This window comes from Taudactylus pleione, unplaced genomic scaffold (genome assembly GCF_031769625.1).
Source record: "Taudactylus pleione unplaced genomic scaffold, aTauple2 ptg000157l, whole genome shotgun sequence".
Lineage (NCBI taxonomy): Eukaryota > Metazoa > Chordata > Amphibia > Anura > Myobatrachidae > Taudactylus > Taudactylus pleione.
The window spans coordinates 6,772,994-6,917,172 of NW_028284559.1; the positions used below are offsets into that span (position 1 = coordinate 6,772,994).

At 44.9% G+C, this 144,179-nt stretch overlaps 1 protein-coding gene and 1 long non-coding RNA gene across 2 annotated transcripts; one reads left to right on the plus strand and one right to left on the minus strand.

The window, feature by feature from the left end:
• Positions 1–55,652: 55,652 nt before the first annotated feature.
• LOC148521582 (uncharacterized) lies at positions 55,653–67,264 on the minus strand. Its single transcript, XR_015878819.1, has 2 exons — positions 67,170–67,264; positions 55,653–58,370 (listed from the first exon to the last, which is right to left on the minus strand). It is a non-coding gene; the product is annotated as an uncharacterized LOC148521582 (long non-coding RNA).
• A 150-nt stretch (positions 67,265–67,414) lies between these two features.
• CHUK (component of inhibitor of nuclear factor kappa B kinase complex) lies at positions 67,415–102,721 on the plus strand. The gene is made up of 21 exons (XM_088474980.1): positions 67,415–67,618; positions 68,512–68,606; positions 69,035–69,149; positions 71,546–71,615; positions 72,378–72,466; positions 74,171–74,260; positions 75,092–75,216; positions 83,372–83,479; positions 86,248–86,383; positions 86,497–86,691; positions 86,897–86,999; positions 87,173–87,296; positions 87,386–87,537; positions 91,843–91,904; positions 92,156–92,265; positions 92,663–92,712; positions 92,792–92,888; positions 99,607–99,754; positions 100,956–101,080; positions 101,318–101,417; positions 102,127–102,721. The coding sequence occupies exons 1-21, from the start codon at positions 67,514–67,516 to the stop codon at positions 102,154–102,156; spliced, it is 2,229 nt and encodes a 742-aa protein (XP_088331106.1). The 5' UTR covers positions 67,415–67,513; the 3' UTR covers positions 102,157–102,721.
• The last annotated feature ends 41,458 nt before the right edge of the window (positions 102,722–144,179 follow it).

The following is a 144,179-nucleotide window of genomic DNA, read 5'->3' on the forward strand; positions in this document are numbered from 1 at the left end:
CAATAACTACCTATAAACCTTTTACAAATAGCATGCCAGAGAAAAAGAATCATTCAACCCAAAAGGTGTAACCGTATTTAGATAGTATATCCACCATGCCTCCTTCTGTAATAAAGTTTTAGAACGATCACCACCTCTCCATTATCTGGCACAAAGTCTATCATCTTATACCTGAGGGTTGCTAAGGAATGCCCACATTCTTTAAAATGCCTGGCAGCAGGTTGTTCATTAATAGTACCTTCCAAACAGGATCTGATAGCATTCCTATGGAGCGCCATCCTCTCCTTAAACATGCGGGTTGTATTGCCTATGTATAGAAGTCCGCACGGATATCTAATAAAATAAATGACAAATTTAGATGTGCATGTCAAAGGGAACTTAATATTTTTTTTTTTTACCTGAATACGGATGTGGGAAAAAATCACCTGTTTTAAGAAAACTACAGGTGATACAACCTAAACATATAAAGTTGCCATTTTTTCTACTTCAAAAATGTTCTTTTACTGGAACGGATTTAGATTAGTCTCATCCCCAGTGAGGAGAGGTTATAATTTAGGTTTTCTACTTTATATTCCGTTTTCGTCTGCCTTTTGTATTGTCCACCTCTGCAGGTAAATGTTCAAGATCATCGCGACCATCGGGCTTGCGACGAGACCCTTGTGGTAGGGTCTTGTTGCTGCAAGCCCTGGAGTGTTTTTGGCTCTACCAGAGCCGAAAGCACTTCCACTGACATCACGGATAGCGACGGGCAAAGCGTCGCTCCGGGTCTCGCTACAAAGGGGGCATGCTGTCGATGTGGAGTGACAGCACGCCCACCAAAGGGGGCGTGCTGTCACTCCACATCGACAGCATGCCCCCTTTGTAGCGAGACCCAGAGCGACGCTTTACCCGACGCTATCCGGGTCTCGCGCATGCGCACGACGGAGCCGCGAGCAGGTCTGAATCAGGCCCTCTGTTTCCAGAGGAAAATGTTTGGTTTTGGTGTTTTTAAATCTGCCCTTAGTCGAGAAATTATTAACCCAGTTATATACAAGTCTCTCCTCATATTTATGATTTAGTGCACTAAATTTATCCTGTTTGAATTATATCAGATCCTTTTTATATTTATCAATTTGGGTGTTAAATTTAGCCAACCAGTCAACTGTGGTATCTGCCTTAATATCAGTCATATACAAATCCTCATAAGTTTTAATTTTAGTTTTAGCAAGCGACAACCCTATAGAGGACTCCTCTATGACCAGGAGTATTAGATCAAACGAAGCTTTGTTCAATATTGCCGCCCATTTACTGCAAAAATCTGGGTTATTGCTACTGATGGTGGGAATGTTTCTTATTCTGAAGCCTTGGGATGTTTTTTTCTCCCCATAATAGTCGGATAAGGAGACCCCATGTAAGTAGAAATCAATTTCACGTTTCTTAAGCTTAAACTATTGCAGAAACAGTCTCTCCACAGACGAGACAATTCAGGCCCGGAACGCTATGCTGCGCTCACTCGCAGCCAGCCGATTGTTGCCAACTGTGCATGCATATAAGCCACAGTGCACGTGTGCGAACCAGTCACTGCGATCAGGAGATGATCACTCCCAGCATATTTCTAGAGCACTAGTTTGAGTGGCAGAACGGGGCGTATGTGGATGGTGGCTGTGGAAGGTCTGAGTAAACGGGGTGTGTTTGCACCAGCACAGGCGTGGCTGGGCGTCTTTACACCAATTTAAGGGCATGTTTAATTACACCGCAGCATCAGCATATGAGTCACTGAGCTGTTTTACACACACTGGTGATCGCAGTGCTTGTGGTAGGTTAGGGTCTACCTCAAGCACTGCGTGCTGGTTCATTGTCGCCCGATTGTACCAATGTTTTCATATACTTCCTGGCGATGATGTCTGAAAGTGGGCGTCTTTACTCCAGGCTGGTGGGTGTCTAACTTCACCCGGCGATCGCATGTTCAGACATAGAGGACATCCTATGTCTTAGCGTGCGCACGCGGCATTTGCATACTGCCCATCGTTACAGCTGCGAGAGCATGCAGCCTACTGAGAGGGTCTGAATCAAACCCAGAATCCTTTCCTGCTGCTGTATCTAATTATATGTAATAAGATTTTATCAATGTCTGTATCTGTACAATAGTGGGTTTCCCCCAGAGGTAGTTCAGTGTTTTGGAGAACAGGTATATCCATCCCCTGAAAAGCTGTCATCGTAAAAATAACAGCTTTTCGGAATAGATACTTATGAAGAGGAGGAATGATGAATTCCTCCGGTAATTAGGTAGATCTCCATGCGAGTTCTAAACCTAATTACCTCCAGAGAATTTTTAGTTATGATGAATAGGCCTCTAAGGGCCGTATTCAATTAGAAGCGAAAAGTCCGTTGCCTGACTTTTAGCCGTCATCGCTGGTTTCGGGTGCGAAAAAGTATCGCGTGCATTCCCGCGTATCCCCGTATTCAATTCCAAATCGGCAAAAACAGGACCCGGCGAAACTTAAATCGGCTAAAAGTTCTGTCAGTTTTGGGAAAATCAGCCTGACACCCCCCAAAAGATGCACTGACATGGGGGATCACTATGGGTACCCCCGAATAGCCCTGCTAAAGATATTTGGAGTTTTTAAATGGTCTCAATAGGCGGTATTTAGCGTCTTTCAGTAAGTGGTGAAGAATAGCATTTTGCAACTTTTTTTGGGGAAAATAAGTATTCCCATCAAATTTGGGGTACTTGAAAATGGGTGCAAGCATATTTTAAAGTTGATAAAGTCAAGCATTAAAAAGTGCCAAAAATGCACCTCCCCCATACTTGCAGACCCCCCCAAAGGCTATTTCGCTAGTTTTTGAATTCGTAACCCTGCTTTGATTTTTTTTGCCCATTTTTTTCGTTTTTTATGGGGTGTCCTTTCTGGGGTTTTTTGCATTTTTTTACGCAGTTAGTGTCAGGGGGATGTTCAAAGGGTGTAGGGTGGTTCCCGCAACATTGCACCCCAAAACTCCAATACTGCACTTTTGTCCGCCGGGTATTCATAGGCAAAACTTTTTTTTGGAATACTGGGATAAGTTGAAACCGGCAAAAATTACGTCATCGGCGAAAAAGTATCGCCGAAATGGACTTTTCGCTTCTAATTGAATACGGCCCTATGTCTTAAAATGTCTTCACAATTCAATTTGCCAAAAATTATTATATGGAGAGCAATTCAAGTGTGAAGTAGGTTGTCTGCTGCAGCCAGACATTTATTACAGTAATTCCAAGCACATCCATGGGCGACAGAACAGGGTGGGGCAACCAATGTGGCTGCTAGGGCCCGGTGGGACCCAGGGGTGCCCGCCCGCCGGGCTGGATAATGGTGGACGCGAGCTCCACCGGAACTTCCTGATTGCTGAGCTGGCAGAATACGCCCTGCAGGCTGTGACTAGACAGCTGCCGGGTGTTGTCTCCTGTACTGAAGGTGTGCAGGTGCAAACAGTAACTAGGAGGGGGTTGGGGAAGCAGAAGCATTATCCTCACACTATGATCACAGCGGAGCACACAGCGGCGGCCTACAGAGAAACAGATAGGGGGGCAGCTATGTTCTGTGTGGGAAGTAGCAGGGGCGGGCTGGTACGTCTTTCCTGCAATGAGGGCTGCCAGCGTGCACTACACGCACACTTTCCTGATGGCAGGGCTGTAAACAAAAGATTGCTTCTGGTCCCTCTAGTGTCCGGGCAGCACTCTCTGCTTACTGCCTGCCTGTCAGTCAAGGGACACAGTTAGGGAGGGGGACGCATGTAGCTTTAGTTAATCAGCGTCAACTATACAGTATGTAACTGTCATAGGCGAAACTGGGGGGTGGTCCGGGGGTGCCCAGAAACACCCATTAGCCAAGTTTGCTAAAAAAAAATGGCCACCGGGGGAGCTACTGTGCATGCTCGGCAGCAGCTCTTCCCACAACAAGCAGCAAAACAGACGAACAGGACGGAGGTAAGTGCTGGCGGCGACTGCAGGGAGTGGTGGGGGTCTGGGGGCATATTATGTACTGGGCATACACTATGGGGGCATATTATGTACTGGGCATACACTGTGGGGGCATATTATGTACTGGGCATACACTGTGGGGGCATATTATGTGCTGGGGATACACTGTGGGGGCATATTATGTACTGGGGATACACTGTGGGAACATATTATGTACTGGCATACCTCCCAACTGTCCCGCTTCCAGCAGGACAGTCCCGTTTTTCTGGGACTGCCCCGCTGTCCCGCCCGCGGGCCGCAGTGTCCCGCAGTGGGGGGGGAGTTGGGGAGAGCACACCCGCTGCTCTGCCTAGCAGAGCAGCGGGTGTGCAGAAGGTGAACAGATGCCGTGCGCATCGCACGGCATCTGTTCACTAGCGTAGGGAGAGCCTGGGGGGCTGCCCAGCATCTCGGAGAGTGCTGGGCACGCCCCCTATAGTGACGAAAACGGGGGGAAGCCATGAGGCTCCGCCCCATTTTCAGTTGGCTCCACCCATTCTCTGAAGCCACGCCCTTTTTCAGACGTGCGCGCCTTCGGGGCGCGCCCTGTCCCTCCTTCAGCTTTTGAAAAGTTGGGAGGTATGTACTGGGCATACATTGTCTGGGCATATTATGTACTGGGGATACACTGTGGGAGCATATTATGTACTGGGCATATTATGTACTGGGGATACACTGTGGGAGCATATTATGTACTGGGCATACACTGTGGGGGCATATTATGTGCTGGGGATACACTGTGGGGGCATATTATGTACTGGGGATACACTGTGGGAACATATTATGTACTGGGGATACACTGTGGGAACATATTATGTACTGGGCATACATTGTCTGGGCATATTATGTACTGGGCATACATTGTCTGGGCATATTATGTACTGGGGATACACTGTGGGAGCATATTATGTACTGGGGATACACTGTGGGGGCATATTATGTGCTGGGGATACACTGTGGGGGCATATTATGTACTGGGGATACACTGTGGGACATATTATGTACTGGGGATACACTGTGGGAACATATTATGTACTGGGCATACATTGTCTGGGCATATTATGTACTGGGGATACACTGTGGGAGCATATTATGTACTGGGGATACACTGTGCGGGCATATTATGTACTGGGCATACACAGTGGGGGCATATTATGTACTGGGGATTAGAGATGAGCGGTTCGGATTCTGTGGAATCCGAACCGCTCCGAACATTGGGGATCCGAGTCCACCCGAACCCTGTTCGGGTGTTCACCGCCTGACTCGGATCCCCGTTCGGGGCCGAACAGCGGCCGCCTGATGTCGGATTCTCACTAGAGAATCCGACATCAGAGCTCCTATTGTGTAGGGCAGAGCGCTGTGATAGCGCTCTGCCCTACACAGACACAAACACACAGCCACCAGCGGCAGCTGTGTGTTTGTTACAGCAGCCAATGAGAGTCACACAGACTCTCATTGGCTGCTGCACGGAGGGAGCCGGCTGGAGCTCACACATGAGCTCCGTCTTCCGGCTCCCTCCTCAGCTGGTGACAGCAGAGCGGACGGCGCGGGAGTGGGGATACAGGTAAGTTTTTATTTTTTATTTGTGCAAGGGCCGGGGGCGCTACTGGGGGGGGGTCTGCTACTGGGGGGGTCTGCACTACTGGGGGTGCGGGGGGGCCATACTACTGGGGGGGGTCTGCACTACTGGGGGGGGTCTGCACTACTGGGGGGTCTGCTACTGGGGGGGGCTATTCTACTGGGGGGGCCATACTACTGAGGGGCCTGCTACTGGGGGGGGCTATACTACTGGGGGGGGGCATACTACTGAGGGGCCTGCTACTGGGGGGGCTATACTACTGGGGGGGTCTGCTACTGGGGGGCCATACTACTGGGGGGGCATACTACAGGGGGGGCCCATACTACGGGGGGGGCTACTACTGGGGCAGCCTACTACTGGGGGGGGCCTGCTACTGGGGCAGCCTACTCCTGGGGGGGCCATACTACTGGGGGGGCATACTACTGGGTGGCATGCTAATGGGGGGCATACTACTGGGGGGCCTGCTAATGGGGGGCATACTACTGGGGGGGCCTGCTAATGGGGGGCATACTACTGGGTGGCATGCTAATGGGGGGCATACTACTGGAGGGGCCTGCTAATGGGGGGCATACTACTGGGGGGGCCTGCTAATGGGGGGCATACTACTGGGTGGCATGCTAATGGGGGGCATACTACTGGGGGGGCCTGCTAATGGGGGGCATACTACTGGGGGGCATTCTACTGGGGGCACTGCATAGTGGACCCTACTACTAAGGGGACTGCATAGGGGGCACCACTGCTGGGGGCATTGTGTAAGGGACACCGCTACTGTGGGTATTGTGTAAAAGGGGCACTACTGTGGGCATTGTGTAAAAGGGTCACTACTGTGGGCATTGTGTAAAAGGGGCACTACTGTGTGTTGTAACATAAATAAGAGACACTACTTTATGGTGTAATGTGAATCAGGCCCTATGTGCGATTTAATGTGAATAAGATTGTGCACTGTGACTCCTTGGGCCGTAGCCCACTATGTAAACAAGTACTGTGATTCTGCTGGCCGTACCCCACTGGGTGGGTGCACTACTTTTCATTTCTGCCACTGCTGTGTGGCAATGTGTCATAGATGTGCTTTATACTGTGGTGTCTGTGTCGTTGTGCCGCTGCTTTGTCGCTTAGTAATAGTAACCAGTCAGCTCACTGCAACCTTTGGCCAATAATGTTGAAAACAATATTATAAGCTGTGATATGGTCTAAATTGACTGGAAATTAATGTTATTGAGGTTAATAATACTCTAGGAAGAAAAAAAAGACCAATTTATGTGATTTTAGCTTTTTTTGTACTGGGGATACACTGTGGGGGCATATTATGTACTGGGGATACACTGTGGGAGCATATTATGTACGGGGCATACACTGTGGGGGCCAGGGGCGGATTGGGCCACCGGGACGGCGGGAATGTTCCCGCTGGGCCGGTCCCATCTTCCCCTCTGCCTGGCCGCTTGACCCAGCCAAGCCGGTCAGCGCCGATTCCTATGACTGTAGGGCCAGCCACCGCGTTACCAGTAAAGTCTGGCTGGCTCCTGTGTTCTCTCCCTCGGCCCCCGCTGCCTGTCCACCTCCTCTCTGTGTGATTGGTCGGCCTGTCCACGTGGGTTGCTGGAGGCAGGGGTGTAGCGTGTGTGTGCTGTACAAGTTAGTGGAGCTACTAGTGCAGCAGTGCTCCGGCCGGGTGCAGTGTGTGACAGGGGGAGCTGTCCTGGCTGAAATAGTACTGCTTTTATCAGACCACCGGACACCGTAGCAGAAGGAACAGGTAGGAATGCTAACCTCCCCTCTTCCCTCCTCAATTCAGAACACATACACTGATCACATTCCTGTGGCTGAAATATTTATTACCTTCTCTTCCTCCTCCTATGCCGACAATTGATTGAGCACACTGGCTGGCTCTGTGTGCTAATCTCACTCTCCTCCAGGCAGGTCAGTTGCAGGCTGCAGCTCAGGGGCTGAGCTTTTGCTGCTAAAGGAACGTTTGTCTCCTGTTTCATGAAGCTTCTTGCACTAATACTGGTCCAAAATGTGCATTCCAGTGTGTCTCCTCATAAGTCAGTGTGTGGCTAGATAACTATAATAATAATATAGTGTATTATTAATACACTTGATCATGTTGGAGCATGTGCCATCAGAAATTCTCCTTAACTAATTGTATACTGTACTACAGATCACAAAGTCATGTGATCTGCATTACTTTAATAGCTGCCTGGTGTATAGACAGTGTGCCCTATCAAGCTGATAATGGCCTGGATCACATTTTCTGCATTGTATTCCTTTATTTATTTATTTTCATTTATTTTATGCAATTTTCTGTGTACCTTACAGGCTGTGTGCGATTTAACATATTTTGCAAGGTCATTCCACACTCAGTTGCAGGGGCATATCTATAATGGGTCAGGGTGTGCAGTGCAGACGGGCCCCTGGGTCCAGGGGGGGCCCACACTGCACACCCTGCACCCATATTATTAATATTTCTGTTTGTAGTCCCGCGTCGGCTGTGGCAGTGCTGCACAAAAGCCCTGGAAAATATCTGCCATGGCTATTTTACCGGCGGTTTGCGCATATGCAGTAGGGAAATCACTGGGATAATGGCTGCCACGCAACCTTCCCGGTGACCTGCGCATGCGCAGTAGACTCTGGGCACAGACTAGTGCCCACAGTCTACTGCTACACTTAGTGTGCTGCCAGACGCTGGAGAGAGAGGAGGGGGTCCGAGGTGGGGAATGCATGCAGGCCCCCTCCTCACTTAGGGCCCAATTTAGAGCTGCTTGCAAGCGCTGTGCGTTCGTAAGCGGCCCAATGGTTGCCCACTGCGCACGCTCCGCATCTGATGTGCGCGAGCCCCACTGAGCGACTGAAGTTCAGTCGCTGCAGGACTCACAACAAGACGGGGCGGCTGTCGATGTTGATTGACAGCTCGCCTTGTTTTGTGGGCGGGTAGGGGGGGTGGCCGGAGAAACGCAGACGTTCCCTTAGGAACACCTGGCGTTTGTAGGGAGGTCTTACTGACATCAGTAGTGATGTCAGTAGTGGACTTCCTGCTCTATTAGAGCAGGAAGTCCACTCGGGCTTGCGACAGCTAGACCCTACCCCAGGGTCTCGTCACAAGCACGATGGTCGCGATAATCATGACGGGCTCCTGGCCGCTCGCAGAAGCTGTGGGTGGTCTCCCACAGCTTTGCGAGCGGCCGGAGAACAAAACAAAAACGCCCACCTTCAGAGCAAGTGCCCGCCAGCAGCAAGCGGCTCTGAATCAGGGCCTTAATATGCCCCTGCTCAGCTGTCTCAATATAAAATTTAAATTGTCTCGTATTACTCCCCATACTGTTTAAAACTAGTAGAGTTTTGGCACCGCATGTAAATCAAACATTTTAAGTATACTTTTTTTATATATATATATAATATATATATATATATATATATATATACCACAGAGCTGTATAATTTTGATTTAATATAAAATATATGTACAGGTATAGCTGCAAAAGGTACCATGCTAGCTTGTTTGTATGGGTTTTTAAATAAAACTAGTATATTCTACCAGTCATTTGCTGGGTCGTTATTTGCTATCTCATTCCTCCTTTTTAAATCCTTGCTTTATCCAATATCTCTCTATATCTGCCCTTGTCCCCTTTCTCTTCCCAGTCTCTCTGTCCCCCACCTCTGTCTCACCCCCTTTCTCTGTGTCTCTCTTTCACTCTACCCTGATTCTTCCCGTGGCTCTGTCTCCCTTTTCCTCTATATTTGCTCCTTCTTTTCCCCTGAGACGTATTACCTTACAGCCCTATATTACAGACATAAAGCCACTTGTCTCCTCTTCCATGGCCTCACATACTTTGGCCTCTTGTTCTTGTTTGACACTTGCTGGTCAAGGCTTTTGGGTTGCCATCCCAGCAGGGCACCCCGAGCCAGTTTCTGTTGAGACTCACTGTTGCGTTAGTGCAGCTATACAGGGAGCTCAGGGGCTCCATCCTTCTCCAACCCATGTTTCTGCTGTTGGAGTTTAGACAGGATTTATGCTCGGGATCCTCCAGAGTGTGCAGGGCTTGTAGTGGCATCCAACTTTTCTCCTGTGTGAGAATGAGTAGCTCGCTTTGCAAAGAGTGGGCACAAGGAGGAGGAACATCTACCCCCCACTGTACATGTCAGGGTAAAATATTTTAACTAATTACATAATAGATACATTATGTAGATTGTGACTAAGGAGTGTTGTGTGGGGGGAGAGGACGGCATAACATGCACATGCTCCGGGTGCCATAGCTCCACGCTATGCCTCTGGCTGGAGGTGAGCTGAACCACTCCTGGGAGGAGAGGGGTGTGCGCTGCTGTAGTAATGTAATTGGGAGCCAACTGTCAGTACTGTACATGGATGGAGGAACGCTGGCTGGGACCTGGGAGTTGCGGAGATGACTTTGTCCAGGTGAGTTCTTCCACTCCCATCCTTCCTGTTTCTTCTCACGATTATTACCATCCTGCCCTCTTCTTCTAAGTACTTCTCCCATCCTGACCCCAGCTTCACACTACTACTCCCATCCTGCCCCCTGCTTCTCACTACTACTCCCATCCTGACCCCAGCTTCCCGCTACTACTCCCATCCTGACCCCAGCTTCTATCTACTACTCCCATTCTGCCCCCTGCTTCTCACTACTACTCCCATCCTGCCCCCTGTTTCTCACTACTACTCCCATCCTGCCCCTGCTTCTCACTACTACTCCCATCCTGACCCCAGCTTCCCGCTACAACTCCTATCCTGCCCCCTGCTTCTATCTACTACTCCCATCCTGCCCCCTGCTTCTCACTACTATTCCTATCCTGCCCCCTGCTTCTATCTACTACTCCCATCCTGCCCCCTGCTTCTCACTACTACTCCCATCCTGACCCCAGCTTCCCGCTACTACTCCCATCCTGACCCCTGCTTCTATCTACTTCTCCCATCCTGACCTCACTTCCGACTACTACTCCCATCCTGCCCCCTGCTTCTAACTACTTCTACCATCCTGACCGCTGCTTCCCACCACTACTCCCATCCTGCCCCCTGCTTCTCACTACTACTCCCATCCTGACCCCAGCTTCCCACCACTACTCCCATCCTACCCTCTGCTTCCCACCACTACTCCCATCCTGCCCCCTGCTTCTCACTACTACTCCCATCCTGCCCCCTGCTTCTCACTACTACTCCTATCCTGACCCCAGCTTCCCACTACTACTCCCATCCTGCCCCCTGCTCCTAACTACTTCTACCATACTGACTCCTGCTTCTCACTACTACTCCCATCCTGAACCCAGTTTCCCACCACTACTCCCATCCTGCCCCCTGGTTCTAACTACTACTCCCATCCTGCCCCCTGCTTCCAACTATTACTTTCATCCTGTCCGGAGTGTTTGGAGCTTTTGCTGGCTTTTGAGGGGGTTGATAGTCTAACTAGTCCTACACCCTGGTCTCAGTACAGTACCCACCCTAACTATCACCACCACCTCTGGAACATACCCGTAACCCGCCTTAACCCCTGGCCCCTAGATATACAGAACGCCCCTGTCCCAGGGACATACACTACCCACACCCCCTGTCCCAGGGACATACACTCACCATTCTACTCCCCAGCCATTTAGAAACACAGAACATACACTATCCACCCTATTTTTTCTTGTGGAGGCCAATGTGGGTTTTATTTTCTGTCAGTAGATCGATGTGTCTGTTTTATTTTTTTCCTGTTGGTGCCAGTTTGTTTTATTTTTTTCCTGTTGGTGCCAGTTTGTTTTATTTTTTTCCTGTGGGGGCTAATGTGCTTATTTTATTTCCTGTCAGGGGTCAATGTGTTTGGATGTTTGGGGTTTTTTTCTTGTGGGGGCCAATGTGTTTTTATTCATATTGAGGCCACTGTATTTTTTTTATGTTGTCCTGTGGGGTCCAATGTGTTTTATTGTTCTCTTTAATGGCCAATGTGTTTTATTGTTCTCTTTAATGGCCAATGTGTTTTATTTTTTCTTGTGGGGTTAGGGGGCTAATGTATTTTAGTGTTTTCTGTGGGGGCCAATGTGTGTGTTTTTCTCCTGTGCAATGTTTTTCGTCTGCCCATGCGTCTGAGTTGCACCGCGTATGCTTCCCGAAGATGTTCGTACAGTGTTGCAGTACAGAGTCAGAAGCATGCACCAAGAAGTGTATTAGAAATGTGTTGGGTGTTCCTAGGCGGTTACAGGGGTCTGGCTAATCAGAAGCAGATGTAACAGACGTAGATGTAACATGGTATGGGTGTGTTGTTCAAAGTGGTTGTGTATAGACACACTGAATTGCTCTCATTGGAGGCCATACTCAGGTGGATAATAGGGCTGGTGAAAGTTTTAAAGGTGCGACCGATAGGTCATCTAAGACGCACAAAGCATGGTTGCAGCATCTGTAGACACTGACAATGGACATCAAAGTCCCTGCATATTTGAATGTACACGAGTGAAAGGCATTGTAGTGAAATTAGCATAAAGTCACAGACTCAACTGCAGCAAAAGACAAAAGAAAAGCTGCAACTCAAAATCATGTCTCATAAGAAGGTATCCCACCCCCTCAACAGATTCTGCCTCATTAGGGCTGCTTCCATAAATTTCCCGGGCTGGTTTTCCATCCCAATCCACCCCTGGTGGGGGCATATTATGTACGGGACATACGCTGTGGGGGCATATTATGTACTGGGTGCTACCACTAGGCAAATTTAGGCATTTCCCTAAGAGTGCCGGCCACTGCAGGGCGGTAGTGTGGATGGCACTACACTACTAGGAACCGGCCACCGCTGTGTGTTTGTTTTAGCAGCCGATGAGAGCCAGAGAGACTCATCGGCTGCTTGCCTTGCGCCCACTGCCAGAGCAGGGCTTCCGGCTCCCGCAGTGGTTGAAGGGGGAGATGTCATGATGTCTCTCCCATCATGCAGAGCGGGCCAGCCCAGGAGGACGCCGGACGGAGGAGCAGATGACGGAGCGAGGATTAAGGTAAGTGGAGTTGTTATTTTTTCCTGTGTGTGTCTGGCTGGGGGTGGGGGGACGGACAGACTACTACTAGGGGCACTGCTGGGGGAGGGCTGCTACTCGGGGGATTACTACTGGGGGCACTGCTGGGGGGGAGACTACTGCTGGGAGCACTGCATCGGGGGGAGCACTACTGGGGGAACTGCATAGGGAGGATTACTACTGGGGTAACTAAATAAAGGGCACTGCATAGGTGGGGGACTACTACTGGGGGCACTGTATAAGGGGCACTGTATCGCGATATTGTATCAGTGATGTAACCACACGATTAACCTGAATTAACCTTGCGGCTACAATGTAGCGGTTCCCACCATAGACTTCAATGGGGATTTCTCACCATAGAAGTCTATGGGAGACACAGGCTGACCGCATTCAGCTAATCAGGGAGCTGCTCCGACAGAGATGCTCCCTGATTGGCTGGCAGCCTCTTCAATGACGGGGCACCCGTGTGCCTCGGTCATTTACGTGGACCAAAGGTATGTGTACACACATACCTTTGCTGTGTCCGGCATGGATCGGTTTTTTTTACGTGTTTTTTTTTTTAACCCCTGGAATACCTACTTGGACAAGTGGACACGATCTACGCATAGGAGAGGTGAGTATGGATTTTTTCGTGTACCCCTATGGATTACTTCGGATACTAGGTGAGTGTGTGAGTGTGAGTGTGCATGTATGTTTTATTAGAATTTGACATTCACGGTGTGTTTGTTTATTTACGTATTTTTTTAATTGTGCAACTACAAGTGCCAGCGGGCCCCTAATGCCCTGCATTCTGGTATTTGTGGTTCTCCAAATACCAGCATGCGGGGGAGGCTTGCTGGTACTTTTGGTTCTATAACTAAAGACAATATGGAAACTTTAATTTTACACTAACACTATCAACCCGGCACCCATGGCCATAGGGTGCCGGGGATAGCCCTGGGCTATCACTCTAGGCCTGGGGTGCCCTGCAGAGGGGTACCCCTTTATAACCGATTAAAGGTTTTCCCTAGCTGAGACATTATTTCCCCGCTAGAAAGAGTTCGGTGCTGGTTTTGGAATCTTCAGGCGACCCCTACTCGTTTTGTCCCCTGATTTTCCAGAACCAGGACCAGCTCAACAAAGCCCTGTGCTGGTTCTTAATATACGGGGGCCCCCATGCATTTTGGCCCCTGTATTTTTAGAACCAGAACAGGCTTTATAAAGCCCGGGGCTGGTTATGCTTTTGGGGAGGGGGTGCACATAATTTTTTTTTTTAACATTTACAACCTTTTACATAAGTACACATAGAAACATGCACGTATCTCATGGATATGTGCATGTTTCTGTGTTAATCTGACCTGCTCAGGATATACTCACTATCCTGAAGCAGGTCTAATATTTGGGGACTTTTGGTAATCTTTTTTTGCGAGTCTAAAACAGACACCCTATTACTTGGACAAGTTGATTGTTTTCAATGTGAAAATATCTGGATGCGAGACTGAGAATGGGGAGTTTTAGTAACTCTGAAAAATGCGAATTTTAGTGAACAGACACCCTATTACATTGGAGGGTTGTGAAAAATTGCGAGTTTAACACCAAGCTCGCAATTTACCAAAACTGACTACCTATTACATTTGGCCCCAAATGTTGAATTTAAACAGGAACATTATATGCATAACTTACATTAGGAAAGCCACTGCGTCTGATTCCTGGTTATTTGGACACATGCTTTCACTGATGCTATTTAGTAAGGGTTTAGGAAACACAATATAATGTTTCCATGTAATTCCTCTTTTTCCTCTTCCCACAATCAATTAGAACCACTTATGAATCAAATGTCTAAATATAGCCCATGTATCTGCTATAAGCCCAACAGGGAACTTGGGCATCAGTGGAATGCATGTGCACTGTGGGCTGTAGGCACCTGTCTGGATTTCCTAGAAGTTGCCATTAAAGATGAGTATTTCCTTGGTGGAATTTGTTTCCAGTTGAGTCATGCAGGAGGCAATTTCATGGCCACATTCCATAGCCACCTCCTGCCACTGTTCAGACATGACATATTCCCACCTTCGTTCAGCATTTAAACCAGTCTCCTGCATCGCCCACATAGATTCTTCCACATCCTTCACCAGAAGGCCAGATTCAGCTACATCATTAGGAATATTAGTGAATGATGTAGAACAGCACTATACTAAGGGGGGTATCCAATTAGCCGCGATAATGCTAAGTTTTCACCTGAGAAAACCTTTCAGACCATTCGCCCAAATTTGCCATTTAATGCATGTCTGCACGCTCCCGTTTATCATGCTATCCAATTGCAAAACTGGAGATAACCAATTTGCATGATAATTCTTGCATGGATGACAGGCAATAAGTACAGGTGAAAATTGGGAAATTAGCCTGTTCCCCAAACAAAGGTAAACTAAGGTAATGGTATAGAAGTGTGTTAGTGCTCATAATCCAAGGGTTCTTAAGTTACGTTAATTGGCTGTTATATGCATTTTTATGTAACAGTGAAAAAATTATAGAAAGCAATATTTTTTGCCCAAAATAAATGCTGTAGTTAAAATAGGGGTACAAATGGATGTAAGACACTACTTAGGCACATATTGAGTGCCTCAAAAGCAGTTATTCTGTTAAACTGGAGATACAAATAATAGTTGTTAGCTTCTTTGCTTCCTTACATTGCTGTGGCAGGTAGTTCTAGCTATAGTCTTATTTTTCTCACACAACTACTATATGGTAGTGTTACCCTATACCCCGAGGCCTCTTCCTTTCTCTCCTTTTATTTTTTTCCCCCTTGCTTACTTCCCCTGTTTCTTGAAAGTTTTTGATTTGTGTTAAGAAAACAATAATACTAACCAAACGACGTGACTTGCTCATGGTTCAACTTATGTCTTATTTGCCTTGCTGATTTGCTGTGTGCCATATTTCGATTCATTATTTTTCATTTGTTTTTGTTTTTTTCTTTTCATGGTGTGATATAACAACTGTATTTTATGTTAGTATTCAATAAACATAATTATCAAAAAAAAAATGAGTGTAAGTATATTTTTGTGTCATTATAGGGCATTTTGTTAAAATGTTAAAAATACACCTGTCACTTGTGCCTGCAATATTTAAAACACATGTCCCTTCCACACATGTCCCATCCATACAGCACCCCCATATGTTCCACTACTTTAAACCCATTTCCAACATGTTTTTTTCACCCCAAAAATGACATGTCAATATTGGCCAAATTAAGCTAGGAGGGTGTCCCAGTGGTTCTGCACCAAGTCCTGACATTTTTAGCCAAAAATACGGTTTTTACACAACTTATCACCTGCTCTGAGGTGGTGAAAACAAATTCACGATAATTCCGATACCAGTTTTCCCGTATGTGAAAACCACGGCTAATAGGATAGCCCGATAACCATTTTTGGATAGAAGTTTTCACCGGTGAAAACTTTGCTGAGAAAACAGGTTATCGCATCTAATTGGATATCCCCCCCCATGTCTTTGAAAATAATATATGTTATACATGGTTTTTTATTGTATATGAGGAGGAGCTGTTATTTTAAGGCAGAAGGTAACTGGAAGCATTTGAAGATTACCTTGGACAGGAAGTGGAATATTAATATGATATGTACCACGGCACTTCATAGACAATTATCTGGACAATATAACTTTTTAAATAGTATTTTGTAAGCAGGGGTTGTTAATCCGGCATAAACTCTTGAGAATTACTTACACGAAACAGGAATAACAAAGTTCCCGGCAGTGCCTGTTTGCAGAGGCTGAGGCCGGGCCCATCTCTGGCCACTAACAATTATATGACATGGCCATCTCCACACTATGGAGCTAACTCTGACTTGGGAGAAAAGCAAAAAAAAGCAAGCAACAAAGAATTTAGCAATGCTAGGATTTGAACTTCAATTTTTTTTTTTTGCATAGAGGGTAAATACTGGCTACTTTTCCATGTAGCCCACATATGCTGTATAGCTTTATTTTTGTACTACAATTTAGATTTGCGTTTGGACAAACCCCTCCCAAATCTAAATCTCTATACACATTTATTTATTTTTTAAATATGGTTTATTAGGTATATCAGAAATAAACAAAACAGTACGGCAACACAATAGATATATAATCTAGCAAAAAACATGAAGCCATATACAGTATGAACAAAAAATAGTACATATATAGAAAAAGCATACAAAGTCATATATAGTGACAGAAACAAATCACATTGAAGTAAAAAATAAACAAAATAGACAACATAATAAAATTTCTTCAGCAGTATTGAATATGAAAAGGAGAACATCATAAATAACAATAAAACTATTGAATAAAAAAAGTGGTAGAAAATTGAAAAAAGTTAAACAATAGGATATTTGAGGAAAAGGAAAGGATAGAAAGTGGGGAAGGGTAGGGGGGAGTATACACGAGCCGGGATAACACCTAAAAAAAATAAAGAAATAAATAAAATAAACAGGAGTAGAAATAGGAATCATGGTTCATATAAGACCGGGAAAGGTAACCGCTTGGGAGGAGTACCAGGGAGACCACCAGTGGTGGAACTGCCGGAGACAATGGAGTCAGTTGCCGCCGGGCTCCAGCCCTGAAGGGGGCATCTCCTCCATTGTTCCCCGTTCTGTGTCTGCCTGCTGCTGTAATAGAGGAGCTGCCGAGCTGATTGCAGATCAGCAGCGCTCCTCCACCGTGACCTGGACCCTCTGCTCGGGTCACGGACGTCACATAACATGTGACTGTGACCCTGAGCCGGGAGACACTGACAGTGTGGCTGGGCGTGCATGCTGAGGACGAGCGCGCAATAGTCGGGGGGGCAGCCAGCAGTCAGGACTGGGAGAGCAGCCCGCAGATAAGTGGGGGCTGCTCTGCTGTGGTCCCCTTAGATACATTCGGGGGATACTGTAAATTTGCAAGAGTCTCCTGAAAATTGATGTGTTCTCCCAGGGGATATCCTGCAAATTTACTTTAGCAAATAGGCAAAATAGAAACATTATATTTTTGTCTTTTTGTGTGCGTCCACGTGTATAGGTTGATAGATATGCACCACATTTATTTTCCCTTTTTTTCTTGGGGAAGGGGGGGGGGGTGCCAAACTAGAACTTGCCTCCGGGCGAGTGGGATGAATTTACGCCACTGGTGATCACACTGAGTGAAACTTATCCACTGTATTATTAATAAACTAGTAGTGTACTCCATCATAAATACAAACCAGATCAGGCAGTGGTTCCCAAACTGTGCGCCGTGGCACCCTGGGGTGCCTCAGGACACTTGCAGGGGTACCTCAGGTCGGTGGTTCAGCACCAAATCTAATTATTGATGGTCAATGTAATGTAAATATGTGGACAAACAGAAGTGCAAACCTGTCCGCCACAACCACATAAATGACCCTAAGGATGACAGGTAAGCACAATTTAATTCACGTTACTACTTTACTAAATTTTTTCCTAATTTCTCAATAACAAAATTTTGGCTTAGGGGTGCCGTGAAAACAATATTGATACACTAGGGCGCCGTGATTCAATAAAGTTTGGGAACCACTGTGTTAAGAAGTTCTTGTTGAGTTGAAGTATCTGTTTTTTTTCCAAATACGTGCCAATTGATATTTGGCTGCACAGGAAATGTGAAGAATCAGTTTATTAGTGTTTTTGGAAGCCTGGTCAACTGGGGCACAAAGTTATAGGTTGGCAGGGGAGAGAGAGAGAGAGGTGGGGCAAGAGCAGACTATATAAGGGAGCGAACCATGTTTCAGAAAGGCATAATTTTTGGGCAAGTCCACCAAGTATGAAAAAATGTGCCAACTTGACCACATTGCCTCCAGCACAGGTCAGAACTGTTTGAAAACATATGATGGAGGTTTTCTGGGACTAGGTACCATCTAGTAAAAACTTTACATGAATTTATCTGGATAGCCACTCTAAGAGAACATTTGGAAATAGCAAGACGTATTGTTTCCCAAGTATCATCACCTAATGGATGTCCCAGATCTGCCTCCCATGCAAGTTCATGTATAGAAAGTTGGGGGGAATCCAATATAAAAATATATTGGTAAAGAAATTATATAGTAGATCGGTATATGCAAAGTCTTTTCATAGGAGAAGGATTTTCGAGGTGGGAGAGCAGAAAGTGAAGAGGTAACAAAATGGCGAAGTAGTAAATATTGGTAGTGAAAGGAGTTGGGTACGCCATGTTTTTCCTGGATATCACCAAAACACTGTGGTGCGAATTGTCCTACAATGTGATGGAAGCGGGTAATACCTGCCCCTGACCAGGCAGATGCCATGGTGGGTGAGAGACCTGACGGCAAAGAAGGGTTGTTCGACAAGGGGGTCTGAGGAGACGGGTATGTGGAGAGAGCAAATTTTTTATTAAGATAATCCCATACGGAGAGTATTAAGACCTATAGTTGGAATTGAGAGGGTGGCTTGAGATCTGTGTTTGCGTGGTAACCAAGGTAGATGGGAAATTGAATCCAAACCCACTAAAGCACTCTCAAGGTCAACCCAGCATTTAGTAAAATTAGGAGCATGCCATGCAACCATCTGACTTAACCGAGAAGCATTATAATACCTTAGGAGCATAGGTAACCCCAATCCCCTGTCAAATGATCGTTTAGCTAAAACGTCCTGGTGTATACGGGACCTTTTATAGTTCCAAATAAAGTATAGCAGTTTTGGAAGAACGTTCATCTTAATAGCATTTATAAAAGCCCAACCAATGAGATAAAATAGGTCTTCCATTGCAAAAGATCACGTTCAATAGACTTAAACAAGGGAGGGTAATTAGCTTTATATAGACGATCATATGTTTTGGTAATATTGACCCCAAGATAGTGCAAGGAGTCTTTCCTCCAATGGAATTTAAAATTAATTTGCAACAGTTGTTTCAGACCTCCCGGGAGATAGAGAGGGAGCGCTTCAGATTTGGTATGGTTGATTTTGTAGCCCGACAGATCTCCATATATGGCTAATTCATAAAATAAGTTTGAAAGAAAGGTGAGCGGTTTAGTCAAGGTGAGAAGAACATCATCTGCAAATAAGGAAAGAGTATATTGAGAGTCTCCAATAGTCACACCAGCAATATCAGGATTAATACATATTCTCCTAGCCAGTGGTTCTATAATAAACACAAAATTAAGGGGCCATAAAGGGCATCCTTGTCGGATCCCGTTGGTTATAGAGAAAGGATCCAAAAGTAATCCCACAGCAAGAAAAGAAGCAGTTGGATTAAAGTAAAGGGCATTAATGGCCTGTAAAAACTTACCCCTAAAACCAATAGCAGTAAGCATATGCATCATGAATGACCAGAAGACCCTATCAAAGGCCTTCTCCGCGTCTAGAGCAAGCACAAGAGAAGGAAGTTGACGTGTATTTATATAGTGAATAATGTCCACTGTACGTCTAGTATTATCAAGTGCCTGCCTGGACGGGACAAAGCCTACCTAATCAGGGTGAATAAGGGTGGGTAGTAGGGGATTGAGCCTAGTTGCAAGGATCTTAGCAAAAATTTTCAAATCAGCATTAAGTAGAGAGATAGGTCGATAATTAGAGATGATGAGAGGACCTTATTTGGTTTGGGAATGCCCGTAATGGTGGCTCTGGTAGTAGAAGAGTGGAAGGTTTCACCATTTAGAATTTGGTTAAACATTTCAGTAAGGTGTGGGATTAAGGAGGCTTGGAACGTTTTATAGTAGGATATTGAGAATCTAACAGGGCCAGGCACTTTGGAGGGTTTTTGTGTTTTTAGGGCATTACTGGTTTCCTCCTCAATAATGGGAAGTCCAAGTGTTCCAGGAAGAAAGGTAATCAACGGTTTATAGACCTATACTAGGGTCCACAGTGGTTGAATCTGAGATGTTATACAATTGGTTATAATAAGTCTTAAAAATAGTATTTATGGCAACTGGGTCATATTGAGAGTCACCATTCCCATCTCGTAGTGCCTGAATGGCAGATTTAGCTTTCTGAGATTTTAACCTGTTGGCCAGTTATGTGCCCGCCTTATTACTCTTTTAATAAAAACGCCAGTGGAGTGATTTCTCATTTTTTTTTCAGATAAAAGGGCATTAAGGTCGCTTCTAGCTGATGTAAGTGTTTTGTAAAGAAAAGGAGAAGGGAATATTTAGGTATTATTTTACCCAAAAACCCTACTCAATCGTATAGCATGAATGTATCTCGGATGACCTACTGGAGCTGGAAACATTTGACACTCTCATACCTTGGAAGAGCTGCCCTTATTAAAATGATGACCTTTCCCCGTCTTCTTTATATGTTGCAGGCATTACCCATTTTTTTCACTAAAAAGGATGTTGAATTAATTAATAAATAGTTTTGTTCATTCTTATGGAAGGGTAGTAGGGCTCGCATCAGTCTTAGGAAACTATACCAACGTAAATCTAATGGAGGGATAAATTTCCCTAATGTTCTAGATTATTATCATGCCTCTTTAATGAGATTTTTGATTGAGATTGAGATTTTTGATTGGCTACAAGATCAAGAGGTATACGCTAATACATCCCTTGAATCATAATTTTTACCTACTATGGCCCTGAAATATTTCCTTCACATTCACGATCAAGAGGTTCCGCCAGAAGTTCTTGACAATCCTTTACTAATGACAACTAGACGCCTCTGGCATATTCTGCATCACAAATCTTGTCTTAATGCTCACAAATCCATTTACCTTCCGCTGTTGGGTAACTTGGATTTTCAAGATGGAGGGGCACCTTTACGGTATGGAGAGAAAAGGGAATTCATAATATAAGTCATTTGCTTAATGTAGATACTCGGAAGCACTTGACATTCCATGAGGCAACCGCGAGATTTGAGACTCTAAGGGCTTATCCTCTAGCATATTTTCAGGCACAATATTATATAGCTTTGGTAATACGGACACTTTTGCCTGATGACTGGTGTAATCCATTAGATCAACGGCTTTCAGGACCAATACCCTCATGCAACGCTATCTCCATATACTATAGATTCTTGAGTGAGGATCTAGATCATGATTTGGTCAGTCAAGGGATGCGTCAGTGGTTGATGTAATTTCCAACACTGACTACTGAGGATTTGATAAAAGGGCTACTGAAATCTCGTACACTATTAACTGCTAGTTCATATAATGAACTATTTTTAAATGTATATCATAGGACTTATTTGTCTCCTTACAGATTATACAGAATGGGTCTATCCAACTCTCACAATTGCCATAGATGTGCCAAAGAAGAGGCCGATCTTTATCATTGTTTATGGGAATGTCCGGTAGTCCAGGGTTTCTGGAGGCAAGTACGATGGGAGGCTGAAAACCACCTAGTCAATTTTGTACCATTTACTCCAGAATGGGCCATCCTTATTATTTGCAATAAGTGCCGCAGCAAAAAAGACCATTTTGCAGGATTGGATACACCCAACCCCCATGCATTTCCAATTATATAAAGAAAAATGAAATGATATTTAGCGTATGGATTGGATTGAAGCGGTGTTTGAAAAGGAGAGGAGGGTCGCTTTTTTCTTCGATACCTGGGAAAGTTTCATTGCGACTTTGACAATTTTAACACAAACCCAAATTTATCATAGTATGCGTCTGACCCAATGGTATGAAACTAAAATCCTTTTGGGTGATCCTCCTATTACGTTGCCTGGTGGATGAGTGCCGGACATTCTTTCTTTTTTATTTACTTAGCAAATTATTATTTGTTTATTGTCTATTATCGGTGTCTAAATTTTAATTTGTATAGGATTAAATGTTGGACAAAATGAACACAGATATGTATTCAGATATATGAAAATGTCCTGGAATATTTGTATATGTTAAGACACCATGTATACTGTTTTTTCGAACTTGTACTGGATTTTTTTTCATTTATATATTTAATTATTTTGATGTACAGTGTTATTTGCTTCAATAAAAAAAGAAAAGGAGAAGGATCGCTTTTGTGGGAAGTTTCTAAACACTTAACTTCCTCAGTCAAAAGAGCCAATCGAAGTTTATGCTCCTTATTTCTATAAGAAGCGTAGCTAATTATGTGACCCCGCATAACAGATTTATGGGCCTCCCAAACCAAAGGTGAACCGGGATAATTTGCTGCATTAATAGAAAAATTACACTGGGGAACCAAAAAAATTTTTTTTCTCTTGCCAAGGATTTAAGACCGGTTTGAGAGTACTCGCAGGTCCTATTTTCGCTGTAGCTGAATTGGCTCCAGTTTTCAAATTAATGAAAAATTATAAAATTCTATAATTTTCTCCATTTGAAGCGGAAAATTACCTTACTAGTCTAGGCTGCTTTACTTAACAGAATTGACTTAGTTTTGCTCTTTCAACAATAACAAGAATTTGTTTATTTGTGATAACGTAGATGGTAGTCACGTTTCAGACACATAACAAATTCAAATCTCACTAATGCTTGGAAGAGGCGTGGCAGTGCACTGCTGAGCCTGCTGGGACATCCTCAGACCACAGCCACACCTCCTCCCAGCATACAGAGAGGAGCAACGGAGAGGACCAAGTGATGCAGTTAGCACACATCATGTTCCTTTGTTCTGCCCTCTCTCTGTCCCACCAGAACCAATTTCCCGCTGTTTGGGATTGTTTTGTTCAGTACGTCCTCGGGTTTTGTTGGGAGTTAGCACTGAATGTGTGAAACAAAGTGTTTTCGTGTACTAATAGTGGGTATTGCAAGAGGAGCACTACTACTTGGGGCATTAAGGTGCATATGGAATGGAAAGAAATGTTACAAGAATTGATGGTGTGTCATGTTGCCACTCCCCCATTATCCAGTGGCCACACCCCTTGTGGCATGTGACCACGCCCACTTTTCTGGTGAGCGCACCTACTTGTGGGGGGAGGGGCTCCATTTTTTTACTTGCCCTGGGCTCCAAATACCCTAGTTACGCCACTGCTTCATCCTCTATTAAGGCCCTGTTAAACCAATAAAAAGTTAATCCCAAGTTTTTTCCCACTCCTATGTGTCATCGAGAATAACTTTCATCACACAAAGTTTGTACTTCCCAGGAAGAGTTAGCTTTAAGTTTTCCATTTGGCTTTAGAGTTTTGTTGAAATAGAAGTCCTTTAGCCATTTTCACTGTTTCCTTAGCTACCTTCTGTTTAGGTTGTTTTATTTGATGGGCACACTGTTTCCCCCTCTTTTCACAACTCAATATATCTCTTTTAAATAAGGGACATTCTTCTGATCAGAGGCAATTTTTTTTTCTATTCAGTCTCTGCAACTCCACTTTTCACACTTTGTTCTCTTACTTCCATCAAAGAATCTTGCTTGAGCTTGTCACACATCGGGGACAAATCACCCGTTGCCAGGTCTGGATCTGTCATCTCATGAACATTTGTGTCTCTCTTTGCTATTTGTGGCATCCACAAGGGCTATGGTTACCATGCTGCATTAGTGGTTGGTGTTCCAATTCCGGTGGTTCCTGCTATTACGAAACATGAGTGCCGCCATCTTGGTTGTGATCATATGACCTGCTCTTCCAACCAGGGTCCTACAACTATTGTCATGTGCTCTGCCCAGCCTATGAGTACTAGGAGCACCCTACCTAAACCTGGACCTGTGCTAATGTCCTTTGCCAAAACATCTTCTCTTCCTAAAGATCAGTACCCTGGCTCCTAGTTCCTTCTACAATTCTGCATCTGCTCCAGTCATCAGTCTCTGATATTGCTAAAAACATTCTGTGCTTGTTCCCATTACTAGTCTCCAGTTTGCTAATTGCATTTTGTACCTGTTCCAGTTAAAATCTTCTAGTATTGTTAACAGCATTCTGTACCTGTTCCAGTTACCAGATTCCAGCATTGCTAATAGAATTCTGCACCTGTTCCAGTGGGTGCCTAGCGGCATCCAGTTCCAGTATCTCCTACAGCCTGCCTGTGCTACGTTACATCATCCAAGTCCAGCATTTCTACAGCCTGATCTAGTTGTGCCTCTGGCATCCAACTCCTGTGTATCTTCACCGTCTGTTCTAGATTTCCCATACACTATTGCTATTTCGGGTTATCCTGACACCTGCCTATAGAACTGGTCTGCATGAGAAAAATAATAATCAGGCCATCTAGCTTTGTTTACTCTCCAGCACTCACAGCTGGCCATAGGGGTCCCAACCCAAATCAACAAAACCCTGACGTGATAGTTTGTTTTGGTCAAATGGATTCAACAGGGGAGCAAGCCGATATCTGGCAAGCCAGTATTGTTAACAGTATGCTGCACTTGTTCCAGTTACCAGTCTCCAGTTTTGCTGTTTGCATTTTGTAACGGTTCTAGTTACCAGTCTCCAGTATTGCTAACTTTATTCTGTTCCTGTTCCAGTTACCAGTCTCCAGTATTGCTAACTGCAATCTGCACCTTTTCCAGCCATCAGTCTCCAGTATTGCCAACAGCATCCTGTACCCGTTCCAGTTACTAGTTTCCAGTATTGCTAACTGCAATCTGCACCTTTTCCAGCCATCAGTCTCCAGTATTGCCAACAGCATCCTGTACCTGTTCCAGTTACTAGTATTGCTAATGGCATTCTGTACTTGTTCCAGTTACCAGCTTCCAGCATCACCTGCAGACTGCATCTATTGTGTATAGCACTCCATTCCAATATCTCCTGCTGTCTGCCTCCACTGCATTACATCATCTAAGTCCAGCATTTGTACAGCCTGTTCCAGTTGTGCTATATCATCACAGTCTGTTTCAGATATCCCACACATTATTGATTATCCTGATACCTTCATCTGTCCTGTATCAGACTGTATAACAGTCTCTGCCTATAGCACTGGTCTGCATGAGGAGAAATATAATCAGGCCATCTAGCTTTGTTTACTCTTCAGTACCCATAGCTAGCCCTAGGGGTCCTGACCCGAAGCCACAAAACCCCGGTGACATGACAGACCTCTTTAATCAGTTGAATAAAAGAGGGGATGGGATATTTATTCTCAGTAATGGAAATACTGTGTCACTGGACCTGGAGGATATGTTCCCCTGAGTACAGTAACTGCTTCATCTTGTACTCATCAAATTCACTTGGCAATATACCTCCCATGTTTATATTATGATGTATAAGTTTATGTATAGTGTCATTTTCCTCAGACTTCTTGGACAACTCGCCTTTGAAAATCACACACTGGCACTAATCCCCAATTAGTGGAATACTACAAGCAAGATGCCAAGCTATACTCCTATCCTGGAATGGACTCTCCTGGGCAATAACTCACTTTTCTTACTGACTGATGACCCTTTTATAGCTTTTGTCTTGAGCTCCTCTTGCTTTCCTGCAGACAGTAGCCACCTTGAGACCCTCCTTGTTTCATCATGCTGGTATGGGGTCCGCTAATCCATTCGTATCCCTCCGCCACTGCCCGGCTCCTTCCCCTTGACACCGAGGTTTTGTGTGCCTGCATGAACCCCAGATTGCACAGGTGCAGTAGCACTGCCGAGTCAGACTCACAGTGCTAATTTTCACTGCTGTGGAAGTAGCAGTGAAGGAGATTGCGGAGACAACTGATCTTCGGATTCAACATTTCTCCGGTGATTTTGTATCCACCACTGATACAACTGAGTTTACAGATCCAACTTCAGAAATGTGGCAATCCAAAGTGTGGCAACACCAAAACACAACTAAAGGTAAGTAGCGTATAGTCTACATATAAAGACAACTAAGCTCTTATCGATGTGAAATTTGTAAATGTTGTAAATGTTATTTGTATGTTTTGGTTTTTTAATAAAGTTTTATATAATGAAGTCTATTTTAAAACTATAGATGTGGTTGCTGAAATCTTGTATTTGAACAATATTCTTTTGATGCATTAGATTGACATGATGTTTACAACAGAGTGTATTCCTAAAAGGGTAATATATGTCAAGGGAACTGATTAATAATATGTTTTTCAATAATGCTCTTTTAGTATGTAAAAAATTGCTGATTCATGATTTAATAGAATTTATATATAAGCTTCATTCACATAACAATCACAAATTGAACAAAATGCAGCAAAGGATTTTTACAATCTCCTAATTAGTCGTAATTCAGTGTTATAGGTTATAGGTAAGAGGTGATAGAACTGCTTCTGATGGCCACCGATAATCGGTAATAATAGCGAGCTACACAGAGGACATGAGATTGTCCTTCACACACTGCCACCAAAGGTCTGTGGTGAGAAGTCTCTACCACTCCCACCCACCAGACTGAGGGCCCGATTCAGACCCGCTCGCTAGGCTGGTTTCATAAGCAGCCTGCCGATGTTTGCAATCTGCGCATGTATCACAGTGCGCGTGCGCAAAGTAGTCCATGCGATCGAACGCTTACCGATCGCTGCGCATAGACAGCTCGCTAGAATGAGTGACAGGACAAGCCCTTTATGGGTGGTGACAGGGGATGGTCGATTGAAATGGGGGAGTGGTAGTGCGAACGCAGGCGTGCCTGAGTGTCTTAACGCTGTTTTAGAGGTGTGTATAATTAAGACGCAGTGTCATAGTACACGTCACATGGTTGTTTTACACACTGAAGCACTCGCAGTTCTTGCGGTAGGGTATGGTCAGCCACAAGTGCTGCGTTCGCTTCCGATGGTACTCAATGGTACCAATTGTTGCATACACTTCCTGGAGATGATGTGGAACAGTGGGCATCTTATGACAGCCTGTTGGGCGTCTAAATACACATCGCGATCGCACGCTAAGACATAGGCCCTCATTCAGAGCCGTACGCTCTGAGCAGAGCGCACGCTCTGAATGAGGGCCGGGCTCCATGAAAATGGAGCGTCCTCCTGGACGCTCGTATAGCTGTGGGTCACCACCCACAGGCTATACGAGCGTGCATTTTGATGGCCGCGATGGTCGTGACCATCGCGACCATCGAAATTGCGAGCCGGAGCCTGCGGTTGAGGTTTTCAACCGCAAGCTCCGGAGTGATTTTGGCTCTATCAGAGCCAAAATCACTCCCACTGACATCACTAGTGATGTCAGTGGGCCGGCTTTTGACGGGAGGCGTTCCCGTGGGAACGCCCCCGTCAGGGAGGCACGCCCCCGGCACGCCTACCAAAGGGGGCGTGCTGTCAATCAACATTGACAGCACGCCCCCTTTGATCGGACACAACGAGCGAAGGACTTTCCTTCGCTTGTCGCGTCTGGCGCATGCGCACGACGGAGCTCCCTCCGTCGTGCGCATGCTCAGTCCATAACATCGACCCACTTGCGAGCGGACAGCCGCTCGCGAGTGGGTCTGAATCAGGCCCATAGTGATCATGCTAATGCCATGTCGTGCGATCGCGGGATTCTGCTCCGTGAATCCCCACCTGTTTTCCTCCTCTACCCTATGTCTGTGCTTCTCTTGCCCTAGTCTCCTCCCCTCACCTGTCTGTGAGTCCCTCCATTTTCCTCTAATTCTCTGCAGTTTGCAGGCCACATTCTTCCTGCATGTCACGCTCTGGACTAAAACCACTTTCTTGCCACTCTGGTGCCTGTCCACGTTAGCACAGAGGTCCACTCACTCTGCACATCGCTCCTTGCTGGTGCTGAGGTCTGCCTGTGCTGCTCCTGCCCCGTCCACTACGTATCCTATTACTGAGCATGGAGATGGCTCTCCGCATCCTCTTGCTCACAGCGTGTCTTCCCAGCATGATGGCACACAGGCTACATGCCAGAGTTCCCTCCTAAACAACAGTATGTGCACAGCCATGTTGGACTCTGTCACCTGATGCTCTTCTTCCACTCAGAGCGCTGCTTCCAGACCAGTTCAGATCTGGTAAACAAGTCTCATATACCATTTTGCACACCACTCTGGGTTTAACACTAAGGGGTCTATTTACTAAGCAGTGTTAGGAGACAAAGTGAAAAGTGATAAGGTGCCAGCCAATCAGCTCCCAACTGCCATCTCACAGGCTGTGTTTGAAAAATGACAGTTGGGAGCTGATTGGCTGGCACCTTATCACTTTCTTATTACTTTTCACTCTGTCTCCTAACACTGCTTAGTAAATAGACCCACTAAGACTTGTTCTTACAGCCACCATCGGTTCCAGCCGATACCCCCAACCATCGGTCTCATCTGATGCTTCCAACATCGGACTCATATCAATTAAGTTCCTCAATTCATCAATTTTGGTCCCAACTGATCAAGATCATCAATTCATTAATATCGGCCTCATATCAATTAAGTTCTTCAATTCTTCAACATCGGTCTCAAACCAATCAAGTTCTTCAAATCATCAACATTGGTCTCAAACCGATTCAGCATCATTGGTCCCAATCCGATTCTGCTCATTCATTCAGTATTATCTCCAGCTCTCATTCTAACCTGCTGTTTAATAAAGACATTCCATTCTTGTTTTCGCCTTCAGACCCATCATCGTCTGCAGCTTCTCTACCTCCTCACAACAACACATGAGGAAGTCCTGGCTCAAGCCACCCAGGTTTACTCACACCTCCCAAGTCTCCCCTTCAGCCTCCCACACCTGTTCCAGCCCAAACCAACCCTCAGGCGTAACAGTTTGTACTGGCGCTATGGATCCAGCAGAGAATCCGGCACAAGCTGCTGGGTCTACACCTGATCAGTTTAACTGCGTGCGTTATAGCAGCTGTGATCGCAATAAGTGATCCATAGTGAATCAGGCCCTCTGTCTATACTGCTCCTTCTCATCAGCTCAACAATTGTCCTAAGAGTCCGGGAAACTCACGCTCCTAACTCAGCAAGGAGAGTTCATTCCTCTCCAAAGAAAATCGATTGCATACTCAGTTACTCTTCAAGTGGCCAAGCGCTTCAAGCAAGTCTCTGCGCTGTTGGATTCAGGCGCAGCTAGTAACTTCGTCATTTCTGAATTGGTCCAGCGATGGGCATTACCAGCCGAGGATTTGCTTCCTCCTATCTACATCACAGCGGTATCCTAGGGGGTACAATTACCTTTTAGCATGGAAAGCAAGCGTTACCCAAACAATATCACAGGCTTCTCTAGATTGAAGGGCACTATATTGTATTGGAAACCAAATAACAATATTCATTATTGAAGCTGCATACACACACAATTTAGTAAATTAACGATTTTAGTAAACGAGTTTCAGTCATTTTTTAAAGGGAAAAAGGAATGAAAATCGTTTTCTAAAATCGTTCATTTACTAAATGTAATTAACGATTTTTTTGAACTACAAACGATTTTTGCATATTCCCTTACTGAAAATCGTTGGGTTGGTCAGTCTGACTGAACTACAAACTACAAACGTGAACACGCATGAACGATAATCGTTCATCGTTTTAACTCAGAAAGTAAACGATTTTTTACACGATTAAACGATATCGTTATCGATAATCGTTTAAAAAATCGTTGTGTGTTTATGCACCTTAACTCTTATTATCAAATAAGAAATGATGCTCATCAACCTGTGGAAAGTCAGTGATTGATAAACAATAAGGGCACACTGCGGGGTTCCCAATAGTCAGTGAGTTAATTTCATATTGGCTGAGCTACTACAACTGATGCTGACTGGGCAATGAGAATTCAATATTGGACTGAAAAATAAAATCCATGGAAGAACTCAAATGAGGAATAAATGGACCAGGGAAAAAATGCAAATCCATGGAAAATGCTAAATCTAGGAACATTTGACTAACAACAATGGTTGGGCATATAACCACTAATGCACATGATACTGGTCATTTTGCTACTGCTTTTGGGCATATTACTGGCATATGACTGAGTATGTATGTAATATTTCCTGGTATATTACTGTGCTTATAACTACTACTGATCAGTATGCTAATGATGATGCTATTGCTGCTCTAGATTATAAGATTGTGCGCAGGGCCCTCTTAGTCTATCTGTTATTATCCAGTCTTGTTTTATTACTGTCCTATTACTGTTTTGTTCCTGAACAGAATATGCTGGTACTACATAAGTATAGTAAATGTTAATAAACAAATAATAAAGTACTGCTGGGTATGATATTACGTCATTATGATAGTGTTATACTTGACAAAGGTAAGTTCTATAGTGAACACATATATTCATCTCTGTAACCTGATTTTCACCAATTTCTATACTTTTTTGTATCTGTATCCCTGTCCCACGGACTCGTACTGATGTATCAAATATAAAAATAAACTCCAAGTTTAAGAAAAAAAAAAATGACAAAAGCCTTAATGTTTCTAAAGTGACATTTATTTCTAGAAAAAGCACCACAGATTACAAGAGAGATTCACCAATAGCATACTAATATATAGACATTGATATATATTGATCCCTTCCCTCCTGTCTCATTTTGCGCATATTACATACAATACAATTCACCAAGTGAAGAGCATATCAATTTCTCATGGTAAACAAGGTGCTGACCAACAATTGAAATCTTCTCCAGGAAGACAAATCGGATTAATTATAAAAATGTAGCACCTGTATAAAGGTGACTACCTGGAACAGAACAAAAAACATTATCAGATTTATCCTTAAAGTTCTGTTTTGGAACCTAGAAATTTGATGCTGTTATTTCAGATTCAACCTTTGACCACTAACTGATATCTTGGGGTATATTTACTAAAGTGAGAGTTTTTAGAAGTAGAGATGTTGCCCATACCAACCAATCATATTCTACTTTAACTAGCACCTTCTAGAAGATAATAGCCAGAATCTGATTGGTTGCTATGGGCAACATCTCCACTTCTAAAAACTCTACCCCCTTGTGTGTGAAAATCTCTTGATAAATAGCGTCAGTTTCGTGTATTGCTTCAACGGTTATACAACCACACAATGCAGGAAAAGGAATCCATCTCACGTACAGAAACATTCAGAGATGTACGCTAATGCTAATTTGTACGCAGTAACTGTGCCAGATTATGCAAATGTCGCAGCCGCTGGGATTTGTATTGAGATGCCCACTGGCAGCAGCACAGCCGCAGATCAGTCGATTATCGGACTTCTGAGTAACCCTATGGTCATGCAGAATAGCCCACGGAACTGAGACGCTGGAACCATTTTTTGTGCGTATGGGATCAGAGTTCCAGCCAGAGCCACACCCTGAAAATGGTCATGACAAGTTCACATTTTCATCACCACCCCCGACAAATGGTCCCTTTCTATCCATCACTTGCGAATAATTGCTCACTGAGAGCGACATCGATGCACAATACAACTCGATTTTCGCACAGACCAGTGATAATCACTTAACTGCGGAAACATCGGCACTGTGACCATCTCTGAATCAGGCCCATCATTTTCTGAACACTGCCTACACAATTCAATGGGTTTAACTCAAGTCAAACTCATTGAAGTGAATGAGTGACCTTCAATGACCTTCCAAACACCTGTAAAGCAACTGCGTGTCAGACACTTTTCCATATGACATGCAGTTTCACAGGCATTTGAACTTGGATTTGTTATGGCAAAAGCAAACACCAGCAGATGCCCAGCCTTAGGGGTATGTTTACTAAAGTGAGAGTTTTTACAAGTGGAGAAGTTGCCCATAGCAACTAATCAGATTATAGCTATTATCTTCTAGAAGGTGCTAGTTAAATGTTAAGTAGAATCTGATTAGTTGCTATGGGCAACATCTCCATTTCTAAAAACTCTCACTTTAGTAAATATACCCCTTAGAGTGAGGTTATATCTGCATACATTTCCATATTAAGACATGTTATTTAAAACAATTACCATCAACTGCAACACCAATACAGGTATCCAATAAAGAATCCAGTGCAATCCCAATTCTGTCTATAAAATACTGTAAAAATAATTAGAGCACAAAATACGTGAAGCCCTTATCTATCTATAAAACTATCTGTGTAATAAATAGTGCATTGTCAGTCAGCCTTTGTGATTTCAGCAATGCAGTGTAAAAAGTGCACAAAGCCCTCAAGTAGAGGAGAGAAGTTGGATCTCTTCCTCACTATGATATTAATAATACTATGAAATACGTTTCCCAAATATATATATATAAAAAAAAGATTGCATTCGTTAATCCATTCAGTGCACCATGTCCAGGAAAGGGTTAACTTTTCCTGAAAGCACTACGGATCTAATTGAATACTAAATTACTATCCTGTTTCATACATTCTCTTGGTTTTCTGACAGACTGCTACTATCAATCTCATTAATATTACATGTAGTATAGAGATTAACAGTCAGTGTACACTGAACACAATATACTCCATTGCAGCCTTTTATTGGCTATTATAATCATTATAATAGTACCCACTCTGCTTTGAGGTGTGGACACGATATAGTGTAACAATATTGCAATGACAAAGGATTTGAGGAATCGGGTTTTAGACAGAGAGGAGTTATATACAGACCAGACCATGCTTTCTGATAAACCATTATATTTACAACTGTTCCAATACAGGCAAATCTTTTAACCATGTGTAAATGCTATACATAGCTGGGACATACATATTCCTGATGCAAGTCTGCACATTTGGGTCCCTTTATTTAGCGTTCAAAGAATAGCTGTCTCTTAATAACCTAAAACAACTGGATCATATTACCTTATTGTCTTTGGAAATGTAAGGTGATCGATCATTTACAAAGGTAAGTTGTGGGTATAGTTAAATGTTTTGTACGTCATTGGCATCTTTTATCTCTTAAGTTGCTCACTGGACTTGTTTGTGCCGACAGTATCTTGTATCTCTCTATGGCCCTCTCTCATACTTTTTTGATCATTAATAATGGTTCTACCATGAGACAGATGAATACAGATTGTGGGAGGGAAGTTGTAGAAATGTTAAGTATATTTTGAAAGCTTGACATAGTTTTAATAGTGTCAATTAAAACAATTTTTTTCTTGAATAGCTCTGTGTTAAAAGTGATCCTTTCTGTTGGTTTTAAAACTCCTGTCATTAAACCAGTTTCCTCATACCTCTCTGCTGTAAAGAGTTACACTAACACATTTACTACTTATATAAAAGATATGAGTGCACATTATATTGATAGGATATCATAGTACTGTATAAGAGAATCCTAACATATCACTGGAACACTCAATTACTTGTACATGACACAAAGTATTATATTTATAAAAACACAGTATAGATATATTGGAGAATATGTAGTAATCCCTACACATGGAAATGCCGTCATTGAAAAATTATACAGAACCTCCCATTCCTGCCAAGCTATTCATCACAATATTACCACAGTAGCTACTATCTATCATTCATACACAGTTATACTTGTCCATTCACATGTAAACACAAGGCATCTTATGCAGGTGCAAATAGCCCCATTCAGAAACATGTCTGTGGTAAACTAACAAATAGTTATCTTACTACAATCACCACAATAAAGTGCTATGTAAAAAGCTTGTTCCTCTACAGCTGTGTCTGAATGTTTAAAAGACATCCTTTCCCAGGTTATTTGCCCATTCATATAACAATCCCCAATTTCCAGCTCCAATATTAAGTGCACAGGGCATGTATTTTGATTCTAGAAGTCTGTCTGATTGTAGAGTTACAATTATTTGAAAATTAGCCGGCCTTGTGTTTTATACTGGTCACATTTAGGACTCACAAAGGTCCATAAATTAAGGGGACGAGACTGTGAGTTCTATCACGCCTCACTGCGACCAGTCTGGAATGACATTAGCAAGAATAGCCATCCTGCAAAATGAAAGTTTGTCATTTGTTACCACCAATATGCCTGCTCCTTGCATGCTTGTGTGCTGCAGTTCCCATGCACAGATCAAAGCACTGCTTTCTAGTTTAGATTTCTAATATTTAATGTGATAGAAAAAAAGGCTCCCTTTAGTTCAAGCAACATACAGTATTTGTGAAATCTTTAATATTAGATACATTGTCTTATTTGTTCTATACTACCAGCCTTTGGAACTAGTAGTAAACTCCCATGAACAGACAGTAGAAACATGGGATAGACTTACTACAACTTCTGAAAAGGAGAAATGGAGTTGTTGCAACTAGCAACTAATCAGCTTCTAACTATCATTTGTAGAATGTACTACAGAAATGATAGTTAGAATCTGATGGGTTGCTGTAGGTAGAAATCTACTCTTCCTTTTCAGAAGTTTTAGTAAATATACCCCATGGCTTATTGTAATGTTGGTCATTTCAATATCTGAGACGTGCAGATGAAATTAAATTTTTGCGCTTTGACCTTGATTTTATCACCATTTGGCTTTGCAATTCCAATGTAATTGCGTTTATCAAAAAAGAAAAAACAAAGAGGATATTTGTTCTCCGCTGATCAGTCCATCTTAATGACAGTAAGATGTTTTGGTGACAGTAAGATGTTTTGGTGATTGATTGGTACAAGGTAAGTGGCGCTTGTAGGCACAGGTATAACCTGTTGTAGAACACAACATATTGCATTGTAGTAGCACATACTGTAATATATCACTGAGTCCAAAGGACCAGGGGCGTATATATAATGGGTGCAGGATGTGCGGGGCACATAGGCCCCTGGGTCCAGGGAGACCCACACCGCACACCCTGACGCCCATTCTTCCTAATACTTACCACTCCGAAGTTCCACACCGGCTGGAGAGGCGCTACACAGAACGCCTGGATAATGGGCGGAGCAGCCACTTTCCCGGTGTTCTGCACATGCACAGTAGGGAAATTGCTGGGAAAATGGCCGCAGTGGCCACTATCCCGGCGTTCTGCTTTTGCGCAGTATACTCCAGGCACAGATTAGTACCCGGAGTCTACTGAAACTGTTAGTACGCCGCAGCCGCTGGAGAGAGAGGAGAGGGCCCGGATGGTGGGAGAACACGGACCCCCTCCTCTCTAAATACTCCCCTGTAAAGGACATACCATGTGGCTTCTTTTGCAATATTTATATTGTTACAACAGGTTGGCTACGGGATACCAGGGCTCAGGATCCTGGCTGTCAGAATCATGATGCCAGCATCCTGACAGTCTGTATCCTACACCTGTCAGTCTGTATCCTAACCCTCCCCCTCTCCCTACCCCTAACCTCCCCCTCCCGACACCCTAAACCCAATTCTCCCCCCTTAGTGCCTAACCTTCCCCCTAGTGCCTAACACCTAACCCTCCCCCTAACCCTGCTACTTGCCTTCGGGATGCCGGCGCCGACATTCTGAGCCCCGGAATCCCCGAGGTCGGTATTATGACCTCATCCCATTACAACTGAGTCTGAAGCTCCTGCTTTATGCTATCAACTCCCAATTATTCTATGGAATAATGAAATGAACAAATGAAATGCTTCTACTTTTTATCCCCAAGTGAATATGAAACTGTAAATAATGAGGTAGAAGGTGGTGAATGTTAAAGGAAAACTAATTTTTGTATTGTGTGCAGGAAATTAAATGTAAACATGTTACTATGGGGCAAATTTATCAAAGCCTTATTGACAATGGGGATGACAGGCCTCCATACATCTTGTCCCCCATACATATGATCCCATTCTGCCGATGGTGGGGTCAGGGAATCGAGAATATTCAACATGTTGAAAGATCTCGATTTGGAGATTTTTTTACATACAGAACTTCACCAATTCCCCGACTGATTGCCGATCATCTATGGCCGCCGATTGGCGAATGAATCGGTGAAATGCACCTCAGATGTATGGGCCCTCTAAGTATCACAGACTTTTGTAGGTGAAGGCTAGTTTGATCCTTTTTCATTGGAAGCCTATTATTGGATTGGTACTTGTACAGCCATGATACCTGTTCTGTTACTGCAATTTCAGGAAAGCAATAACAGAAAGAAACAACTGAAAAAAATCGATTGATTTAACTTTTCAAATAAGTTTCCATCTCCACGATAAGTGATTGACATTACTGCAATTAGTACATGTTTGATAAATGGCTTTAGATAAAGACATTTATGTGGGAGACACTGAAAAAGCAAAACCAAGCCTAAACGTCTATCTTTGCCAGAAGTACAAACAACTTTGTTACAGGATTGTAATATTTCAAAGTGGTTGAAAAATGGAGTTGAGTAGATCAAAGGTGTTCTTTGCTCCGTGCTTAGTTTATTAGTAAGGCTGAATGATTGGATGCCATGACATTCCACATGTGTGGTCAGAACAAGGCTACGCACACATGATAATGACTGTCATTGGCCAATCTGCATTTTTTAAACATTTGAAAACCAGTAGGATTACAATCGCTCTCAGCCATCTTTGGTGGTTGGACGGCTCCCACATATGTGATGATTTCACACCACTTTGGACTAAACAATCCAAAGTGGCAGACAAAATGCCAGGTTTATTGCAGTATCTCTACTAAAAATAAAAGGTATATATTGTTATCGCTAAGTTATGGTTCTTGTTCTTCAGTTTGTGAGCAGATTTTGAACTGTGCAGAATATTAATACAGTTTTATACAAATAGCATGTTTTTTTTGCCACCTAATTGGTGGTTTCTATCAGAGATAGTGGAGCAACCAAATCATCCTGTAATGTGTCCATGTGGAACATCCCAATGATAAAACCTCCTTCATTTACAATCTGGCAGTACATGCTGACAAGGATTTATGGCAATAATCCTGATATTCGTCACAGTAAAAAAAATAATAATAATCATAATAAACTGTGAATCCAGTTCCTTGATGAGATCAATTAATTGATCAATTATAAAGTATTGTGTTAGGTTACTGTTGACCACCATTACATTGGAGTCTAATCATTATTTTCAGATCATTGAGTATGGCGTTAGGAACTGATGTGAGTCCCAAGATAAGAACAGTCTGACAAAAACACACTGTTTATAATGATGTTGAGTATACTTTTAGGTTTCAGTCCAAGTTGATGTAATGTATTATTATAAATTACATGTGAGTAGAACAATGACAAATACGATCTAGCAGCTTCCATGTCTCTATTTCTGCATTTTCAGACACTAGAAATATCTTTAAGCCTTGTTAAAAAACATAAATCTTGCTGTTTTGAATACGCTGATCGAGTTTTCTTTTACCATTTGTTTGCATTGTAGACTGAGATAGTTACTACTGCTGACATTTTGTATCAAAATCTTGAACGTTGGAAGTATTGTTAGAGAGACCGTTTTTCATTTCCATACATGTCCAGTCCCACTATAAAACTGCTCTGTGTTGAAGTATCAGCTGTTTATAGGTTAAAAGCAGTAGTAGAGGAAAAACATCAGGCAGACAACGATAGTAACAACCGCTATACACCTAAAAACAAAAAGTAAATGACGGAAACAACAAAACAGAAACAAATATTAGCACACATTTTTAAATAACAGTGTATATATTATACCTATTTCATTATACATCCATCTGTACTTTAAATGCACACTTACTTTGCTATGTTCCTATGCATTAGCCACAGGGGCTTATAATGGGTAAGGGAACAACAATGGATTATTATAAAACGTTTGACACAATGGCAGGCAGTAAAATGTTGGTAAATCTGTTTAGTCTTTTCCTTTGCATACACCTGCCACAAATAATAGGTGGCAACGTACAAAAGGAAGTAACAACATATTTGGGTATTAGAACGGTAATAATGATAAAGAAAGCATTTCTTAGACAATTCGCAACTATGACTTAGTGGCAGCTCTTCATAGAATGTTAATAACAATAATAGATATACTAAAGAAAGGGGGCTCATGCTGAGTTGGACATTATAAAATGAAGCTATTTATGACAGTGTGCTGAGTGGGAGGAAGCATCCGGCACCGCAGCGGTAACATATGCACCAGGTTTATGCCAGCTGTACTTGTACCCAGATACACTTACTGTGCACCCAACCAGGGGATTAGCTCAAGAAAATATTTTCAACAGTAGTTTTGATATCAAAAACATTTTTGCTATGAGATTTGAACTACAGAGGGGGTCAATGATACAGTAGCTATGGGGAAGAGGGGTCTAGCATTCTAATGAGAGGAGAAGTGAACAAGAGGAGAAGTTGCCCATCAGCTTCTAGTTATCACTTTATAGAATGAATTTGATAGATACTAACTCAAAGTTGATTGGGCAACTCCTCCTCTTTATCACTCTTTAGAAGGTGTGATACATCTCCACATATATTTAGCTAGAGGGTATATTGTGTATTTGCACCTGCCCTCAGGAATAGCTGCGTATCTGTGCGGGTCTGCATCAGTTATCAGTTATGTAACCACACACTACTGTATGCCGTCTGCATTTACCTTTCTCTACCCCGTTCTGCTTCTCTAAGTGTAAAGAGGTGTAAGTGTTTTGGCATATTATTTATATGTGGGTGTGCAGTACAAATGTGATCATTCTCCGCTACGCCAATGTGCGTACACCCAGCTCAGGAGGATCCCATTGTTTCTACATGGACCTATTCTTGTGCCTACCTATTAGGTGTCTCAGAAGAGTCACATGATTGGACTCTAGTGAACACAAGGTTCCACCTCCATTCAGCATTCAACCGCTGTCCTGTTCCACTGTGTGACTAGTACTACAGATGTGTCCTCATACGCCTAGCACCTATATGCCATACAGCGCCAGACGCCCGGTACAGAGACGATCTGAGAGGAGTAGCATACCATCATTTTCTTTACGTTTTGTGTGTTATTTGCATTGCAGAGGCATGGAAACACCACTCAAAGGGTTTGATTCTGAATTGGACATAGAAGCAGGAGCAGCTGCATCTTTTTGCAAATGCTGCTGCCGATTTTCTTAATACTGAGACGCCCACTTGCAGCAATGCACATGTGTCTTGGTGCATCTTTAGACATACCATCGGTGCACCATTGAAACCTGCACCAGCCCTATGGCAGATGCAGTTTCATTGTCTGAACATGGCGTCCTGTGTTAGCGGTTGTGTCTTTAGACGCAGACGCTGTCAGTGACATGTCCACATTTGCCTAGCTACCAGCATGTTACCTGCACATTCCCTGCATCCAAATTAGTTCTGCCTCTCTGTGGGGTAACCATCGGTACGCATGTGCAGACTTACAACATTGGCCACCTGCATGCACCTCTGCATCAGACCCAAAGTGTACAACATATGCTGGACTGCAACATTAAGTGCACAGGAATTAGGGCCTGATTCAGACACGCTCGCGAATGCATAGCGCTCACAAGCGGGTCGATGTTTGGCCCCTGCGCATGTGCCGCCTCCGGTGTACACATGTGCGAGCCCCAGGGAGCGATGGCAGCTCCATCACTCCAGGGCTCGATACAAGACGGGGCGGCTGTTGATGTTGATCCACAGATCGCCCCGTTTTGTTGGCGGGGAGGGGAGGTGGCTGCACAAACGGAGGTGTTCCCGAAGGAATGCCTGCCGTTTGTGGGCAACCCTACTGAAATCACTTGTGATGTCAGTAGTGGACTTCCTGCTCTATTAGAGCAGGAAGTCCACTCGGCATTGCGAGTGCTGAGACCCTACCTTAGGGTCTCCTCGCAATGCCGATGGTCGCGATAATCGCGACCATCGCCAAGCCGCTCGCACTAGCTGTGGGTGGTCACCCACAGCTTTGCGAGCGGCCTGGAGGCCGAAACTTTAAAAAAAAATGCCCTGATTCAGAGCGAGCGCATGCTATTTGCGTGCGCCCGCTCTGAATCAGGGCGTTTTTTTTTTTAAACCCTTAGTTTGAAACACGCACAGTCACAGATGAAGAACCTTGATGTGAGAAAAAGCCGCAGCCCTTCGTACACAGGTTCAGTCTCAGTCGCACACAGATGTATAAGTGTTGCACACCAAAATGATCAGTGTAACCTAACAAAGTAGTTTTGTTGCTCCCAATTGTTTTATTTGTGCAGAAAAAAAAAACACGTTTTGAGCAAAAACAATGCTCGGCCCAACAATGTATGAGGACATATCCGTACTTCTGTCTAGCCTACTCTGTCAGTCATCGTACATATGCGCTGTAACTCATAGCAACACTCAGGTATTTGCTTTGAATTTATAAACGCTCTTTAAAAATGTTACAATATAAAGGTTATACATAGCCAGTGCGGCCATTCTGATGGTACTCACAGGGTGCATAGTACTAGCACCTTTTATTTAGGGATCATTTTTGATTCTTATAATCATCTCCACAAACAGGAAGAAATCAGGGAAATAATTTCAGAAATGAATGTAATAAGTGTCTGAAGACTTGTCTAGAGTATAGAAGCTACTATATAAATCTTGTATCAACTTGTAACTTTAGCTAATATCGGTAGCCTTTTTCTGAGTATTGGTACATTTGGTCATAGAAAAAAGCGCAGGTTATAATATACTTGTGAATATTGCACTATGTTATCAAATAAGCCCCAGTATGTAACCATAACCTCACCTGTCCTCACAAATAACATTATATTTAATATTAAAAAATAATTAAATAAAACCACAATAGTGATAATTTACATAAAGAAAATTAAGTACAAAGCAAAAGCTGTTTTGATGTATTTTCAACATTATTGTGCTTACTGTTCCCAGGGCCACAGAGACATCTTACGGGCCCCGGTGCTGGAGTGGGGCCTGGCCAAGCATGAGTGTTGTGGTCACGGCCACTATGCAAAATAGTTACTGATATAACTGTGTGCGCTACCACTAAGTGGCAGTGCGTACTAATGGGCCCTTTGCTCCACCTCCATGACTGACTCGGGCCCAATCTGGGCCCCCCAGACAAGCCTAGGTATTAGTACCCACTCTGCACGCCTCTGTGCTCCTAGCTGCATGTTAACAGAAGAGGAAGGTGGCAGGTATGCCAACTTTAAGTGCACAAAATTAATTTGTACAAAGGATGAATGTAGGTGAGTTATATTAGTCTCACAAAGCTATTGTTTTTTGTCCAGCCCCAGAAAATGTGGATGTTATTTAAATGGGCAGAGCTTAGACATTACTTGAACCTATATTTTATGGGTCCGGCACAACAAATATACTCAATCCGATTTCATTTATGCAAACTATAGCTGACCTCATACTTATGTGAATGTGAATGTTGCACACATGTTGGATGTGACACACCCTCAGATGTAGCAGTACACGCCCACTTTACTGCCGCACTCATAGGTGTTGTTTTCACAATCTCCCTGAAATGCTTTTTCAAAAGTATGCTCTGGTACTGTGTACGGATGAGTACACCCACAAAAAACATTGCACCTGTTGCACCCTGCAAGTTACCTGGGTTGGATTGCTGGGTCACTCCACCCGGGAATCCAACCCTGTCCCCTATTACACCAAGGAGCTAACCGGGTTAACCCTGCAATAACCCGGGTTTTAGCTCTGGTGTAAAATAGGTATAAGAGTAAGCTTGACTCTGGAGCATGTGCACTGCAGCAAAAATGCAGGATCTGTGTGTTCAACTCTCCATCCGCCTCTCTGTCTTTAGAGAATTTTATACTGTTTACTTTTTTTGCCTTACTTGGTATTTCCAGTTGTCCTCACTCTGATATGTGTGCTAAACAGCTACTGACTTCCTCATTTACATTACTCATTGGTCCCCATGCTAGAAAGATTGTTACATAACTACCAGCTGTTTATTAACATGTTACTGATGACCATATCTAGCAATGTACAATATTTATTTATCTTAACACCACCATTAAGGATCACTATAGGATGTAAAATCCTTCCTTTCCTTATGGCTTGTGAAAAGCAATCAATGACAACTGAACATTATCTTATAAAATTAATTGGTTTGTTTGTTTGCTTGTCCCGTTATGCATTCGGACACCCCTGCACTGATTGAAATTAAACCAATGCGAGATGGTCAAGTTGGATCCTGGCCAGGTTTTAGGGGGGTTAGGGTCCTGATCGAACCTCACGGCAGAGTGCAACGAGTAGAACTTTGACCCTGTTCTGGACCTTCCACTGGATGGATTTGGACGACATCACATAATAAAACCAATTGGTACCTCTCTGTGTAGTTTTCATTCAAATCCATCCAGTGGAAGGCCCAGAACAGGCTCCCCAGGTCAAAGTTCTGCCCAGCATACACCAACGGGAGGTCCGGCCGTGACCTCAAAATCCTAGTATGTCTTATAGGATCCAATGTTACCACTCTGTGAAGTTTTCGTCCAAATTATGTAATATTATCCAAATCCATCCAGTGGAAAGCCCAGAATAGGCTCCCTGGGTCAAAGTTCTGCCCAGCGCACTGTGAGGTCCGACCGGGACCCCAACCACTCCATTAGGCATTCCAGACCAATTGCCACCCCTCTGTGAAGCTTTTATCCAAATCCATCAAGTGGAAGGTCCAGAACAGGCTCCCTGGTCAAAGTTCTGCCCAGCGTACTCCAACGGGAGGTTCGATCGCGACCCTAACCCCCCCTAAAACCTGGCCAGGTCCAACTGGACCACCTCGCGTTGGTTTCATTCCAATCAGCACAGGGGTGGGAAAATGCATAACCAGACAAACAAACAAGAAAACCAATTAATTTTATATATAAGATTAAACATTATTTTTTATTATTGGGACAGATTCAATTAGCCATAGGACATACTGCAGTGTTTAGCTCCCAGGTTAAGTGCCTGGAGCTATTCAATTATTACCCACAGTAAACCCTTGGCTAACATGCAGTACGCCATAGCTGCAGGTTAAGTGCCCAGAGCAGGGGCGTATCTATAATGGGTGCAGGGTGTGCGGGTAACACGGGCCCCTGGGTCCAGGGGGGCCCCGCACCGCACACCTTGCACCCATAATATTACTTACCTCTCCAGAGTCCCACGTCGGCGCGGGGGACAGCGCTGTAAAATGACTGGAAAATGGCCGTGGCAGCCATTTTCCCATCGTTTGCACATGCGCAGTACAGGGAAAATGGCCGCACCAGCCATTTTCCCGGTGACCTGTGCATACACTATAGACTCTGGGCACACTCTAGTGCCCAGAGTCTATAACTCCGGCGCTGGCCGCGCACAGCTTAGTGCGCTGCCGGTCCCCGGACGGAAAGGAGGGTGGCCCGTGTCGGAGACTGCACACGGGCCCCCTCCTCTCTAGAAACGCCCCTGGCCCAGAGCTATGCAATTACTGCCTGCTCTGAGCCCGCGGCTAGCCCTGGAAACACTAGTAAACGCAGATTTCTGTTCGCATCTCAGGTGGATGCAAGCAGAACTATGAGTTAAATTAACTTTCTAGGCTAGTCGCAGGCTTACAGCAGACAGTACAGTAATTGAATAGCTCCAGGCACTAAATCCAGGAGCTAAAACCCTGTGGTAAGTCCTGTGGCTATTTGAATCTTCCCCATAGAGCCAAAATATTACACAGTGCTTTACATATAGACTAGAGGTTAATTATTCACATCAGTCCCTAAAACAGTGGAGCTTACAATATATTCCCCAATTCACAAACACTAAAGAGTTAATTATGACTAAAGGCAACTACCCTGCCAATATGTTTTGGACTGTGGGAGAAAACAGTAATTTAGTGACTACAGCCTTGTAATTCTCTCTGGGGTGAAATAAACTGTTGGACAATCGCCTGCATGATGGCACTCTTCAGTCCTTTGGCTCAATACCGTTTCTAGCGGCAACTTTAGGAAGACAGGGGCCGAGTCAGTACTCTGCAGACAGGCATTCAGCTCAACAACAGCTTTATCATGTCCAACTGTAAGCACACTAAACACAGTAACATAGGAGCAGAAGTGACAAGGGTGAGGGATGGAAGTGAAAGTGCTCTACACAATATAAAAGCATTTACACTGACAAAGGGTTTCGCAGAGTGAGTCAGTCTACCCACTTTGTACTGGGCCTGCTGCTGGGCCTTATGGAGGGCAGAAACGCCTTCTGTGAGGAAGGAGCGGAGTTACTCCAGAAGTAGGAGAAAATTAACCCCTTCCTCACATGTAGCTGACTCCCACAAATTATAATTTCAGGTTTCATCAAACATACCGTATAAATAGGTCAAGTGTTTTCCATATTCTATTATTTCAATAAAATTTTAAATATTTCAGATTTGTCTGGGGATGAGTCTCAGAGAAGAGCAAAACCCTCACTCTCACAGTCCCCCTGAGTAAGGAACAGCTGTACTTTTGTGTAGGGTTGGAATAATACGTACAATGAGAAGAATGAAGTTTGACAAAATTCCTCTGTAGAATACCGGACACATGTAATGGTACTTAGTCAGGTGTCATAGGGAAAAAACAACCTTATTTTCATTCATCAATCTTCATGTGTGGAGCTTTACACTGCTAGAATTTTCATGGCTATGTTTTGCTGCCAAAACAATAGTCAGTTCATTATCTCAACATAATACATTACACTACAGAGGGGTCTTTAAACATCCAATAAAGAGGTGTCTAGTTTGCGAAATGACTGAGCTCCAGAAAAAACTTTGTCATTGTTACGTAGGTTTATTTATTATGAAGTATTAGAATGCCTGATGAGTCTGTTCTCTGTCTCATTTGTATATTATGCAAATTACATTAGGAAAGAATGTACAGATTAAACATTTTTAAAAAGTAATCTAGAAGTAATACTTATCATGGGATATAGATATATTATGAAATTATAATTTATAGTGAATTGTCTTGTAAAGGCCTAAAAACTTTGTTTCTAACTACAAGAAAAGAGTGAAGGTTAAAGCCATACTTGCCAACTCTCCCTCATTGTCAGGGAGACTCCCTGAAATAGTAGCAATCTCCCTGTCTCCCTGAAGAGTCTAGCTATCTCCCTGATTGCACCTTCCCCCCATTATGAAGCTGTTATATATTAAAAAAAACAGATATATACATTCAAATGGGATCATTAGTATCATTTCCCTGCATTGGTTATAAGGCACACTGATCCCTATGAAAAGTATCAGTGTGTTTTCATCAAAAAATAGAACTTACTGCTTAGGGACTCATTTACATTTGTATGTAAGTCAGGTTTATGACACGCCCCCAGATGTAGCAGGACACGCCCACTTTACCACCGGGCTCATAGGTGTTGTTTTCACAGTCTTTTTCAAAAGTATGCCAGTATGGTTAAAAATTAACCCTTAGCATGCCAAACACCACTTGCTCCTCATTTTAACTGCAAACACTAAATCTAATATATTTAATACACTTTGTACACCACTTATCTGCTCTAACCCAGGATGCTCTCCAGAAGATTATGAATTAAAATAGATTACATTAATTGACATTACACTGTATTTCCTAACAAGTAACATATACAATAGTAGCACAATAAATATAATATGACATAAAAGGTGTAACATAGTATTGCATGACAAGTAAAACATACTACATAAAGTGGTAATGGAGAAGAAGCTACATGGTGGAATGGTAGGGGCAGATAAAACAAGATTGGGTGACACAGAGAGGGGAAGGATATGAGAGATGGGGAAGGTGTGGAATGGTATGCTGCCATGGACAGGTGGGTTAGGCAGTGATTTGGTAGCTTTTCATGAACAGGTTGGTCTTTAGGGAACTTTTGCAGGCTATGGGTAAGTCTGATAGTATGAGATACAGCATTCCAGAAGTAGGGGAGGCACTGCTGGAGTCCTGGAGCAGGAGTGAAATGCGGTTACTAGAAGGACGGTGACAACAGTTGTTGGCCGAACAGCGAGGGCAGGAGGGGATATCTAGGAAGACTAGTTTGGAGATGCAGGGAAGGGAGGAATAGGTGAGGGTTTTGTAGTATGAATTGCACTCCATTGGTTGTGCAATCTACATAACTCAGACAGCCAGGGGCGAAGTTTACAAAACATGTTGGCTGTCTGTGTTATGTCGATTGGGAACTCTTTAGAGGTTAATAGAAATCAGAATAGTACTCAGACATGCAGAGATGAGTGTATTGAGTCTGTCAGCGATTGGCTGTTGGCCGTCTTAGAGTGTCAGCCAGGCCAGCCCTCTGATGAAGTGAATTACGAAACGCGTTAGGGCGTGGCCTGACTGACGCAGTGTGCTCACCCCTTGGCGTCCTCCTCATTGGTGTGGAACTCCGGTGTTTCCCCAATCGTGGCGTGTGAGCGGGCTCACAGTGCGGTGTGGAAACCCGGGAGACCAGCGGTCGAGACGGAGCATTGCCACTTGGGTGCAGTAAATGTCATGTGGTATCCAGCCCACAGTGTTTATTGAATTGGTACGAGTCCATTACCTTGTTTCATGCAGATGTGTCTATTTATGTCTTTTATATTAAACTAGTTCATGCACGATAGAGCGCCCCCTTTTCTCCCTTTATACATCACATAAAATATATATATATATATACACAAGCAGATGGGTTCGGCACTCCCCATTACATAAGCACTTGACTGCGTGCCCTTGGATAAATCAAGTATACATCAACTGTAATGCCTAAATGGCAGAACACAAGACGGCACTGCAGTATTATGAACAAAGAGATTTTGTGACATTATGTTTTCCTGATGGCGGGGCTTGATAGCCCAGAAACGTTGAAAAAGTAAAATCTCTTTGTTCATAATACTGCAGTGCCGTGTTGTGTTCTGCCGTTTAGGCATTACAGTTGATATATATATATATATATATATATATATATATAACATGGAGAGCACACTCGTGAGGTGGTTAATAGGAAATAACTTTACTACAATTTCTGCTCACGTACATCAAAGTAAAATCAGCCAACTTAGCCAAAGGAAAGTCCCTCTGTCACACAGCATGTGTGCCAGACGGACCTTCCTTTGGCTAAGTAAGTTGTTTTCAACTTTGATGTACGTGAGCAGAAATACTCAGGTGGTCCGTGCATAGGCAAACGCAGGGGGGGTTTCCGTCTGCCTGGAACCCCTCCTCCCCAGCCCACACCATGACCACAATAGAAATAGTAATATAATAGAATTTACTAGCGCTGCTTGTTCTTCTCAGTATCACAAATGAAATAATTAGTACCACCCATTGATCTTTTAACATGTATCAACCAGTAATAAATAACCTGTGCACCAACTAGGAGATCTGGAAAACGTTCACTGTTAGGGATGCACTGCTATAGAGCCCAATATGTACATATATGTCCAGGGCAGTGCTAGGTTCTTCTGCTGCTCACCTAAACTCCCCTACTTGCTCTACTACTCTGGAATGGTTCCCACATCTAAAATAAAAACATTCAGCTCAGACAGGATGGCCCTATGGCTGCATATAATGGGTTACTGTGATCGCTGGTCCTGTATATGCTAGAATTATGACACACAGTACACTTTGTATGACATATAATGGGTTACTGTGATCGCTGGTCCTGTATATGCTGGAATTATGACACACAGTACACTTTGTATGACATATAATGGATTACTGTGATCGCTGGTCCTGTATATGCTGGAATTATGACACAATACACTACTGTATGTTTGATGCATATTAAAGCTGGATAATTGCTAATTATGCCCTCTTCATTGACTGGCCACACTCACTCTAAAATCAAGCATTTGGAAACCCCCCTCTAGAAATCCTACATTTGCCACTGCCGTGGAAACTAAACAAAGCTCAATTTTAATATATTAATGGTCAAATGTATGCCAAACATTTGGCACACCAATACACTGTCCACCAGAACCAGTGTGAGATGTCAATAATGGCAGCATTATGGATTTATGATGTTTATGCCGGGTTGGGTATGAAATACCGATGACTTAGAAGCCGCCGATTCAAATCCCGACCCTGCAAGCCCAACAGATCAAAATCCCCACGCCAGCTGGTAAGTGTATTTAACCCTCCCCTCTCCCCCTACTAATCCCTCCCTTGGGGGTGCCTATCCCTAAGTACCCCCCATGGTGCCTAACCCTAACCTTCCCGCACCCTAAACCTAACCCTCCCTTCCCCTGGTCTAAACCTAACCCTCCTGGGGGGGAAAGCCCAGCCCTAAGTCCCCCCGGGGGTGCCTAAACCTGAACCCCCCCCCTACCTAGGCTAACAGCTCGCTCTGCCCGGCATACCGAACATCGGGATGTTGGCATGGGGCTAATGATAGGCATCGTATTTAGATATTCCGCCTCTACTGTCTGGATGGTATTGTTTAACACACGGGAGCCAGGACTTTGAATAGGGATGAGTTATCATTATGTGAAACACAACCAATAAAGCACTGGATAGACAAAACAAAACATTGTCCCATTTGTTGCCCCCATATTCAGTCCAGTGGTCATTATGACTGTGTGTGCTTATTATAGGCACCTATCGTATAGGGAGTTATAATCCCTATTCTAAGTGTTGGTCATTCTGCATTCACAATGTTTTAACTAAGAGTAGGGAGTATATTTACTAAAGTGAGAGTTTTTAGAAGTGGAGATGTTGCTCATAGCAACCAATCCGATTCTACTTAACATGTATTCAGCACCTTCTAGAAGATAACTAGAATCTGATTGGTTGCTATGGGCAACATCTCTACTTCTAAAAGTAAAAACCCACACTTTAGTATATATAGCCCTAGGAATGCATGAAAAGTGCTTGTTTGTACAAGCCTTTACTTCAGACTCATAGGAGGGGTTTTCTAAGACTGTATACTCATAAAATAAGATACATTAATATTATATGCTGATCATATATATTACAATGGGCCTTATACCACATCGATTCAAATGGGATAACATAATCATTTATATCCAGCCATATTAAATAATTAGCCTCTCATTCACCTATCCGGTCAGAAGATTCCTCTTTCCCTCTTGCAGCCTCTGAAGCATGTTTAACTTTCTTATGTCGGTGTTAATAATGCTCCACCTGCTCCATGGTACCATCTTGATATTAATGTTGAAAGCTTCTCATCTATCACAGCGATTAAGCTCTGATAACAACGAGTGCATAAAAGCTGCCATGTCAGAGGGTAAGAGCATTTCCCCATCACCTTTAATGTGCAAGCATGCAGCAGTTTGAGTGCTATTATGGCTAGGGCTTTTCACGCTGTAAAAGTGCCTGTGTCTAAACTGCGCATCTGATTTCACCCATAACTATTATCTGATGGAGTATATGGCCTTGGCTATCATGACACATGGGACTCCAGAACATAGCCCACTAGAGAAATATTTTAAAACCAATATGCATAAAGCTGGCCACACATCTAAAGTTTATCTGTCCAACCAGCCAACTAGTTGATTGGTTGGAATGAAAATCTGGTAAGGTATGGAAGCAAATGACAATCAGCAATTTGCTCCCAAAAGCTGGAAAATGCACAAAAAATGTTGTTTGAACAAATTGTTTAGATCAAACATTTAACAAACAAATGGCCATTTTCATCTGTTTTCTGGCATTTAGGAGCAAATTGCTCATCATCATTTACTCCCATACGTTACCAGATCTTCATTCCAACCAATCAACTAGTTGGCTGGTTGGACAGATAATCTTTAGATGTGTGGCCAGCTTTAGGCTTTACTAGAATGCACTCCTTCAACTTAACTTATGTTAATAAATCATTTCATCGGTTGCACCATAAGTGAAATGTGACTTTGCATTGTTTATACCAGTTTGGCCTGTATTTTATTCTATTGGCCCATACTTTCTAAGTTAAATCTATATCCTTGTGTCACCCTCTAAGGACTGTACCCACAGCAGGTGCGCTTAATATTCTGCTTGCCATCTTCCCATGTACTGTATATCGATTGATCATCTTCATTTCACTGACCAGCTACACAGTGGCAAAAAGTAAATCTTTAAATAGAAAATTCACAATTAGGATCCTGTTACAGTCCTGGACCCTAAGCCGTAGTACCCAACATTGTGAGCTGTTCCAACACTCCACTAAGGGGATCATAGCAATTATAATTTCTCCAATACATCTGCTTTACCTGAAATCTGGGATATAAGACATTACGTGCTGCTCATACACATTGGTTTTACTTTACTAATTACGCTGACAAGATCAGTTTATACTATATATTAAGTAACACTGCCCCCGTGTGTCAAACATTAGGTAATCTTGATAGCTCTTCAAGCAAGTGAAAATGACAACTGAAACAATCATCATTAGACTACAAGATGCTCATAGCATAATGGTGAATAACCACAATTAGTTCCGTGCACGCAATGTGAGTGCAATTGTGGCCGACTTGTGTGCAAATCTGTGCCAGCCCTTTAGTCAGTAACATAGGTCAATTTAGAAGAAAGCACAAAAATACATATACCAATCTGTCAGCTGCAGTTATGGATAAACCTTCTGAAGTCTTACCTTCGTCAGAACAGCTGTGTTTATTCACTGTGTTTTATTGCTAATAAATGTATGCTGCCATATGCTAAGTGGGTACTCAGTTATTGTAGCACGTTTTCTACGACAGACTTTTTTTTGCATTTACAATTTAAATGAATAGGAATGCACTGAAGCCAGGATTCAGCTGCAGAGGTTTTATTCTCCCTGACAAAAGGCAATTCCAGAAGAGAACTTCCTAGATTGTGTATCTGGTCTATGTTCTCTGCAAATCCTGTAAGAGGTGACAGTGTCAGGAATTATACACTGTAATTACAGGATTATTGATCTATTTAATACATTGAAATGTAGTGGTAGGTAATTTTTTCATGGTACAGTATCTCTATTACCTCTATCACACTGAAAATGAAATTACTGGGTAATTCACTTTTACCTGGTAATTTCATAAACAACCCAGGATTTTTCCCTGTGTGAAAGGGTCATCTCGGGACTAAGGGCCTGATTCAGAGCCGGACGCTCTGACCAGAGCGCTCGCTCTGAATCAGGGCCCTCCTACATGAAAATGGAGCGGCCTCTTGGACGCTCGCATAGCTGTGGGTGACCACCCACAGCTATAGCGAGCGTCAATGATGATGGTCGCGATGGTCAAGACCATCGGGCTTGCGACGGAGACCCTGCGGTAGGGTCTCGCTGCTGCAAGCCCTGGAGTGATTTTGGCTCTATCAGAGCCAAAATCTCTCCCACTGACATGACTACTGATGTCAGTGGGGCTGGCTTCAGACGGTAGGCGTTCCCATGGGAACGCCTCCGTCTGGCAGCAACGCCCCCGGCACGCCCACCAAAGGGGGCGTGCTGTCAATCAACATCGATAGCACGCCCTCTTTGGTGCGAGACCCGGAGCGACGGCTACCCCGTCGCTAGCCGGGTCTCGCGCATGCGCACAATGGAGCTCCCTCCGTCATGCGCATCCGCAGTAGGGCACCATCGACACGCTTGCGAGCGGGTCTGAATCAGGCCCTAAATTCCTGGGTCTCTAACCCTGTTTTTTTGCAGGGTCGGAGACCTGGGAATTTAGTCCCAGGGTGACCCTTTCACACAGGGAAAAATCCCGGTTTGTTTAGTAATTTATCGGGTAAAAGTAAATTACCCAGTAATTTCATTTTCCTGTGTGAAAGGGGTATCAGACAGAAAATGTCAAAGAACCTGGCACGCAAATGCCGGGAAAAAAGCCGGTTTTTTTTTTTACATTTTCTGTCTGAAAGTGGTATAAACTGGCATTCAGCTTATTGAACATGGTGGCATAGGAGGTAGTGGGACGTAATCAGATAGTCAGCAGGCAAGGCCTACCAGTACAAAAACATTCTTCTGCAAGCACTATATAAATAGTGATTAATAAACTTGAAAATACATATCTATCTGCATTGCATATGATCACAAATATTTTTACATGGGCAGTCAATCTTCATTCTAAATCTGATTTTGTTTCTGGTTCCTTGTTGCTTTCCTGAGGTATCTTCCTAAATGTTCATCTCTTGAGTTTACATATTTTGTCACATTTTTCATATATAAAACTCTGCAGGACAAAATGGTATTTTATGAATTGTAAGCAATGGTGACACTACAGTGATAGAAAAACAAAGATGTAGCAAACACTGATGATTACTTACTAACAAAGTCTCAGGGGGCTACTTAATTATTGGTGAAGTGTGATCATGATGTCCGGCTGCACACATGACCAATAATTACGGTAGGCCAGCATTGCAGATTTCCTGGTGTACCTCTGTGGGGTGTGAGGGTAAATCTGAGATGCTGGTGGCTGTGAGGTGACAAAGAAACAGTCACCTCGCCGCTATCTCTGCTAAGTGAATGCCCCCTGAAAACTGCAAATATGCAGAGACAAATAAGCAGTTAGCTTTGGTTGATCAATGTTAGTAAGCATTTGATTTAATGGTCTATAAAGTTTTTTCATTTTTGCACTTTGTTACATCTCCCAAACGCTGACATTTCCATGACACAGTCCAGATTACAGGGAGTTTATTCAGTCAATCGGCAGAATGCTGTTGATTTTGTCTCACTATAGTTAGAGCGATGGGTATTGCCTTAAATATATAATTGCCACTTTAGATCCAATGGCAAAGCTGCTGATTCATAAATATACCTCTTGTGGTCTTCCGTGCAGCTGTTGCATCAAAGTCTAAAAGACGGTAGAAGTGGTTTAGCGTTAAGGCTACAGCTTCAGTGCTTACTCAGAGATGTTGCATATTGTTTGTGTCACATCAAGGAACTATTGCGATTTCTCATTCTGTGGTCTCTGCCATAATTCATTTTGGAAGCATGAATGGGTCATGTTTGTTCCGTATACATTATTATTACACTGACTCACATTACAAGGTGTCATATGGTTGACAAGTTAACATGTATACGTGATGGTAGACAAAAGTGCAAGCTCTTCAAAAGCGTCTTGTTTGAAAATCAAAACAAATTGAAGAGTTTTAGGGGTAAATTTACTAAAGTGAGAGTTTTTAAAAGTGAGTTTTAGACAAGATGTTGCCCATAGCAACCAATCAGATTATACTTAAAATTTAACTAGCACCTTCTAGAAGATAATAGCTAGAATCTGATTGGTTGCTATGGGCAACATCTCTTCTAAAACTCACTTCTAAAAACTCTCACTTTAGTAAAATAATCGCTTAGTCTGAGTGCTCCAGAAGTATACCAATGATAAATGCTGAATTTGTTACAGCTTGTACATCTTTTGTATCACAAGTACTTCATGTAACACAGCACAAAGTTTGTTTTCAATTATTAGGGATAAGCAGTTCAGTTCTTTTCACCAATTTAGTTTAAGTTCAGATTTAGGTCATCGTCTATCCAAAACACGTGAGAGCCGGATAGCCAATATGGTGCCGTTTTTGAGATGCAAACATAATCGAGTAAAACTGAACCGTTCATCTCTATCAATTATACATTAAGGGTACTGACTTATGATGCATCAAATACACTCATAAAATGGACCACTAGCCATTGAATGGAGCTGGATGCACAGAAAATGCTTATATACACTTTAATTTCTATATTGTTCAGACTAAGGGATACATTTATTAAGGTGAGAGTTTTTAGAAGTAGAGATATTGCCCATAGCAACCAATCAGACTTCACTTAACATTTAACTAGCACCTTCTAGAACATAATAGCTAGAATCTAATTGGTTGCTATGGGAAACATCTCCACTTCTAAAAAGTCTCACTTTAGTAAATTTACCCCTAAGCCAGGTACACAGTTTAATGGGAAAAAATGGCTTTTTGAATACAGAAAATACACATAAATCTGGTTGTGCCCTTAATGGCAGCAAAGTGTGTCTTGATAACATTATGAGGTTCCATTTTTGTTTGAGTTGTTGTATTGATTCTGATATTGTCAGTGATCATTATGATTTGACAGTATTGAACTATGACTATAATCACCAATGAACCTTGCAGAAGCAAGTCACAACTGTTACATTCAATTATGTTGTAAATTAATGTGGAGTACTTTGTATAAATTTACACTTCATAGGGTGCATTAGGCATACCTTTAACAGATTAGAGGGTTCTTAAATAGTAACCATAATGTGTCCTCATACATCTAGCCCCAATGCGTCACACGGCACGACTTGCCTGCCGCCAGGTCCCGTGTTACTCTTCTAGCATCGGACGTCTTTTTTCGCTGAACATGCATCTAAGTCGCAATGTGATGCGACTAGGAGGCACCAGCAGACTGTGCTGTATAATTTGATATACAACACTTGTATATCTGTGAGCACCTGAGTCTGTACATGAACCACAACGAAACTTGTGAAAGAAAGAAAAAAGCTGCGGCCGTTACATTGTTGCACTTCGTAAACAGAATCAGAGACTCAGGGCCTGATTCAGAGCCAGACACTATGACAAGAGCGCTCGCTCTGAATCAGGGCCCTCCTACCTAAAATTGGAGCGGCCTCCTGGCCGCTCGCATAGCTGTGGGTGACCACCCACAACTTATGCGAGCGGCCAAAAAGATGGTCGCGATGGTCAAGACCATCGCGACCATCGGGCTTGCGACGAGGCCCTGCGGTAGGGTCTCGCTACCGCAAGCCCAGGAGTGCTTTTGGCTCTATCAGAGCCAAAAGCACTCCCACTGACATCACTAGTGATGTCAGTGGGGCCGGCCCCAGACAGTAGGCGTTCCCATGGGAACGCCTCCGTCTGGGCAGCAACGCCCCCGGGACACGCCCCCCAAAGGGGGCGTGCTGTCGTCACCATCGACAGCACGCCCCCTTTGGTGTGAGACCCATAACGACGGCTTGGCTCCCTCCGTCGTGCACATGCGCACTAGGGCACCATCGACCCGCTTGCGAGCGGGTCTGAATCAGACCCTCAGTCGCACACAGATATACAAAATTTGCATATCAAATTAATCAGCACGTTGCATTGTGACTTGGATGCATTTTCGGCGAACAATAAATGCAAAAGACGTCCGGTGCTAGCTGAGACTCACGAGACCTAGCGTGCTAATAGGGTTTTTTTTGTTTGTGAGACTGCACCAAATATATTTAAGGACACATCTGTATGTAGCATCGTAATTATAGTAATAAACTCAGAGGTGAAGTGAGTAGATGGCAAATTAGTATGTAACTGGTTTTGTGTATTCCGCTACTGGAGTAGCAACTGGAATCATGCCCTTCTAATCATTTACACAAATTACCATAATAATCTATATATTTTTAGTGTATTTTAACACTAGATCTGCCAAAAAAATAAAAACCACAATAGTACACTTCTGCATCAAGAAGTCACATTTTGCTGGCCCATAAACCACCTGTATAAGAGAGATGTCCCCAGACACCACTTGTATAAGACAGATGTCCCAGACACCACCTGTATAAGACAGATGTCCCCATAAACCACCTGTATAAGACAGATGTCCCTAGAAACCACCTGTATAAGACAGATGTCCCCAGAAACCACCTGTATAAGACAGATGTCCCCAGACACCACCTGTATAAGACAGATGTCCCCAGACACCACCTGTATAAGACAGATGTTCCCAGAAACCACATGTGCGATTGCTGCCCCAGAAACCACCTGTATAAGAGAGTTGTCCCCAGAAACCACATGAGCGATTGATGCCAGAGCCACGTCTTTTTTCAAGTATGGAGAATAAACTCAGAAATGAATGTACACTACAGACAAACGTACAGATATAAAGCAATGAGGCACTCACAAACTGCCAACAGATGCACATTTATTGTGACAAGGGACAGACAACAAAAACAATTCCACCAAGACAATCAGCGACACAATAAAACTTAATTCTTATTACATGTATGCTGCCTAGATAGGGTGTGGATGAATTGAAGTTAGGGTCAAATTCATGCCTATGCTAAACCACCTACCACTTATCTGTACTGTTCAATGGGAAAAATGCTGTGCCTTTGTTTGACAAACAGACCACAACAAGCATAACAGTCTTGTTAGATCCAAGTGTTATTGAGGAAGTGCCTTAAAGAGCACATCTTGTATTACATTATTATAGTTAAACTGTGAATTGGCAAATTAGGGGATTGTTTAGTTTATATCGGGAGTGCTGGGCCATTCAAACACAGCCAAAGTGCGTGTTTCCCCTCTATGGCTAATGACACATGGGAGCTTTGAGCACCTGCATATTTCAATTTGGATGTTTGGGACGGGGGGTTGTGGCTTTGTTGGTGGGTGTGTCAGCAGCGTGCCAGTGTCAGGTAAAGCATTGAAAAACACAGTTCCACTAGAGGGCCATGTACCGTCTGAGATTCTGAGCAACCATAGGGTGGCCCTAATGTCTGACGGTGCCGCCAATGTCCGCCTGATGGTGCCACTTTCAACGCACTGCAGTGGATTAGAGCCACAGTCAGTGGCCACCTCAGAAGGAAGCCCATTAACTACGGCGTTAGCATAATTTTGCAGAAGCGGCTGCTTCTGAACCTTCATCCACCTCTGAATCAGGCACATAATAACTTAATAAATGCTATAAGCAGCGCAAAGATTTCAAAAGGTTAAAATATAATAGGCACCCCTGTGGTATTAGTCTTATATAGTAGATTGTGATTGATATATAGCAACATTTTCATGTACTACTTATGTCAGTAGGGCAAAATAGAGTCCATGCAAGTTATTAAAGAGGAAATAAAACCACTATTTGACATTAACACAAATCAAGGGCTGTGTATAACTGAGCTGAAAAATATACATGAAATGGCTGCAATGTTTAGCCTTTACTACGTCTACCACACTACCTTTCACTTCTCTATCAGTCTGCCATGTTAGGGGGGAGATGCTTTTCTAACAGAGATACAGAGTGAGTGACAGCTCTGTGGACTTATCTCTGCAGAACTGCACTGTATTGGCCCATTTATACACAGGGGCAGTGAGAGTCATGTCCTAAAAACCAGAGCTGCGGTCTATAGTCTGGTTAACTGTTAACAGTGTTTGTGCTTTATAATATAGTAATTTTATAATAATGTATTTCGGCAAGTGGAACTTTGGTATAAACAGAGAGCTGCCCTGATTGTTTAAAAATGTCATAATAAGTCTGCTGTAGCAAACACTGCTGGTCAGAAAGCAGGTAATCTATTGCGTTCCTGCAGCATAGTACTCCAGTGTGTTTTACTGAATATTACCGCCATTGAACATCAAAATGGGCATAATGCAAAGCAAATAACTGACTAAAGTGTTTGCACAGGCACATTTGCTTACATTATTTTTGGGACTATCAATATCAGTGTGTTTTTATATGCTTTATTAATGCATGATGAAAGCTTAGAACTATTATCTGTATGAAGCCTAAAGAAACTTAGGCTGAGTGTTCCCTTTTCCCTACAAAATAGTTATTTGTGTTTAGTTAAACTACAAGTGGCGAAATTCAATTCAGAGCAATGGCTGCCTCGTAACATCGCTAATCTTAACTCGCTACCCACAGAGGTACACACTAAAATGAGCAATGTCTGGCTACCGAATTAAGCAGTAATGTGTACAGTAGAACACTGCGGAAGCACATAGCACTGAATTGAATTCCACCCACTGTACGCTGAGCCACTACTCCTGTTTTGTGACTCAGAACACTTTGTCACTAGACCGTAGAAAACGAATCCTCTCTGCTATGCAATGTGTTTTCGCCTAGATTAGCAATGAACGGTTTACAAAGATAAGTGAGCGACAAACCAGTTGTTGGCATTGATGCGATGCGTGTTTTGTTCCTCTGTGCTAGTCTCCACTGTTGGTTGTGAATCCTCTAGTTGGTACAGCTGCACAGATGTCCTCCGTTCTGATTCTGGGTCTACTGGCGTGCTCTCGTCCTTGTTCTCATGAGCTTCATCTAGGATGCTGGCTGTATCGCTGCAGTCTGTCCCAACTAAGGTCTTCCTGCTGCTCGTTGCGACACTGAGTGGGTCCTCAAATGACATCACTAATGTACACATGACTGCCCTAAGTCCAGCAAGTTTTAGGGAGAAATAATGAACTGCTACAGAATAGGCTAAATAAAGAGCTGCAGTGGTATTGATATACTTATATTATTGATTAATAACAGTAAGCCCTAAATGAGAGAGGTATTCATAGGTCATAAAGATCTCATCATGAATAAGTGTCTACAGAGGTAGTGAGCAACCTAATAGCCCTGGTGTCAAAGATAGAGTAGTGTAAACTTGAGTAATTATTCCTGGTAATTATAAATGTACACTATAGAAATCTACATAGAATGATTTATGCTCGGAGGGTAGATTACATCCTGTTTTCCAACTATTATAGCGTTACCCTACATTGATGATTTGTGCTATTTGTTACTGGTATAGGATCTCCTCCCAGTGCTACGTCATCTGGTTAGGTTTCTTGCAGTCCCAGACAATACTGTTATCACAGAGATGTCAGAAAATCCGAAGGTTTGACCTTGGCTCAGGTGAATGTGGTTTTCACTGTGAGTAATAAGAAAACAAAAAAAATTATAGAAAACAAGGAACACCAACTGAATAACAGCAACATCTTTCAATATAACTTATAATCTTAGTAAACAACTTTGTCTTATGTTTTTGTGGCAGGAAAAGAGAGATATGTCTTACCTGTTATGTCTCTGCGACTCCATAGGGAGCACAGGAATGACTATGCTTATAGCCTGGAGAGGAGAGACTGGGCACCAAACTGTTAATGAAATTTACCCAGAAACCCAGGCTCCTCTCCTCCTTAACCCGACCCCAGCCACTGGAACCTCAGTTTATTTTGGAAGCCCATTGCAGGAGCGAGGCAGAGGAGAAGGAGAAGGAAGGCTGGCATACATACAGAACCATCCACACCATGGAAAGTACAGCCGGACCGGTCACCAAGGAAACACCCCCCGGCAGACAGGTGCATCAGGGTGGGCGCTCTGAGCCCCCTATGCAGTCGAAGAAAGAGACTTGACAGGTAAGACATAAGTCTCCTTTTCTTCTTCCTCCACTAGGGGGCACAGAGATGACAATGGGACGTCCTAAAGCTGTCCCCAATGGGCGGGAATGCTCCTCAGCTGCAGTGAGTACTGAACGCCCGAAGGCGGCGCCTGAGGACGTAAAAGTATCAAGAGCATAAAACCTGACAAAGGTATGAGCAGATGACCATGTGGCAGCCTTACAAAGCTGCCACAGCGGGCTGCCCACGAAGTCCCCACTGACCGGGTGGAATGGGCCATCACCACGGCAGGGGTAGGAAGGGTCGCCAAGGAGTAAACCTGGCGAACAGTAAAGTGAAGCCAGCGGGCCAAGGTCTGCTTAGTGGCCGGCCACCACTTATGGACATCATATAAAACAAAGAGAGTCCGACTTGCGAATCTCCCTGGTCCTCTTGACATAAAGCCGAAGAGCCCTCATCACAGCCAGCGAAGCCTCCAGCTGAGAAGAATCCGCAGTCTACAATGCAGAAACTACTATTTCCTGAAGAAAATGGAAGCGAGATACCACCTTGGGAAGGTAGCCCAAGCGAATCCTCAGTACAGCCCTGTTGGAATGGAACACAAGAAATGGGGAGTGACACGAGAAGGCGCAGTGGAAGACACAGACGGTGTAATGGTTAGCGTTACTGCCTCACAGCACTGAGGTCGTGGGTTCAATTCCCACTACGGCCCTAACTGTGCGGAGTTTGTATAATCTCCCTGTGTTTGCGTAGGTTTCCTCCGGGTACTCCGGTTTCCTCCCACACTCCAAAAATATACTGGTAGGTTAATTGGCTCCCAGCAAAAATTAACCCTCTAGTATATGTGTGTGAGCATGTGTTATGGAATATAGTGATGTGAATGGCCAAAAATTCTCTGTAAATGCGATGCGGAATATGTGTGCGCTACATAAATAACTGGTAATAAATAAATAAGACACAGAGGGGCATCTATGGAGAGGCCCAGGAGATCTAATCGCTGAGGCCAATCCGGAGCCACCAGGATCAGAGTGTCTCCCTCCATTTTGACCCTGCAGAGGACACGAGGAATCGAGATCGGAAGGGAAGACATAAACCAGAGGGAAGGTCCAAGGAACCACTAGTGCATCTACCAGGAGAGCTTTTGGATCCCTGGTGTGGGAGCAATATCTCGGAAGATGATGGTGGTGGTTAGACGCCAAGTCGATGTCTGGCAGGCCCCAGCGATGGACTAACAACTGGAAGACATCCGAATGTAGCGTCCACTTGCCTGAATGGACGTCCTGACGACATAAGAAGTCCGCTTCCCAATCCTAAATGCCCGGGGTGAAGTCTGCGGACAGTGCTGGAAGTGACTGTTCCGCCCTGCGAAGAATTCTGCTGACTTCTTGCATGGCTCCAGGACTGCAAGTGTTACCCTGGCGATTTATGTAGGCCACCGTGGTTGCGTTGTCCGACTGTATCGTCACCAGACGTCCCCGAAGGAGGTGCTGTGCTGGCACACGGTACAAAGTTCCAGGATATAGATGGAAAGCTGGCTCTCATGATGCGTCCAACGGCCCTGAAAGGTGAGCTGACAAGTTACGGCACCTCACCGCCGAAGGCTTGCATCGGTGGTGAGAAGGTTCCAGTCTTGGATACAAAAGGAGTGTCTCTTGTCCAGTTGTGATCGCTGGAGCCACCAAAGTAGGGAGAGACTTACCTCCGGGGAAAAATAAGAGTCTGAGCCTTGAGGTTCTGGTGTGAATTGATCTAACGCTTACGAATGATTCCCTGGAGGCCGGGGGTGAAACTGACCGTACTCCACTATTGTCGGATGTTGAAACCAATGACCCCAGAATCTGCATGCAAGAGTGTATGGACACTCAACTCTGACTGAGAAAGGCGTGAATTCTAGCTTGAAATCTTGTTCAGAGGGAGGAGACTCTCTGAGCTCTGGAATCCAACAGGACTCCCAGGTGGAGCTGATGGAGATAGTGTGGATTTCATCCAATTGACTATCCATCCTAGTGACTAAAGAAGCTCTACCGTCAGATGGATGTGATCTTTGAGAACTGCTGGAGATTGTGCTAATAGAAGCAAGTCGTCCAGGTACGGTAACATTTTGACACCCTTGCGGCGCAGATGCTGCCCTGACTGCCATGACATTGGTGAACACACGAGGGGCCATGGACAGTTAGTGGCTGGTTTGGATAGCAAACATGAGAAAATGCTGGTAATTGGCTCATATAGGGATATGCAAATAAGCATCCTGTATATCTATCAATGCCATAAAGTCTCCCGGTTCAATGCTAGAATGATAGACCAAAGGGACTCCATTGGAAAAGAAATTTGTTTAGGTGTTTAAAATTGAGAATGGGTCAAAAGGTAAACTACTGCTCAAAGTGGCAGACTAGCCCACGACCCAGAGAGCAAGAATCTCATATTCTACCGACTGAGCTAGCTGGGCTTAGCCATCCGGCTTCTGAACCCCAAAAAAATTGACGTTAAGACTAACCCTGACTGGGACAGAGGAACAGGAATAATGACCCCTGAGGCCAAGAGAGAGCAAAAAGATGCCTTGAGAGCTTCAGGCTTTTCTGGCTGTGTAGGAAGGCCGGTGAAAAAAAACCAGGAAGGCAGACGCTTGAGACATGATGCCTCTGACCCAGGCGTCTGTTTGTGGTCTGCTTCCACTCTGCCGAAAACAAAGTAGCCAGCCTCCCACTCCAAAGCACCTTGAGAGGAGGTCCATCCCATCATGAGACAGGCTTGTCCGCTGGCTTGGCAGCCGGATGTCTAGTGGACCAGGGTTGCTTACCTCTGGGCTTAGAATTTCTAGGGGCTGAACCCTGGCTTCTGTTGAAATGACTGACCTCTGGCTTTGCCTTGTGGACAAGAGTCAGGAATCCTAGGACTCGGTGTGGCAACTGATGGTAAGAAAGCCGATTTAAATGCTCCCATGTAGTCACAATCATGTCTAATTTCGGACTGAACAGGACGTCGCCCAAATAGGGATGGACTTCCAGGGCTATTTTTGGATTCCATGTCTGCCTTCCCAGTGCACAGCCAAAGTGCTCTTCTGGCTGCAATTGCAGAAGCCAAAATTTTAAGTTAAACTTCCTGACTCTATAGCTGCTTCAGAGAAATAAGAAGCTGCCTCTCCGACATGCGCAACCATGGAGGCCAGGACACCTCCTAGTGTGCCAGAGGTAAGTCTTTCCTCCAAAGCGCCTACCCAGAGGCTGTCAGCTTTAGCCACTCAAGTTGAAGCAATGGCTGGATGAGCCAGAGCACCTGCATTGACATAAATTTCCAGTTTCCTATCTGTAGGATCTTTCAATGATGCCGTGTTAGGGATAGGCAGGAGGGATGACCTAATAAGATGTGTAAAATGGGCATCCATTGGGGGAGGAGACCCCCACTTTGCCCTATCCACTGCTGGGAGATCTATCAGGGCGAGCCCACGCCTCCGCCAAGAGGTCTTCTAGCTGTGCTGAAGACGGAAGGTCTGCAACTGTCTTTTTTTTTTTTTTAAACAGGTGCCTTGGAACTAGGATTTTGGCAGCACTAGCTTCACCATTTAAAGATATCTCTGAATCCGAATCCGACAGATAACGGAGTGGAGCTTTCGCGTGGAGTCGACATACGTCCTTATCTAGCATTTCATAAAAGGACGTGGATATCTGAGCCAACCCCTGTACTGACCAAAGTCTGCATCTAAGATGGCTCTGCCATGGCAAGCTCTGGCACACCAACAGAGACAGGTAGCCCTGGAACTATCATGCGGTCTACAAACTGACCAGCCGTGACGCCCAAGCCGTGGCGAAATCACCTGTTGCAGAGCCCCAAAACAACTGACACACAGGCCATCGTGCTCCGGTTCCTGAGGAAAAATTACATTGAGACATTTTGCCTACTTCCCTGGTAGGCTTGTTTCTGGATATCTTGAGAGTCGCAGAAAAATCCCACACACACCAAAGCAAAAAGGGTCTTTAGGCAGTGTCAGTAATTACAAACACACAGACCACTGAATGCAGAATATGGGCTAATGAAGCTCAATAAACCAGCCACAAGGAACAGGAAGGAGCAATTTAACTAGATAGCTGCTGGGAGCAGGCTATGAGAGGAGACGAGCCCAGCTTCTCTATCCAGCACTGAGGCAGGCATTATAGTAAAACGGTCGCTCAGTGAGAGGAGGGGGATAGAGTATCTGCCTGGGGCTTGCTAGCCATGGATGGAGAGCGCGCCCCAGGGTTGGGGAATGGGCTGCAGGGAAGCGCCGTCTCCCCCGGCTGGCATAACCCCATGGAAATGGTCACCGCTGCTTTTAAGCAGACCCTACCCATGTAATATTCGCTGGTGGTCAAGTGGGAAGCGCGGTCAGACCGGGGGCCCACACTGTCAGCACCACCGAAGGTTTCCTGCATGCAGGGAGCCACCTTACCTTCTCCCCGATGAGTGCCGGCTGCGGCTTGTGGCTCCGGGAGTGAAGACCGCGGCTGAAGTCACTGACCCAGTCGCCGGTGCTGCGGCCACCGGCGCTGGGGCGGCAGTGGGGGCGTCCTATAGGACACCTTACACTGCCCACTGTAAGTTATGTAAACTATATAAAAGTAAATAAAATTAAATAAAATATGGGGGGACCACTAATATATCCCCCCCTGAAAATGGTGCCCAGCTCCTGCCTTGGCACCAAACTCAAAACTGAGGTCCCAGTGGCTGGTGGCAAGGTATAGAGAAGAGGATCCTGGGCTTGTGGGTAAATTTGATTAACTGTTTGGTGCCCAGTCTCTCTTCTCCAGGCTATACCCATTGTCATGCATGTGCCACCTAGTGGACAAAGAAGAAAATGCAGGCAATATAGATGAAAGGGGATACATCTATTATTTCCATGGAAATTAGTTTTATAGATGATGGTTGGAAAAAAATTGTTTCTAGCCCTTACAAATTCTGAGTATACATTTTCTATGTTGCAAGTCTTAAACGTAATAAAGAGAAAATTCAGGATAGGAGGTAATGTGGACAACTGCATGAGTGTCTGATGGAGGTGTTGGGCTACAGATGATAGAATATGTGGTTTAAAGGGAACTCTTGAATCATAAAGCACTTGGGCAATTTGAGTCATCATTTACCAAATAACTAGTATACTAGACAATAGGAGGTGGCAATCAGAAAAAGCAAGAAAAGCACTTGAGAGCTTTCTGATGTGAAAAAAGTAACAGCAATTCATAAACCCATTCACAGGAGTCACATAAGCCAAACGATGATCAAAAGGGCACAGAATAGAGGACATGGGTTATACAAAATGTTACAGAAGAAAACTTATCAGCAAGGACTTATATGTACAATTTACCCAGGCAAAAAATACACAATCATAACTTAATGTAGTGCATAAAGTGGGTAGGGAAGGGTGTGAATCCAGAGTAGGTAAACTGAAGCCAAGACCAGAATCCCCAAAGTCAATAAAAGAGCAAAGTAAAAAGCAGTAGCCCTTGTGAATGGCACATGGCAAAGTTAAACAAAATGATAAACAACAGGGATTAAAATTAAACTGTGACTATAGTAAAAAATCTGAAAAGCCTTCGGAATGGTTATAAATGAATCAGCAGCACCAGATTATTCCCAAGGCTGCCAGGTACCATATTTTATTGAGGAAATGATTACCTGGAAGGGGATCTGGGCGCTTCTAGTGATTTGCAAGCAAGGGCCGTATTCAATTTGGAGTGAAAAGCCGTTCTTGGCCAAACTTTTTCGCCAATGACGTCATTTTCGACAATTTCACTTATCCCCGTATTCAACTGTAGCGTCTTTTTGCCGGTGCGAAAACGCAATGCAATGTAATAGGCGAAAAAGTTTTGCCTATGAATACTCGGCGGAAATAAGTGCAGATTTACAGTTTTGGGGTGCAGAGGTGCGAAAACCACTCTGCACCCTTTGTACATCCTCCTTGACGTTAACTGCATCAAAAAAATCTTTAAAAAATACAGAGGACACCCCAAAAAAGCACTTTGAAAATGTGGGCAAAAAAGTTCAAATTGGGGGTACAAATTAAAGAACTAGCGAAGTAGCCTTTGGAGGGGTCTGCAAGTATGGGGGAGGTGTCTTGTGGATTGCAGGTGTTTGCTGAATGTGCGTTTTTTGTGCATTTTAATGCCTGACTTTAGCTATTTTTAAATATGCTTGCACCCATTTTCATCTACCCCAAATTGGATGGGACTACTTATTTTCCCCAAAAAAGTTGCTAAATGCTATTCTTCACCAATCTCCCAAAGATGCTAAATAGCACCTATTGAGACTATTCAAAGACCCCAAATACCTTTTGCAAGGCTATTCAGAGGTACCTATAGTGAACCCCCATGTCAGAGCATCTTTAGGGGGGTGTCAGGCTGATTTCTCCAAAAACGACAGGACTTTTCGCCAATTTTGCCGGATCCCGTTTTCGCCTATTTGGAATTGAATACCGGGATACGTGGGGAAACGCGCGATAAGTTTTCGACGGCAAAACCTCCGATGATGGTGAAAAGTCTGGCAACTGACTTTTCACTCCAAATTGAATACGGCCCCAAACATCTTAAAAGATGCAAATTTTACAATTTGGTAAAACCATAAAATTGATGACATATTTAGAGCTGTAAATGTGACATGTCCGAGCTCAACTGTAATTCATGGGGGAGATTTAATTCAGTGTGACTTGCCCTGTACATCATTTTACTGCAGCTAAAAAGCAGAGACCAATTCAATTATTAGAACTGCAATGAGAGTTATGCACCTCCAGTGTGAAAAGCAACTGGCATTTAACTGAATCTCTACTATGGTGGTAAAATAAATCTAAAAATAATTTGTGTGCTATGTGCAAAAGCAGGCAGCATTTTAACTACATGTACAAAAAATATATACAGTATATTGTACACCTTGTACATATATACGATACGTCCAAGTGCAAATTAACACCATTTTGCACTTGCTCCTGTACTGTAAATGCCCTCAATACGCACATTTTTCAACTAACTGTATAATTGCAGCATCTATGAATAAATAACATGGCGTTCACTGCCTGGAACCTCATTCCCACATCATCCAGTTTATAATATTACACAATGCTGGTATGGTCTACGCATTCACAATTTAATTGTTGCTAGACTCCTATAGACTTCATTATTCTATTTTAACAACTTCTAGGTAGCTCAGAAAATTGTGATTGCATCATACAGAAATATTTTAGTGTGTGGAGGGGGAGGTACACATGCAAACTAACACTATCAAAAGTATACAATCAGAATGGATAAGTTATAAATTTGTTTTTTGTAGCATAATCACATTGTTACGTGTTTTGTAACAATACACTGCAGCACACATATTCTGACAATGTAAATATTTGGTTGTGTGAGATATTTAATTTCAGTTACAGGTCATCCAATACAATTCTCAATGGATCCCGTGTATGAATTCAGTATTAGAAATTCGGGTACTTGCGTACTTTACGGACTCATTGTAGAGAGAACCCAATGAATGTTTTAAATGGTACTTGTGTACTTTACGTACACAAGTACCGAAAGTTGTCCCCACCTACAGAAGAAAGTGCTGTGCTCACCGCGCTTCGGGCTCGCTACAAGGTTATATTCCCCCTCTATGCCCACTTGGATGGTAGAGAATGACGCTGGACACTGGCTGATGACGTCAGGGTCCTCTCCATGAAGGGGATTTAGACATTACAATGATTGATAATAATAATGAGTGTAGGACACTTGGATTCTCTCTGCAATGAGTCCGTAAAGTACACAAGTACCGAAATCAGTGTATATTTGTTATTTCTCATAAGGTATGTGTTCTATATTAATTTTTATCACGTGGCTATTAGAACTTGGCTGCGGTAACAGGAACCATGGAACAATGTAATGGCACATTATCTTTAAAATCTGCCACCTCCCCCTTTGCTTATCACTCTTTCAAGATGACACAACATACTCTGTGCAAAGTTCACTCTGGATGTTCTGCCTTTTGCTGGTAACAGTCGTTTCAAATGGAATAAATATGCCAATAACATGCAGCTATCTTACCCAGAGACTGTGCCCATCCATGTCTTGCCCAGTCCCCTGCTGCCCTGCATAAGAGATGAATGCAACCTTAAGCCTGACTGGATTTCCGCTTTATTTTTGTTTTACAGATACACCGCCCTGAGCAGACTAATCCAGGGACTATGAGAAAATGGCTCCTCGATAATGACACAGACACATCCCCTATCAACATAAGAACCCATCCCCATTTAGAATGCGAACTACTACCCCTATCGTCCTCGCCCCACTCCCTGCCCCCACGTACACATGACACCATACACACACGGAGAGGTAACACACCAATTGACGCCGCCATTCTCCTCTTGTCAGTGTCTGACTGTCTGTCTGTCAGGCAGGCAGCGCAGCCCAGACCACAACACCATGACGTCACCGGCAGCAATGCCTCTTGCCCATTGGCTGACTCCTTGAGAGGCCAAGGAGGAGTAACTGGATTGAAAACGAGGCGTGCCACGCAGCCAGAGACCACGTGATACAGTCCCGTCCAATGGGGGCAGGCAGAAGCCCGGTGGGCGTAAACGCGGATGTGATTGGCGCAAATGTGGTGACAGGTGACCGGAAGCAGCGGCGAGGGGCAGACGGGTCTGGTTGTCTCCGGGTCTGTTGCTGTCTTTAGGTCCTCTGTCATGGAAAAGCCACCCGTGCAGCAGGGGGTCGTGTGCGGGCCATGGGACATGAAAGACCGGCTTGGCACCGGGGGCTTTGGGAACGTGTGTCTGTACCAGAACAGGGTGCGTGTATAGCGCAGGGAGTTGCGGGGCGGGGGAGTCCCGGGAGGAGTGGTCGGAGTTTCTCACTGATCTGCGCTGTCTCTAACGATGTCCTTTGCCCCATGTGTCAGATGCAGTCATACATATGAGGGGGGAGGTGTATCAAACCTTTTAAAGAGGATAAGTGGAGAAATTGCCCCCAGCAACCAATCAGATCATTCTAGCTATCATTTTATTAAATGCACTGGATAAATGATAGCTAGCAGCTGATATGCTGCTATAGGCACTTGTTCAGAAGATTTGATACATCTCCCGCACACTCATCCTGCCTCAAGGGCTGTGCCCGTCCATGTGTACCCTAAGGTGGGTACACACTAGAACCATATCTGGACGATTTGCCACATCGAAACGACAAAAAAATTACATTGTCTAGTGTGTACATGCAATTGCACACTCCCGCAGATGACATAAGAGATTGACTGTGCAGCACGGTCAATCAAACAATCTATCAAAAGATATGTGTGTGGATGTGCATTTTAATGAAGTACGGAACAAGGTATTGTCCCGTCGTTCATTAAATCATCTAGTGTGTACTGGCAATCTGTGATGGTATGGGGCGAAAGTAAATTGCCTCAACCATCTGCACGATTGCTGCTCATCCTGATGAGTACCCACCTTATCTTCTTGGTGATCTAGTCATTAGCTATTTGGGCATAAATGTTCATGTTGAGTGCTACCCATATATTACATGGGCCTGTCAGTATCAGACCAGCATAATGGAACACATCCGTCTTATTATATAACCACCATATAATATCCTGGTACTGAGGAACTCGCAAATAGCTTCTAAATTTCACCTCTTTCAATTTTACCTGATGACACCTTTTCATATACTATTATACCTCTGTCTATAGGAGACGGGCGCTCTGCTAGCCATCAAGTCATGTCGCCTGGAGCTGAGTGTAAAGAACAAGGACAGATGGTGCCAGGAGATTCAGATAATGAAAAGGTTTCTGATGTTTGTTTGTTTTTTTGTTGCTTAGTTCTGATTGTTTTGGGGTTTTATTGCACTTATTTTTTATCCAGGTGGACATGTTTGTATGTTTGGCCACCGGGGTTGTCAGTGGCCTTCAAAATACATTCTGTGATACGTTCCAGTTTGTTGTTCTACCTGTACTTTTCTGTTTTAAGCTGCTAATACTTCCTGTTATCTTACCTGTTTTGAGCTGTGGCCACATGAATCTTTTACTCTCCTGCTGTATTTTCTTGCTGATCACAGATTTTTTTTATCACTGACTTATCTTCAAAGAAAGCTTTAATATATAGCAATAATGTTTGTTTCCAGCCTATGAGGAAGCCAGTCATGATTGGGGAATGAATGTGCATTTTTTTTAGTTGCTTCTTGTTTTACAATAAAGGGCACTCTCTTATGTGCAGGTTAAATCATCCTAATGTTGTGAAGGCATATCAGGTGCCACCTGAGATGGATTTCATGGTGAATGCTGTACCACATTTGGCAATGGAGTACTGTTCCGGGGGAGACCTACGTAAGGCAAGTCACACATTCTAGATCTTTCAGTAGTGGTCATATTAGTAAAATCTCTGAAACAATGAAAATGTTTGACAAATTCTGGAGGCATTTGTACAAAATTCTTTGGAGGAGGATCACTGCAATCAATAAAGGCAATAGTCCTAATTATAATTATTTTTTATATGGTGCAACAAGGCTTCCATAGCACTTTACAAAGTACATAGAAAACAGTTGCTTACAGTATAAAACATTCCAAACTAATGCACATTAATATGCCTATTCCACAACAGTTTTTTGAGCATATCTTTTGTGTTAGTAAGCCTTCTTGCTTTTGTAAATTGGGTGGTTTGTGGGTCTTTTGATAGGCTATATGTTTTTTTCTTTCTGTTGTCATACACTTTTGTTGAATTGATAGTGATAGAGAACTTTGGCTATTTAACTAAGCCATTATTATAGCAGGGGCTGGCTGGCAAGTTTCAGCCTGGGGCCACAAACATGTGGCCCCAGCTTTTCTACCAGCAGACTGTGATGGAAAAATGAGTTTAACGAAAATATTGCAGGAATAGTTTACGTAATGTGGGTGTGGTTTAAGTAGCAGTTTAAATATATAAAAGAAAGCTTATGTCAAAGACCTATAAACAAATACAAAACCTTCTAGCCTCAACTGACTAAGCAGGGGCTATTCTAGTGTCTATACAATACATGCATTTAAAATCGGACGCCAAGCGGTTAATTTACTAAGTGTCGGGTTCTAACACTCTGCTCTTCTGATCGTATTTATGCCAGAAATTTAAAAGGGCAATGCTTTTACTAGCAAAGCCCGGCTAGCAAAACACTGCTAGCAATAGCATTGCCCTTTAAATTTTGGGCATTAACACGATCAAAAGCGCTGGGTTTAGAAAATAAGCCCCCAAATCTGGCTGCCTCTCCTCGCTCATTAAAAATTGTATTTTAGATCTGACCCCCCTTTGTCTAAAATCATGCCCCAGATTTTACCAACCCAAAACTGTAAAAGCTGAACTTCAAATATGTTAACACCCTCCCTACTCCCTCATGAAAAATCAAACCAGATTTGCCTTGCCCCATAAAATGAATGCACTAGATTTACCCCCCAATACACACAAATAAAAAAAGATATCATAGTCTTCAGACATTGTTTAATCCAAACAACAATGTTGAGACCATCTATATAAAGGCACCCGTTTGGTAAAATATATTTGTGTAGTTTTTCTTCTCACTGTTTTACTATAAAGTTAAGAAAAACATTATTATACCCCCATAAATATATAAACACACATATGTAAATTTAAGTTCAAAACCGTTTATTTGTCATAGGTTTGTGGTAATTATAGATGTCTCCTTGGCTAAATGATATGCCAGAACGTAAGTAAGGTAGGAGATCCAGGCATGAAATTGTGTATAATCTCTTCAGAGTGAAATGATGCGATTTGCTGTGCTAACAGCAGATGATTCTTCTCCTTACACACAGTACAGATGAGCTGTTTTTTTTTTGTTTTTTTTTTATATTAAACGTTAATGCACATGTTATTTATGTTCTGGATGTGGTAATAAAAAGGGTTGGTAATGGGATGCCGGCGCTAAGGATCTCGGCAGTCAGAATCCTGATGCCGGCATCCCAACAGGGTTAGGATACCAACACTTGTCAGTCAATCAGTCAATATCCTAGCCCTCCCCCTACCCTAACCCCAGTACTTACCGTCGTGATGTTGGCGCCGGGATTCTGAAAGGTGTCTGAATGCCGGAGACGGGATTCTGACCGGATCACAATAAAAAGTTTATAATTACATTACACTATTGCTCTTCTGAATTTTTAGCACTAATACAGCCTGATGTCCACATTAAGTCTTTTAATACATCTTTATTAATCCACATTGTGTAGACCTATTTTGCTCATACATATAATTATGTGTATTTTAATTTAATTTCTTTTAACTCACTACTTGGATCTTCAAATATTTTCTTGTCTATAACCTGAGATGAGTTGGTGCAAATGTCCTGGTTAGTGCCATTATTTGTTCTGGCAGTCATCTTATCTTACATGACTTCTCATCTTTTGGAAGAAAAGATAAACAAAAACCTTCTGCCAGGTTGGTGACCTAAAAGTAATAGGATTTATGTATACGAGGCGTTCTGAGAAGACGCTCTGTTTCCTATTATAATTACATTTTTATTGTTTTTTGTTTAAAGCAACATGCTGGTAATCTGAATTTTCTATGATTTTGCTAAGCCGTAACCAAATCTTTTGAATGCATTTACATCTTGAATATGAGTGTTTTCCTAAAATAACATCTAACTCTTAAGTTCTCCATTTACTATTGAAGATAAGTGATTTTTTTTTTGATTTTTTTTTTCCTTTTTGAGAAAAATCTGAACTTTTTGTATTTGTTTCACTTCAGCTTTTGAATAAGCCAGAAAATTGCTGTGGGTTAAAAGAAAGTCAAGTTTTGAATATATTAAGTGACATAGGTATGTAACCTCTTTACAGCTCTGCTTTTGTTACGACCATCCAGAAATTGGTCAGATCTCATTCCTGTTTAAACACTAGGCCATTAGTATGGACTATAGCCCTGATTCAGAGACGGACACTCTGACAGAGCGCTCACTCTGAATCAGGGCCGGGCTATTTTTTTTTTTTAGAACGACCTCCTGGCCGCTCGCATAGCTGTGGGTGACCACCCACAGCTATAGCGAGCGGCCTGGAAGATGGTCGCGATGGTCAAGACCATCGCGACCATCGGGCTTGTGATGAGACCCTTGTGGTAGGGTCTCGTTGCCGCAAGCCCCAGAGAGATTTCGGCTCTAACAGAGCCGAAATCTCTCCTACTGACATCACTCGTGATGTCAGTGGGGCCTCCCCCAAACGGAGGCATTCACATGGGAAAGCCTCCGTTTGGCCACCCACTCCCCCGGCCCGCCCACCAAAGGGGGCGTGCTGTCACTCAACATCGACAGCACGTCCCCTTTGGTATGAGACCCGGAGCGACGGATTGCCCGTCGCTATCCGGGTCTCGCGCATGCGCACGACGGAGCCGACTCCGTCGTGCGCATGCGCTCTGGGCCACCATCGACCCGGTTGTGAGCGCTCAGTGCTTGCGACCAGGTCTGAATCAGGCCCTATCTCCATTGTGTGCCAGTAAAGACATTCTTAACTTAGGGCCTGTTTTTAATAACTGAATAGAGAAGTCTTCAAAACTGCTGGACCTGACTACTGATATGTTTGCTACTTAGGTTCTGGAATTCAGTATCTACATGAGAATCGAATCATACACAGAGACTTGAAGCCAGAAAATATTGTGCTGCAAGACTGTAATGGAAAGGTGAATAGTCTTTTTAATATACTGACCAGGGAATTCATCCCTGTGTAGTGAACAGGAATCATCCGTGTTACATTTTTTATATCTGTTCTAATTGTGTCTTTTAGTTAGAAAGCAATTCTGAGGTAATAAATCACCCCAGTGTAACACAGTTCTGTACCTAACTACAAGCACTAGTGTAACCATATAAAAATGCACAACTTGAACCACAATATTTAAGTAAAGAAGGATATACTTTATATTGAAATTGTAAACATTACACAATCACAATACAATACTACACATTAAAACAAAACACATAGAAAATCAGTGAATATACATGAATATCACTGCTCCAGAATAATAAAGTTTAAAAGATGGTAAATAAATGCTTACCGAATCAAAATAGGTCAGTGGTTACCAAACTGGGTGCTGTGGCACCCTGGGGTGCCTCGAGGCACTTTCAGGAGTGTCTCAGGTTGGTTGTCTATATCGTATTATTTATGGTCAAGATGATAGGCAAAATAAATGATTGTGCTTCTATTTGTCCATTCATAACAGAATAAATGGACAAACCGTAGCACACCCCTGTCCACCACCACATAAATAAGTCTAATGCCGCTTATCCATAGAGACGATATAATGAACGATTGAGCGATAACGATTTCGTTATCGTTCAATAGTTCATTATATCGTCCAGTGGATATGCCGTCAACTTCCAGCGATGCGCGCTCCCGCTGGTCGTTGACGACGTTGCTCATCGCCCAAATTGCAGGGCAACCTGACGATATTGCCAGGTTCTGCAAGTACAGGGATGAGGGAGGGTGACGTCACCAAACGATATATCGTTCAGTGTGGGTGCTCAATGTTGTTAAGGACATTGAGCACACCACTGCCGGGGACACACTACACGAATCGTGTAGTGGATATGCACCTTGGGAATGACATAAGTACAATTTACTTAATTTAATAAGAAACGTTTGGCATAGGGGTGACGTGAAAATAAGTCTGACACTATAGGGAGCCGTGACTCAGGAAAGTTTGGGAACCACAGGAATAGGTTGTTTTACCCTAAAATATATATATATATATATATATATATATATATATATATATATATTATATACCACAATGTTTCTTCACCTTGTTAGTGTAAAAGCAAAATGCTTTGAAACAATGTATCCACTGGTGTGTTTAATCACTCAGGAATGTAATTCATAAGTTTAGCTGTGTGAATAAATTATAGCACAGACAATTCTCCCTTAGGTATATAATTAACCCTTCCAGCTCCCTCTGCAGTTTCTTAACTCTGGGGCATGGTCCGTATTTGACGACATGTTAAGGACACAACGTGGCGTGAGTTTATTACCTCCCAGGCCAAAGCACAGGAGAGGCTGCTGATTGTTATTTTGGTCCCACGATGGCTACAATCTCTCATAGATTGTAAGGAGCAGAGCTGTAACAGTCTAGCGTATTTATTAAAACTTTGTGATAGGATATTTAGTATAACAAAAACATACAGCTTCGTCACAGGTGCTGCACCTGAGTCATGACACTCCTTCTCCCTGATGAGTGAAACTGCCTCCCATGTACCACATATGTTCTGGAACTTCCAGGATATTTTCTATGTTTCTTTACCAACTTAACAAGTCTCCTAATCTCAGCCCCGCCATAATAATATTATATAATGGATATACGGTCATGTGATGCTTTCTTTTTTCTTTGTAGACCGTACACAAAATTATAGACTTGGGCTATGCAAAGGACCTTGATCAGGGAAGCCTTTGTACATCATTTGTAGGAACCCTTCAATACCTGGTTTGTATGATGAATTACTGCCTGTTATATTATAACCCCACCCCCCCCCCCCCCTCCAGTTGATTGTGTTTAAAGGCAAGTCTGAGCTTTGTGTACAGCAAAATGGAAATTGCGCTTTAGAAATACTGTCTTGGGCTAAACTTCCTTTTGTTATACTAAAAAGCTGGCATTTCATGGGTACAACTGGTAAAGTCTTTACTTTGTACATTGTGATGCCTCCTGAAGTGCTGCATGTGATTATCTTTAGTGTCTTCCTCACATTCCGCAGAAGCCAAAGTCTCCTTTACACTCCACAAACCTCATTAGATGTCACAATCAACCATGTCAATTGTATAACCTTCACTACCTGCACATGTGTAAGATTTCCTGAGCATGCATACGCTCTGTGCTACAAGTGTGTTAGCCTTGGACATCCAGAACCCTTAATCAAGCTATAACTTTGGCAGTGTTGCTTATGTTTTAGACTTTATAAATAAGTGGGACAGAACCTGTTGATTGGTCTCTCTAGCAAGTTGATCCTTTAGGTAGCATTAGACAAACCTACTTCATTTTCAGCTCTTTACATGTGTTTATAAGTTTGCAAGGGGACTGGTACCGCTTCCCAGATGTAGGATGCTGTCAGATGGCTTATTCTATTCAATTGTTGTAGTCACTTCAGTTATAAATTGGTAAAGAGTTGCTATACTCGTGTTGATGTGTTGTCTTTAGGCATGGCATGTTAAAATAAGGAAGCTATTCTGCACCAGCTCTTTGTGGATATAAGATATTGTATTTTAAATGGTCTCAGTTGTTTTTGTATATTTATGTGTTTGTGTTTTGGTTTAACCAAAGGCTCCAGAGCTGTTTGAAAACAAGCCGTACACTTCAACTGTGGATTACTGGAGTTTTGGTACCATGGTTTTCGAGTGCATAGCCGGCTTCAGACCATTCCTACATAACATGCAGCCATTCACCTGGTAAGGACTCTGCCATAGCCTTCTATGGTTCTAGGCTTCAAGTAACATTTCTCTCCAGAAGTCTGATCTCATTGCCTTAACTGGTTTGCTGCCTGAGGAGAAACCTTAAATGGTGCCACAATGGTAGCCAAGACGTGTTTGAGGGATAAATGAAATAACACATTTTATATCTGTACACATACTCAGGCAGACAGACTGTGCGGTACATTTACCAATATTTGACCTCAAAACTTAAAGCGGCACTAATAATAAGTGCAAAACCTGCTGGCCTTTCCTCTTGGTATTAGTGACGTTTTAAATTATTTTGTGGTCACACGCTGAAAAGCTGCTTCGTAAATATACCCCTATGAGTAAAGAAATGGTAAAACTTTGGATCAATACCATGTGTATCTGGGGGTAAATGTTTTACTATGACATAAAGTATGTATTCTCATCCATCTGATACTTCTACAGTAACAACTCTGTGAGAAATTCCTGTACAAAGGATGACTACTTCTATAAAATATTAAGCATGAAAACGGAAATGATTTCAGACCATATATATATATATATATATATATATATATATATATATATATATATATATATATATATATGTATAGAGAGGTATGTTGTGGTAACAATGAAGACCATCTGACTTTTTTTTTTATATAGGTTTTCTAATATTGAATTTAACAATATCCCTTCCTTAATGTAATGCTAGTTTTGTTGGGACCTCCTCTGGGACCCCTACCATTGTGGACTTATGAGGGTCCCAGCACAAACCTATGGTCATTATCTCTGCCAGTCATGTTCAGCACTGCTCAGCCCCTTTTAGCAGAAGATAGCCAAGGCATTGCTTCTGATGTAAGCCAGCTACTGAGCCTCTGTCCCTGGGTAGACACAAGCAGCACTGACAGCAAGAGCCCTGCAATGTATCAATGAAAAGCCCATTGATTAATAAACACCATTATAAGATCTAGTGTAAAGATAGTATGTTTTATTTGAACTGCTAATTGCTGTAAGTATATTTTTGTATATGGGTTCATTTTACTTTATTTGTAAATGAGATAATAAAATGACAATTAATGAGATAATATATTAGTTGAAATTCATCGAGTAAGAATAGCCAGAAAAATGTTTCTATGCAGTATACTTGCCCTCTACCCCTGCCAACAGAGACCGTATGTGTATTGTTACATATCCCACTGATGTGCTGGTGCAAGGTTTTTTATTTTGCTCTCAAAATGGTGAAATACTGAAAACTAGTTTTAAGGAATAATGCAACATAAGTTTCAATTTCTGATGGATATAAAGGGTAATGCAATATATTAGGAAAGGTACAGATGTGTCCTTATATGTCATCGTTGCAGTATTTATGCATTGTATGTGACTTCCATGCTAACTGCTGTATATACACTGTCTTTTGTTTTCAAACTGTCAGTTATATCCATCACTGTTTCTCCTCATCCGTCTGAAAAGATGTGTGGGGTTTTTCATAGTGGGTCACATTGAATTTATACTGTACACCTTATACCGGTCACACATTTGGCATTTCTGAGGGTAAAGGTGAGAAGGGTGAGCCTTCGATGCTCGAATCATGTAAATCCTGTTTGGCAGGCCTGTTTGAACAGGATTTTGTGCAAGATGGATTGTGTAGGGCCTGTTGTAAACAGCCACCTTTCCTATCTGGTACACCTGCAGCTACTCGAGCCATTTTGGGTGGCGTCTTGGTCACAGGTTTTGTTGCATATGGTGGATAAGGTCGCAGCATCGCGTGCTCCTACCACGATATTGCCTCCTACTGTGGGATACCCACAGCAGTTGCATCATTCTATTTACATGTCCCCTATGAATTCCTCTTGGTTTGATTCATCTGCTCACTCCAGTAAGATTATGCTGCCGTCTATAGCCCCTCAGCAGGTGGTGCCTGCGGATAGGCCAGTGGCAGTAAAGAGGCAGGGGCATAAGAGAGGTTCTCTTCAGACATTACCTCAGGATTCTGACCCACCCTCCTCATCAAACTCTGATACTCAGAGTTCTGGGTGTTACTCAGTGGAAGAAGACCGTCAATCCTCCATGGATGTCCCCTCTCTGTTGAGAGCGGTTAGATCTGTCCTCCGTATAGAGGAAGAGGAGGTGCCGCCGAAAGCTAAGACTCCGGTCTTTAGGCGTCAGGTGGCTAAAGATTATTTTCAGTCTGAGCAACTGACGAATCTCATGTCTGAAGCATGGTCTACTCCAAATAAGCATTTCCATACTACCAGGAATTTAACCTCTCGATATCCATTTGCTCAGGGTGAGTGTAGCAAATGGGAAGTTCCTCCATCAGTAGATGCTCATTGGACTAGACTGATCAACAGCTCTACGTTACCCATTCCTGCGGCATCCTCTTTGAAGGAGGTAAACTTGACAACACTTTAAAATCAGTGTTTTCATTATCTGGAGCTGTTACCAGGCCAGCTATGGCTGTAGCCTGGATAGCCAAGAATGTACTAAGTCTCTGGAGGGTTGCTTGCCTAATGCTACCAGAGAACAGCTGTCTTCCCTCTGTCAGATGCGAGAAGCAGCTATATATGTATGGGGAAGCGGTAATTGACACAGGTATCTTAGCTTCTAAGGTATCGGCAGCTTCAGTTGCAACTCGAAGAACCCTTTGGCTAAAAACCTGGAAGGCGGATACAGGTTCCAAGAAAGCCCTGGAATCCCTTGCCTTTTGTGGGGAAGGTACTGTTTGGACCAGAGCTGGATTACATAGTGACTTCTCTGGCAACATCTAAATCTGCGGGGTTGCCATCTATGACTACCCCTAAGTATAGGCAGTCGTCAGTTCTGTCCTTTAGCCCACAGGGAGGGCAAAGGGACAGTCTTCCTCTAGACAGCATAATTCCCACAGGAGACGGCAGACCAAGAAGTCCTGTTCAGCCAAGCGTCCTGCTTCCAAGCCGGCTTGTAAGCCCACTGCCTGATGGGGCAGGCCTCCCCCTGGTGGGGGGGTCTCAGGGTTGGAGGCCGATTCCTACAGGTTTCTCAGGCCTGGCATCAGACCACAACAGATGCCTGGGTTCGAGAGGTGGTCTCTCAGGGTTATGCCATCACGTTCCTGAGGCATCCCCCTCAAAGGTTTGTTGGTACAACCCTACCTTTAGACCCCATCAGGTCTTCGGCCTTCCGGGAGTCTATTGGGGCCCTCCTGAAGGCCGGGAGTCATAATCACCGTTCCTGTGATGCAACAAAAATTGAGTTTTTGGTTCAGAAACCAAATGGGTCACATCGCCCTATCCTGAATCTGAAGTGTCTCATCAGATTCAGCCATGTGCCTACGATCAATTATGCTGGCAATGGAGCCTGGAGATTTTGTCTCCCTGGATGTACAGGATGCATATCTGCATGTTCCGATTGCACGATCCCACCAAAGAGTTCTAAGATTTGGCAGTGGATCAGCAACCATACCAATTTCAGGCTCTACCCTTCGGGCTGGCCACAGCCCCTCGGGTATTTACCAAAATAATGGCAGTGATGACGGCTCATCTCAGACGACAAGGGGTCAGGATACTGCCATATTTGGACAACCTCCATATTAGCACCTTCGCAGGAGTTGTTACAGTGTCATCTACAAATGACCATTGTCTGCTTACAAGAGCACGGCTGAATAATAAATTGGTCAAAGTACTCTCTTTCTCCAACTCAGCGGATAGTGCACTTGGGGGCGCTGCTGGACTCTCTGGGCCAGAGGACAAGATTGCGGCACTACAGTCTCGTGTGCGCAGTCTACTCTGCAGACAAAGTGTGTCAGTTCACTTGGCAATGCAGGTGCTGGGCTCAATGGTATTCACATTTGATATGGTGGCGTATGCCCAGTTCCATTCCAGGTCTCTGCAGCAATGGATTTGATCTCATTGGGATGGTCAGTATCATCGGATACAGTCTCAGATGATCCACATCTCGCCAGAGGTTCGGCTCTCCCTCGCTTGGTGGCTGGAGATGACTCATTTAGACAAGAGTCATCCGTTATGGGTCCCAGATTGCGTACTCTTCACCACGGATGTAAGTCTGCGAGGATGGGAACCGGTGACAGGGCGTCACACCTTCAAGAGAAGGTGGACGACTCAGGAAAGTCACCTACCGATAAATATCTTGGAGCTTCATGTAGTGCACAGAGAGCTCGGTCTGGCGCAGGACCTTCTTCACGGCAGGCCTGTCCAGATTCAGTTCGACAACGCGACCACAGTGGCCTACATCAACCATCAAGGAGGCACACATAGTCCGGCAGCCATGAGGGAAGTGGCGAACATTCTGCTGTGGGTAGAATGCCATCTTCCAGCAATCTCTGCAATATTAATCCCAGGAGTCCTCAACTGGAAGCAGACTTCCTGAGTCGTCAGGATATACATGCCGGAGAATGGGCTCTTCATCCGGACATCTTTCAACTCCTGGTGGACAGGTGGGGACTACCAGACGTAGACCTCATGCCACAACCACAAGGTCCCCAGGTACGGCTCCAGAACGAGGGACCCCCTCAGCCACCTTTGTGGACACTCTGGCGTTGAGGTGGAACTTCAGGTTGGCAGTTTCCTCTGATATCCCTCCTCCCAAGAGTTGTCAGAAAGTTCAAGCAGGAAGGAGGCAGGTTAATACTAATAGCTCCTGCCTGGCCCAGAAGACATTGGTTCACCGATCTGACATATCTATCCATAGATAGGCCACTTCCACTGCCTCTACAACCGGATTTGCTAGTGCAGGGTCTCTGCCTATATCCGGATTTACATCAGCTGGCTTTGACAGCAAGGCTATTGAGGCTTCCGTCTTAAAGGCCAAAGGTTTCTCTGCTTCTGTGATCCTGGGCATGAAAGCCTGCTTCAGCCCGCATCTATCGCAGGATTTGGCATTCATATTTCCGTTGGTGTTCCCAAACAAAATATGACCCTAAGGTTTTAAAGGTTTCAGGAGTACTTGATTTTTCTGCAGGCTGGGTTAGACTTAGGTCTGCGTCTGGCTACCTTGAGGATTCAGGTTTCTGCTTTGTCAGTTTTGTTCCAGCGCAGAATTGCGCCCCTGGCAGATGTAAGAAGATTTTGCATTCTACAGCTGCAACCTCTGTTTGTCTCTCCGGTAGCACCATGGGATTTATGCTTTGTTCTCAGGGGGATGCAAGCTCCCCCCTTTGAACCCTTGGATAAGGTGGACTTAAGATGGTTGACAGAGAAGACATCTTTTCCTCCTCGCTATCTCCTCAGCTCGTAGAGTTTCTGACTTGGCAGCACTGTCCTGTCGCTCTCCAAATTTGATTTTTTTTCATCAAAATAGAGCTGTCCTTCGTACTAAGGCGGGTTACCTTCCAAAGGGGGTATCCAGTTTCCATATAAATTAGGAAATTGTAGTCCCGGCTTTTCAGTCTTCAAACCTGTCTACAGGTGAAACTTCCCTGGCTGTGGTTCAAGCTCTTCGTATCTACGTGGATCGTATCGGCGCCATCAGGAAATCAGATTCGCTCTTTGTGTTATATGGGTTTCACAAACGAGGATGACTAGCTAACAAACAGACTTTGGCTCGCTGGCTGCGAATGACTATTTCTCAAGTCTATATACAGGCTGATCTCCCTGTTCCTAACAAGGTGAGAGCACATTCTACTTGGTCTGTCGGACCGTTGTGGGCAGTTGGACTTGGTACCTTTGCTTGAACAGCTGTGCAAGGCAGCCACTTGGTCTTCCGTCCATACCCTTATGAAATTCTATGCATTTGATACTTTTGCCTCCCAGGATGCTTCCTTTGGGCAGCGGATTCTCCTCTCTGCTCAAGAGCATCTCCACCCTTAAGGGAACTGCTTTAGGACGTCCCCAAGGTAGATTCTGTGGACCCTATGGACCCTGAAGAAAAAAATCAGAGTTATGGTATAACATACCTTTTAGATAACTCTTTCTTCGAGGTCCATAGGATCCACAGAGCACCCACCCTGACGCACCTGGCCTCAGTTGGGATATGTTCTTTGCTTTTTTTTTTGTATCACTGAATCCTTCTTTGTATTTTGAGAGGCTTGTTTACAAACTGAATGGCTGGAGGAGGGGTATTTAGGGAGGAGGACCAGTGCATGCTGGTACCTTTTAAAGCTGTAGCTGTTTGGTGCAATGGATCTCTCCAGCTACCTACCCAAAGGTAGATTCTGTCGCCCCTATGGACCTTGAAGAAAGAGTTATCTAAGGTATGTTATACAATAACTCTGATTCTCCAGGGTACTGGCTTTTCGTCAGACAAGATTAGACAAAGGTCTACGCCTGGCCACTTTGAGAGTGCAGGTTTCTGCACTGTCAGTCTAGTTCCAGAAGAAGATTGCATCATTACCAGATGTTAGAATTTTTTTCCAAGGAGTTTTGCGAATTCAGGGCCTGATTCAGAGCCGAACGCTCTGACCAGAGCGCTCTCTCTGAATCAGGGCCCTCCTCCATGACAATGGAGCGGCCACCTGGCCGCTCGCATAGCTGTGGGTGACCACCCACAGCATATGCGAGCGTCCATGATGAAGGTCGCGATAGTCTTGACCATCGCGACCATCGGGCTTGCGACGGAGACCCTGCGGTAGGGTCTCGCTGCCGCAAGCCCTGGAGTGATTTTGGCTCTATCAGAGGCAAAATCACTCCCACTGACATCACTAGTGATGTCAGTGGGGCCGGCTTCAGACGGTAGGCGTTCCCATGGGAACGCCTCCGTCTGGCAGGCACGCCCTCGGCACGCCCACCAAAGGGAGCGTGCTGTCAATCAACATCGACAGTACGCCCCCTTTGGTGCGAGACCCGGAGCGATGGAGAGCCCGTTGCTCGCTGGGTCTCGCGCATGCGCACAACGGAGCTCCCTCCGTCATGCGCAGTGGGGGAACATCGACCCGCTTGCGAGCGTCCTGCGCTCGCGAGAGGGTCTGAATGACCCCCTCAGTCTCCTTTTGTTCCAACGGTAGCACCGTGGGAGTTGTCTTTGGTTCTTAAGGGACTACAAACTTCCCCATTTGAACCTTTGTACTCTGTGGATTTGAAGTGGTTAACAGCAAAGACACTTTTTCTTCTTACTATTTCTTCTGCTCGCAGAGTCTCTGATTTGGCAGCGCTCTCTTGTCGCTCCCCATTTTTGATTTTTCACCAGGATAAAGCTGTTCTTCGTACAAGGGAGGGTTACCTTCCTAAGGTAGTGTTCCATTTTCATGTGAGTTAAGAAATTGTTCCAGCTTTTCAGGCTTCAGACCTTTCTGTAGGTGAAGCCTCCCTGGATGCAATTCATGCTCTCCGTATTTATGTGGAACGTACAAACTCTGTTAGAAAATCAGATGCTCTTTTTGTACTATATATGGTTTTCACAAACGAGGATGGCCAGCTAATAAGCAAACTCTGGTGAGATGGCTACGCATGACTATATCTCGTGTACACGCAGGCTGATCTCCCTGTCCCAAGCACGGTGACAGCACATTCTACTCTGTCTGTTGGGCCATCGTGGGCATTTAGCCGTGGTGCCTCTGTTGAGCAATTGTGCAAGGCAGCCAAGTGGTCTTCTGTCCACACCTTTCTTAGGTTTTATGCCTTTGATACTTTTGCATCTCAGGGTGCTTCCTTTGGGCAACAAGTTCTCTCTTTTTTCTGCTCAGGAGCATCCCCCACCCTAGGACCTCCCCAAGGTATCCCTGTGGACCCTATGGACCGCGAACAAAAGGAGTTATTTAGGTAAGTCTACCATAACTCTAATTTTCTATATGCGACACTTACATCTGTGTGCTACTGAATCCCTGAATCTGTATACGAAGTGTTACAATGTAGCAGCCGCAGCTTTTTTCATTCCAAGTTCCATTGTGGTTCATATACAATCTCTGTTGCACACAGATATAGAAGTGTCGCATATCAAATTAATTAGCAGAGTTTGCTGGTACGTCCTATTCGGATCACATTGCTACTTGGAGCTATTTGCTGCAAAAAAGACGCCCAATGCTAGCAAAGTTGCACGGACCTTACGGCTCGCTCACACCAGGCAAGTCGCGCGGCATGGCGTATTGATGCTAGATGTATGAGGACACATGTATGGATCGAAGTTTGGCAGATGGTTTGACTAGAGAAAAATGTAAGTACTCACTATGCAACTCATCTCTCTTGTTGGCGATTTGCTAACGTGATTGTGCGTTATCCTTTCCCTTTTACAACAGGCATGAGAAAATTAAAAAGAAGGATCCTAAGCACATATATGCTTATGAAGAGATGTCAGGGGAAATCAGATTCAGCACACATCTGCCACAGCCCAATAACATGTGCAGGTATGTTAGTAATAGAGAAGAGATCTTTTCTTTGAGTGAATGTGACTGTTAAGGGGTGTAGTAGGTATTACTGCCTGCCGTCAGCCCGACAAGGGTGAAGATCCCGATCGTCCCTAAGGTAAGTATCGCTAACCTAATTTCCCCCCCCCAACCCTCCCTAACCTCCCCTCAAGTGCCTAACCCTAACCTCCCCTTCCCCGCAGCCTAAACCTAAATCCCCCGGGGGGGTGCCTAACCTCCCCCCGGGGGTGCCTAACCCCAACCCCGTCATCCCCTAGCCTAAACCTCAACCACCCGGGGGGTGCCTAACCCTAAGTCCCCCCGAGAGCCCTAAACCTAACTCTCCCCCCCGCGCAGCTGTCTGCGCCCCGCTTACCTTCGTTTGGTATGCCAGGCGTCAGTCTTCCGGTGTATGGTTAATGACAGGCGTCGAGTTTGACGCCTGTCATTAGTACCATGCCGGGATTAGAAAGTCTGGAAGCCAGCGGTCGGCATTTAGACAGTCGGGTCCCAGACTACATCCCCTGTTAAGAGGTATAATATATAACAAAGGATACATTGTTCTCTGCCCCCAAACAGTAAATGTTTTTACTAATATTTCATTGTGGCTCTAACATTTTGAATTTTGCTGATCAATTCCTTTATTTTTTTATTTATTTTTTGATGTTTTAATGTACGGTGTAGCTGTTTCCATAAATGAAAATTTCAATATGGTTTATTTGGTTCACCTCATTCTTAATTCTCAATACCCATCTTAGAGGTAGGTTCGTTATTCTGTAGTTTCTTTTGTCAAGAGATTTAGTCCAATCCTAAAATGTTTTTTTTTGGCATTCTTGGCTTTGTGGGGTTTATTTTAGGTGGTGTGTATGCTACTTTTATATGCTTTTATTGATAACCTGACATAACAATCAGCTGCGTGGCTCCATCTGATCCTTGCACACTAATATGACAGTTGTTATCAGGGCAGGAAAACCTTGCTAGCTTTAGCATTGCATTCAAAGTATGAGCATGGTTTTCCTCCCATAGAACATCTAGCTTACAAGTCGATACAAGAGTTATGGTGCATACACACGGTCAGATTTGCTGTCAGATATAAACCATAACGATTTTAAAAATCTTTCAATCGTTCATATCTGAAATATCTGACATGTGGGCATGCAACGATGAATGATGCGCGTTCCCGCATGTCCAATAACTATATCTGACATCGTCTGTGTTTGCAGTCAGATTTTGACGATTTCATTCATTTTAATACAGTCTGAAATCGTTCAAATCGTTTGTAAAATCGTTCATCGTTTATCTGACAGATCTGACCGTGTATGCACCATTACTCCATGTGCTTTTTTTGTTTTTCAGTAACTGATCCTTGAAACATTTTTAAGCTTTTTAGATCTCCTATGGAATACATCAAATAAGTATATAGGGGCTATTCAATTGTTTGTGCTGGCGGTTGTCAGTGCTGGGCACCCGTCGGAGCTCTGTTTGAGCACCGTCATTTCTGCTTTCCCCCTCCTGAGGAGGCGAGCAGAAATGTGCAAAAAAACTGGTTTGGGCACCCAAACGGTAGTTTAGCTGTCCTAACCAAAACTTTAGATGGGTTTAGCTATTTTACACGCCTAAACCTGTTCTAATTGGGCGTGACGAGCGCCATAATTAATGGGCACCCAAAGATAATTGAATTGCAGCTTTGGGGGCCCATTAATTAGCCCGACTTAAAAAAACAATTGAATAGGCCCCATAGCGTCTTAAATGTTATCCCACTGTTAGCCGTATTCAATTAGAAGCGAAAAGGCAAAATCAGCGAAAAAGTGTGACCTATTTCCGCTTTACGCCTGTTTGCGTCTTATATCCAAATTCAATTCCGGGACCAATTCGCCTAAGCGGAAACTCAATGCACTGAAACAGCCGGAAAAGTTTCACCACTGAATGGCAGGAGAAAAAAAGTGCAAAATCTCTATTTTGGGGTACAAATGTGGGGGAATTGATTCAGAACCCTTTGGACACCCCCACCCCCCAAAGGACAAATCAGCAAAAAAAACACCCCCCAAAAAATTTTTTACTTTTTGGGGCGAAAAAGTAAAAAGTGGGTGGACAAGAATAAAAAGTAGCGAAATAGGTTTCTCGGGGGGCTGTTTGGATGGGCCAGGTGTTTTTGGGATTGCAGGTGCATGCAGCAGGTGGATTTTTCCAATTTATTAAAAGTGCACTTTAGAGACACAAAAATATGCTAGCGCCCCTTTTCAAGTACCCCAAATGTGACTGGACAACAACAAATACTGCTTTTCTATCATTCTTCAACACTTTTACAAATATGCTTCTAGAAAGCTTTTAACACAACTTAAGCACACAAAGTACGTTTATTAGGGCTAGTAGTACACATCTGTAACGATTTCCAGTGTCAGTGCGTCTTATTTTGGGGTACAGACTGATTCCCCCAATGTATTCAGTTTGTTCCGCCTGTTATTTATTCACCTATTTGCATTTTCGCCTGTTCTGTAAGTGAATACGGCAAATCGCAGGGCCGTGCATGCCGCAAATTCACCTCTCAAACTAGTAGTTGTAGTAGTAGTTGTTGTTGTTGTTGTATTACTTTGTGTTTTGTAAAGTGCTACAGTGTTCTGCAGCGCCCTTCTTTCATTTCCGTTAGGGACACTCCAAATACATATATGACAAGTTTAGTATTTTACTACTGATTTTCCCTACATGTAATTCATGTTCCCATTCTAGAACTAGCACAATGTATCCTTTTTAATCCTGTGTTTACTTAGCATCATGGTAGAACAGTTGGAGACATGGCTGCAGCTGGTACTGAACTGGGACCCCGCGCAGCGTGGTGGAGGGCTAGATCACAATACTGGTCGTTCACGGTGCTTTGTATTGATGGATCATATTCTGAACCTGAAGGTATGAGAGTGCAGTAGTTGTTTAAGGGCTTTTCCTCCTGTATCTTGCACCTATCTAACCAGTGAGCAGCTCTTTTATCTGAGCACTGTATTCAACACCTCCTCCATCCACAGATTGTGCACATTCTGAATATGACTTCTGCTAAGATCCTGTCCTTCCTGCTGCAACCTGAGGAAAGCTTACACTCCCTGCAATCTCGTGTTGAAAAAGAGACTGGAATCAGCACCTGCAACCAAGAACTGCTGCTGGAAATGGGGGTGTCCCTTGATCCCAGAAAGCCTGCCTCCCAATGTGTGATCGATGGAGTGGTGAGACCTGACTTCGCTGATCTGTATTCTAGGAAACACTCTCTTGGTTGTGATCTTCATGTCTATTTGCATAAATAAAATATACATTTTGTGTCCTTAATAATAAAGGCAGGTGTCATTTGTCTACCATCTGTGCATTCATGTAGAAGCCTCAGAATGTGGTGGGTGAAATAACAAATCCGTTCCCCTTTTTTTGTACTCTCAGAGAGGTTGGGACAGCTACATGGTGTATTTGTTTGATAAAAGCAAAACCACTTATGAAGGGCCCTTTCAGCCAAGAAACCTTTCTGAATGTGTTAATTATATTGGTAAGTCTGATAATATCCGGTTTATGACCATTTCCTTAAGTGTCTCATATTTGTAAAGAGTAATGTTGTAGTAAGGCTAATATTTGTTTCATAGAGGTTATGTTTTCTTGTCCTTATTGTGAGTATTTCTCTGTCTCTAACAAAAACAACTTTCTTTTTCTTCCCCAATAAAGTGCAGGATAGCAAAGCCCAGCTACCCGTACTGCAGCTCCGTAAGGTGTGGGCCGAAGCAGTTCATTATGTGTCTGGCCTGAAGGAGGACTACAGCAGACTATTTCAGGGCCAAAGAGCAGCTATGTAAGTTTGCAGCACCTATTACAAAACGTATGCTATATTATTGGTTCTGTTGGCTATACATTCTTTTTTTTTTTTTTTTTTTTTTTTAGGCTTAGTCTGCTGCGCTACAATACCAATCTCACAAAGATGAAAAATACAATGGTGTCCGCCTCTCAGCAACTTGACGCAAAGCTGCAGTTCTTTAAAAAAAGCATAGAGATTGATCTAGAACGCTACAGCGACCAAATGGCCTATGGAATCTGTGAGTGCCGCTTCTATGAGTAATTTAAATTAAATATGTAATCTGGTTTCTGCTTCAACTGGCAATATGGTATATGACACTTATGGCATCAAAAATAGGTCCAAGGCAGACCTGTAACTAATTTGCCGTAAATTGGACAGCGATTCTGAACTAAAATATTACTTTAACTGAGCGGTATCTCTACAGCCACGGCCAAACGTTTTGAGATTGACGCAAGTATTGGATTTCACAAAGTTTGCTGCTTCAGTGTTTTTAGACCTTTTTGTCAGATGTTACTATGGTATACTGAAGTAACATTACAAGTATTTCATAAGTGACAGACTTTTATTGAAAATTACATTAAGTTTATGCAAAGAGTCAATATTTGCAGTGTTGACCCTTCTTTTTCAAGACCTGCAATTCGCCCTGGCATGCTGTCACTCAACTTCTGGGCCACATACTGACTGATGGTCGCCCATTCTTGCCTAATCAATGCTTGGAGTTTGTCAGAATTTGTGGGTTTTTGGTTGTCCATCCGCCTCTTGAGGATTGACCACAAGTTCTCAATGGGATTAAGGTCCGGGGACTTTCCTGGCCATGTACCCAAAATGTCGATGTTTTGTTCCCCGAGCCACTTAGTTATCACTTTTGCCTTATGGCAAGGTGCTTCATCGTGCTGGAAAAGGCATTGTTCGCCACCAAACTGTTCTTGGATGGTTGGGAGAAGTTGCTCTTGGAGGATGCTTTGGTACTATTCTTTATTCATGGCTGTGTTCTTAGGCAAAATTGTGATTGAGCCCACTCCCTTAGCTTAGAAGCAACCCCACACATGAATGGTTTCAGGATGCTTTACTGTTGGCATGACACAGGACTGATGGTAGCGCTCACCTTTCTTTCTCCGAGCAAGCGTTTTTCCAGATGCCCCAAATTATCTGAAAAGGGATTCATCAGAGAAAATAACTACCCCACTCCTCAGCAGTCCAATCCCTGTACCTTTTGCAGAATATCAGTCTGTCCCTGATGTTCTTCCTGGAGAGAAGTGGCTTCTTTGCTGCCCTTCTTGATACCAGGCCATCCTCCAAAAGTCTTCGCCTCACTGTGCATGAAGATGCACTCTCACCTGCCTGCTGCCATTCCTGAGAAAGCTCTGCACTGGTGGTGTCCAGATCCCGCAGCTGAATCAACTTTAGGAGACGTTCATGGGCGCTCTGGAGCCTTCTTCACAGCTATTGAAGCTCTTGATGATCCGAAAAATGGTTGATTTTAAGTGCAATCTTACTAGCAACAATATCCTTGCCTGTGAAGCCTTTTTTGTGCAAAGCAATGATAACTGCACGTGGTTCCTTACAGGTAACCGTGGTTAATGGAGGAAGAACAATGATTTCAGCTCCACCCTCCTTAAAGTTTCCAGTCTTTTATTCTAACTCCATCAGCATGACAGAGTGATCTCCAGCCTTGTCCTCATCAACACTCTCACCTGTGTTAACGAGAGAATCACTGACATTATGTCAGCTGGTCCTTTTGTGTCAGGGCTGAAATGCAGTGGAAATGTTTTTGGGATTAAGGAGCTCATTCAGACCCGCTCGCTGCTGCCGGTGGTATGCATACCATAGCGAAAGTTCACAATGCGTTCGCTCGTTGCGCATAGACAGCCCAGCAGAGTGAGTGACAGGAGAAGCCATTTGTATGTGGTAACAGGGGCTGGCCATTAAAACCGGGGGAGTGGAGGTGCAAACGCAGGCGTGCCTGAGCAATCTCAACTGCGTTTTAAAGGTGTGCATAATTAAAAGACCGCATCATAGTACATGTCACCTGGCTTGTTTTTACACTGAAGTGCTTGCAGTGCTTGGGGCAGGGTATGGTCAACCCCAAGCGCTGCAATCTCAACCGATGTTACCTGATGTACCGATAGTTGCATACACTTCCTGGACATGACGTGCACAAGTGGGTGTCTTAAGACAGGCTGGTGGGTGTCTGCATACACTGTGATCGCTCTCTAAGAAATACTGGGTGTGCTAATGCATTGCTGTGCGATAGCACTGCCTACGCAGTTTGCATACACATCGTGCGATCGGCTCTGAATCAACTCCTAAGTTCATTGTCATGGCAAAGAGGGACTTTGCAATTAATTGCAATTCATCTGATCACTCTTCATGACATTCTGGAGTATATGCAAATTGCCATCATAAAAACTGAAGCCGCAGACTTTGTGAAAACCAATACTTGTGTCATTCTCAAAACTTGTGGCCATGGCTGTAGATCTTCTCTCTGCTTACAGCCAGATATTCCAGTGTATTAGCTTAATGGTTATTTTAAGTACATCCATATAATGTCAGAGTTTGTGTTCAAGGAGTGCCTTCACTTTACCAGCTATTTAAATGACTTCATAACCGCTGCTTCGTGTTAACACATAACATAATGATAGGACACCTCAAAGTAATCTGTTCCTGTCGGGGTTTGATGTATAGGCTGTACTGCTACTCCTATATTGCTGTGAGCAAACCTATGTTCGTGTTTTATTTTGACTGACTGTCTCCTCAGGTTTGTTATGTAAAACCCCTCCAGTCTGAGCCCCAGTTATAAGGCTCAAATAATCGCACAGTTTAACAAATGAATTCTCTCTCCAACTACTTGAACTCGCACATATGCAGTATAGATATTGTACCCCCTCAAGCATGGTGGATGTCAGCAGTGCATGTCCAGTTTTAATATCACTTGTACTCCTGTTTTCCAGCAACAGTGACTCTCAATCCCTGTTCCCCATTTCTTTAGAATGTCGGCATACTCGCAGCAAAAACGAAATTAAGCTTAATTTATAAATGTCCTCCTGTCTGTTCCATCTACAGAACATCACCAGAATTTGCCCCTCTTTGTCTTTGAAAGCTACCAAAATGCCTGTACATTCCCGCATCATACAGTATCTCATCTACTGCAGATTCTTCTCTCTGGTCTTCCCGTCAGTCAACGCTCCACTCCAATCTATCCTTAATGCTGCTGCTAGACTGAATTTTGTTTCACATCGCCATGCCTACCTTCTCTGTAAATCTCTCCACTGGCTCCCTATACCCTTTAGCAGTGGTTCCCAAACTTTCTTAAGACACAGCGCCCCAGAGTATCAGCACTTTTTTTTTTTACATCACCCATAGGCAAAAGGTTTTTTGTGAAATTCAGTAAAAAATATTAAATTAAGTAAATTGTGCTTGCCTATCATCGGGTCAGTTATGTGGTGGTGGACAGGGTTGCACTTCTGTTTGTCACATATTTTATGATAGGCAAAGCCAGTGCTGGTTGCTGCCAATCACATTGATCATGTTCATTGATCATGAATAATTTGATTTGGTCCTGGACCTCTTTAAAATCTGCTATGAGTTTCATTGTTCTAGTTTGCTTTTTTAGGCAGTCAAAGAGTGTTACCCCAGATAGAATTACAATGTCATAGACACGATCTCGAATGGATTTCTAAATCCATTTTATAAGTGTTCCTCTGCGCCGGAAAGTATTTTGCCTTTTAAAAGACTACCCCTAGGGTCTTGTTGGGAGACTTTCTCCTTAGGCTATAGGTTAGAACGCACTTTTGTGGCGCCGATCCCATATCTATTTTGCCAAATTATTTATGGTCAATGTGACAGGCTATTCTAGTTGTGATGGCTGCCAATCATTAAATATGTGGACAAACCGAAGCAAAACCCTGTTCACCACCACATAACTAACTCTAATGATGTGAGCACAATTGACTTAATTTAATACATTTTTGCTACTCTCTCAATACAAAACATTTTGACCTAGGAGTGCCGAGGAATAAAAATCATGATACTCCAGGGTGCTGTGATTCAAGAAAGTTTGAGTTCCACTAGCCTAAAGGGTAGGTTTACTAAAACTTCTAAAAATAAGTCATTCAATGTTCAGAGATACTTCTCTACAGTATTATTCATGGAGCTTCAAAACCCAAGAACCATAATTACCACTGTGAATTAAAGGTTATGGGATAGATTTACTAAAGCTTCTAAAAATAAAAAGTGGTGGTGTTGTCCATAGCAACCAATCAGTTTGTCTATCATTTCTAGAATACAATAGAGAAATGGCTAAAATCTGGTTGCTATGGGGAACACCACTACTTTTTTTTTATTTTTTTAGGAGCTTTAGTAAATCTACCCCATAGCCTTTAACAAAGTGGTAATTATTATTGTTGGGTTTTGAAGCTCCATGAATACTGTAGAGAAGTAGCTCTGCACATTGAGTGACTTTCATTAATTTGTGTAGGTTATCCCTGGGGCTCTTGTGTCAGATTCTGTGCAGCTTTACAAGAACGTTTTCTTTACCTTTCAGCTTCTGAGAAGATGCTGAGAGCCTGGAAAGAGAAGGAGGATCGAGCAGTAGGCTGTGCCAAGGTATCATAGATGAGCTTATAATGATGACATAAGAGCTATTCAGTATAAAAGCTACAACGATACAATTGTTGCAAAGAAATTGTGGTGACCTACAGTGGGTGTTTTTAGAATGTCACCACCAAAACTCTCCCTATGTTTCTTTCCCACTTGTGTGGTTTGATAATCCTTTGCGGTGGCCTGCATACATTTGTTGTGTATAAATGGAATAGCTAATTTGTTTACTAGTCATTTTCTGTTATGCCTTTTACTAGGCCGGGAAGATTTCCTTTCTGGACGACCAGATTATGGGACTCCACAGTGAGATAGTTGAACTGCAGAGGAGTCCATTTGCTCGTAGACAAGGAGATGTCATGGAGCACCTGTAAGATGATTCAGCTTTGGTTTGTCTTTCTTTTATCCTAAATGATTCTCAAACCATTGTCACAGACAATAACTCCCTGGATGACCATTTTTATGGTGTCTTTAATGCCTTTCTTGAGCTAAGTATGCTGCTCGCATGTGCCCCTCTAGACCTTTGCTTGGGAAACTTTTTTCCCTAAATCCTCTAATAACCTGTAACCAGTAGCAGACCGTGCTAGTTGATTATGCAGCTATAGTTGTATATGTATGTATACATTTGGTGGTTTAGCTATTGTAGCTGCCCTAATTAGAACTCTCTGTATAACATTATTGTCCAGTCAGAAAAGCTGGATACCTGCAGTCTGTCTTTTATTACAGAAATGACTGATGTACATTTGTTTATGGTTTATGTTCACCAGGGAGCAGAAGGCCATAGAACTGTACAAGCAGTTGAAGCCACGCTCTCCAGGTATCTATCTATATTTTGGGCTATGGAGAGAGCCTCACTTTTCAGTGGGGAAAAAGTAACCATCCATTCCTTATTGCAGATAATGCCTACAGTGATAGTACGGAGATGGTGAAAACAATTGTGTTGACTGTGCAAGGACAGGATAAAGTTCTTAGGGAGCTGTTTGGACACTTAAGGTATTCCTAATAAGGTCCTTCTTTTCATGCAGGGTAATCCTTTGCTGATCAATAGTATGGATAAAGGGGGGGCTGTGTGATTGTATATGATTTTGGGGAGCCTCCATTATTAGTAACTCCTAACTGTTTTTCTCCTTCATCCACTAGGGGACACTGGAGTTACAACACTGAGGTATAGATGTGAGTCGAGAGAGCCTGGCACTTTAAAAAAAAAATTCAAAAGATGTGACCGGCTCCTCCCCCTCTATGCCCCATCAGCCTCAGTTTTTAAAATGTGCCCGAGACAAGCTGGAGCACTGTGGGCTGTCTCCAGCCCTATTGACCTATTCTTTATTTTATTTTTATTATTTGAAACAATTTTCTGATGAGGACAGGCAGGCTGCTTTCTGCGACAGCCTGCCTGCTGCGTTGGAGCCGCTGGGGAGGGCACCGTCACGGCTACTTCTGCCAGTGCCCTGTTAAGGAATACCCTGAGACCTCAGTCTCTGTGAGCCCGCCATGGCAGAAGTTTTGAGCTGTTGCAGGTCCTCAGCAGCAGACTCCGTAAGTATACACACCGCTCCTGATTAGCAGGAGCGTTGTTAAGTCTGGGCTGTCAGAGCGGCTTCAGCCTGCACTGATAGGAAGCGACAGTTCTCCTCCTGCTAGCAGGGTCAGGAGAACCTGCGGCCTTTTACAGCGCGGTTCTCCATGTCTGTCTCAACTCCTCCCCACGGTCAGGCACGGTTTCCGGTGGGGAGAGTGTTAGCGCCGATAGCATCATATGTAATGGGCGTCTCTCGCTCGACGCGGTAATCCCGTGGCTGGGTCTTGATCAGTGGGATCTCCCTGCTTCACCGCACGGTACAGGAAGCCGGTGGGGTGAATTATAGCGCAGCTTTGCCCCCATACATTCCGGCCGGGGATCCGCGTTGGAGGGGACGGGGCTTAGGCGGGCATACATTATAGTAACGCCGCCTTCTCCCACTCTCATATAGGGCCTCATTTATCAACGAGTTTATCACTCAAAACTAGTGATAAATATCACTTTTTTTGTTAAATGGTGCTCAGCCAATCGGCTCCCAACTGTCAACTGTCAGAAAAATGACAGTTGGGAGCTGATTGGCTGAGCACTATTTATACACTAGTTTTGAGTGATAAACTTGTTGATAAATGAGGCCCTTAGGGGTCTATTTACTAATCAGTGTTAGGAGACAGAGTGATAAGTGATAAGGTGCCAGCCAATCAGCTCCCAACTGTCATTTTTCAAACACTGCCTGTGACATGACAGGAGCTGATTGGCTGGCACCTTATCACTTTTCACTCAGTCTCATAACACTGCTTAGTAAATAGACCCCGTAGTGCGCTCTGCACAGTATGGTGCCATTTTACAGAGGAGGGACGCTGGTGCTGCAGGCTCTGCTGGGTTGCCACGGTCGCTGGGGAGCTAATCCAAAAGTTCAGTTTGTTAGCCCCCATAAAGTGGGAGCTTGTCTGTGGCCTGCTCCTCCCCTTCTGTCCCTGTTTCCCTTCCATTCTGTCCTGTACTTCAGACGTGTGTGTGTGTCTGGCTGTATGTGAGTGTCAGCAAGAGAGAAAACATCACAAAAGATATTTGCTTGCTCTAAATGCAAGAAGACATTTATACATGCACGTTCAGAGGGAAATTCCCTATGTGATGCGTGTGATACAGAACTGTCTATTGCTCCGCAGGATGGTCATATGCTTCCATCCTGGATGCAATCTTTTCCAGAAGGGAAAGGGAAGCTGCTCGGGCAGGTCTCAGTACTTCTCAATCCCCTTTTGCAACCAATGAATGGGCGCAAGGGTTATCCCGTTCGGTAGACAGTTTAATACATATGGTGCGTCAACCAGCAGCCCAGAAAACGAACTTTACCGGCGGTTCTCCAATCTGAGGAAGAATCTAATGGAAATAATTCTTCACAGAAAGAGGAGGAGAGCGAGACTCTGGAGGACTCTGATGTGGAAGTACTCTATTACGAACCAGAACCATCGTCGCAAGGGGAGGAGGCTTTGATCCTTGCAGTTCGTGAGGTACTTCAGGTTTCGGATACAGATGTTCAGGAATCAGTGGATGCAGACCTTTTCGGTAAGAAACCTTAAGCCACTGTTACCTTTCCAGTTTCCCTGAAATTGGACGAACAAATAGCGAACGCCTGGAAACATCAAGATTGGAAGTTTCAACTTCCGCGCCGTTTTCTGTCTCTGTATCATTTTCCTCCACAGGTGGACTCTTCAGTCTCTCGCCTTTCTCTACCCTCCCGGTACAAGCTGTTACGATATTAAAGGACGGATCAGATCGCAAGATAGAAGTCACTCTCAAGACCATCTACGTAGCTGCAGGGACTGTACTTAGACCGGCCCTGGTTGGCTGTTTGGTCAACAAGGTGATGGAAAAGTGGGCTGAGCAGCTTGCAGAAGGTCTGCGATCTAATACGCCTAGATCGGAGCTTATCACCCTAGCGGAGCATATACAGGAATCTGCTGTGTACTTGAAAGAAGCTTTGCGTGGAATTGGCCAGGTAGGGTCTACTATCTCGGCCTCTGCTGTGGCGACTCGTCGAGCCCTTTGGTTGCGCTCCTTGCAGGCGGATGCGAAATCCAAGTGTGTGGTTGAAGGGCTTCCGTTTACGGGTGATATTCTATTTGGTCCCGAATTAGACAAATGGATCTCTCTAGCCACGGTTGGTAAAAGCACTTTTTTGCCTTCTTCAACACCCTCCCCACGCCGTCCCTTTAAAGGGCCTTCCTTTTGTCCCTCCACTAAATTCCAGGGCAGACCCAGGGGTGATTCGTCCGCTACCAGAGGAGGTCGTGCTAGAAGACGCCAAGCTGCCAGCTCTCGTCGTACGGAACCCAAACCTACTGACAAGCCGGTTGTCTGACTGACTCCTGTCACACCTCAGGGACTCCAAGGTGGGTGCTCGGCTTCTGGGGTTTGCAGAGGTCTGGGCCAAGACGTCTTCGGATTTCTGGGTTCGCAGGTTGGTCGGTAAAGGCTACAAGATCGACTTAGCTTTTCCTCCTCCGGTTCGGTTTTTTACCACAGGTGGTCTTGTCGTTCCGGAAAAACATTTGGTCCTTCAGCAGGCAATCGACAGACTTTTGGCCTCAGAGGTTCTGGTTCCAATTTCTCAAAGGAACCCAGGGGTTATACTCAAATCTTTTCGTAGTTCCCAAGCCAGATGGTTCGGTCCGTCTTAAACCTAAAATCCTTAAACCTTTTATCTGTATTGTCACAGATTCAAGATGGAATCACTCCAGTAAATGATTGCGGGATTGGAAGAGGCGGAATATCCGGTCTCATTGGACATCAAGGATGCGTATCTTCACATCCCCATTTGGAAGCCGCAGCAAGCTTTTCTTCGCTTTGCAATTCTGGATTCCCTTTACCAGTTTCAGGCACTGCCATTTGGCCTATCATCAGCTCCCAGGGTCTTCACCAAGGTGATGGCGGTGATGATTGCCAATCTTCGCTCACAGGGAGTCAACATTGTCCCATATTTGGATGACCTTCTCATCAAAGCATCGTCGAGGGAAAGTCTATTGGAACATGTAGCCTTGACACGCCAGTTCCTAATTCAACACGGCTGGATTATCGATTTCCATAAATCCTAGTTGATACCATCTCAAAGGCTTCCGTTTCTTGGGGTGATTCTGGACACAGTGTTACTGCAAATTTTCCTTCCTCCGGACAAGGCACAGACTATCCAGACGGGATATGCATGTCCAGCGGTTCAAATACCAACGCTGGAAGACCGGCAACTGAAGATCCCGACAGGTAAGTATTTTAACTATAACCTTATCCCTCCACCCTAACCTTAGCCCTCCCATAGGGGTGCCTAACCCTATCCTCCCCCCCATGTGCCTAAACCTACCCCCCCTTCCCCGCAGCCTAAACCGAAGACTCCCGGGTGGGGGTGCCTATCCTCCCCCAGGGGTGCCAAACCAACCCTAAGTCCTCTCCCCCGGGAGCCCCTAACCTACTAACACCCCCCCCCGCAGCTGTCTACGTCCTGCCGCCCGGCTTACCTTTGGTCGGTATGTTGGGCGTCGGGCTCCCGGCGTAGGTGAAGTGACAGGCATCAGGATTTCGACGCCTGTCATTAGACCCCCTCCCGGGATTAGACAGTCGGGAAGCCAGCTTCTCTGCATTTCGACCGTCTGCTTCCTGACTGCATCCCATCCAGACTTGGTACGCTTAGTCCTCAAACCCAAACGTGTTTCTGTCCACTTTTGCATCAGACTCCTGGGGAAGATGGTGGCGTCATTGGAGGCAATCCAGTTCGGCAGGTTTCACTCCAGGACGTTCCAGTGGGATCTTTTGTCCCAGTGGTGCGGATCTCATTTGCAGATGCATCATTTCGTTACCTTATCTTCGTAATCTCTGATCTCCCTACTTTGGTGGCTCCAGACGGATCACCTACTGGCAGGATGTCGATTCAGTATTTTGAACAGGACCACGGATGCCAATCTCCGTTGTTGGGGGGGCAGTGACCTTAAACAACCAGTTCCAGGGCCGCTGGACACGCCAGGAGTCTCTCCTGACGATCAACGTCCTGGAATTTCGAGCCGTCTATTTTGCTCTCATTGCAGCGGCTCCTCTGTTACAGGGGGACTCCGGTTCGTATCCAGTCCGACAATGCTCAATCTCCAGGGAGGAACTCTCAGCCGCAGGACCATGCGAGAGGCAAGACAAATGGGCAGAGAGACACGTCCCGGCCATCTCAGCGATCTTCATTCCGGGAGTAGACAAATGGAAAGCAGATTACCTCAGTCGGAAGGATCTTCATCCAGGGGAATGGGTTCTCCATCCCGAAGTCTTTTGGCGCCTGGTGTTCCATTGGGGCATTCCTCAGATAGATCTCATGGCCTCCAGGAACAGTCACCAATCACCAATGTATTACTCCAAGACAAGGGATCCCAGGGCAGTAGGAGCGGATGCTCTGTCTCTACCCTGGCCATACGATCTGGTGTATCCGGGTCCTTCTAATTCCACGGTGCTCAAGCGCATCAAACTCGAATCGGTGATGGCCATTTTGGTGGCTCCAGATTGGCCTCGCCGGGCTTGGTACTCTGATCTTCTCTTCCTCTTGGCGGATGATCCTTGCCCTGTTCCCCTTCGCTTAGACCTTCTGCCGCAGGGCCCTTTCGTTCACCCCGATTTGTTGTCTTCGTTTGACAGCATGGTTGTTGAAACCACCATTTTAAGAAGTTGGGGTATTCCGAGGAAGATGATTCCGACCATGCTTCGGGTTCGTAAGCCGGTCACCTCAGCACATCACCATAGGATTTGGAAATCGTATGTGAGTTGCGTGGTTCCTACATTTCCTCTTTCCATTTACCTCGTCTCCTCCTTCTTACTGCAATGAGGCATGGATTGGGTTCCCTTAAGGTGCAGGTTTCTATATTATCTGTTTTCTTTCAGCGTCGGCTGGCGCTGCTTCCCGAAGTTTAGATTTTTCTCCAGGGGGTTCTTCGTGTACAACCTCCCTTTTGTTCTACCTACATCTCCATGGGATTTTAACCTTGTTCTTTTTTTTTTTTTTTCTTCAGTCCATGCTCTTTGAACCATTGGCTGACATTGATTTGAAATGCCTTACCTGGAAACTGATTTTGTTGTTGGCGCTTGCTTCTGCTCGGAGAGTTTCGGAATTGGGTGCCCTTTCTTGCAGGTTTCACTACTTGGTTTTTCATACCTGCCCGTCCTTCTTACCTAATGTGGTGGCTACTTTTCACATAAATCAACATATTGTGGTTCCGGCATTGAAGGATTCGTCAGGAGCCTCTGATCCTCTGGATGTGGTGCGGGTTCTACGAATTTATGTATCTTGCACTGAGGTGATTCGTAAGACTGATGCTCTTATTGTCCTTTATGATGCAGCCGAGCGGGGTTGGCCGGCATTCAAGCAGACTTTAGCCAGATGTATCCGACTGACTATCAGTCAGGCTTATTTGGCTAATTCTTTGCCCCCGCCAGTTTCCATTTCTGCACATTCTACGCGCTCAGTAGGTACTTCTTGAACAGCGCGTCAGGGGGCCTCCGCTTCTCAACTTTGTAGAGCGGCTACTTGGTATTCTCTTTATACCTTTGTCAGGTTTTACAGGTTTGATACCTTTGCGGCCTCGGATGCTCGTTTTGGCCGTAGGGTGTTAAAAGTCTCTCGGCGTTCTCCCTCCCATGAGGGGGACTTTGGGACGTTCCCACGGTTGTAACTCCAGTGTCCTCTAGTGGATGAAGGAGAAAACAGGATTCTGGTCCTTTCCGGTAAATCTGTTTCTCCGATTCTGCAGGGGACACTGGATGCCCTCCCAGCGCTGTTTTCCTGTTGTGTTAACGGTTTCCTGGTGCGTTTGTTTTTTCTGCATTCCTTGCTACATTGTGTTGTGGTTTCTGGTGTGACTGCTATATACCGCGCAGTGTGGTTGGTTCACGGTTGTACTCATTTCCTTTTTAGCTGTTCTTTCTCCTTTTATGCGTTTTCTCAGTCTCCCCTCTGGCTCAGTTTTTTAACAGGGGCTAATGGGGCATACAGTAGAGGGGGAGGAGCCAGTCACATCTTGAGAATTATTTTTTTAAAGTGCCAGGCTCTCTCGATCCACGGCTATACCCCAGTGCTGTAACTCCAGTGTTCCCTGTGCAATCGGAGAAACAGATTTCCCGGTAAGTACCAAAATCCTGTTTTTAATGATCAATCTACATAAATTGTTCCTACAGCCGTCTCCTGGGCTGCAAGCAGAAAATAATTGACCTGCTACCCCAAATCGAGATGACTGTGAATAACATAAAGGAAGCGGACAACTCCCTTATGCAGATGCAGGCCAAACGGCAGAGAGAGATCTGGCACCTTCTGAAAATTGCATGTGTAAGCATCCTTTTATATCCGCTGCTATTCCTTACATGAGGGCAGCGGTTTTCTTCCAGGTTATACTCATTTACTTGGTCTGTTATTGTGGATAGGTTCTTTCCAGTAATATATTTATTGTTAGCTGACACAAATAGTTATGCCCAATAAAATTCAACTTTGATTCTAATTAATCACCCATGTTCAGTGCTCTTTAGAACTTCTCTCCTACCCTTAAACCATGCTGCAATGGCCGTCAACCTCCAGTGCACCTGCTTGGAATCTGTAGTGCTCCTAGAGTTCCTCTATAGCAGCGCAGCTAACAAAGTACTGTATGTGCATGCAAGCTAAAGAAAGAGTATCAAATCTAGTAGTCCCCTGCTGATACGCTGACTTAGATGTCAATCACTGCTTTTAAAACAATCACTGGAAGATGTTTGTAATGGAAGGGTGTTCTTTGCCATAGAGGGCAGCATCTGATTGTTTGTTAGCCCCTCGCATCCAAGCTTGGATATATCATACTATACACATATGCATATAGGAAGAATAGGCACCTCTGCATAATTTATAACCACAACTACCAATGTGCATAGCCAAACAACTAGACATTTGCATCATTCTCACATTTTTCTGGCTCCTATATTTTTGAAATATTTACCGAGTGAAAAGTCATATGGACAGTTTTGTTAAGGGTCGCCAGTCTTCCAGGCCCTGTTGTAAGAAATATATATTGGAATTGAATAGGAACTAATTATTTTGCAGAGTACCTTGAAAAAACTTGGGCACTGTGCTGACACAATGGGCTAGTATTGCTGACTCCCAGCACTTGAGCCTTAAGTTCTATTCTGACCCAGACCCTATCTGTGTGGAGTTTGCATGTCTTTCTCCTGTTTGTGTTGGTCTCTTCCAGGTGCCCTGGTTTCCAAAAACCTATTCGAATGGATTTGAAGTTACAACCTGTTCCAACCAAAAAGTTCTATAACAACATTTATTTATAAATGATCTTACTTTAGCAGCTATAAATGGGCACATCATTACTTGCACTCTTCTGAAGAATAGAACAAATAATATGGAATGATTACGGTGCTTATTTTGAAATTAGTTACTGATGATTGAATTATCTGTGTAAGCCGGATGTTTTTGACTGTTTGAATACCCTTTATGTATTGTGTTTTTACCTATTCTTTATTCGCTTGGCACTTTCTCTTCTGTTAATTTACAGAGCTCTGCGCGCTCATTGGGATCTGCCAATTTAGAAAACCCAAATACACCACAAACATCAGGCTGGTCAGATCCAAATTCTCCACAGACTCTCTCCTCCATGCTGATCCCAAAGGATAAGAGCGGGTACGTTGCATTATTTACTTTGTGACTTGTCTGTCTGTGCATATTCTAGGTGATGTAATGTCCTGTATTTACCGGACTTTGATGTAGGGTGGAAAGATACTGTATATCTACCACTCGGACAGTCGTGTGTTTCACAGATAGTGGGAACTTTTATAGAATTATTACATTTGTGGCATCTATTATAAGGCAATTTTATGCAGAAAATTTAAATGTGTGTATAAACTTTCTTTTCTCCAGGGAGACCTGTAAGCGGGCTATAGAAGATAACTTGTTCTATCAGAAGCAGCTGAGTACTGTGATTATTGAGAGCACAATGGAGCAAGAAAGAAGTATAGTGGTCAGTATAAATATTATTTTTACATGTGAGATTTCAGCCCTTTTGTAAATTATTTTGAAATGTATTTATCTTTTTTCCCCACGTACATGTTGGAAGGGGATGCAGTTAACTTACCGCCGCCCTGGAATGGCGGCCGTCGGAATCCTGGCCTGGAATTCCGACATGGTACTAAAGATAGGCATCTAAATCCAGACGCCTATCTTTAGCCATATGCCGAAATCCTGACAGCCGGCATTCCGAACAAAGGTAAGGGGGAGGGGACTGTTAGCCGTTAGGCACCCCTGGCAGGGTTAGGTTTAGGGTGCGGGAAGGGGGGGTTTAGGGTTAGGCGCCAGAAGGGGGAGAGGTTAGGCACTACTAATGGAGGGTTAGGGGGGGAGAGGGGAGGGTTAGGGTACTTACCAGCCCCAGTCGGGATCTCCACTATTCGAGCTTCCAGCGTCTGTATTACGTCTGCCGGGAACACATCCGGCGGCATTACATACCGATTCCGTTGGAACGTAAGCGCCATGGCTTGTACAAGTAATGTTTCCAACAGAGAGGGAAACTTCGGTTATTTAGTAAACCATACACATTTATTAAAGTTATGTGTGAAGTTCTGAATTGTGGTGTTCTGTTTTTACTGGCCAGATTTTCTATACTGGTTTTTATTTTCTTTCTTTGTTTTTACATTAGTTGGCTAATCTGCAGATTTGTATTTCTTCATTAGAGCTTGGACTGGAGCTGGCTGCAACAGTGATGACTGAAGATGGTTTGTTTCCTGTTCCTCTCAATACTACAGCATATACCTTTATTAAAAGCAAGCAATGTTAGCCTTATATCCCCTCTGTATGCTCCCATCAATCTTTTCCCTACCACTCGCCTGTGTGCATGGGCCGAGAAAAGATCATAATATGCTCCATTCACACAGATATGAAGTTTTATGTTTTAAACTAGCACCATTAACAAAGGAAATGTCATACTGTAAACTTTTTATATGGAAACAGGAATTGACAAAAAGGTTATTCCCTCACTTTTTATCTAAATGTGAAATTCTATTTGCAAGGTGTAACTCCAGTTTTTACCGTTTCAATTTTATGGAAGATTGTTATTAAGTGCAATACTCATATTTCCTCCAAGAGGAAACAGAAGTCAACAAACATGACATTGTTTTGTTTTTAAATCAATATCTTTATTCCTGTACGAATCTGGCTTCCTCACTTTATGTATGTGTGTGTATAGTTTTATCGTTACAGATTCATGTTATTTTAACTTGTGACTGTTGTACAGAAATCTATAATATAAATAAATTTCTTTTAAAAATGTGGATTTTATTTCATTTACAAAAAGATAGAAAAGACAGAGGAAGAGAACACGCATGCACAAATATATTGGCCAACAAAAACCTTTAACCACTTGCCTGGTGTGGTCGCATCAGATGCTTTCACGCCAGGCTGGGCTTTCCCTGACACGGTCACATCTGATGCGACTGTGCCAGAGGAACCAGCCGGCTAATCTTCAAGCAGCTGCCGGGCTCAGCCCATTCACCCAGCCAGCCTCTTGGGTGCTGCGGCATCCTCTCCACCATCCCCTGCTGCCTGCGATCCTAAACTGCACTGTGATGGGTTATCCTGATAGGATTGGCCACCAGCCTGGGCTGCTGACAGCACTGCACCAGCCCTGTCTCCCTCTCCCAGCCAGCAATCATTGGCTATCCTTAGGATCATCCCCTGCTGCTGGCTGCTCTTCTTGCAAGACGGTGATATTAAAAAAATATATATATACAGTATATATTTTGGAATATTTATTAGCCAGTTAAAGTGGTTATACAATGTGGTGCTTTGCGTGTGGTACTTTGTGTCTGAGCTGCTTACGCAGCTAGGTATAAACAGGTTACCTGGCACTGCTGGTAGGTGAAACACTATGAAGAAAGGGCCTTTGGATTATTAGGGGTAAATTAACTAAAGTGAGAGTTTTTAGAAGTGAGTTTTAGAAGAGATGTTGCCCATAGCAACCAATCAGATTCTACTTAACATTTTACTAGCACCTTCTAGAAGATAATAGCTAGAAACTGATTGGTTGCTATGGGCAACATCTCTTCTAAAACTCACTTCTAAAAACTCTCACTTTAGTAAATTTGCACACTGGATATAATATATAAAATGTTGCATTCATGTCATTTCAGTGTCAACGCTTCTGTATACTGTTGGGCTCTAAGATCATAGGGTTCAGTACATTTAATTTACAGTTTACCAAGAACTGAGAGGAGTCTCTAATAGATCTTCCCTGCAGACTAATGTTTATTAGATCCTGTGTTGTTTTGGATCCATTTACATTTTATATGCAAGGTGCTGTTTGATCCAGCTAACCCAAGACTATGGGAGCGATTCGATTCAGCGGGAATTGAATAGCGCCGGAAGGGAGCCGTTTAGTCCAACTAATAATTTCTTCTTGCACCCTCCAGATGGCACGAGGAGAAATCCAACTAAAGTGCCGGTCAGGTGGCTGTTTTCTGGCTTACAGCCTGTTTTCTGGCTAACAGCCTCGCGGCCGGCACTTTAGTTGGAGAATGTCTGCTCTCGCAACTAATCACCCAGGTTAAGGCGTGAGAAACGGCATTCTCCGACTTAACTGCTTCCCGTCGGTGTAAACATTGCAGTGAATTGAATAGCTCTGGGAGCTCTCTTCCGCTATTCAACTAATGCTGATTTGAATCGCCCCCTATAATTACATGGAGAAAGGTACCCTTGAGCTTACATAAAATACTGGCTATAATTAAACGATTAAAAAAGCAGTATCTTCAGGGTCCATAGGCTCCACAGGGAGACCTTGGGGTGTAGGTAATGGATCTGGAATCCGGGCACCATGCAGTTAAAGCTTTCAGCTCCCAGGATGCCCTGGTCCACTCTCCCTATAACCCGAGCCAGAGGCACCTCAGTTTCGTTGGTCCCCGGCCGTAGTCGAGTCAACATTACGCAGGGGGCTGCTTAGGCAGCCCTTAAGCTTGTTATTTTTGTTTATTTTGATTTCATTTTACTTCAACTAGAGCACGCAGCAGCAGACTGTCCGTGGGATGTCTGCGCTGCCGCTCCGATGCCAGTACTGAGCTGGGGATTTCGGCGGGCATTCTGTGGGTCAGCTGTAGCCAAGGCCCCCGGAGAGGACTCAGACTGCAGCCGGAAACTAAGGGGACAGGTAAGGCGGGTCATCCTTAGCGGTGACCCGCGCATTAAGGCAGTCTATACCTCCGGTCTCAGGGTACAGACCGGAGGTGGTTGAGTGTGGATGCAGGCTCTAGCCACCGCGTATACTAGACCACCAGGGACAATCTGTGCGGGAACCAGCATCCCGGGGGGCTTAACGATCAGCCAGGGGAGACAGCTTCCCGATTTCAAGCGGCTCCTCAGCTCAGGGTGCCTTTCCTCTGAGGTCTGCCTTCCCTGAACCGTTCTTGTCCGGCCACGCCCCTTCTGAGGTCTCCGGCAGCCATTTTCTTCAAGTGGTGCAGTCGCAGCTCTCTCAGGACAGCACGGGGTCCGGTCCCCCTACATACCTCTCCCTTGGGTTGGTGTATTTAGCGCTATAGCCTAATCAACTACACTGAGTCTGTGTAGTTGATTGTAGTGCCAATTTGCAATTTGTGACTTATGCTAGCGCTGCCTGTCTGTCTTTTTCTCCTAACTGTCAGCATATATCTATACCTTTCCTCTAATTCTGCCCTAATACAGGTGTAGTTAGGGTAGTTCTTATACCTCACATATATAAAAGGATAATATTTGTGAGGTCTGTCACATACTGTTGTGTGCTGCATTGTGCCATATTTAGGCACAGGCTCCTGCAACTTACCCAAGCATCAGACAGGACCAGTGTTTTGCATATTTAGGCAATGGGCTCCTGCATCTTATCCAAGCATCTGTCAGGACCAGTGTTTTGCTCTAATATCCTATATACTCGTGATTGCATCATACCCAGTGCCATATTGTGTGTCAGACATGTCTGACAAGGGTATTGTACACACTTCTGCACCCATTCTGCTATCTTGCAGGTTTAAGTGAGGAGGATTTGGTTCGGGAGGGATTATGTGTGAGGAGTTATAATTCTCCATGCACCTCAAAGCCCCCAACAGCGGTACAGGAACCCCCTTGGGATGCCTCTTCTCAGGTCCTGGCCTCCATTGCGGGCCACCTGGCATGTCCCAGCTGTTTTTCCCCAGATGGGGTTACCTCAGCAGACCATCATGCCCTCTCAGGGTCTACCTCATTATGCAGACTCCTCCTGTACATCAGCAGTCTGTCATTCCCTTCAGGGACTACCGCAGGCTATGCATCCACCATGGGTAGATGTTTTATCTACTTCAGTGCAGAGCCTGACGCTTCCTCTACTGCCCTTCAGACCATGTTGCAAGGGGAGAAACCCCTGAACTCAGCTAAGCGTCCTGTGTTGTCATCTCAGTCCACACAACTCTCTGAGATGTCATCTGACGATGGAGAGGTTGCTGATGCCTCTAACTCACCTCTGCAAGAGGATGAGACTAGGTCAAATATTAATATTCCTGCCTTGGTGCGTGCTGTCAAATCTATATTGGTAATAGAGGATGATGAGCCAGCCCCTCAATCCAACCACCCTCAGTTTAAATGGGTCAAGGTGACTTCGGCAGTATTCCCTCAACAGATCAGCTAGTGGATCACATGGCTGCTGCCTGGTAAAAGGTATCAGCCTCAAAAACGTTTGGCCTCATGGCCTCATGTTACCCATCTCCTGAGGCTCATTGTAAAAAATGGGAATTACCCCCTGCTGTGGAATCTCATGTTACACGTTTAATAAAAAGTGCTGCACTACCTATGTCTTCCATTTCTTCCTTAAAGGATCCTACAGACAGGAAGGTGGAAACTTGCCTGAAATCGATATACTCTTTCAGGAGCTGTTGTTGGTGAGGCTGGTCTGGATGCCAGTCTACTGACCTCCAGAGTCTCGGCTGCGTCTGCTCGCCATTCCCTGTGGTTGCACTCTTGGAGGGCGGATGCTGATTCTAAGAAAGGCCTGGAAGTCTTACCATACAACGGGGAGATCTTGTTTGGTCCAGATTGTTGACACATTGGCAGCATCGAAATCTGCGTTTCTACCTTCAGCATCTGCCCCTTCAAAGTCTCGTACCTCTTCCTTTCGTTCCCAAGGAAAACACAAAGGACAGTCCTTTCTTAGACAGCTGCCAAGAAGGCCGCCAAGCCTAAGAAACAGGCCTGAGCACAAGATACCCTGCTTCCAAACCAGAGGATAATAAACCCACAGCCTCACGGGGTAAGCCTCCCTCTGGGGGATCCCAGAGTGGGAGGCCGGCCGACTTCTTCAATTCGCCCAGTGCTGGTGTCAAACCACCAAGGACGCTTGGGTAAGAGAAGTGGTCTCTCACCATTACGTCCTGTCATTCCTTCGAAGACCTCACCAGTTTTCTGCACAGGCCCTTCTTCAGACAAGAGCAAGGCCTTACAGATCCAGAAAGCCATACAGTCCTTCCTGCAGGCAGGTGTAATTGTGCCAGTGCCACTATCCCAGTGAGGGATTGGTTATTATTCTACTCTCTTTTTGGTGCAGAAGCAGAATGGGTCTCATCGGCCTATCCTCATCCTCAAATCCCTGAACAATTTCCTTGGTTCTCAGGTTCAGGATGGAAACCCTACGTTCCATCATTCTGGCTATGGAACCTGGGGATTTTCTGGTATCACTGCATATTCAGGATGCATACCTACATGTCCCTAAATCGCCCTCTCACCAGCGTTATCACCGGTTGGCTATACTAGAGCAACACTTCCAGTTCTGGGCGCTACCGTTTGGCCTGTCCACAGCTCCAAGGGTGTTTACCAAAGTTATGGCTATCATGGCGGCCCACCTGCGGAATCGGGGTATCCAGCTACTACCATACCTGGACAACCTCCTCCTGTTGGCAGGTTCTCCAGAAGTGCTTCGCCACCACCTACAACTGACAATTGCCTTTACAGGCACACGGGTGGTTAATCAATTGGAAAAAGTCCTCCCTGAATCCCTCATAGAGGCTCATCTAGGGGCCCTACTGGATTCTCAGCAGCAGAGAATCTTTCTGACTTCAGACAAGATCTCCACATTACAACTACGAATACATAGATGCCTCCACAGTCGCCGGGTGTAAATCCACTTGGCGATGCATTTTCTGGGATCCATGGTGTCCACCTTCGACATCATGGAATATGCTCAATTTCATTCCAGACCTCTGCAGGGACTGATCCTCTCCAGATGGAACGGATTGCCCCACCAGATCAAAGCTCAGACAATAGCGCTCTCTCCGGAGGTGCATCTGTCTCTGTCTTGCTGGCTACTGATGTCTCATCTAACCAAGGGTCACCCCTTTTGGATCCCGTACTGGGTACTCCTAACAACGGACACCAGTCTCCGGGGCTGGGGCGCAGTGACTGGTCCATACTCTTTTCAGGGTCATTGGACAGCAGTCGAACCAACACTCCCAATTAACATATTGGAACTTTGGGCCATGTACAGGGCCCTCAAGATGGCCAAACACATACTTCACAGAAAACCAGCGCAGGTTCAGTCTGACAACGCCAAAACGGTAGCTTACATCAACCATCAAGAGGCACTCTAAGTCAGGCAGCAGTGACTGAAGTGTCACGCATTCTGACATGGGCAGAGTGTCACCTCCCGGCCATTTCGGCAGTGTTCATTCCGGGAGTTCTCAATCGGGAAGCGGACTTCCTCAGCCGTCATGACATGCATCCAGGGGAATGGTCTCTTCACCAAGAGGTGTTTCAACTCCTAGTGGACAAATGGGGCATCCCAGAGGTGGACCTCATGGCCTCCCGACACAATCACAAATTACTAGTAAACGGGTCCAGAACAAGAGATACCGACGCAACCTTGGTGGACGCTCTGTCAGTGAAGTGGACCTTCCAGTTTGCGTACCTGTTTCCTCCAGTCTCCCTTGAGCTCTTCAGAAGTTCAAACAAGACTGAGGCACTGACCTGCTGGTGGCTCCAGCCTGGCCCAGGCGTCATTGGTACTCAGATCTTCTGAGTCTATCCATCGACACTCCGTTCCTATTGCCTCAACGTCCGGACCTGTTGTCTCTTGGTCCTTGCCTTTACCAGGACCTGGATCACCTGTCTTTGACGGCGTGGCTCTTGAGGCATCCCTCCTAAGGTCCAAAGGATTCTCTCGTTCTGTCATCAACACAATGCTTAAAGGGCGTAAGCCAGCTTCTGCTAGGATCTACCACAGAGTGTGGCATACATATTTCCAATCATGTTGTCCCAGAAATTACGACCCTCAGGTGTTTTGGATTTCCAGAGTCCTGGCCTTTCTTCAAGCTGGATTGGACTGGTTGAAAGTGCATGTCTCTGCTCTGTCAAAATGGTTTCCACAAAGACTTGCTCCGCTTCCGGATATCCACACCTTCCTCCAGGGTGTCCTCCAGATTCAATATCCCTTTGTCCCCCCAGTGGCTCCTTGGGATTTGGCGGTAGTTTCCATTTGAACCACTAGATTCGGTGGAACTCAAGTGGTTAACAGCTAAGACTCTTTTTCTTCTGGCAATTGTATCTGCCAGGAGGGTGTCAGAGTTGGGGGAGCTCTCCTGTTGCTCCCCTTTTCTGATACTTCACCGGTACAGGGCTGTGCTTCGCCATTGCCCTGGGTTCCTTCCTAAAGTTGTTTCTAGTTTCCACATTAATGAGGAAATTATAGTCCCGGCTTTTCAATCACCCGATCTCTTGGCAGGTGAGGCCTATTTGGATGTGGTCCTCACCCTCAAGATTTATGTGGACCGTACCAGTTCCCTCCGAAAATTTGACTCCTTATTTGTACTCTATGGATTTCACAAAAAATTATGGCCAGCCAATAAACAAATATTGGCTAGATGGCTTCGTATGACTCTCTGAGGTTTACACACAGGCAGGCCTTCCTGTTCCTGCTTCTGTTAATGCTCATTCCGCTCGGTCTGTGGGTCCCTTAAGGGCAGCTTGCCATGGTGCCTCGGCTGTTCAGCTGTGTAAGGCGGTCACGTGATCTTCTGTCCAGACCTTTCTAAGGTTCTATGCCTTTGATACTTTCGCCTCTCAGGGGAACTTCCTTTGGGCGCCGGATTCTCCTCTCAGCGCAGGAGCATCCCCACCCTTAAAAGGACTGGACTGCTTTGGGACATCCCCAAGGTCTCCCTGTGGAGCCTATGGACCGTGAAGAAGAAAATGAGTTATGGTAAGAACTTACCTTTGTTAACTCTTTCTTCGAAGTCCATAGGGTCCCCCTGGCTGCATAGGGGCTATGTTGCTGGTCACTGGTTTTCCGTCTCCTTCTCTGTGAAAGTGTGATTCTTTAGTGTTCCGGTCTTCCTTCTCTTTTTATCCTCCTCCGGTCTTTGGCTTATTACCAACTGAGGCGAGACTGGCTCGGTGGCGGGGTATAGGGAGAGTGGACCAGTGCATCCTGGGAGCCGAAAGCTTTTAACTGTGTGGTGCCCGGATTCCAGATCCATCACCTACACCCCAAGGTCTCCCTGTGGACCCTATGAACTTTGAAGAAAGAGATTTAACAAAGGTAAGTTCTTACCATAACTCTCATTTTTATTGAAGATATTCAGACAATAAAGGATTACAAAATATAATCATAAAGCAGCCATAAGTCACAGATAACGTCCCACATTCATACAGTATACAGATAATTGCAAAGCTGATATAAGGAATTCTAACTGGGCTCCATCAGATATTGAGGTATATTCTCACAGAAACCCTGCGGAGTGTGTCCAATTAAGGGTTCAAATACTACCAACAAGAAGTCTTATAAATGCCTTTGCATCACGTGGTGATGGTACCCAGTGAATTACACACACAGGTTTAGCAACAAAAATAACATGATTCCAAAACATTCTCTGTTAAGTGATTACCATATATGTGCGTTCTATGGTTCTTATACGTTTTATTTGAATTTTTCTTTATTTAGTTGGTTTTAAGTAAATCAATGTTGTATGTTCGATATCTACACAGACATGCTGCAAATAGAAGTGTCCTATTAGTAGATATGGACAAATTGAGTAATGTGATGGGGACTGCAGTGGTTGGCTGAATCAATACCTGATGTCCCTTAGGAGAGGTACTTGTCACCCTACTTACTTCATTAGGTGAGAAGTACACAAACCCCTCTTATTCAGTTCTGGGTGGGGTTCTTTGTTTACTTTGGATTGTTTGTCAGTTTATTTGGCTAAACAGCTGTGTGATTTTACTGTCATTTTGGTGAGTTATAATGCACTCTCCTTGTATACAGGAGGTACATTCAGTAACAGTTTTTTCTCTATGTTTCTTACTTTATGCTACCTTAGTGCAGTAGGGGAGCCGACGGACGTAATCCCGACCGCCGGCTTCCCGACTGTCTAATCTCGGCAAGGCACTAATGACAGGCGTCTAAATCCCGACGCCTGTCATTAGACCTACGCAGGGAGCCCGATACCCGGCTTACTGATCGAAGGTAAGCCGGGCGCAGACAGCCGTGGGGGGAGGATTAGGTTAGGGGCTCCCGGGGGGGACTTAGGGTTAGGCACCCCCCCCCGGGAGGTTAGGTTTAGTCTAGGGGACAGGGGTGTTAGGGTTAGGCACCCCACGGGGGACTTAGGTTTAGGCTGCGGGGAAGTGGGGGTTAGGTTTAGGCACTTTGAGGGGGGTTAGGGGGTAGAATTAGGTTAGTACTTACCTTAGGACGGTCGGGATTTCCTACTCTATCGGGCTGCTGCTGTCGGGATTTGAACAGTAGATATATTTAAAGCAGAGTTTCTAGCTTGATCCCAACAACTCCTGTTTATAGTATTTCTGTCTGTGGAAACAGCTAGGACTGGAGTTGGGAAACACTGATTTAAATAGATCTCCTGTGTTCTGTGAAATAACTTTAAGCTTCCCCTCCTCTGCAGTACAGTACTTGACCTTTTGCTCTTTGACATGGTACAGCTTCCGCCTAACTGAAGTTACACTGCAGCTGACCATGTCCCTAACACATGAATGCATGCTAAACGCTTTTAAGAAAATTGCGATATGTATACACAAAGCGTTACTGTCTCTGAAAAGAAACGCTAAAAAAGATATGCAAGTTGCCTTTATGTAAAAGTACTAATTTATATGCTGAAGTTGACTAAAATGTCTTTCACTCGTATTACTGAGAACTCAGTTGCTGTGTGTAGGAACAAATGTATATTCCTTTCAATCACTACTTTATATTACATACCAATTATATTTGCAAATGTTTCAGCAGCTGATATAAAGTTATTGCATTTATCTCTGTTATATAAGGAAATGGGTCACACACAGCTCCATATGTGGCCACATCTAGCAAATTCTAGAGCATGTACTGTAGAGAACGTGTGCATCCCTTTGTATCTCTAGGCCATTCTGAGGTGGACGGATCTTGGCCGTTTGTCTGCCGCTATTAAATGGGCGTTTCTGGTCTCCAACAATGTATACGCGAGCAACTAAATCGTCTTGTGGGAGAGTCATAGCTGTGTAGCCAGAGATGCTTCAATGTTTGGGTCTATTAATTGTTATAAAGAGGTATATTATGTGTCTCTAATAAATCAATCTGGTATGTTTTAATTATCCCCAAAGTGCTGTTTTTATGTGCGTGTTTTGTTTGATTATTGTTACATGTTTCCAACTTCCCTCCACGCAATTACTGCAGCTGGGTCTAATTTAAATCTATTTTAGTATTTCAGACTGTTTTTGGTAAATACAGCGCCCCAATTAGTTGTTTTGCAGTTTCTCTATATCTCAACAAATTGGTGGCTTTGCTTTCAATTCATACAGAGACAGAATGACAATATGCACACTGAATAGGAGCTGCTAGCTTTAGGATCTGCACAAAGTTCTTCAATTTTATTTACGCCCACCCTGTAACAGTGGAAGCAGACCACCAAACACTCACTTCCCCGCTGCATCCAGAAGCATGTTGTTGGCCACTGGATCTTCAGGGCTGCCTGCAACGCAGGCAGATCTGAAGATGCGATGAACAACTCATGGGAGCACGCAATAGTGCGCACACACTGGGCGATGTGGCTGGGTTGACGTTCCCATTCGCCTTAAAACGACATATTTTCCAATGTATCATTTAGTGTGTACCCAGCTTAAGCATGCACATGTGCTTCACAGGGAACTGGGCAAATTAGATGTGATACACTTACCTGATGGCTGTCCGGATTCCTCCAATTGCAACATGATGTATGATTCTTCTATGCCATGAGAGATAAACTAACCAGGGGCAAATGCAGGATTTTTAAGGGGGGGGTTTCTATATATATATATATATATATATATATATATATATATATATATTTCTACTTCAGGGTCCATAGGGTATCCACAGGATACCTTGGGGGTATAGGTGTGACGTCAGTCGCTGGGCACCATAGAGTTAAGCTTTTCAGCCTCCCAGGATGCACTAGGGTCTCCCTCCTATACCCCGCCCCCGAGCCAAGGCACCCCAGTTTAGTTTGGTGCCCGGCCGGAGTCGGGTGCACTTGTCGGAGTGGGGGCTAGAAGAGCCCCTGAAGCTTTCTCCTATGCAGCTGTGGCTGCACATCTGGATGTACAGCATGGACAGTCAGTCCTGACGTCCATGCTGTCTTCCCTACACCCCCGCCGGTACCGATCCGGGGATGCTGGTGAGCATCTGGGGTCACAGCTAGCGGTGACCCCAGATGTTCCGGACCATGGGCGGATTTAAGGGGGACAAAGGTAAGCAGCGGGGTCCCGCGGTGGGTCCTTGCTGATCACATGGTCCTGAGTCCCCAGGCAGGGGGCTCCCTGGGGACTGGCTGCAGCGTGGAGCCAGGCGACCAACCTGCGCTTCCACTAACCCCTGGGACAGCGGACCGCAGCAGAGCGGTAGCGCTGCGGCGTCCCAGGGATTAAATGCATGCCAGGGGAGCGCGCCTTCCCTGTCTCACAGCCGGCACCTCCCCCGCTGCACACAGCCCTCTCTGCACGCTGCCGACTGGTCCTGTGGCAGCGCTCCTCCCCCAGGCCAGCCTCCTCTCTGCTCCTCGGCGGCCATCTTCTTCTGGACGCATGGTGAACGCTGCTTGAAGCGCTGGACGGAAGCATCGTGGTCTGGGTCCCCCCGCATACCTCTCCTCCGCTGTGGTCAGGTCTGTGTATGCAGCGCTGTGTCCTACCAGGCCCTGTGTCTGCGTAGTTGAGTGATCAGCGCTGTTAGTGCAGGAATTGATTTTCTTTGCATTGTATGTGACTGTGCTAGCGTTGCTGCCTGTAACTTTTCTTCTAAACTGTCAGCTTTATTCTGTCCCTGTTCTTTCTGCTAAGCCCTTGCAGTGCGGTGCTGCAGGGTGGTCTCTCGCCTATTTACTATATAATTGGTGAGAGGGGTCACATACTTGGTGCCATCATGTCTGAAAGTGATTTTCCTCTCCGGCTACAATGTACTACATGTAAAGTACCGTTAGCGGAGGGGGAGGGTAGCGCGGAGGGCCTTTGCCGGCAGTGTAGGTCCATGGCGCGGCCGCTTACGGTCACAGCACCGGTACAGGAGCCGCCCTGGGCTTGTTTCGCTCAGGCGCTTACAGCCTTAGTGGGCTAGTTAGCTCCGCAGCCCGCGTTTACTCCGATGGGTTTGTCCCAGCAGTCAGTGGTGTCGTCACCCATGCAGGGTTTCCCACGACAATTGGTGGTACCCCACAGTCTCCCTATTTCCCCGCTCCCGGTTTCTCAGGAGCCAGCGTGGGTTAACTCCATGACGAGTTCTGTACAGCACTTGTCGGATGTGTTGCAAGGGGAGTCTGTGATGCGGCCGCATAAACGGCCGGTGGCGTCTCTGTCGGCTCCTTATGAGGATGACGAGGGGACGTCTGATGATGGGGAGATTCTGGATCCTTACGATCAGGAACCTCTCCATACTAAGGACGCTGATGCAAAGTCCAAGGTATATATTCCTGGACTTATTTGGGCGGTCTGCACAGCCTTGGTGATTGAGGACGAAGTTCCCCCAGCGGCTAAATCTAAGTATGCCTTTTTCAAAGATGTGAAGGGCGATGCCACTGTCTTTCCTCTTTCGGGTCAGTTAGTGGACCATTTAGAGGAGGCGTGGAAACAGCCTGGCAAAAGATACCAGCCGCAGAGATGCCTGGCGGTGGCTTATCCGTTTGCGGATAATTATTTTGCAAAGTGGGAATCCCCTCCACAGGTGGATTCTCACGTGACCCGTCTTGTCCGTAGTGCCACATTGCCGATGCCATCCATGTCCTCCCTTAAGGATGCTACGGACCGCAAGGTGGAGATCTGCCTGAAGTCCGCTTATTCCCTTGCGGGGGGGGCAGCATGGCCGGCTATGGCCATTTGCTGGGTTGCCAGAGCAATGGAGCGCTGGGCGGATTCATTAGAGGCTTCTTTTGATTCCGACTGTCCGGCTGAACAGGCGGAGTTGATTGGCAATCTCCGTGATTCGGCCACTTATATCAACGAGGCAGCCCTAGACATTAGTACTCTGGTGTCTAGAATTTCTTCAGCAGCGGTGGCTGCTCGTCGCACCTTTTCGCTGCGATCCTGGAAGGCGGACGCAGATTCCAAAAAGGGTCTGGAGGCGTTGCCGTTTACCGGAGAAGTTCTCTTCGGTCCGGATCTGCATAAGATTGTGGCCACGCTGGCGGCAGCCAAATCGGCTTGTCTCCCGTCGGCTGCTGCTCCTTCTGGTTCTGGACCATCGTCCTTTCGGTCATCTAGGGCCCAGGGCAGGCCCAAACCACAGTCGTTTCCTCGACAGGCTGGCCCTAAGAAATCGGCCAAGCCCCGGAAGCAGGCATGGAGTACCAGACGTCCGGCCCCCAAGCCAGATGACAAGCCTGCGGCCTGACGGTCCGGGCCTCCCTTTGGGGGATCCCAGGGTGGGAGGCCGCCTGCTGCAGTTCACCCAGTGTTGGTCGGCCACTACGACAGACAATTGGGTTCTCGTGGTGGTCTCTCACGGGTACGCCCTCTCCTTCTGGCACAGACTCCCGGCGCTATTCTTCACCACGGGTCTACCATCAGACCGGAACAAGGCTATTGAGCTGCGGAAGGTATTGCACACTATGCTCCAGGCTGGAGTTATAGTGCCTGTTCCATTCTCCCAGAGGGCCAGGGTTTCTATTCAAATCTTTTTTTGGTACAGAAACCCAATGGGTCGTATCGTCCGATTCTCAACCTCAAAGCACTCAACAAGTCTTTGCGGGTTTCCGAAGTTTCGGATGGAGACCCTACGGTCCATCATTCTGGCGCTGGAACCTGGGGACTACATGGTGTCATTGGACATACAGGACGCTTACCTGCATGTCCCTATTCTTTTGCGCCATCAACAGTTCCTCAGGTTTGCAATCCGCAGGGACCACTTCCAGTTTCGGGCGTTACCTTTTGGCCTGGCGACAGCACCACGTGTTTTTACCAAGGTGATGGCGGTCATGGCGGCTTCTCTGCGGCTGCAGGGAGTCCGCATGTTGCCGTACTTGGACGACCTGTTATTGGTGGCAGGATCTCCAGAGCTCCTGTTACGCCACTTGGACCTGACCATTGCACTGCTGCAACGGCACGGCTGGCTAATCAACTGGCAGAAGTCCACTCTAATCCCGTCTCGGAGGATTCTGCATCTTGGAGCCTTATTGGACTCGGGACAGCAGAGGATCTTCGTGACGGAGGACAAGATCTCTGCTTTACAGTTAAGGGTGCGCAGTTGTCTGCACAGCCGCCGGGTGTCCCTACACTCGGCGATGAGGTTACTGGACTCCATGGTGTCGGTGGAATTCGCCCAGTTTCACTCCAGACCTCTGCAGCACCTGATCCTGTCCAAGTGGAACGGGCTGCCTCAGTCTCTGAAGTCCCAGACGATTGTGCTCACCCCGGAGGTTCGCCTGTCCCTTGCTTGGTGGTTACAGACGACCCACCTCAACAAGGGACGTCCGTTCTGGGTTCCAAATTGGGTCCTGTTGACAACGGACGCCAGTCTTCGGGGCTGGGGAGCAGTTTCGGGTCCACACTTGTTCCAGGGCAGGTGGATGCCGACAGAAGCGGAGCTTCCAATAAATATCTTGGAACTCCGTGCGGTCTTCAATGCTCTCCAGCAGGCACATCGGTTTCTCCAGGGTCACCCGGTGCAGGTCCAGTCGGACAACGCTACCACCGTGGCCTACATAAACAGGCAAGGAGGAACTCGCAGTCGGGCGGCTCTCGTAGAGGTCTCTCGGATCCTGGTTTGGGCAGAGCGCAATCTTCCGGCCATATCAGCGGTCTTCATCCCGGGAGTGCTAAATTGGGAGGCGGACTTTCTAAGTCGCCAGGACGTTCATCCGGGGGAATGGTCCCTGCACCCGGACGTTTTTCAACTGCTGGTGGACAGGTGGGGTCTTCCAGAGATCGACCTCATGGCGTCCCGGCACAACAACAAGTTGCCGGTGTACGGGTCTCGCACAAGAGACTAAGGGGCGTCTCTGGTGGATGCTCTGTCCATCCGGTGGACTTTCCGGTTCGCATACCTGTTCCCTCCGGTCTCCCTTCTTCCACGGGTAATCCGGAAATTCAAACAGGAAGGAGGGACGCTCCTGTTGATAGCTCCCGCGTGGCCCAGACGGCACTGGTTCTCAGACCTTCAGGGTCTGTCCGTGGACAGTCCTCTGCGGTTGCCGCTACGACTGGACCTTCTGTCTCAGGGTCCTTGTCTTCACCCGGACCTGACTCGGCTGTCTTTGACGGCGTGGCTGTTGAGACGGCCATGCTGAGGTCCCGGGGGTTTTCCAGCTCTGTGGTGCGTACCATGTTGCGAGCTCGGAAACCGTCTTCCGCGAGGATATACCGTCGCGTGTGGCATATGTTCTTCCAGTGGTGTCGACCGAGAGGTTATGCACTGCGGGAGTTTCGTCTGTCTCGGATTCTCGCCTTCCTGCAAGCGGGACTAGATCATGGGCTTCGCCTTGCTTCTTTGAAGGTACAGGTTTCGTCCCTATCTGTCTGGTTTCACCGTAGGATTGCTACAATCCCGGATGTGCGCACCTTTATGCAAGGTGTTCTCCGCATTCAGCCGCCCTTTGTTCCACCTGTGGCGCCTTGGGATTTGGCTGTGGTCCTGAGGGCTCTCCAAGGACCGCCGTTTGAACCACTGGGCTCAGTGGATCTTAAATGGTTGACAGCTAAGACTGTTTTCCTTCTGGCTATTGCTTCGGCCAGACGTGTTTCTGATTTAGGGGCTCTTTCTTGTAAACCCCCTTTCTTGGTTTTTCATGGGAACAGGGCAGTGCTCCGCACTCGGCCCGAGTTTCTTCCCAAAGTTGTTTCCCAGTTCATGTTAACGAGGAAATCGTTGTTCCGGCCTTTAACTCACCGGGTCTTTCCGTGGGTGAGGCCTCTTTGGATGTTGTGCGGGCCTTAAGGACTTATGTTGACCGCACTTCTTCATTTAGGAAGTCGGACGCTTTGTTTGTCCTCTATGGCTTCCGTAAAAAGGGTTGGCCTGCTTCAAAGCAAACTTTGGCAGCCTGGATCCGTATGGCTATTTCTGAAGCTTATCTTCATGAAGGCCTGCCGGTTCCTCCTTCTGTGAAGGCTCATTCCACTAGGTCTGTGGGTCCTTCGTGGGCAGCTCGATGTGGTGCCTCTGCAGTCCAGATCTGCAAGGCTGCTACGTGGTCTTCTGTCCATACCTTCATGAGGTATTACAGGTTTGACACCTTCGCCTCTCAGAATGCTTCCTTCGGGCGGCGGATTCTCCTTTCTGCACAGGATACTGCTTTGGGACATCCCCAAGGTATCCTGTGGATACCCTATGGACCCTGAAGTAGAAAATATGAGATATGGTAAGAACTTACCCTTGTTATCTCTATTTCTACGAAGTCCATAGGGTTCCACAGGACTCCCGCCCTGTCGCACCTGTGCTGAAGATGGGCTTTGCTCTGGTCACCGGTTTTCCGTCTCCCTCTGGTGAGAATGTGATTCTTGTATGTGTCCAGATCTTTTTTCTCTCTCTTCCTTCTCCTCCTCCGGCCTATGGCTTGATAACTAACTGAGGTGCCTCGGCTCGGGGGCGGGGTATAGGAGGGGGACCCTAGTGCATCCTGGGAGGCTGAAAAGCTTAACTCTATGGTGCCTGGTGACTGACGTCACACCTATACCCCCAAGGTATCCTGTGGAACCCTATGGACTTCGTAGAAATAGAGATAACAAGGGTAAGTTCTTACCATATCTCATATTACTGCTGGGAGCCTACTGAAAATCGGGTGCTGCTCCCTACACCCCGCAAGGTTAGGCAAGTCCTCCAGAATGGCCGCTGGCACCCCACAAACCCCCGTGCCCGCTGTGTCATTGTAGCCCCACCCCCTGTCTTATAATGTTGGTAATATTGGCATTATAAAGCAGGAGGCAGGACCACTATGACACGATCGCGTCTGCGCGCCCCCGCTCCACCTACCTGAACTGCCTCCATCCTCTCTGCTGGACGGACCTGGCAGCCCCCTGCAGATATGTTGGTAAGTATGACACATACATATGTCACACACCTTACACACACACACAAACAAACATATGTCACATACATTACAAAAAACTTACCTTGCAGCAGATCTGATAGGAACAAGATCTAGCAGGCTGGTACCATGTTCTTAAGCCCCGCCCACTGGAAAATTGCCACGATTTGCGCGTCAATCGGGAGTGGGCCGGGGCCAAATGACTCAAATTTAATTAAATCGCATCATATTGGCTCCGCCTCCTCCATATTGACCAGCGAATCGCAGCAAAATTGAAGTGATGGGGCAGGGCTTAAGAACAGGGGGGGTTTCTGGGTACTCTGCAACCCCACTTCGTGCACTACTGAAACTAACAGTGAATGATGGTAAGCACTTTTGCAGGTATGTGGTGCATTTGGAGTGCCAGGATTGAGGTGTGGATCTGCAAGGGTGAGTAGTGATTGCCGTAGCAACAGAATCAAGATCCAGAAGGAAGACATTGTAAAGGGAAATGGCTTGTTCAGGGCAGGGGAGAGAGACAATGGGGAGAGAAGTACTATTACCCTCTACTGCTGGACTGTGCCTGCTGCCTATGTTTGGTACTATATCCAGCTGTCGTCATTTGGTGTCGTTGGGGCTGACGCTGAGTCAGACGTATCTTTTTTCTCGATTACAAAAATTGAGTTTTAGCATACAGCACATGCGCAGAAGTGAATTTTCCCAGATCTCACGTGTGATATGGGTATTTTGGGGATGCAAATCGACATCACATATTACTGTTCTGTCCAGTGGGAGTGTCGTGGATACACATCTATAGTTCCGTGCTATTCTGAGTAGTGCATACAGAGAATGGAAGCATCTCTCAGACAGACCTCTTGCACCTAGCATAGGGCTGGTGCAAGTGCTGATACTACTGATGACTGCTATGGCGGTGGGCGGAGCAGCTTCCTGCTTGAAGCTGCCTGGATTCTTATAGGGCCCATACACCTAAACGACCAGCATAAGATCAGATGAATGATAAGTTTTCCCTACGATTCTCCCGGAGCTCCCTGGCAGTCCCTGCAGCATGTTTGTTTTTCTAGCACAGGATCAGTCGTAAGATCGATCCTTTGTCTCACAGGCTCATCAGGGAACAGTCATTGAAATGCCACACGATGGATCGCATGAACAAAATACATGGCACGATCATCATACGGATACGACGGGCAAGATGTGCTGCACATACAGTCAGGTGCATAAATATTGGGACATTGACAGAATTTTCATATTTTGGCCTCTATTCACCACCACAATGGCTTTGAAATGAAACAAACAAGATGTGCTTTAACCGCAGACTTTCAGATTTAATTTGAGGGTAATTACATCCAAATCAGGTGAACGGTGTAGGAATTACAACTGTTTCTATATGTGCCTCCCACTTTTTAAGGGGCCAAAAGTAATGGGACTATCAACTCTAAAGCTATTTCATGGACAGGTGTGGGCTATTCCCTCGTTATTTCATTATCAATTAAGCAGGTAAAAGGTCTGGAGTTGATTCTAGGTGTGACATTTGCATTTGGAATCAGTTGCTGTCGACTCTCAATATGAGATCCAAAGAGCTGTCACTATCAGTGAAGCAAGCCATTATTAGGCTGAAAAATCAAAACAAACCCATCAGAGAGATAGCAAAAACATTAGGTGTGGCCAAATCAACTGTTCTTAAAAAGAAAGAACACATCGGAGAGCTCAGCAACACCAAAAGACCCGGAAGACCACGGACCACAGAAAACAACTGTGGTGGATGACAGAAGAATTATTTCCCTGGTGAAGAAAAACCCCTTCACAACAGTTGGCCAAATCAAGAACACTCTCCAGGAGGTAGGTGTATATGTGTCAAAGTCAACAATCGAGAGAAGACTTCACAAGAGTGAATATAGAGGGTTCACCACAAGATGTAAACCATTGGTGTGCCACAAAAACAGGAAGACCAGATTAGAGTTTGCCAAACAACTTCTAAAAAAAGCCATTACAGTTCTGGAACAACATCCTATGGACAGATGAGACAAAGATCAACTTGTACCAGAGTGATGGGAAGAGAAGAGTATGTAGAAGGCAAGGAACTGCTCATGATCCAAAACATACCACCTTATCAGTGAAGCATGGTGGTGGTAGTGTCATGGCGTGGGCATGTGTGGCTGCCAATGGAACTGGTTTCCTTGCATTTATTGATGATGTGACTGCTGACAAAAGCAGCAGTATGAATTCTGAAGTGTTTCGGGCAATATTATATGCTCATATTCAGTCAAATGCTTCAGAACTCATTGGACGACGCTTCACAGTGCAGATGGACAATGACTCGAAGCATACTGCAAAAGCAACCAAAGAGTTTTTTAAGGCTAAAAAGTGGAATGTTATGCAATGGCCAAGTCAATCCCCTGACCTGAATCCGATTGAGCATGCATTTCACTTGATGAAGACAAAACTGAAGGGAAAATGCCCCAAGAACAAGCAGGAACTGAAGATATTTGCAGTAGAGGTCTGGCAGAGCATCACCAGGTATGAAACCCAGACTTCAGCCTGTAATTGCCTGCAAAGGATTGCAACAAAGTATTAAAAAGTGAAAGTTAGATTTAGGATTGTTTAGTTTGTCCCATTACTTTTGGCCCCTTAAAAAATGGGAGGCACATATAGAAACCGTTGTAATTCCTACACCGTTCACCTGATTTGGATGTAACTACCCTCAAATTAAATCTGAAATCTTCACTTAAAGCACATCTTGTTTGTTTCATTTCAAAGCCATTGTAGTGGTGAATAGAGGCCAAAATATGAAAATTCTGTCAATGTCCAAATATTTATGCACCTGACTGTATGATCAGAAGACATGATTGTACGAACAGTGGGAGCGCGCATTGGATCGTGTTACTAAAAAAAGACACGATTTTCACAAGATCCATCTTATGATTGCTTGAAAATCGTGTAATCGTTCAGAAATCGTGTACACTAACATAATGTAATAAATCAGGCACCCACGGCTTCAGACTCAGAATCAGCCACTGGTGTGGTACCTGCAAGTTAGTTACTAGTGATACATAGCCTCTCACCCAAAGTAAAAATGCACTTCATAAATTATCAATACTTTCAGTATAAAGCTGGGTTACACACAGCGTACAACACACAGGACAGCCCCTGTAAAAATTATTTTGATGACAGGCAGCTTACACTACACAGGACCAGGGCCGAAACTAGGATTTTTGTCACCAGGGGCAAGACAGTAATTTGGCGCCCCCCATGTAATTCCCCCTGCAGTAGTGCCCATATTGTAATGCCCCCATAGTAATGCCCATATGTTAATACCCCCATAGTAATGTAGTAATGCCCCTGTAGTGCCCACCATACAGTATTGCCCCTGTAGTGCCCATGCTCCCATATTAATGCCCCTGTAGTGCCCATGCTTTCATAGTAATGCCCCTGTAGTGCCCATGCTCTCATAGTAATGCCCCTGTATTGTCCATGCCCCCATAGTAATATCCCTGTAGTGCCCTTACAGTAATGCCCCTGTAGTGCTCATGCCCCCACAGTAATGCCCCTGTGGTAATGCCCCTGTAGTGCCCATGCCCCAATAGTAATGCCCCTGTAGTGCTCATGCCCCATTATTAATGCCCCTTATTGCCTATGCCCCCATAGTAATGCCCCTGTGGTAATGCCCCTGCCCCCATAATAATGCCCCTGTAGTGCAGCTTACGGCTGCAGCTTACGGCTACACCGCGTCGCTGCAGAGAAGGAGCCGGGCGCCCGCTGGTAATAAATATTACCAGCGGACGTCCGGCTTGGAGCCTCTCTGCAGCGCCGGGCTGGAGGTCACTGGCACCAGGTACAGCGGCTCACCCGGTGCACGTGTACCTCCAGCCCCCCCCTAGTTGCGGCCCTGACAGGACAGCCCCTGAAAAATTAGTTTTATGAAGGGCAGCGTACAACAAACAGGACAGCCCCTGTAAAAATTATTTTGATGACGGGCAGTGTACAACCCACAGGACAGCCCCTGTAAAAATTATTTTGATGAAGGGCAGCTTACACCACACAGGACAGCCCCTGTAAAAATTATTTTGATGAAGGGCAGCATACAACCCACAGGACAGCCCCAATAAAAATGATTAGGATAAAGTTCAGCTTTTCACAGTGGGGGTGGGTGAAGAGAGCACCCCAAAAGGACAGAGCACCCCCTGGACAACACAGCACTACAGCCAGCCCCTATTTATATGGACAACAGTAGCCAGCCAACCCCTATAGTCAGCGTCAGCAACAGCTCCCAGCTCCCTCCCTCTTCACAGCAGCCAGCCAGCAGTACTTTATTATTTATAATAAGTAACATACTACACTGAGTGACAACAGTAGCCAACAGCTCCCTAACTCTGCACACTCCACAGCCAGAATGAAAAATGGTGGTGATCACGGGACCTTTATAGAATCCAAAACCTGCGAGAATGCGAGAGCGGGATGATGACATTTTGCCTCGTTCCGGGAACCGAGTCTGGCGGGAAAACCCGAGCTGAACTCGGTTCCCGGCTCGGATCGGGGGGGTTCGGATTTCGTAAATCCGAACCCGCTCGTCCCTAACATTTGCACATAATATATTGACCATTTTAGGGGAAGGGGGCATGGATTGCACACCTTAGCTCTTTCTAATGGGATGTGCTACCTAGCTGAGACTTAGTACTACAACAAAAAAGGGGGAGAGCAGATGCACCATACAACCATTATTAATTGTACATCATATATAAGGTTTTGGCATAAATTTGGCCAAAGTTATGAGCTTACTGATAGGAAACTGAGGTATTCATTAGTCCTGCAACGGCTTTGAGGGCTGGAATGCTTGGCTAGCTGTGGCCGTGGAGCAGCCTTGAGGGCTGGTAAGTCTCTGACTAGTCGGGGCCTGAGGATTGTGAGGTAAGATGCGGCCTTTGCCCGTGCTGCAGCCTTGAGGGCTGGTAAGCCTTGGCTTTCTGTGGTCTGTAGAACAAGATGTGGCCGAGTGCTGTGCACTTCTTATCGTGGCCAAAATTGGGGCATGGCCTAATTAACATAGGTCACGCCCCCTTACATGACATTATCTGAAGGGCGTGTCCACATGGCATGCCTCCAAATAATGTCAGGCTGGTGGAAGCCTCACTAGCTGGGCTTCCCCCAGCCCTCTCACGGCACTAAATGGATGCCGCGCGCATGTGTGCAGCATCCATTCAGACTCCGGGGTCCTGGCACCGCCGCACAGCTGCGGCGGTGGGGGTCCCAGACCCCCTGATTTGACCACCTGTGGGCCATGAAATCAGGATTCTGAGGAAGGGTGCGCCCTCTATGGGTGGCGCCCCTGTTCGACTGCTCAGGTCGAATACCCCTAGAGCCGAACCTGCTTCACATATCCAGCAATTAATATGTACACTATCAGGAGGTACAATACTAGTGGGGAAGTCTGCACTGGGAACATCTTTGTACATTCAGAAAACCTCATTTAGACACTCATAGCCGCTAAGGCAGAGTTGGACGCATATTGCACCTCAGATGGAGTTGAGGCATAACAGTTATAGTAGATAATGCTAAAGTTACAGTACTAAATTTGTACACAAAATAGTACGTTAATGAAGTATCATGTACATCAGACAATCTGCCTATGTTTGGACAGTGTTACTAATATACAGTAAGGGGCTGATTCATAGTTACACTCAGGGCCGCCATCAGGGGGGGTGACTGCCAGCACTGGAGTCCCAGGCCCGGACAGAAAAGGGGGCCTGCCCCTGGCTCCTACCACCCCAGGCAACTGGGAGCTCAGGACAGTTCCTCGATGGTGTGCACCCTCAGTTGCCACCACCACTGGAAGGCACGGCAAGACTCAAGTCAATCAGAATCAAAGGTGGGGCATAGCATACTACCAAGTGGTGGGGAAAAGTTCCATGCCATCTGAAATAGAAAGAACACATTGGGTCCTAGTCAGTCATTCATGGAAGAGAACCAGTGGATCTCTGCCATCAATGACAAAATCATTGGCCATCAGTCGTTAACCATTGATGGTTGTTAACTATCAATGGCCATCCCTAATTTAGACTGTTCATTATGCTTTAATTTCTACACAAGTAGGTGAAATTTAAAATTTTCACCTACTTTTGTAGAAATTAAGTTACAGACCCATTCATCATTCATGTAAAGCAGGGATAATCACTGATCCTGGTTACATTTCTCTGATAACTGCCACAGTGCCCATACTGTCGCTCCGAAAAGCTTTTTTTTTTTTGGGGGGGGGGGGGGGATTTGGTAGTGTTACTATATGCTATCCTGAGATGGTGTACAGCCCCCGAATTAAAAGGATCGATGCATCACATGTTGACAGTCACAATGTCAACAATGACATAATATTAACATTGTGAATGTAGACACTGGCATGTTAACAATGGGCTTTTCCGGTGAATCCTAACTCTTAGCCTAACCCTAATTTAAGCCTAAATTTAACATTAGATCCAGGATTTTAAATTCGAGTTCCAAAATACGAGAAGACCCAAGTCGGGTCTCAGTTCTACTCGGAACCCAATACTGATTTCAAACTGGGACAAGAGCGCTCGCTCTGAATCAGGGCCCTCCTACCTAAAATTGGAGCGGCCTCCTGGCCGCTCGCATAGCTGTGGGTTACCACCCACAGCTTATGCGAGCGGCCAAAAAGATGGACGCGATGGTCAAGACCATCGGGCTTGCGACGAGACCCTGCGGTAGGGTCTCACTGCCACAAGCCCAGGAGTGCTTTTGGCTCTATCAGAGCCAAAAGCACTCCCACTGACATCACTAGTGATCACTAGTGATGTCAGTGGGGCCGGACCCAGAAGGTAGGCGTTCCCAAGGGAACGCCTCCGTCTGGGCAGTCACGCCACCGGCACGCCCACCATCGACAGCACGCCCCCTTTGGTGCGAGACCCATAGCGACGGCTGGCCGTCGCTATGCGGGTCTCGCGCATGTGCACGACGGAGCTCCCTCCATCGTGCACATGCGCACTAGGGCACCATCGACCCGCTTGCGAGAGCTCAGCGCTCGCGAGCGGGTCTGAATCAGGCCCTCTGTTTCATTCGGAACCCCTAAGTTCTTATGTGTTTATTATTTAGTTAACCAAACCAGCACTCAACTATCAGACTGTCTGGATCTATAGAAAAACATTTTCATCCTGGTGATACGTTTTGTAATTTTTGTAATTTGTTGTAGTGTTTACAGAATGACACTCTGCATGTGGTCTCTCTGAAAGACTGCAAACATTTGCTCCACCACTAGATGGCTCTGGTACTGTGAGGGGGATACAAAAGAATTGAACATTTCTGTATGAACATGTATTGTCTGCACTACAAGTGTAACATCTTCATTTACCATCGGAATTTACAATGTGTGCACTTCATTGCTGCTGTCTGCATTTAAGGCTATTGTCTAGTCACTAAAGGTGTAGAAAATTCTTTCATCAGATTGGGAACTCTGAGAGTAGTTTCAGTAGAATCTTTCGCATATTCTGAGTCCCATTGTTCTTTCCAGGGGTTAAAGTGGGCTGGAACAGGGCAGAACTGCGTTTCGTCTCTTCTATTTGGAGACAGCTAATTTAATCAATGTTAAAGAGTAAGGGCGGGATGTACTAAAGGAAAAATGTGGTAAAAACCCTGTTTCGGGGGGTTTACCGCATTTTCGTATGTGCTAAGCCCCGGCCACCCTTTTATCGGTGCGGAGGGTAACTCCAAAAAGACCTGGCGTTACCCTATAAAAGCCTATGAGCTTCTTACCGAACCCCACACCTGACGCTTCGCCGCCGCCCCATAGACGCCCAGTAATGGCCCCCGCTCACCTGACTGTCTATGGTCGCCATCTGTGCTCCTCCTGGATCTTCCGCCTCTTCCTCCTCCTAATCTTCTGGGTGCAGGGAGGAGGAGGAGCCCGGAACCTCCTGCACAGGTCACCAGCAGGAAGTTCCCGGGGCTCGGAGGGGGCGGGATCCCATGGAGACCCCCTCACCTGGTAAAGCTGCTTCTCAAAGGGCAGCTCTTTTTGCAAGAGCTGTCCTTTGCGATTCTAATCGCATGTGTTAGTACATATGCGATTAGTAAGGTTGTGGTGACCGGTGGAATGGTCACCGCAACCTTAGCACATCCCACCCTAATTGAGAATATTACATTATACAGTAATGTTAACACAGTACCCTGCCTGCCTGGCTGCTGTGCTTCACTATGAGCCGGATCCTCACTATGGGCTCCATTTACTAATAAGTTTTAACCTTTTTAAGACTCATTAAATATGATAATCCTCCTTTTGGTATTTATGAATCATTGCAGCGCTGGTTTTCTGCTGAGTACCAGCGACGCTATTTTGTTTTCTCATCCCCATAAACAAAGTATTGCATACTGTATTTATCAATGAGTGGTATTTGTAATTTACCACTCGTTAGCTGATTAAGTTTTCTCTATGTTTCTGCTGATGTTATTTTGTGCTGAAGAGAGCTATGGTCCCAGCAGGGAGGCTGCGGCATCCAGGTCCTTACCCAAAATGCACTGCTGCAGCTCTTCTCTGCCCCTTCCCTCCCACTCCCCACCTCCAGCTCTCCGCCCCCTCCCTCCAGCTCTCCGCCCCTTCCCTCCAACTCACTGGAGTCTGCACTGTCCTATTCATTAGACAGTGACAGCAGGCACAGAAAAACATAGCTGCCTGCTTCACTAACACCACAGCTCACTGGCGAGCATGTCAGTGATGAATACAGTGAAACCCCCCCCGTTTTCCACTAAGGGGACACCAGGTTACTAACTCCCATGTTGTATAATATACCCACCCTTAACCTCTCTAAGTGGTGTACCTGTCATCATTAATCCAGTGCCTCCACCCAAGCTAATTAAATAAGGCTTGCCTGTGTAAGCCATGTGATACACTATAATACCAATAAAGGTCCTGATAGTGTAATGTGATGTTTGTGTATGAACATTGACATGACATATCTCACTTTCTCTCCTCAGACCTCCCCTCCATTATCCTAGGTGACTTCAATATTCCAATTGATATCCCCACAGAATCCTCTGCCTCCAAACTCTTCACACTCACATCTTCACTTGGTCTCTCCCAATGGACCTCCTCACCCTCCCATGTGAGTGGCCATTTGGTTGATCTGGTCTTCACTCACCGATGTGATATTTCTGATCACTCCAATTACCCTTTCCCACTTTCTGACAATCACCTTCTCTCTTTTAACCTGTCCCTCTCTCCTTCCCCTTCTCTACCTCCAAAAGCCACCATCACTAAGCGTAACATTGACGCTATCGACACAGTTTCCTTTTCTTCCCTGCTTGACTCTCTTTTCTCCCCTATCCTCTCTCTCTCCTGCCATGACCAAGCCATTTCCCTATACAACGCCTCCCTTACTTCTGCTGTGGACTCTATTGCTCCGGCGATCACTACTCACACTCGCAGATCTACTCCTCAACCCTGGCATTCCAAATGCACCAGATACCTGCAAAATTGTTCACAAACCGCTGAGCGACAGTGGAGAAGATCACACTCTAAGGCAGATTTTCTCCATTTCAAATTTATGCTCTCATCCTATAGTGCTGCTGTCTCCCTCTCTAAACAGTCATATTTCAAGATCCTCATCTCCTCTCAGTACTCTAATCCCCAGCGTCTCTTCACCACTTTCAACTCCCTCCTTCATCCACCCCCTCCTCGTCTCCCCTCCTTGCTCTCTGCCCTTGACTTTGCTACCTAATTTACATCTAAAATTGATTCCATACGTCAGGACATCATATCCAACCAGTCCCCCAGCTCTCCACCTCCTCCTTTCCCAGATCACCGCTCCCAATCAACTTTACCAACTCTAACATCCTTCTCCCCTGTATCTGGAGAGGAAGTCATGGCCCTCATCCGGTCCTCCCCCCTATCCACCTCCCCCCTTGATCCTATCCCCTCCCACCTCCTCCGCTTCCTCTCTCTTTCTGCCTGCTCCCATCTTGCCCACCTCATTAATCTCTCCCTCTTATCAGGCACTGTTCCTTCTGCATTCAAGCATGCCCTTGTCTCCCCCATTCTTAAAAAACCTACCCTTGATCCTAACCTTCTTTCTAACTACCGACTCATCTCTCTCCTCCCTTTTGCCTCTAAACTCCTTGAGCGGATTGTCTACAAACGCCTTTCCACTTTTCTTTCCTCCCACTCCCTCCTTGACCCTTTTCAGTCCGGCTTCCATTCTCTCCACTCCACTGAAACTGCCCTCACGAGAGTCAGCAATGACCTCCTTGCTGCCAAATCCAATGGCCACTACTCTCTTCTCATTCTGCTTGATCTCTCTGCTGCTTTTGACACTGTGGACCACCCTCTCCTGCTGCATATCCTTCACTCCCTTGGTCTACGTGAGACTGTTCTCTCCTGGCTTTCACCCTAATTCTCTGACCAATCTTTCTCAGTTTCCTCTCATGATTCCTCTCCCCCCCCACAGCCTCTTACAGTAGGTGTTCCTCTAGGTTCTGTTCTTGGACCTCTTCTATTCTCCCTCTATATTTCCTCTCTAGGTGAACTCATCAGCTCTTTTGACCTCCATTATCATCTTTATGCTGATGATACTCAAACCTACATTCCTCCCCTGATCTCTCCCCCACTCTTCTGACTCGTATCTCCAACTGTCTCTCTGCCACCTCTTCCTGGATGTCCCAGCGATTTCTTAAACTTAATATGTCTAAGACAGAGCTGATCGTCTTCCCACCCTCCCACATAACCTCACTTCCCACTATTTCTTTATCAATTGATGGTATAACTATCTCATCTAGCACCAAAGTGCGCTGTCTTGGAGTTATCCTGGACTCATCCCTCTCCTTCAAACCACATATCCAGTCCTGTCGTTTCCATCTAAAAAATATTAATAAGATCAGACCCTATCTCACCCAGGACGCTACAAAAACCCTCATACACTCCCTGGTCATCTCCAGATTGGACTACTGTAACCTCCTCCTATCTGGCCTCCCCAAATCCCATCTCTCTCCTCTCCAGTCTATCCTTAATGCTGCTGCATGGCTTATATTCCTCTCCAAACACTCTACATCTGCCTCCCCTCTCCTACAAGCCCTCCACTGGCTCCCCTTCCCTTTTAGAACCCAATTTAAGGTTCTCATGCTCACTTACAAAGCCCTCAAACAATCTTCCCCCATATACATCTCTGTTCTCATCTCCCTTCACTCTTCTCTCCGCTCTCCTCGTTCAACTAATGCACGCCGCCTTTCATGCCAGCTGATTACTTCCTCCCACTCCCGTCTCCAAGATTTTGCCCGCACTGCTCGCCACCTCTGGAACTCTCTCCCACTCTCCCACCTCATGCTCACTTACAAAGCCCTCAAACAATCTTCCCCCATATACATCTCTGTTCTCATCTCCCTTCACTCTTCTCTCCGCTCTCCTCGTTCAACTAATGCACGCCGCCTTTCATGCCAGCTGATTACTTCCTCCCACTCCCGTCTCCAAGATTTTGCCCGCACTGATCGCCACCTCTGGAACTCTCTCCCACTCCCCATCAGACTCTCCACCTCTTTGCAATCCTTCAAATGGGCTCTCAAGACCCATTATTTCATCAAAGCCTTCCAGCTGTCATTCTAACTCCCTGATACATACACCTTCCTCCCCATCTGTGTCACCCCTGTTTGTCTTCCCCTCCCCTTTTAGAATGTAAGCTCTTATGAGCAGGGCCCTCAAATCTCTTGTACTTCTCCCTACTTTAGTTTCATCTACTTCTTACTCACCACTAGGGCACCTAACACTTGGCTGCTTATGCTCTGTTGCTTATCTGGCTGTTATCGTCACTACTGTAGCAATATATATTATCCATGTCCTGGTCCTGTATTGTATTGTTCTGTAAGTCGCTTGTCTACAACTTGTTTATGTGCTTTGTAAGGCGCTGCGGAACATTTGTGGCGCCATATAAATATATGATAATAATAATAATTACAGTGCAACATCACATACATATCTATATATATGACCTGTTCTTCTTTGTTCACGTAGACCCAATGACTGTCAGACTCCACCAGGAATAAAATTCACTATAATTATAGCTTTAACATCTTTATGTGTCAACAATATAATATGGCAATAAATATTTCCTTTACACTCAGAGATAAAATCATACAGTTTCATATACATACAAGTATACATAAATAATAACTGAACATTGTAGCAAAATGTAAAATCCATACAATGAAAGCATATATGTGGCTTTCTAAATTGTACATTAAAGGAATGTAACAAATTGTGCAGTTTTAAGCAGATGCACAGCTTATCGCCATAAATTAAGTTAGGCTTGGAATCCAGAAGAATAAAATGGATTTTTTTCTGTTATACTATATGGTGGTAAATATGACTTAAACTGTGCTGGAATATAACACTTCTAACAACTTAAATACATATGGTCATCAATTCGCTGTATCTCCAGAATGAATAGTATCCAAAGTGAACACTCAAAGTATCCCTCACATATAGGTTTCCACTTATATAACTGAAAGTTCATTAAGGATTAATAGCCTAAGAGCTGGATGCTAACAATACCTCTTATGTTCAGCACACAAAAGCCAGAGTATATAGCTGGGTACACCCTAGACCAACTTTCGTCCAACCATCCAACTAGTTGATTCGTTGGAATGAAAATCTGGTAACGTATGGGAGTAACTGATGATCAGCAATTTGCTCCTAAATGCCAGAATACAGATGAAAATGGACGTCAGACAAGTTTGTTAAATGTTTGAACTAAACAATTTGTTCAAACAACAGTTTTTTGTCCATTTTCTGGTGTTTGGGAGCAAATTGCTGATTGTCATTTGCTTTCATACCTTACCAGATTTTCATTCCAACCAATCAACTAGTTGGATGGTTGGATGTAAGTTGCTCTAGTGTGTGGCCAGCTTTAGGCTGTAAACTCTGACATACTCCCAATCTAGTATAAGGCTGTAAACTCTGCCATAGCATAGAATACTCCCAAGCTAGTATAAGGCTGTAAACTCTGCCATAGCATAGAATACTCCCAATCTAGTATAGGGCTGTAAACTCTGCCATAGCATAGAATACTCCAAATCTAGTATAAGGCTGTAAACTATGACATTGCATTGAATACTCCCAATCTAGTATAAGGCTGTAAATTCTGCCATAGCATAGAATACCCCCAATCTAGTATAGGGCTGTAAACTCTGACATAGCATAGAATACTCCCAATCTAGTATAAAGCTGTAAACTCGGACATAGCATAGAATACTCCCAATCTAGTATAAGGCTGTAAACTCTGACATAGCATAGAATACTCCCAATCTATTATAAGGCTGTAAACTCTGACATAGCATAGAATACTCCCAATCTATTATAGGGCTGTAAACTCTGCCATAGCAAAGAATACTCCCAATCTAGTATAAGGCTGTAAACTCTGCCATAGCATAGAATACTCCCAATCTAGTATAAGGCTGTAAACTCTGCCATAGCATAGAATACTCCCAATCTAGTATAAGGCTGTAAACTCTGCCATAGCATAGAATACTCCCAATCTATTATAAGGCTGTAAACTCTGACATAGCATAGAATACTCCCAATCTAGTATAAGGCTGTAAACTCTGCCATAGCATAGAATACTCCCAATCTATTATAAGGCTGTAAACTCTGCCATAGCATAGAATACTCCCAATCTAGTATAAGGCTGTAAACTCTGCCATAGCATAGAATACTCCCAATCTAGTATAAGGCTGTAAACTCTGACGTATCATAGAATACTCCAAATCTAGTATAAGGCTGTAAACTCCGCCATAGCATAGAATACTCCCAATCTAGTATAAGGCTGTAAACTCCGCCATAGCATAGAATACTCCCAATCTATTATAAGGCTGTAAACTCTGCTATAGCATAGAATACTCCCAATCTATTATAAGGCTGTAAACTCTGACATAGCATAGAATACTCCCAATCTAGTATAAGGCTGTAAACTCTGCCATAGCATAGAATACTCCCAATCTATTATAAGGCTGTAAACTCTGCCATAGCATAGAATACTCCCAATCTAGTATAAGGCTGTAAACTCTGACATAGCATAGAATACTCCCAATCTAGTATAAGGCTGTAAACTCTGACGTATCATAGAATACTCCAAATCTAGTATAAGGCTGTAAACTCCGCCATAGCATAGAATACTCCCAATCTAGTATAAGGCTGTAAACTCTGACATAGCATAGAATACTCCCAATCTAGTATAAGGCTGTAAACTCGGACATAGCATAGAATACTCCCAATCTAGTATAAGGCTGTAAACTCTGACATAGCATAGAATACTCTCAATCTAGTTTAAGGCTGTAAACTCTGACATAGCATGGAATACTCCCAATCTAGTATAAGGCTGTAAACTCTGACATAGCATAGAATACTCCCAATCTAGTATAAGGCTGTAAACTCTGCCATAGCATAGAATACTCCCAATCTATTATACGGCTGTAAACTCTGACATAGCATAGAATACTCCCAATCTAGTATAAGGCTGTAAACTCTGCCATAGCATAGAATACTCCCAATCTATTATAAGGCTGTAAACTCTGCCATAGCATAGAATACTCCCAATCTAGTATAAGGCTGTAAACTCTGCCATAGCATAGAATACTCCCAATCTAGTATAAGGCTGTAAACTCTGACATATCATAGAATACTCCAAATCTAGTATAAGGCTGTAAACTCCGCCATAGCATAGAATACTCCCAATCTAGTATAAGGCTGTAAACTCTGCCATAGCATAGAATACTCCCAATCTAGTATAAGGCTGTAAACTCTGCCATAGCATAGAATACTCCCAATCTATTATAAGGCTGTAAACTCTGCCATAGCATAGAATACTCCCAATCTAGTATAAGGCTGTAAACTCTGACATAGCATAGAATACTCCCAATCTAGTATAAGGCTGTAAACTCTGCCATAGCATAGAATACTCCCAATCTATTATAAGGCTGTAAACTCTGCCATAGCATAGAATACTCCCAATCTAGTATAAGGCTGTAAACTCTGCCATAGCATAGAATACTCCCAATCTAGTATAAGGCTGTAAACTCTGACGTATCATAGAATACTCCAAATCTAGTATAAGGCTGTAAACTCCGCCATAGCATAGAAAACTCCAAATCTAGTATAAGGCTGTAAACTCTGACATAGCATAGAATACTCCCAATCTAGTATAAGGCTGTAAACTCGGACATAGCATAGAATACTCCCAATCTAGTATAAGGCTGTAAACTCTGACATAGCATAGAATACTCCCAATCTAGTATAAGGCTGTAAACTCTGACATAGCATGGAATACTCCCAATCTAGTATAAGGCTGTAAACTCTGACATAGCACAGAATACTCCCAATCTAGTATAAGGCTGTAAACTCTGCCATAGCATAGAATACTCCCAATCTATTATACGGCTGTAAACTCTGACATAGCATAGAATACTCCCAATCTAGTATAAGGCTGTAAATTCTGCCATAGCATAGAATACCCCCAATCTAGTATAGGGCTGTAAACTCTGACATAGCATAGAATACTCCCAATCTAGTATAAGGCTGTAAACTCTGACATAGCATAGAATACTCCCAATCTAGTATAGGGCTGTAAACTCTGATTTAGCATAGAATACTCCCAATCTAGTATAAGGCTGTAAACTCTGACATAGCATAGAATACTCCCAATCTAGTATAAGGCTGTAAACTCTGACATAGCATAGAATACTCCCAATCTAGTATAAAGCTGTAAACTCTGACATAGCATAGAATACTCCCAATCTGGCTGCAGCTGATTTAGGTTACTTTTTAGCTTTTGCTCCTCCTGAAAAGGATCTCCTTAATTTGGCTGCAGATTTGTTTCAATTCAGAATTTATGTAACACTGTATCTCCTGCTGAAAGAGAAGATTATTACTGTAGTAAAGTTTAGGCTTTGCAAACTAAAGCTACACGACTTCTTGCAGTAAATGTAATAGTTTGCTTAGTGACAGATTATCAGGAAACGCCTGTCACATGTATTTATCTTAAATAATGGTAATTGTCTATTAATAATTGAGCTCCTCTGTTACTGCAAAAAATATAGAACATGCTGCCCCAAGCTTCACTTATAGCTGTAGCCTGATGAAAGTACTTTGTACTGGGGGGTATTTTATAACTGTCCCAGCAGACAGCGATCCCTTAGAAACCTATGTGCCCTCCTGTTTTCACTTTTACTGTAGTAGCTGGCCATTCATTGTGTGGTGGTACAGAGTGGGTTAATTACTCAGTGCTGTTAGAATACTCCATGCTGCATCAGGAATTCCAAACTGAAAGATTATCCTCACACTGGCCAAGCCCAGGTCATCCCTCGCTGTAAGTCCCCTTATCATAGCCTGTCAGCTGTCGGACAGCTAGGAGCCTGCTGGTTCCATTCTACAGACTATCTAGTTAATGTGAGGTAACCTCAGGGCCGGATTAAAGGGGGGGTGACAGGGGCGATAGTCCCTGGGCCCCGACACCTGAAGGGCCCCCACACCCAGCCATCGGGGTTAAAGTGAACCGGAGGAGACAGAACCAGTTCCGCCTCCTCCGGACACCTAACCCCAGTGCCGCAGGGAGTCACCATTGGCCAGGCACTTGCTGAGATCGTAACCAGCGGGCACCCGGCTCCCTCCCCACAGCGGCAGCCAGAGCCTAGAGCTCACTCGTGAGCTCCGGCTTCCGGCTCAGGCAGTGCACTATGGGAGAGACGTCATAACGTCTCTCCCACAGTGTAGAGGAACAGCCGGGCGGACTAGAAGGCAGCGGGAGCGGGGCTTAAGGTAAGTATGATTTTTTTTTCCTTTTTAGCGCAAGCGGCTGTTTCACTGAGAGCATTGCTCGGGGGGGCATTACTACAGGTGGCATTACTCGGGAAGGGGCATTACTACAGGGGGCATTACAACTAGGGACAATACTATTGGGGGCACCATTTCTGGGGGCATTACTATTTGGGACTACTTGAAGGTAGGGCATTACTACTGGGGCACTATTACAGAAGGAGCATTACTATTAGGGGCACTAATACAGGGGCATTTATACAGAGGGTACTACTGCAGGGGGCATTACTACTGGTGCCACTACTACAGAGGGCATGACTACTGGGGGCACAACTACAAGGGTATTACTACTGAGGGCATTTATACAGGGGGCTTTACTATTGGGAACACTACTACAGGAGCATAACTACTGGGGGCACTGCATAAGGGGCAACACTCCTGGGGGCACTACTACTGGGTGCACTGTATAAAATGCACCACTACTGTGGGCTCTGCATACGGGGTACTACCACAGTGGGCACTGACACTACTGGGGTCCCCATTGTGCATACCCCCAGTTTGTCACATTTAATAGGGGCCCCCACATGTTTGTTGCCCAGGGGCCCCCACAAACCTTAATCCGGCCCTGTGTGAACCTACAGAGTAAATGTGGCTGCTAAGTGTATGCTGAATCTCAGTAAGTCTGCTCCATTAAAAGATTTCGCACCACTTCCTTGAAGCCGGTCCCTCTGTACAGCTGACTTTATATGCCTGCATCGCCTCACAGGTAGTGGTGCTGCGCATCTGTCCCCTGTCATCTGTCTAGCTGGAGCCACTGACGAGCCCCTGCAGTTGCCTCCTCCCACAGGAAATGCCTCTGGTAAATGCTGGTCTGCTCCACTGTAGGGACCACCCCTGCTGCTCCACTGCCTCCTGTCAGTGGCAAGCTTCTTCCACTCCACCAGTAGGGCAGGGTGAGTACTGCTGCCCACATGCTTCCCCAACTCTGGCTGGTCTCCCTCTCCGGCTCTGCTCCCCTGCGCTTGCCGCTCACTGACTGCCCTGGTCACAGGAGGGCAGGCACTAGAGGGAGGGATCAGCAGACTGGCCCTCAGCGCACACGCAGCATCTTATATACCTCTCACCTACTGCCACGCAACCTGTGCTTTCCTGCTCTACAGCACGAGCTCCTCTCTACTGTCCTTATACTAATGATAGCCTACCTAACTGACCTGCTTGTGCTAATTCTAGCACATTCCTAAAATGTCTCGTGCCGCTGCTGCTGGCTTTACCACAGTAAACCAAATATGTTTACAATAACACAGTACAATGAATGCATATAATACATATACATATCCTACCACAATAATCTCCCTACACTTGTGTATATAAATTAATTACAACAATATATTCTGGTTAGACTATGTTTCTCCTTACTTACGGAGCCCTGTACATCTTAACTACTTCAGGAAAACATAAATACATATATTTTACCTCAGACTTGTGTGTGTGTGTGTGTGTATATATATATATATATATATATATATATATATATGAATGAAATTATATATGTACCTGTACACAAATCCATTCTTAGTAACATGTGTCACATATTTTTTATACCTGTTTTAACTGTAGATATATGAATTATATTTATATATTATATATCTCCGTAACCCTAACCAGGGTTACAACAGGGTACAAAAATTAAAATAGCGCAGCGAGTGGCAGAAATGTATTGCACAAAAATTAAACTTGTTTGTCACAACACCGTGCCCCAACCTACACTCAGATACGCCAACCTGACGTAGCTGGGTGGTTGTGACGTGGGTTTTAAGCTGCCACCACGAAGAGTATTAAAATAGTGCTCTTATGTTTGCCAGACAGTTAAATCTCACTTAAACTTACAGTTATACACAAATGTAGCATGGGCCTCTCCAGGCATGTGAATTCATTAGAGCACAGAGATAACGCTGATAACGTTTTAGGATTTATTGAGAAATATCTCCAGGGTTAAATTACAAGAAAAATAGGTGAATAAACAAGATATACAGTTATAATGCACACAATGATTTAAAGTAAAAAGAAAGGTTAAGAATCAGAATCCTAAGGTGTCTTACGCTGAGATCTTCAGGTGCCCATACACATACCGACTTGCTCCCAATCAGCCGATAAACACGATTTCCCCTGAACTCTCCCCAGGTGGTCGTGGTCACGATTTGGAGTTAAAAATGTCCAATCTGACTAAAGATCTATCTTGCAGCCAATGCATTGTATCCCAGATTGGCTAATCTGCCCTACAGCACGGCAGATCTGAAGATGCGAGGTACGATGAGCGGGGACGCACATCGGCATCATGATCAAGAGTAGAAACTCACGATTTGGCCATTTTTTACATGATCTGTCATCACGATTCGTCGAAATCGGCCAAATTGGATGAAAAGTCGGTATGTGTGTGGGCACCTTTAGAGAATCTGGGTGGAGGGACTCCACCAAGCATCACGATGGATAGCTTCTAGCTACTCCCTGAGAGTGAACAACTAGAAGTGTGGGCTGCTGGGCCTTATAGTCCCATGACCTTCTCTCACCCAGCAACCCCCACCCTTTCCAGGCTCCAAAATACTGTCCTTTGTTCTCCCAGGGTCTGTGTAGATGCAAATTAGCACAACTACAAGACCTGACACTCATATAACTCCCTGGACCTTGGAGGTATTTTATGATAGGAAGACTGATAGCATGAGGTGTTACAAATGACCCTTCTAGCAGCCAGTGTGACTGTGTACTGGACTCTCATCATGGCCCCCCTAGGGTAGGAGCAAATGTTACATTCAGGAAGTTTTGTCCTCAAAGGCCAGGTGTCACTTGACCATTTGTCCTGATTAGCTTATGCAATCCAGCTTTGACATACTGTACCCATTCCTAGCAAACAGCCATTCCTGAAATATAGAATTATAATAACACACAGACTTTATCCAGAGCACACACAATACATAAAGTCATGACATGGGGCTTTGATGAATCGCCATAACACATGGCGATGGTCACACCACCCTCCTAAAAATGGTACAGGGAGATGTCGATCATCCATCACCAACCTCCCTGTGCCACGGCGTCTACCTCGTCGCCTTGCCGGGATACTCCATCTGCATTCCTGTGCTCTGCCCTTTTTTTGTGTTGTATGGTAAATGTATACTGCTGTAGTGTGAGACTCCATCTCAGCAATTTGCCGTTACTCCCGGAAATCTTATTCAAGCAGCTGAGTGGGTTATGGTCAGTGATTACCATGAAGTCTCTCCCATAGAGGTATGGCTGCAGCTTTTGCCCACACAATAGCTAAGCATTCTTTTTCGATCGTGGCATACAGTATGCCACCTCACGGGGGAGCAGTTTCCTACTCAGGTAGAGGACTGGGTGCTTATTTCCCTGCCCATCTACTTGACTGAGGACAGCTCCCAGACCACAGTTAGAAGCATCAGTCTGCACAATAAACCTGCATTTAAAATCTGGGGAATGTAGCACAGGAGACTGAGCCAGGGCAGACTTCAGGGCTTGGAAGGCCTGCTCACAGTCTGCCATCCATGCGACCAGATTCGGATGCTTCTTTTGGGACAGGTCAGTTAGGGGCTTTGCAAGGGCACCATAATTGGGTACAAATTTATGGTAGTACCACGCAGTCCCCAAGAATGACCTGACCTGCTTCTTGTCCGGAGGGGTAGGCCATGCTGTGATAGCCTCCACTTTGCTTGGTTCTGGGCACAGAGAACCTCCCCCTACATAGTGTCCCAGGTACTGCACCTCACTTATGCCAAATTGGCATTTCTCTGGCTTGATAGTCAAACCTGCACCAGTGATTTTGCACAACACACTATCAAGGTGTCCCAGGTGTTCCTCCCAGGTCTGGCTGAACACAGCAATGTCATCTAGGTACGCTACTGAATGTCCTTCCTGGCCTGCCAGCAGGTCATTGACCAGGTGCTGGATAGACGCAGGGGCATTTATCATCCCAAAGGGCATGATGAGGAACTCGAATGAGCTCAAATGGGGTGATAAATGCGGACCTCTCACGGGCTTCAGGAGACAATGGAATTTGACAGTACCCTCGGCTGAGATCCACGATAGTGATGTAGTGCGCCTGGGCCAGCTGATCCAGCAAGTCATCTATCCTAGGCATGGGGTATGCATTGAACACTGGCCTCATTCAGCCTCCTGTAATCAACACAGAATCAGGTACCTCCACATTTCTTGGGAACCAGTACTACAGGGGCTGCCCACAAACTATGAGACATCTGAATCACATCTAGCTGCAGCATCTCATCAATCTCCCTTTTCATGGACACTAACACTTCTGGGGAGGTGCGGTAGGCTGCCTGACGCAATGGGGTTTGGGTGCCAGTGTTAATATGATGCATCACTAGGTGAGTCTTGCCAGGCTTCCCTGTAAAATGTGCCTGATACGGGTGTAGTGTGTCAGCTAGCTGACCTAACTGTACTGCAGACAGCATCTTATCTCAGCAAGCATCTGTCAGAGACCCTCCATCCTGGGCAGCAACTGCCAGGTCCAACAGTGGGTTAGGTTCCTGCTCATTCTCAAGCAAGCTACACACAACTGCAACACACGCTTCCCTGTCATGATACACCTTAAGCATGGTAGATATTCTGTCTTTTACAGCCTGCCTCCTGCGCTACTACATAATCTACATCATTGATGCACTGTTATATGAAGTAGGGGCCTGCCAGTCAGCCTGCAACTTGTTCTGTTGCAGCGGGTTTAGGACCAGAACATTCTGCCCTACCTCAAGTATGCGCTCTCTCACATGGTGATCGTACCACCTCTTCTGTTTTGCCTGCGCAGCTTTCAGGTTATCCTGCGCCATCCCCATCAGGGATAGCAGCTTCTCCCTGAACTATACTACATAGTGTACCACTGACTACTCAGAAGTGACCATCTTACCCTCCCATTCTTCCCTGATCAGATCTAAAGGGCCACGCATGTGGTGCCCATATAGGAGTTTAAAGGGTGAAAATCTGGTTGATTCCTGCTGCACCTCGCGGTATGCAAAGAGTAGGTGCAGCAGGAACCTCTCCCAGTCTCTTCCTTGGGACTCCACAAAGGTCCGCAACATCTGTTTTAGGGTACTATTAAGTCTTTCCACAAGTCCATTCATTTGGGGGTGGTATGGGGTTGTAATGAGGTGATCCACAAGCATCTTTTTACAGAGGCTTTGCATAAGGTTTGATATGAACTGGTAAATATGGCTATAAGAGCATCAGCAACCTTATCTGCCTGGATGGATGACAGAGCCACTGCTTCTGGATACCATGTGGCATAATCTACCACCGTCAAAATATATTCCTTCAAAGAGTACTGGGAATAGCTAGGGGCCCCACAATGTCTACAGCAATCCGCTCAAAGGGTTCTGAGATAATGGGCAAGGGTATTAAGGGTGCCCTTGTTACATCACCGGACTTTCCTACCACCTGGCATGCATGACATGAACGACAGTAGTTAGCTATGTCTCTCATCATGCCAGGCCAATAAATATTGTGCTGGGCCTTGGTTCTGGATACACCCAAATGTCCTGCCAGGGGAATCTCGTGAGCCACTTTCAACAAACCATCCCTGTAAGACTCCAGAGTTGGGTCTGTGTTGAGATATACTTTAAACACATTCTGGTCAGTGGAGAGTAGTGGACTTGAAGGCTGCCCCCTCCTCTGCTCTCACAACAGAGAAGGGGAAGGGGGAAGGGAGATTGCCATCCAGTGAACTGTCTGTCAGGGCTCAGCCGGGGATCGTCTCCCGCTTACCGCGCCGCCGGCTTCCCCTGTCATCCTGGGTGGTCGGGCAGCTTGCGCGACGGCAGGGGAGAAGCTGAGTATTCTCCCCGCATGCAGTGGCTTCCTGGTGGGCTGGTGTCCGGCATCGCAAGTCCGGACATGGGCGCCGCCATGACAGTCGGCCCATGTGACTGTATCCTTCTCCCTGATAGGTCCGTGATCAGCTGATGCTGTGCACCTGTCTAAGGGTTCCCCTGAGTATAAAACTGTTCCACAGGGTATAGGAAATTGCCTGAACAACGGTTGTCTCCTAGCATGCTTTAGTGAGTTCCCGGTCCAGGTTCCTATTTTCTTTACAGCAGCAGTGTTACCATCTTTACCTGTGTGCCTTAAACATCTCTGGTGAATACCCGTGCAGCAGCGTTACCATCTTTACCTGTGTGCCTTAAACGTCTCTGGTGAATACCCATGCAGCAGCGTTACCATCTCTACCTGTGTGCCTTTACGTCCCTGGTGAATACCCGTGCAGCAGCATTATCATCTCCACCTGTGTGCCTTTACGTCTCCAGTGAACATCCGTGCTACAGCATATACCACCTCTACCTGTGTGCCTTCTATCTTTGGTGAATTCTCAAGTAACCGTGAGTCGCTCCCCACTTGTAATCCTAATTATTGATCCTCGTGTCAAGGTGTATTACTGTACAGTGTTTTAAAGGAATTGTTTTGTGCCTAAGCAGGCATAACCTCTCTGGGCCACGGGTGTAGTGTCTCTATCCCTGCAGGGCTTGGGTACCTGGACAAAGGACCGCGACCTGCTCACGGGGTGCAGCTAAGCCCAAATCCCAATTGGGGGGGTCACTGGCGAACACCATCCTGTGGGTTAGACTCCGCACCTTTGCCCAGGTCTCGCCAACACTCAAGACCTGTGGATGAGGAGAACATATATCCAGGCCCCTCGTCTCCGCTTCCTTCCCCAACTTAGGCCCATCACGTCCTCTCCTCCAGTCTCAGACGTGACACTGTCCTCCACACTTGCAGGGGTTAAAAAACACTATCAGTGCTGTTGCCTCTCGACTTGCAGGGGTTAAAACACACTTTTCCCTTCGTGCAGCAATGCGCGTAGTCACTGTGGCAACAGTGGTAAAATCATTAGCTAACTGTACATTACTCGGTTCTATGCTAGAACACATTTCAGTCTCTGTTCTCTGAAGTTGGAAATTTTTAGTCCCTGCGGTATCAACAACATCATTCTCAGTACATATTGACTCTTTAGTACATAACAGGCATTGGTGTTAGCTATGGAGAAATATTATTGACATGCAATTTCACTTCAGGGGCCACACGTTGGTCAGTTACATATGTAGCAGACATCTTCCCCAGATCTGTCCCCAATAAGACCATGGCGAGCAGGTCCGCAAGTTCCCCAAAATCACGGATTCCACAACCTGCCCCCCAGTCTAAATAAACCCTGGCTAGGGGTGCCGCAGAGTGCACTCCGCCCACCCCCTGCACAGCCATTGTTCTCCCCAGCAAAATGTTCTAGGGGCACACCAAATCAGGGTGTATCAAAGTCACATCAGCCCCAGAGTCATGCATGCGAATGGTTACCTTGTTGCAGACTTGTACTTCTTGCAGATTGTCCCATGATCGCACCTGGGGTCCCCCAGCATACAGGACAGTTGGCACAGACTACCCTGCTAGGCCTCCCACAGGAAGGGACATTGATTTCTTCTTGGAGGGACAATTGTCACTGATGTGCCCCACTCGGTTGCAATTAAAACAGCTGTGGGCATCACCCAAAACAGGTTTACCCATCACCCCCCAAATGGTACAGCCAGAGCTGGTTTTGTTGAAGGGGCAAACATTGGGAGCCCTTCAGGACTCTTTTCCTTCCAGGCTGACTGCCCGGACATCCCAAACGATTTCTTTGCTGCAGAAGCCCTGATTGCAATGTACTTGTCAGCCAGGCTGGCAGCTTCTTGTGATGACTTAGGGTCACAGTCCATGACCCATTCTTTCACCTCCGTGGGGCACAGTGTGAGGAACTTCTTCTGCAGGATGATATCTTTCAGATTATCAAAGTCCGTCACTTTCAATCCACCAATCCACTGGTGCATCATGGTTGACAAGTGCACTAGCAGTCTCTTATATGTATCAGAGGAACTGCGCTTTGAGTCTCTGAATTTCTGCCGATAAGCTTCTGGGGTGAGGTTGAATCACTTTAGCAGCACCTCCTTAATGGCACGGTAACCGCCATCCAGCTCTGGAGGATGGTCAGCAAATGCCTCCAGCGCTTTCCCTCTCACCCACCTACCCATTGTCCATCAATGTCACGGGCCACCTATTAAATACCTAGAAAATATTAAAACACCATACCAAATATATTAAAACACAGTAAAAAAAATATTAAAACACCATAATAAACATATTAAAACACCATACCAAATATATTAAAACACCACAAAAAACACATTAAAACACCATAACAAACATATTATAACAACATAACAAATATATTACAACACCATTACAACCATATTAAAACGATGTAAAGAAACATATTAAAACACCATAACAAACATATTAAAACACCATAACAAACATATTAAAACCCTGTAAATAAACATATTAAAATACCATGAAACATATTACAACACCATAACAAACATATTACAACATCATAACATGAAAAAACATACTTAATAATGTACCGAAAAATAAATATATCAAC

Coding starts and splice junctions, on each gene's coding strand:
- CHUK (XM_088474980.1), top strand. CDS start 67,514: ATGGAAAAGCCACCCGTGCAGCAGGGGGTCGTGTGCGGGCCATGGGAC. Junction 87,297..87,385: donor CAGGGCCAAAGAGCAGCTAT/GTAAGTTTGCAG, acceptor TTTTTTTTTTAG/GCTTAGTCTGCTGCGCTACA. Junction 101,418..102,126: donor AGCAAGAAAGAAGTATAGTG/GTCAGTATAAAT, acceptor TTTCTTCATTAG/AGCTTGGACTGGAGCTGGCT.